The sequence below is a fragment of the Quercus robur genome, chromosome 5 (assembly GCF_932294415.1).
Source record: "Quercus robur chromosome 5, dhQueRobu3.1, whole genome shotgun sequence".
In the NCBI taxonomy this organism is placed as follows: domain Eukaryota; kingdom Viridiplantae; phylum Streptophyta; class Magnoliopsida; order Fagales; family Fagaceae; genus Quercus; species Quercus robur.
In genome coordinates, this window is record NC_065538.1 from 10,897,547 (window position 1) to 11,041,725 (window position 144,179).

Sequence of the window (144,179 nt, forward strand, 5' to 3'; positions counted from 1 at the left end):
TTACAGATTCACAGTCATCTTCTTTCGCTTCTGGATTTGGTGGACCCTCATACTCAATCCATCACAATAGTGTCACACTGTCACTGCTTCCTAGAACATCTGGGCCTCTTGCTTTAAAAAACATAAGCAAAAGAAATATGCATGCTTGTCCATCCACATGTGGTTAATTTTTCATAATTGGATCATTTGATATTACGGCCTTAGTGGCATGTGCACATGCTTGGTTTTCACTATCAGGATGAAATTAGCTTTTCAATTCATCTACAAATTACAATGTGTGAAATGAAGAGGAAGTTTGCTGGTTCAATTAATTGATTATCCTTTCATCATCAACTAGTGTCATAGTCGACTCCAGTAGTTAAGAGTCTTGGACCCTTGGTTTGTGGTAGGTTAGAGTTGAATTTTTGGGGGTGAAAAGTGTAATGTTGGTTGGTTCCACTTGATACCATTGAACATAGATGGGATTGGGATTAAAATTACTGATCAACCCATTTGAGGGAGCAATACACTTAGGCATTGATTCCTTAATAAATAGGGAGTTATTATGATCACGTTTAGATAGGATCGTCACGATTGATCAATTATTTACCCTTTTAATTTTTTTTAAAAAAATACTAATCATCCTTCAATTATAAAACATTTTTTTTTAAAGAAGAAAAGAGCAATTATAAGACATTCTATTGGATGAGAGTTTAAGAATACTAGAGATAGCTTTGACTTTTGAATTTGGCAAATCCAATGCATGCAACCTTGCAAGATTATGAAAAATTAGATGGTAGATACCACACCATCAATGCACTGCCTATATGGATGCCCCCCTCCCCCATCTAATTGCTCTAATTCTTGCTTTCTTCAAATGTGGTTTTTCAAAAACTTTAATTCAAAGTATACATGCTCAAAAGTGTAGGTCTCCATTGCATAGATCTCAAATAAATTAATGGAAAATAATAAAGGATTAAAAATTTTAATTACTTATTTTAAAAAATTCAATTGATAATTTGATACTATATTTTGACATATAGGGATCGTTAAATTGGCATAGGTTTTGATTTTTTGCTCCAAAATACAATTTGAAGCTGAAGTGCATCTAAATGAAACATTTTCATTTCTAGATAGTGCCCAAACGCCCCTTTAACTTTTTGCCTCTTATATGGTTTCAATTTTTAAAAGAGAAATATTCTGCTTACTATATGCATGCTTATAAAAACAATAAACAAATAAGTAATATTATTTTGAAAATGTGATTCCTTCGAACAAAACTTCATTTGTCTAATGTTACTTTCTGCACGAAAGAAACATTGGGGTTTTAGCTAGAGACTGCCAAATTTCTGGTCTAAGTGCACCTATATATGGCCGGTGAATAAACCATACTAGTTAGTCCAAAGGTCTCTAATAACAAATTATCAGTTGTGAATACCTAATCAACTTATGCATTCAATTGATTCTCAAAAAAAAAAAAAAAAACTTATGCATTCAATTTCAATTTGAAAAAAAAACCTACGCTTACAATTGTACACGGCAATCAAATGGTCATAAACCATTAACATGATGGTGTTTGCCACATTATTATATAATGATAACATTAGTGACACATATATAGACCCATACCAAACCAATTAATTATTATTTGTCAACAAAAATGATAGCTAGAAATTTATATTAAACGCCAAGATTGTCTTTTGGGGGACCAACAATTAGTGATTCTTTTGTTCAAACTCATAAAATGTGTTTTCCCTTGTCATTATCTTCTACTCCACGATTTCTCTTTAAAGTTGTGCATGCATGAACTTTGATTTAATTATGATAGTGTGGGGCTAAATTATAATCAGTAATATTACTAAAAGTGGGAAAGGAAAAATGTTCTATATATCAGACTCCATTTCGTGTACAATTCTCTCTCACCATCTCTTTTGTTTTAATTGATTCCATAATGACTCCATCAAGTTTTTGCTAGTTTTTCTTCCACTCAACTTCAAAAGCCTCATTAGTATGGCTATGGCAGATTAGTTTCTTTGGTTTTACTCAAACGTGTGGTCCAAATTTTAAAATCTCAACAATCGCCCATCTTTTTTTTTTAGTGCAAATTTTTAATAAAGTAGCAGCAAATTTGTAATAAAATATACTTTGAAATCATCATTTTTGTTATCCATGACAAGAAAAAGTCTTCATTTTAAAATATCAAATCTCACTTGAGACCCATTTGTTTTGAGACCAATCGAAACATTTGCATCAATTTTCAGTGAAATTATTCAGTGTATCCAGTGTATTATACATTCTTCTTACATAAAAGTAAACCCACGCGTGAATCTTGCACAAGGGATCCAAAATTATGTAAGAAAGGTGTAGTACACCACAAATGGGAAATAATTTCTCCAATCTTCTTCAAAAACTAAGGAACCCAAGTCATTGTTTTCCCTACTAAGCAGCACTTACCAATTTTGACTCTAAATAATTGCTTTAGCTATAATGACACTGACATATAAAGAATTATTCAAACTAAGATTCATTTGAATCTCTAACTAGTTTTGTTTAAACCACTCTCATAATATCTTTGAGTTACCTATGATAAAGATTATTATTATTACTAGTAGTAATACTTCTGACTAACTAGTCCTGAATGACCAGGTAATCCTCATTAGAAAAAATATTTTGCTTCTTCTAGTTGAGTTCAATATTTATTTTCAACTTTTTGGTTGTACTCTATAGGTTGGCTGTACTCTCAAAACACCTTTAGTATTAGTTAAGCTTTCATGAGACCATGGAGTTGCCTTTGGAGACCAATGGTACAAAGTAGTTTCACACCACCAATACCTAATTTAACATGCATCTTCAATTTCAAGTTTTGGACTTCAAAGTTTAGGACTAAACTAACTGCATAAATGCTAATTAAACTGACCAGCTTTCTTCTCATCACTCCCTCCTACTCATTTTTTATTGCTCAGGGTGTGGAGTCATCAGCAGCCAATGACCCCATGCCATGTTCAAGACATTGTGCAGTTTTGGTCATTGTCAAAACCATTTGGCCCCATGGTCTTAACCGCCAATAAGCAGAAATAAAACAATATTGCAATACCCCACCTCCAACACAAGGTTGAAGAATAAGTTAGGCTAAGGGCTTGACCACCAGAGATTCCAAGTCCTTGTGGAGCAAAGAGGGTCCAACCATTCAGCTTTACCTCCTCTTGGCCCTGATTGGTCCTAATCCAATCCTACACTTTTCCGTACTTTGGTACCTTACAAGAAGAAAGGGGCAAAAAAAGAGTGCATGCCTTTCATTGTCAAACTAGTTAATTTTGTCCCTTGAAACATTTTTTATACTTCTTCTCAATAGTATAAAGGAATTATCCAAGCCAAAATAATTGTTAAAATAAACATGAGTTTTTTGTTAAAAAAATTTTAATTTTATTTATTTATTATTTTTTGAAACTAATTAATTCAGCTGGGCAGTTATCTTTTATGAATATCTTTAATTGAGGTCCATTTAATTGGAGGATGAGTATGACAACTAAGCTAATCTATATTGTTTAGAACAAGCAGCTACTTCTATTACCAAAAAATACAATGCTTTTGCTTTCAAGCAACATGGACATGGGGATAGCTATCCCTTTGAAAACCATAGATTTCAGAATTGGTGCCTAGTTATTAAGATTAAATGATAGGCCTTATCATCCTAGAATGCATGAGAGCTTTGTTATTTTCATTTCTTAAAAAACAAAAATAAATAAATATAGGACCAATTACTTAATTTATTGTGAGAAGATCATGTAAAATTTTGTCTAAAATTCTAATTTGGAAAGGAACACAAGTTTAAATTTGCATAGATAATGTAGCAGCTTTTTTATTTTTTATTTTTTTAAACAGAAAATGAACAACTTTTAAGCAAAACAAAAAAAAAATGTACATTTTTTATATCTTAATCTTGTTAAAGGTTCTAATGTCCACAAAAAGGAAAAAAAAAAAAAAAAGATTTTGTTAAAGGTCGGGATAATGATTCAGAAGTTCATGTCACCCAGTTCATTGGATTAGTTCAAAGCCAGGCTGAGTTTTTGAAGCCCAGATATTTTGGTAATGCAAAAAATGAGTTGTAGGAAAAGGTTCAGTTCTATCTTCCTTTGTGATCGGATTGGCACATATAACCAGGGGCCCTTAAAGAAGAGCCATATCCACAACTCTTTTCGCTGGCCCTACATGATCCAATAGAACAGTCAGCCTTTTGTGTGTAGGCTCTTGCTAATCAGAGATTTTTGTTTTGGGCTGTCTTATCCAATTGCCTTATCTATAATTTTTTTGTGTATCACACTTTTCTATTAAGGATCTTTGTGGATGTAAATATTAGAAACCACATGCATTTGTTTCACACTTCGGATGGTGTTCATAAAGATAATAATGGACTGATTATGGAATTTTTGTCAACTTGAGCAATTATTCTACTTTAAGGCTCCGTTTAGATACAACTTACTTTTGCTGAAATTGAAAATTGAAAATACTGTAACAAAATAATTTTTAAATGTGTGAATAGTGCTATGGGACCCGTGAATAGTGCGTGAACAGTATATTTTGTCCCCTCTTTACGTTTCAATTGAGATTTTTTGCGCGTTTACTTCCTGACACTGTAGCCGTGGGTCCCATGCCCATCAAAACGCAAACGTGAAACGCTGATGGAAACGCGGATCCAAACCGCACCTCCCTAAATATTCTTTCCAAAAAGACAGGATAAAAGAAAATAAAAGAAGAAATCAAAAAAAAAAAAAAAAATCAATAAATGAATACCTAAACCTCAAAATTCTACTGTTTTTTTTTTTTGGGGGGGGGGGGGGGGGGGGGGTTGAGTAAAGATGGTAGTAATCAACTAATCATTGCTGAAATTTTGCTAAATCCGCAAGTTCACAAGGTTCAATTACATTAGGCACTTGGGGCAGACCAAATTGTTGACACCTCCAAGACTTTAGCTAAATGTGCCAAAGCACGAGTTGTACTCAAAATTCTACTTTTATGATAATTCAATAGATGGAGCGAAAAGATTTGAACGGTACGTGTTTCTATTAAAAATAGAATAAAGTTTAGTTACAAATTAGTTGTAACCTAAAATTATAAATTTACTTAATAAAATAAATATTACTTTATATTTTGAAAATCTAACCGTTGAATTATATGTTCTTTATGTTTTTAATACATATGTCAAATTTTGTGTCAATTGAATATTATTTACTATATGATTTATAAGCTTATAATTTATGTATAATTTTAAAATATAAAAATTTGTAATTTAAATAATTTATTGATAACATAACTATTGATCTTTAATTTTTTAGAAATTTTGCAAGTATGAAGAATATAAAAAGAAGATTTCATCCAATGGTGGATTTGTCAAAATTCACCTCTAATAAAAAGATATTGAATAAGGTTGTAGCCTAAAACTACAACCAAGCTACAATTTGTCCTTAAAATTATAGTGCCAATTAATTGAGTTACAAGACTCTTACTCAAAATTTTGCTTGGATAACATGCAAACCATAGGTATAAAAAAGAAAAAAATGGTCACAACAAAGTTGATGAATCCTTTTCTAAAGAAAAAAAAAAAAAAAAAAACAAAACAAAAGGTTGATGAATCCAACATGCAAACCATTGGGCTGGGCCACTTTCATTTTGTTTGACTGCAAGAGCATAAGTTTAACAAAAATAGAAAATGTGTCTTAAGAAAATATTCTAGTTTTGTTCACTTTAAAGAGTGTATTGGATTTAACTTTGAGCAGCCCTATTTCCATTCCACCCACTCGCATTCTGAACAAATTTACTTGAGCAAAAAATTGTTGCTTGTATTACATCTTGGACCAATACCTATTGTGCATAAGTGAAAACTTATTACGCGAGTATAAACGTATTTTATGACTAAAAAAGTGAGTTTTTTTAGTGAGTTGAACCCATGTTTTTAGTTATAAAACATGTGTGTAACAAACAGTGTTTTTGTGCATGACAATTTGTATAAAACATGTGTGTAATAATTAATAAATAGTGCTCTTGTGCATAACAACTTGTATAAAACACGTGTATAACAAACAGTGCTCTTGTGCATAACAAATTGGATCAATAACATTGTGCCATTCCAACTAAAATTCACCTTTGTCTTTAAAAAATGATACCAAAACCCACCAACATTTTTATCATTATCATTAGTCCAGATGCCATTAATTTGCTTTTGATACCACCCAATTGCATTCATCCAAAGATGATTAGATGAAATAAGCTCCATGCATGCTCAATCCCAAATGTTTTGCAGCGGAACTCTTAAGTTAAAATTTAGGCTAACATTCAATTTAGTCCCTTAATTATCAAATTAACTCCTAAGATTTAAATTATGTCAATGCAATCTCTCATCTTGTCCAAATATATCGTTTAAACATTCAATCGCTATTTAACAAATCATGTTATTGGCTCATTTTGATGAAGTGATGAACTAAATTAAGAAAAATTATATCTTAAGGACTAATTTGAAAATTGAAATAGAAGTCAAGTGACTAAATTGAATTTTAGCCAAAAATTTATATCATATCCTCAGCCCAAAAAACATAAAGGAGATATGTAGCATGCACACTGTAAACTATTCCATCAATATGCTAATGCTAACAAAGTAACATTTACAGGTTTTGCACTTCTTGTCACATAAATGTTCTCCAGGTCCCTATTTATTTCTCTAAGAGAAAAACCAGGTTTAAGGACCTTGTTGGTAAATCAGTAGCCAAACTAGGTATATAATTGATTCCTTGTAAAAAACCAAAATCAGCTGCTTGCAAATTGGATGTCGACGGGCTCATACAAAAATATTGCAATAACATCTTAGAAGGTTGGCATTAGTTAAAGTTGTATTACCCATTCAACTGCAACAAATGCAATTAGTAAATCCAATGAATTTTGGCATGAGTGCAATAACAACACTTCATGTAATATGAGAAATTAAGCGCTTTCTTTAGATAAAATAGTACACAGAAAGTTTGATGCCAAATAAGCAATTTTGCTGGTTACAAACAGGTTCTGGCTCCAAGAGTAAGGCAACAAACTAATATTTTATCTGACCCTCTTCACCAGATGTAAAGACACAAAATGGGGTCTCTTAACATTCCATGTAAGCCTGGCTTCAATGCCATCTTCAAGTACATATACTCCTGGCTGGCCTGGACCAGGAAAGGAAAAAAGTTTGAAGATTAGTGAATTGGAGAACTATTGACCACCTGAAAAAGAAAACATAAGACTGATGGAGTAGAACAGCAATGAGTAATAACACATGCAAATTCTCAGAAATTCCTTAAACATGATCCACCTTCTGGGAACACAGGCAAATTCCATTTAATGTAGTTTTGCAGCTCCTCACAAACATAAACTTTAAATAGATAATGTAGTATTGTACTACGGTAAGTAACAAATAACAACACGGCTTATGAGGATATATGTGCAATGACGTGCATGAAAGCTTTTGTAAGTTAAAACACAATATTAAAAAACCTCCAAAAAAAACCCTTATCACCAGTTACCAAGATTGAAGAAGAGGGTTAACCTGCCACTGAAGCATCTTGATTCGCAAAACATCTACTAATGATTTTCACAATGTCCCAAAAACGGTGTTGGGAAACATTTTCAAGAGTCGCTTCTCTTTACAAACCATATAAAAGGACACTTTCAAAATTTATCCTCTATAATTGTTGACAAAAGAGGAAGAAAAAAAGAAAGATATAATGCAAAAAAAGCCCCATATTTGTTGTGGCAGACACTCAGCTGATCTCCATGATTGCGTAAGCTAGCCATACTTTATCACAAATGGAAGTTTAATCATAACTGCATATTCCAAAAACGGATTTGTTAATATATGCCCCCTAAGGGTATACATTAACCGGACCCATTGATTTTAGTTGAATTACCTAATGCAACAATCATAATTTCATAAGAAACATTCCATATATTCAGTGTCTATACTCTATACCTCCAACTATGACACAAGGACAGCTTAAGGTTCAACAGAACAAGGAAACGGCATCAGGATAGTTTATTAAAAATAAACAAAAGTGTATATAGGGAGTATACAAATAAGAAAAACAGCAAAGCAAAACAAGAAAAGAAAAGGAAAAACATGAGGCCAGCTATAAATCAGGAGAAAATAATGGATACATAAAAATTAGAAACCCGAAAGCGATAGCTACTATATAGGAGTATGTGATGCAGGAAGCACAAGGAAAGATTTATTTTAATTTAATTTTAATTATTTTTAGATTCAATTGTATTTTATTTTAGGTCCTGGTATTTAATTAGTTTTATTAGAATTTCTATTTAAAGTCAAGGGAATTATTGTAATTTAAAAATAAGTAGGGTCTACTATGTGTTGAGGCTCATTTTTGACAAGCCCATTAAGAGAGAGTTTGGATTCGAATTATAAGTGGTTGCGTTTGCGTTTTCTGACTTATTTTTTTTTTTTTTTTTTTTTTTTTTAGCTGCACTATTTGACCAAGTCAACCGTGAACAGTGCACGAATGTACTGTTCACGAACCCGCAAATTCCACTTTTCAGTCACTTTTTCATTAAAAATGGGTCCCACAACACTATTTACACATTTAAAAATTATTTTGCTACAGTGTTTTCAGTTTTCAGTTTTCAGTTTCAGCAAAATAAGTTCTATCCAAACAGACCTTAAGAGAAAAGGCCCAGCAACAAGGGCAGACCAAAGTTAACAAACAAGAAAAAGCCATTGAGCCCAAGTGGCAACAATGAATGGCTCACGGGCTTATAAAGTGGGTCCCGAGGAGGCAAATGGGCTTGAATGGGCCCGGAAAGAGAGAAGAAGCAAACCCATGGGCAGTATGTAGAAAAACAAGAAGGGACCACAGCAGACCCAAAGTAATGTAAGCAAAGAAAGTAAGGGGCTAATGAAAGACCTATCAACCCCAAGGATAAGGTATAAAGTAATTGGGCAAGGGAAACCCAAGAGAGTTAGTAAAGGCCCATGGGAAAGCAGGATTGGAAAAGGGCCGAGGAAGCCCAAGGAAAGCAAATGGGCCAAGGATGCCCAAGAGGGAAATGGGACACAGGAGCTCGCAAACAATGTAAGAAAAGGCCCAATAAATGCACTGAGTCACTGGGAGGGAAATAAACAGTAGGCCTAAAGAGGCCCAGCATGATTTAGTCAAACAACATTACAGCAGGAATAGTAAAGTGGTGCGGCAGGAAAATGCTAACAAGACCACGGAGTGAACACAGAGTAGGCCGGGAGAAGAGAGGCCCATGATCCAACAAGGCCCAACCCCCAAAAGAAGTAAGTCTTAAAGAATGGCAGATTGGAAAACAACCCACGCCATAAGAAGCCAAAAGCACATGGCAGAACGTACAAACCAATCTCTAGATCACGGCAAATGCATAAGCAACAGGCGAAGAAGGTGAAGCACGTGCAAGACCCAGACACCACCAGCCTGTACCCAGCCAATATAGGAAGTGGTGGGTCATGGGTCAGAGGGCATGGTTTGGCGGTGGAAAGAGGGAAAAAAAACCTATTCTGGGATTCTTGCTTAGGCTTTTTTGGAGGAAATGTCCTGCTGGGATGACATGCCACCCAAAAGAAGTAAAGATGAGTTGGAACCACCAGGTGCATACCATGAGGGATAGAGAGAGAGCACACATATTGTAACGGGTAGAAAAGCCACAGCAAACAAACAAACAAAATAGCTTTCTTTGTCTGGCAGAGGGGAGCGGCACAGCCAGCACAAGTAAATAGTGGTGGCTAGACCACTGACGACCCGTAAGTGGTCGGCAAGGACACCTACACTAGACAAAGGTAGTTAAGGGCTAAAACAGTAAATACCAATCACGGCAGGCTCTATAAAGGATCCCTTGCTGTGCACTGAGAAGGGGATTCAAAAAATCACAGTAATAGGAATTTCTAGAAAAAAACATAACCTAGAAGTAAGCATTGAGAAGAAAAGGAAGTAAAACAAAAGAAAAAGAAAACTAAGAAGTAGTAATGAGAGGAAAAGAAAAACAGAGCTTAGAATGGCAGACATGCACCAATAGGTTGATTTCCTCTTCCCTCAATAGCCTTGCTCTCTATAAAAGGCAAAAGATCTGTATTTGGGCATAGACCATTTAGGTCTGTTCTCTCAAAACAATTAATTTCTCATCTGAGATTACTCGTGTTGAGGGAATAGTTGTCCTTTTCTTGGTTTCAATCCTGTGTATTACTTGGCACGGCAGACTAACACTTTGATTTTGCTACCTCTGTTTATCCTTCACTTAGCTTACTCTGTGTACGGAGAGCCTTTTCTTGCTCATTTTTATTTATTGTGGCTAAAAGTAGTGACTATATTCCCTTGTGTTATCCATATTATATTTTCCTGCTATAACTTCTTTATAGCAGCTTTGCTTGCCATGGGCATGTAACCAAAGCCTGGCAGACGTGGTGTAGTTTGTGCACAAGCGGGACCAAGGTGGGTTCCAGTTGGACTGGTCCCAATTCCTTTATCCAGAAAACTCAGGCCTAGTGTAGCAGGAAGCAACCCAACATTACAAACAAGGCCCACCACCTTACACTATGTCAATTGGGATTAGGATTTAGTAGTCCAAATAAGCAAAGTATTGCACTCATATTGAGGGGGTTTATTTTGAATAAAATTTCTTTTGAAATTGTTCTAAGTGGTGGTGCTGACTCCAGCCAACCCTAGGTGCCGATCTGAGAGTTTTTCTTTTGCTTGGTGCTGACTCCAAGAAGGCCTAGTTGATGACTCCTAGCTTCTGTATATTTATCTTCCTATTCTTCAATTTTCCTATTGTATTGTTTTGGTCTGTCTTGCGTTAGTATGTACAAATAAAACAACTGGAGGTATATTCATTGTCTATATTGACTTCTATCCATTATACTAGTAACTAAAAGCTTATAAACCTTATAAAATGAGTAATTTCAAGTGCCCATTTACTTCAATTGAGCAATTTCATCCTGAAAAAGGACCTATATCACTTATTTCTTCTTAGGTGGTTTAGTTGAGGGATAGTCCAATAGTGCCATAGTCACTTGACTTCTACACATTATACTAGTAACTATAAGCCTATGACCTTATAAAATGAGTAATTTCAAGTACCCATGTACTTCAATTGAGTAATTTCATCCTGAAAAGGACCACGCCATCTTATTTCTTCTTGGGTGGTTTGGTTGAGGGTTGGTCCAATAGTGCCATAGTCACTTGACTTCTATCCATTATACTAGTAAATATAAGCCTATTAGCTTATAAATTTGTGGACTTTGCTTATGGCTTATGCCCCTTTGACCCTACTTACCATCAACAACCATGACAAATTGTTGAACAAAACATAAAGCCAGCTAATGTCTTTCGTCTCAATCATAATGGTATGTTTGATTTTGAACCAAACTCCATTTATATTTTGAACAGCATTGTAGGCACTGGCCACTCCTGTTGTGTAAATTATTAGATGGCTTGTGTAGCGCACATGGTTCATCACTTGTGGAACCATCAGGAACAAATTATTATTTTGAATTTTATATTTGATTTTATAATAAATTAGGACTCAGGATGTAGTGGATAACCTTGTGAATCTGCAAATGAATACTTTGACTTTGTCTCAAGAACCTTGTGACTTGGTAGTATTACCTAATTCTACCGTAGTTGCACTTATTATATTAAAAAAAAAAACATTGAAAATTTGGCAAATAATATAGGATAAATTATATTAAATTTTGAGGGAGACAAAGTGAAAATGTGGAAGTAAAGTATCACAATACATGTTTAAGAAAGAATCTGAACATATTTACAAATTAGAAGCATTTGACACTGCTGAAGAATTTAGCAAATGATTGATATAATGATTGGATTGTGTTCAATCTGGATTTTGTTTGCTCGACGTTGGTCATGAATATATGATATATATAAAAAAATTGATAAGAACTTAGGAAAAGCAAGCAAGTATTTACATTTGAAGGAGAATTGAGTCAATTGACCATATGGAACCATCCCTTTTTATTTATTTTTATTTAGTTTAATCTAAGTGATAGAAGAAATTATATTCCACATAATTCATGACCTTCTGGTCTCTACTCTTACGTGATTTTCTCAATGCTTTAAAGAGAGAGTGGATTTATATTTAAAAAAAAAAAAATTCTAGCTGAGGGTCCTAGCCAATGGAATTACTTGACAACAATCACTTATATAAAAAATTTACATATTTTTCAGGTTACAGCTTTGTAGTATTTGACTGCCACTATGACATGTTGATGATTTTAGCAACTTTAGAACTTACCTTTTGTCTAGGATATCTCAGTTCACTGCTCAAATACTATATTCTCTGCCTTTAGAGGGTTATTAATAAATAGTTGTATTTGTTATTTTGTGGGTATCAAAGACTAAATCCACATTGGATTGCTGTACCGTATTTTGATTTTTCACTGCAAGCTGGTTGCATGGTCCCCATTCTCCAATAGACACCTGGGCCGTGGCATAGGTCCTTTTTCTCTAGATTGATAATGAAGCATGCTCATAAACTTTTATATTTCACCTGGATTATTTGGGCCTTTATTCAGTTTGAACATTAGGATTTTTTTTTTTTTGAGGTGTCAAGTTATCGATAATTTGTAATAAAATGGTGTTTCCAGTTAATGGGGAATCATATAAAAATCAATACTAACTTGTTCTATTGTGAAAAAGATAGTATATATAGGTGTAGCATTACTTTTTTTGTTTTTGTTTTTGTTTTTTGGAATGGCATTACTCTAGAATTTATGGAAAAGGAATTCTCATAATTTGTGCTGACCTTCACTTAAATTTGGTTTTGATAAAATGGGGATAACATATCTCTAGCCAAAGAAAGAATGAGGATGGCAAGTCTGCACAACAAGTGGAACAATATTAATCCATTAGAGCAGTTTGATGTTGCAACTAACCAAAAAGGATGGGGTTTTTGGCAGCCAAAAGCCTAAGCCAAAGGAGGGACTTATCTAATTATGGATGAGTTTGCCACATATTTTGGCTAGCCATTACAGTCATCTTCTTTGGCTTCTGGATTTGGTGGACCCTCATACTCAATCCATCACAATAGTGTTACTGCTTCCTAGAACATCTGGCCCTCTTGCTTTAAAAAACATAAGCAAAGGAAATATGCATGCTTGTCCATCCACATGTGGTTAATTTTTCATAATAGGATCATTTGATATTATGGCCTTAGTGGCATGTGCACATGCTTAGTTTTCACTATCAGGATGAAATTAGCTTTTCAATTCATCTACAAATTACAATGTGTGAAATGAAGACGAAGTTTGCTGGTTCAATTAATTGATCATGCTTTCATCATCAACTAGTGTCATAGTCCACTCCAGTAGTTAAGAGTCTTGGACCCTTGGTTTGTGGTAGGTTAGAGTTGAATTTTTGGGGGTGAAAAGTGTAATGTTGGTTGGTTCCACTTGATACCATTGAACATAAATGGGATTGAGATTAGAGTTACTAATCAATCCATTTGAGGGAGCAATACACTTAGGCATTGATTCCTTAATATATATAGGGAGTTATTATGATCACGCTCAAATAGGATCGTCATGATTGATCAATTATTTACCCTTTTAATTAAAAAAAAAAATACTAATCATCCTTCAATTATAAAACTTTTTTTTTTATCTTTTTTTTTTAATTTTTATTTAGAAGAGAGCGCAATTATATGACATTCTATTGGATGAGAGTTTAAGAATGCCAGTCTACCAGAGATAGCTTTGACTTTTGAATTCGGCAAATCCAATGCATGCAACCTTGCAAGATTATGAAAAAATAGATAGTAGGTACCACACCATTAATACTCTGTCTATACGGATTCCCCCCCCCCCCCCCCCCCCCCCCCAAAAATCTAATTGCTCTAATTCTTGCTTTCTTCAAATGTGGTTTTCAAAAACTTTAATTCAAAATATACATGCTCAAAAGTATAGGTCTCCATTGCATAGATCTCAAATAAATTGATGGAAAATAATAAAGAATTAAAAATTTTAATTACTTATTTAAAAAATTCAATTGATAATTTGATACTATATATATTTTGACATAAAGGGATCGTTAAATTGGTATAGGTTTTGATTTTTGGTCCAAAATACAATTTAAAGCCGAAGTGCATCTAAATGAAACAATTTCATTTCTAGTTAGTGCCCAAATGCCCTTTAACTTTTTGCCTATTATATGGTTTTAACTTTTAAAAGATAAATATTCTACTTACTATATGCATGCTTATAAAAAAATAAACAAACAAAAGTAATATTATTTTGAAAATGTGATTCCTTTGAACAAAACTTCATTTGTCTAATGTTACTTTTTGCACTAAACAAACATTTTTTTTTTTGGAGAATACTAAGTATTTTTAACATACACATGGAGAGAGGGGAGAAGATTTTTTTAGAGAAATTTACCGTGGTGTATATCCAAAAGGGCCTTTAAACAAACATTTGGGATGCAGCAGTCTATGAGCTTTTTCTCTACGTTGTCTCCCCCGTGAGCCACAGTGATGAAACCCTAGTGCCCACTTTGTTGGTGGCCCTTCTTTCCCCATAGAGTCTAGTAAACCTCACCCTAGAGATAGAGAATAACAGCAGAATGCTAGTGGCAAAGCTCTTCACCAAGCATAGAGTCAACATAGAAGCCTTATCACGCACACTCCGGAGTATGTGGCGCTTCGTCCAGAATTTCGAGGTTCGCGACCTTGGAGCAAACACAGTGCTGATACTCTTTGAGAGTGAGACCAATCCGCCGAAGATCCTTGCACAGGGACCTTGGTCCTTCGACAAATATCTGATTGGGCTCTACAAACCCAAGGAGGAAGAATTAGTGGACAACGCCACCTTCACCATGGCTTCTTTTTGGATACAATCCACGACCTTCCACTTCGGCTCATGAATTGGGCAAACGCAGAAGCCATCGAGACCACGCTTGGAACACTTGAGCAAGTTGATGTCTCCTCTACTAGTGAGTGTCGAGGCCGATATATTCGGGTCAGGGTAAACATTGACATCTCTAAGCCCCTTTGTCGAGGACGTTTCGTGAATATAGGTGACCTGGACCCACAATGGATCTCCCTCCAATATGAAAGATTGCCTATCTATTGTTACGGATGCGGCTTGCTAAACCATGATGAGCGAGACTGCAAGCTTTTGACTGACAAGATAGGTACATCACACACAGACAATCGGCAATACATGCCCTGGCTACATGCCACCATTGACCAAGCGTTGAAACGCTCACCTACACATAATTCATGCAACACATCCCTAGACGCTATGCACAATGATAACGTCACATCTTCACATTCACTCCCATCATTTACACCACATGACGCTTTCCATGAACATGTACACACCTCCCATAAACATTCCCTCAACCATTCTAACATGTCAGACCCCATGATAACCACAAAAACTTCACTCTCCTCCACCTCAGCACCAAAAAATGACCCAAGACCAAAAATGTGGAAAAGACTACGCTTGGATGTGGAGACAAAAGACCCATGATTTACGTACAAAAGACCTCAAACATAAAAACTACTCTGAAACAACAACTTTGGACAACACCTCTCTTGACAAGAAACTACGCTTGGATGTGGAGACAAAAGCTCTTAGCAAACTTTCTACAGAAAACCTGGGATTGGCAATGTTTGCTATGCAGCACCGCTAGACACAATGAGTATCCTCAGTTGGAATTGCTGGGGGCTTGGGAACCCTCGGACAGTTAACGCTCTTAAACAAGCATGGAATAAAGAAGCTTCCATCTGTGTCTTCCTCATGGAGACAAAACTCATCATTGATCAGTTGAATGCTAAGAAACAAGGTTGGACTTATTACCCGGGCATTATGATCTCCTTTGAAGGCTCAAGTGGCGGTCTTGCACTCCTTTGGAAACCTAATGCAAAGGTATATGTAAAAAACTTTTCTCGTTGGTTTATTGATGCCCATGTTATGTGTGAAACTACAGGTCTGACATGAAAGCTTACTGGCTTCTATGGACAACTTGACACAAGCAAACGTGAAGAAACTCGGACCCTACTTGAATCCTTGGGCCGATCTAACACTCTTCCTTGGCTCTGTGTTAGAGACTATAATGAAATTGTTAAACGCTCAGAGAAACTAGGTGGTGCTTTAAGACCAGCCCGACAGATGGATCGCTTTTGTATAATCATCCACCATTGCCGCTTCCTCAAACTAGGCTATATCAGGTCTCATTTTACCTGGTCAAGAAATTATCCTATGGAAGTCTGCACTCATACTAGGTTAAACTGCACACTAGCTACTGCGGCTTGGTGTTCTCTCTTCCCTGGCACTACTGTTCATCATATCCCAATGTCCTCTTCGGATCACTCCCTGCTCTTTGTCTGCTTCCTTCCCTCCACCGCCAGACCACGTCCTCCTGGCTGGCTATTCCGTTTTGAGGCCATGTGGCTGCGTGACTCTCGCTATACTAAGGTCATCCAAGAAGCATGGCAAGATGGCCTTCTTCAACCTGACAATGCATAAATCACGAACTGCCTTGATAGTTGTCATGATAGGTTGACAACTTGGAACAAGCAAGAATTTGGCCATATGGGAAGACAAATTTCTAGGCTTGAAAAGAAGCTACAATCCCTTAAGTTGAATGTTACCCAGAATGCAGTGGAGATTCAAGAAGTTCATTCCACTCTAAACTGTTGGTTGGATGCTGAAAACACAATGTGGCACCAACGGTCAAGAGCTTAGTGGATCATTGATGGTGATCGCAATACCAACTTCTTCCACCAAAGAGCCTCAAACCAAAGGGACCGAAACTATATTAGAGGCATCTATGACTCCAACGGTGTTTGGCAAGAGGACATCCAAATTATGGAAGGCATTATCCTAGACTACTTCTCCAGCATTTTCACTTCAAATGGGCCCACTAATATCTCTACTACTATTAACGTTGTCCAACCAGTAGTCACTGATGACATGAACAGTTCCTTAACCTAGGTTTTTCAAGCAAATGAGGTACATAGAGCTCTAAAACAGATGCATCCAAAGAAATCACCAAGTCCTAATGGTATGCCCCCTCTTTTCTACCAGTATTTTTGGTCTTTATCTGGTGAGTGTGTTACAACTGCTATTCTTGACTTTTTAAATTTTGGCACCACCCCTCCTAAATTTAATGAGACACATATCACCCTCATCCCAAAGATAAAAAACCCTACCAAGATAACTCAATCCATTAGTTTAATTAATGTCATCTCTAGACTTGCCTCCAAAGTCCTTGCAAACTGACTAAAACGCTTCCTCCCACAAATCATTGGGGAAAACCAAAGTGCCATTATGTCTAACCGTCTCATCACTGACAACGTCTTGATTGCCTTTGAAACAATGCATCACCTAAACCAAAAGACAATTGATCGGGTTAGGGAAATGGCTTTAAAGCTTGATTTGAGTAAGGCTTTTAATAGGGTTGAGTGGGGTTTTTTGGAAAAAATTATGCATAAAATGGGCTTCCATAGTAGATGATGTAACCTCATGATGTAATGTGTTACATCTGTTACCTACTCTATAAAAATTAACGGTACACCTTGAGGCCACATCACCCTTACTAGGGGATTGCGGCAAGGTGACCCCATATCTCCCTTCTTGTTCTTGTTTTTTGTAAAGGGATTTTCAGCTCTACTTCGCAAAGCCACTAGCACTGGTGTTCTTAAAGGCGTCGCTGCCTGCCCACGAGGCCCACGTATCTCACACCTCTTCTTTGCCGATGATAGTATCATCTTTTGTCAAGCAATCCTAGAAGAATGCAGCCACCTTGCACATATCCTTGAGACCTATGAACTTGCTTCAGGACAATAACTAAATAGGGAGAAAACTTCTCTCATTTTTAGTCCAAACACACCACAAGCAATACAGGAGGATATCAAAACTAGGTTTGGGGCGGAGGTAATCAAGCAACACGAGACTTACCTAGGCCTCCCATCCCTTGTTGGCCGCTCTAAGTTGAACATTTTCCATGCACTTAAGGAAAGGCTTGAGAAGAAACTATTGGGTTGGAAGGAAAGAATGTTTTCTCAAGCGGGGAAGGAAATTCTTATTAAAGTAGTGGTACAGGCTATACCCACTTACACTATGAGTCTCTTTAAACTCCCTGACACACTTTGTGATGACTTGACTAGAATAGTTCTTCAGTTTTGGTGGGGACAATCAAATGGAAAAAACAAGATGGCATGGCTTAGTTGGAATAAAATTTGCACTCCGAAACAAGATGGTGGCCTTGGCTTTTGTGACCTACTGGCCTTTAACTTGGCACTTTTGGCCAAACAAGGTTGGCGTTTGCAAACAAACACGCACTCCCTCCTGCATCGTGTCTTCAAAGCATGCTATTTTCCGAATAGCGACTTTCTCCATGCTGAACTAGGTCCAAAGCCATCGCATTCATGGCATAGCATTATGGCAGCATAGAATGTTGTTAAGGAGGGCTGTAGATGGCAGGTTGGAGACGAAGTGTCCATCAACGTGTGGAATGATAGGTGGCTGCCTCATCCGACCACCTTCAAGATCACTTCTCCACCGTGCGTCGTCCTACCCGAAAGCACAACTGTCAGCGCTCTTATAGATGACATGGTGGGTGAATGGAAACATGGCTTGATCAATGAAGCCTTCCTCCCACATGATGCCAACAAAATCCTGAGCATTCCCATCAACAAAAATCAGAATAGAGATCGGCAGGTTTAGGCTTACATGCCTAAAGGAAATTTCACCGTGAACAATGCCTATAAGCTTGCCCTAGCTCTGCACTCACAGAACACCACGAGGGCCCCCTCCACTAGTTGCGATTAGAGCACATTCTGGAAAAAAATTTTGGAGTTTGCATGCTCCAAATAAAATCAAAACCTTCACTTGGCGGGCGTGCCATAATATCCTCCCCACCAAAGAGAATCTCTGTCACCGACAAGTGCTTGATGAGTCCACCTATGAAGCTTGTGGGTTGGCCTCGAAGACTACTGCCCACTTGTTCTGGGAGTGCACAAAAGTAGTTGAACTTTGGGATATCTCAGGCATTTCTTTTGATACGCATGGGGTCTGCTTTCAGGATTTTGCGGATTGGCTATGGTACCTCATCTACAAGCAACATGTTAGGAATGTCCTCCTTGAACTCATTGTCACCATCATGTGGTGAATGTGGTTTAATAGAAACAAAGTGTGTGTGGGCCAGCTAAGACAAACGGCAAGTCAGATTCTCCACAAAGCTCATGGCATGCTTAGTGAGTTCCAGCTTGCACATCATTGCCCACTACAACATAGGGATGCCATGGACTCTCACTGGGTCCCACCGTGGTACAATATCAATGTGGATGCCGTTGTCTTCAACCAGCTCAACTTTGTGGGGGGTGGGTGTTCTAATACAGGACTATGAAGGATCGGTGGTTGCTGCCATGAGCAAACACGTTCCCTTATCGCTGGGTCTGTTGGAAGGAGAGGGAACAGCATTGGATGAGGCTGTCCCTTTTGCATGGGATATTAGGATTAGGGACGTTATCTTTGAGATTGATTCACGGATAGTTTTTGACGCACTTAGTGGAACCATCACTCCCCCAATAGCTATCTCGAACCTCATCGTCAGCATCCAAGACAAGTTGCACTCTTTCAGATCCACTCTTTTCTCCATGTACTATGAAGCGACAACAAACCAGCTCACACTCTGGCAAAATATGCTAAAGGAATTAACAATTTTGTAACTTGGATAGAGGAAAATCCATCCATTATTGAGTCTCTTGTGATTCAAGATGCTATGTATTTCTCTTCACCTTAATAAAGTTGTCATGTTTTCCATCCAAAAAAAAGAAAAAAAAAACATTTGGTTTGAGCTAAAGATTGCCAAATTTCTGGTCTAAGTGCACCCTTGGCCAGTGAATAAACTATACTAGTTAGTCCACAAGTCTCTAACCATATTAATAACAAATTATCAGTGTTAAATACTTAATCAACTTTTGCATTCAATTTCAATTAAAAAAACCTTCTCAAAAAAAATATGCAATTAAAAAAAAAAATTTATGCTTACAATTGTACACGGCAATCAAATGGTCATAAACCATAAACATGATGGTGTTTGCCGCATTATTATATAATAATAACATTAGTGACACATATATAGACCCATACCAAACTAATTAATTATTATTTGTCAACAAAAATGATAGCTAGAAATTTATATTAAACGCCAAGATTGTCTTTTGGGGGACCAACAATTAGTGATTCTTTTGTTCAAACTAAAAAAATATATATATATATTTCTCAAAAAAAAAAAACAAAAAACAAAAAAAAATAAAAAATAAAAAGTGTTTTCCATTGTCATTATCTTCTACTCCACGATTTCTCTTTAAAGTTGTGCATGCATGAACTTTGCTTTAATTAGGATAGTGTGGGGCTAAATTATAATCAGTAATATACTAAAAGTGGGAAAGGCAAAATGTTCTATATATCAGACTCCATTTCGTGTACAGTTTCTCTCTCACCATCTCTTTTGTTTTAATTGATTCCATCAAGTTTTTGCTAGTTTTTCTTCCACTCAACTTAAAAAGGCTCATTAGTATGGCTATGGCAGATTAATTTCTTTGGTTTTACTCAAATGTGTGGTCCAAATTTTGAAATCTCACCTATAGCCCATCTTTTTTTAGTGCAATTTTTTGTTTTTTTTTTTTAATAAAGTAACAGCAAATTTGTAATAAAATATACTTTAGAATCATCATTTTTGTTATCCATGACAAGAAAACGTCTACTTTTTAAAATATGAAATCTCACTTAAGACCCATCTATTTTTAGACCAATCGAAACATTTACAGTAATTTTGAAATTATTCAGTGCATTCGGTGTATTATTCATTCTTCTCACATAAAAGTAAACCCACATGTGAATCCTTAAAACAATATTGCAGTACCCCACCTCCAACACAAGGTTGAAGAATAAGTTGAGCTAAGGGCTTGGCCACCAGAGATTCCAAGTCTTTGTGAAGCAAAGAGGATCCAACTATTCAGCTCTTGGCCCTGATTGGTCCCAATCCAATCCTACACTTTTCGGTACTTTTGTACCTTACAAGAAGAAAGGGGCAAAAAAAGAGTGCATGCCTTTCATTGTCAAACTAGATAATTTTGACCCTTGAAACATTTTTTATTTTTATTTTTTATACTTCTTCTCAATAGTATAAAGGAATTATCCAAGCCAAAATAATTTTTAAAATAAACATGAGTTTTTTGTTTAAAAAAATTTAATTTTTTTTTAATTTATTATTTTTCGAAACTAATTAATTCAGCTGGGCAGTTATCTGTTATGAATATCTTTAAATGAGGTCCATTTAATTGGAGGATGAGTATGACAACTAAACTTATCTATATTGTGTAGAACAAGTGTCTACTTCTATTACTAAACAATCCAATGCTTTTGCTTTCATGCAACATAGTGATAGCTATCCATTTGAAAACCATAGATTTCAGTATTGGTGCTTAGTTATTGGGATTAAATGATAGGCCTTATCATCCTAGCATGCATGAGAGCTTTGTTATTTTCATTTCTTAAAAAAAAAAAAAAAAAAAATCTAAATAGAGAACTAGTTAATTTATTGTGAGAAAATCATTAAAAAATTTTCTTAAAATTCTAATTTGGAAAGGAACATAAGTTTAAATTTGCATAGATAATGTAACATACTAGCATCTTTTTTATTTGAGTAACGTTATAAACACAAACTATAGGGGTGATAGGCCCAAGAGCACATATCTATGTATATATTGGGTTAGTGGCCCAATCTGAGGATATTAGGTAATTTGAGGATGAGTAAACACTTTCATAAGAATCCGTGTTAGTAAGTGAAGAGGTGAAGTATGATTAAAATCATCTAGAGAGCGGTCTGAGGAGGAATGCCTCATCGGCTGAGCAAAGCCGAGGTTAAAGGGTGCGGTCTGCCATCAAGAGTAGCATTCCGGATCATTCCATGGATGAGGATAAGTATCAGGAAGGAACATGATAGAGGAAATCTACGAAATATCTAAAGGAAAGCTGCTACCACCGCATTGAATGCCCTGCAGCTAACTCTCTGGTCGCATTAATGAGGAAATGATACCTAAATAGTAGTTTTCAGCCTTACAGCTACTACTCAAAGACTTCAGGAAGGTGCTGATGGGACAAGAATCAACACCAACAATCTGATCTACACATGGATGGTAGAGATAGAAGGGGAACATAGTATAAAATAGAAGGGAGGCCCTAAGAGAAGGGGATCAGAAAATTGAGAAAGAAACACTGTAGCAATTAGAACTGTATTTGTAACCAACTTCAAGTAATATATACAAGAACTAATCTCCTCGGACTGTGCCGAGGACGATTTTCCTTAGATAAATCTAGTCTACTTTTACTTTATTGTCATCTAGATCCATTATAATTGCCACCCAACTCATTAAAACCTAGTTTTCCAACCCACTTTCTACAAATTTATTGTACTAGGCTCTTTGGGCCTAAATCCTTTTATCATTTAGGCTTAGGATTCAAGTTGCGTCCTTACATAAACTATTTTACAACATTTTTACAAACTGTTGTTGTGACCAACTTATTACTAGTTCTCATCTTGACCCATCACCAACATTATTTTTTTATTTACCAATAATCACTCGCTACATCAATAGTTTGTAAAGTTTTTTTGTAAAAAACTTTGTATCTCTAGCATTTTCCTTTTTATTTTTGATGTTTTTAAACAGAAAATAAACGACATTGATCAAAACAAAAAAATATACATTTTTGCTATCTTAATCTTTTTTTCTTTTCTTTTTTTTGAGAAGAAAAAAGTGACTAAACAATTGAGAATTTGCTATCTTAATCTTATTAAAGGTTCTAATGTCCACAGAGAAAAAAAAAAAGAAGATTTTTTTAAAGGTTGGGATAATGATTCAGAAGTTCATGTCACCCAATTCATTGGATTAGCTCAAAGTCAGGCTGAGTTTTTGAAGCCCAGATATTTGGTAATGCAAAAAATGAGGTGTAGGAAAAGGTTCAGTTCTATCTTCCTTTGTGATTGGATTGCCACATATGAACCAGGGGCCCTTAAAGAAGAGCCATAGCCATAATTCTTTTGCTGGCCCTACATAATCCAATAGAAGAGTCAGCATTGTGTGTTTAGGGTTTTGCTAATCTGAGATTTTTGTTTTGGGTTGTCTTATCCAATTGCCTTATCTATAATTTTCTGTGTATCACACTTTTCTATTAAGGATCTTTGTGGATGTAAGTACTAGAAACCACAAGCATTTGTTTCACACTTTGGATGGTGTTCATAAAGATAATAATGGACTGATTATGGAATTTTTGTCAACTTGAGCAATTATTATACTTTAAATATTCTTTTCAAAAAGTCAGGATAAAAGAAAATAAAGAAGAAATCAAAAAAAGAAAAAGAAAATCAATAAATGAATATTTAAACCTCAAAATTCTACTGTTTTTTTTTTTTTTTTGGGTTGAGTAAAGATAGTAGTTAATTATCATTGCTGAAATTTTGCTAAATCCGAAAGTACATAAGGTTCAATTACATTAGGCACTTGGGCAAACCAAATTGTTGACACCTTCAAGACTTCAGCTAAATGTGCCAAAGCACGAGTTGTACTCAAATTTCTACTTTTATGATAATTCAATAGTTGGAGTTAGAAAATTTGAACTTTGGGTGTTTCTATTAAAAATATGGTGCCAATTAATCGAGTTATAAGACTCTTAGCTACTCAAACAGGGCCGGCCCTTCCACTAGGCCAATTAGGCAATTGCCTAAGGCCCCTAAGTGGAAGGGGGCCCCAAAATTTTTGAAAAGAAGGGATAGTAGGGAAAAAATTTTTGGTTTTAGATGAATCTAAAAAAATCTGGTACATCCTTTTGACCAAAAAACAAAATTTCTGTTGTACCCGTTAAATATTGGTAGCACAAAAAAAAATTTTGGTCTAAATAAAATCAATTGTCCCAAAAATAACATTATTATCCTCTAAACAAACCAAAATTCAACTAGATAAACTACAAATACGGTCTAAGAAATTAACCACAAAACAATCAATAATTAAAACAAATAAAAACCTCAAATCCCTAAAATTTTTACCGTTTCTCTTTCTCATTCTTGCTCTGCTTTTTTCTCTCAACTCTTGCTCTCTGCCAGTCTCATTCTTTCTCTCCACTGTTGCTAGCTGCCTGGCTCAAGCTTCCTCCGATCTAAATCATCCAATCGCATCTAATCTAAAAACTCTTAAGGAGTGAGGACTACTGAGCCGATTGCCTTTTTTTTTTTTTTCGTTGCTATGTTTTGATTCTGCATAATGGGCTTTTGACTTTTGAGGTATAACTTATAAGACTTGGCTTTCTCTATTTTAGATTTGTTAAGACTGGGCTTTATATATTGAGTTATGGCTTGACATTTCACATTTGGGCCTTCAAATTTTTTTTTTTTTTTGGTTATAGGTGTAATAGGATTTGTTTTATGTTTTTTGTGGGAGGGTCTTATTAATAAGACTTGTGTGGCCATCTTGGCATCTTCTTGGCTGGGCTAGGCTTGTACTTTCATTATGGCTATGCTTATTTTATTTTATTTTTTTTAAATTTTAATCTTGTGTTTATATATATATATATATATATATACATATATATACATATATATAGTTAGTTATTGGTAATATAATGAATAAATCTTTATTTATGCAGGTTAAGATTGCTAAAAACTTGTTATTATTTGGTGAAATTACAACAATATTTTTTATATAAATCAAGTTCTATTTCTTATTTGCTCTACACTTGAAAGTTATTTTTTTATTTTAGTCTTTATAAATATATTGTTTGATTAGAAATGTCTACTAGAAAATATGCATCTGGATATGAAAAACTTAAAAAAAGAAAAAAAGAAGAAAAATTAATTGAGTCTCAAAAAGGATCAATAGATAAATTTGTTATTAGTAATAAAAAAAATATAACACAAAATTTAGATGAAAATATCACAAATGTGCAAGAAATTTTACAAAAATTGAAATCACTAGATAATGATAGTTTACAAAAATACTGTCTTAAACTTGAATCTTTTCTCGAACATGATGTTAATTATGATATTGATGGTTTAGATTTATTTTCAGAGTTAAAGGTTTTAAAAGAAATTTTACAAATAAAAGATTACACTCCAATTGACATACTAAATTATACAAAAAGATTAGATTCATTTCCAAATACATGCATTGCTTATAGGATTTTGCATAAAGAAGTTTTTCTAAATTAAAATTAATAAAATCATATCTAAGATCGATAATGTCCTAAGAAAGATTAAGTGGATTATCTATATTATCGATTGAAAAGGAGATATTAGAAGAACTTGAATACAAAAATTTAATTAGCCAATTTGCATCTCAAAAGGCAAGAAAAATAGATTTTAAATGAAATATATTATAATATAAAAACATTAAATAAATATTAATTTAATTAATACATAAGTATAAAAAAGGCTCCATTTTAGTTCTCGCCTGAGGCTCCAAAATATCTAGAGCCGGCCTTGCTCAAAATTCTATTGTGATAACATGCAAACCATAGGCAAAAAACAAAAAAATGGTCAAAACAAAGTTGATGAATCCAACATGCAAACCCTTGGGGTGGACCACTTTCATTTTGTTTGACTGCAAGAGGCAAGAGCATAAGTTTAACAAAAATAGAAAATGCGTCAAGGAAAATATTCTAGTCTTGTTCACTTTAAAGAGTGTATTTGATTTAACTTTGAGCAGCCCTATTTCCATTCCACCCACTCGCATTCTAAAAATATTTACTCAAGTAAAAAATCGTTGCTTGTATAATATCTTGGACAATACCTATTCTGCAAAAGTGAAAACTTATTACACGTGTATACACGTGTTTTATAACTAAAAATGTGAGTTTTTTTAGTGAGTTGAACCCACGTTTTTAGTTATAAAACACGTGTATAACAAACAGTGCTCTTGTGCATAACTAAAAATGTGAGTTTTTTTAGTGAGTTGAACCCATGTTTTTAGTTATAAAACACGTGTGTAACAAATAGTGCTCTTGTGCATAACAATTTGTATAAAACACGTGTGTAACAAACAATGCCCTTGTGCATAACAAATTGGATCGATAACATTGTGCCATTCCAACTAAAATTCACCTTTGTCTTTTAAAAATGATACCAAAACCCACCAACATTTTTATCATTATCACTAGTCCATATGCCATTAATTTGCTTTGGATGCCACCCAATTGCATTCATCGAAAGATGATTAGATGAAATAAGCTCCATGCCTCCATATATGCTCAATCCCAAATGTTTTGCAGCGGAACTCTTTAAGTTAAAATTTAGGCTAACATTCAATTTAGTCCCCTGATTTTTCCCTTAATTATCAAATTAACTCCGAAGATTTAATTTGTGTCAATGCAATCTCTCATTTTGTCCAAATATATCATTTAAACATTCAATCGCTATTTAACAAATCATGTTGTTGGCTCATTTTGACGAAGTGATGAACTAAATTAAGAAAAATTATATCTTAAGGACTACTTTGAAAATTGAAATAGAAGTAAAATGACTAAATTGAATTTTAGCCAAAAATTTATATTATATCCTCAGCCCAAAAAACATAAAGGAGATATGTAGCATGCACACTGTAAACTATTCCATCATTATGCTAATGCTAACAAAGTAACACATTCAGGTTTTGCACTTCTTGTCACATAAATGTTCTCCAGGTCCCTATTTATTTCTCTAGGAGAAAAACCAAGTTTAAGGACGTTGGTGGTAAATCAGTAGCCAAACTAAGTATAAAATTGATTCCCTGTCAAAAGCCAAAATCAGCTACTTGCAAATTGGATTCAGTAGCCAAACTAAGTATAAAATTGATTCCCTGTCAAAAGCCAAAATCAGCTACTTGCAAATTGGATGTCGAAGGGCTCATACAAAAATATTGCAATAACATCCTAGAAGGTTGGCATTAGTTAAGTTGTATTATCCATTCAACTGCAACAAATGCAATTAGTAATTCCAATGAATTTTGGCATGAATGCATTAACAACACTTCATGTAATATGAGAAATTAAGCGCTTTTCTTTAGGTAAAATAGTACACAGAGAAAGTTTGACGCCAAATAAGCAATTTTGTTGGTTACAAACAGGTTCTAGCTCCAAGAGTAAGGCAACAAACTAATATTTTATCTGACCCTCTTCACCAGATGTAAAGACACAAAACGGGGTCTCTCAACATTCCATGTAAGCCTGGCTTCAATGCCATCTCCAAGTACATATACTCCTGGCTGGCCTGGACCAGGAAAGGAAAAAAGTTTGAAGATTGGTGAATTGGAAAACCATTGACCACCTGAAAAAGAAAACATAAGACTGATGGAATAGAACAGCCATGAGTAATAAAACATGCAAATTCTCAGAAATTCCTTAAACATGATCCACCTTCGGGGAACACAGTGCAAATTCCATTTAATGTAGTTTTGCAGCTCCTCACATACATAAACTTTAAATAGATAATGCAATATTGTACTATGGTAAGTAACAAATAACAACACGGCTTATGAGGATATAAGTGCAATGAGGTGCACGAAAGCTTTTGTAAGTTAAAACACAATATTAAAAAACCTCCAAAAAAACCCTTATCACCAGTTTCCAAGATTGAAGAAGGGGGTTAACCTGCCACTGAAGCATCTTGATTCGCAAAACATCTACTAATGACTTTCGCAATGTCCCAAAAACGGTGTTGGGAAACATTGTCAAGAGTCGCTTCTCTTTACAGACCATATAAAAGGACACTTTCAAAATTTATCCTCTATAATTGTTGACAAAAGAGGAAGAAAAAAAGAAAAGATATAATGCAAAAAAGCCCCATATTTGTTGTGGCAGACACTCAGCTGATCTCCATGATTTGTAAGCTAGCCATACTTTATTACAAATGGAAGTTTAATCATAACTGCATATACCAAAACAAAAAGGAATTTTTCAAACAAACAAAAAAAAACAAAAAATAATTGATTTTATTCAAGATAATAGCTATTGATTTTAGTTGAATTGCCTAATGCAGCAATCATAACTTAATAAGAATATTCCGTATATTCATTGTCTATACTCTATACCTCCAACTATGACAGAAGGGCAGCTTAAGGTTCAATAGTACAAGGAAATGGCATCAGGATAATTTATTAAAAATAAAAAAAGGTGTATATAGGGAGTATACATATAAGAGAAACAGCAAAGCAAAACAAGAAAAGAAAAACAAAAACATGAGGCCAGCCGTAAATCAGGAGAAAATCATGGACACATAAACATTAGAAACCCGAAAGCAATAGCTACTATACAGGAGTATGTGATGCCGGAAGCACAAGGAAAGATTTATTTTAATTATTTTTAGATTCAATTATATTTTATTTTAGGTCCTGGTATTTAATTAGTTTTATTAGAATTTCTATTTAAAGTCAAGGGAATTATAGTAATTTAAATATAATTAGGGTTTACTATGTCAGTTGGGATTGGGATTTAGTAGTCCATATATGCAAAGTTTTGTACTCATATTGAGGGGGATTATTTTGAATAAAATTTCTATTGAAATTGTTCTAATTGGTGGTGCTGACTCCAGCCAACCCTAGGTGCCGACTCTAAGAGGTTTTCTTTTGCTTGGTGCTGGCTCCAAGAAGGTCTAGATGCTGACTCCTAGCTCCTGTATATTTATCTTCCTATTCTTCAATTTTCCTGTCGTATTGTTTTGGTTTGTCTTGCATTAGTATGTACAAATAAAACAACTGGAGGTTAGCAGTATGGTGCAAAAGAAGCACCAAAATATAGGAAGGATACAATATATATTCCACTATTAACAAAAAAAAAAAAAAAAATTTGAGCTCTGTACCTAACTATTTTACTTGCTCTTTGCTTCCTCCAAAACCAACTGCATAGAAGAATCAATTGAGAATCCCAACTTTAGCATGATTTCTTCCAAGCGTTTCACATTTGTTAGGTAGAGATAACCAACCTACAAAATATTTAGTCCATAAGTTTATGTTAATAAGCAAAAATCAACTTCCTAAATCATGATTCATGACTTCCTACAAGGATATCATACATACGAGTTGGACAAGATAAATCAATTAAACAACTAGATGTCCATATAATACCATGATGGACTGCCGAAGGTCACAGTCCACTGAGATAACAGATTGTATTTAAATTAGAACTCAAAACATACTAATATGATCATATGTGCCTTTTTTTTTTTGGGTAATTTACACACGCATTTAGTGGGTCTTGAACCCAGCACCTCAACCTCCACCTAGCAGTTGCCAGGAAAGGAGGTGCCAACTGAGCTGAAGTTCATTGGCTCATATGTGTTTTTTTCTTTTTAGATAAGTATGAAAATGCTTGCCTTTCTGCTCACTATGAGAAGAAAAGACGTCATCAGGGTTCATTAACAAAGTTGTGTGGAGTAAGAATAAAAATCTAATATGCTACTAATAGATATATTTCGATACAAGTTTTCATGGTGAAAACGTGTTAATTGTCAACTTCCTCTCTGAACTGGCAAGTTTATATATAATAGAGCCCAGAATAAATGAATGTTCAGTTTAACATAGATCAACATTATGTGAAGAACACATAGGAGCATAGAACGTACTAATGTCTCCAGTGAAGATGCTCTATTATAAACTGCTGCACCAGCACGTTTTTTTGTACGTGTTTTAGCTGAACCAATGTTCTTTCCCCAGCGAAGAACATTCCTGCAATATAAATCATAAATACCGTGGGTTAAAATAGCAACTTCTGCACACAAAGAATCTGCCTGAAAAGTTTTATTGGTAAATTCATAAGAGCTTTAAGCAGATATCTCTTCTATTAGAAAAATTATACAAAGGGGTAGAACATGTACAAACATTCTTATGGAAGAACAAATACGGGTTTGCTGGTAATGGGATTCACTCCTATTCTTGAATGCCTATTCACCTTCCACACAATCAGGTTTGCTATTTTTGTTCTATTGATAAGAGATCTAAGTTACTCATGGCCACACCATACTTGTTCAATACTATGGAACCCCCTTAAACGCATTTGTCCAACAAATCTATTGACCCTTGTACTTGGTGCATTACCCTCAATGACAACCTCACACTAATAAATGAAGTCCTTGTAATTAGTAGGTGCTGGAACAGCTTTGGAGATGTTACTAATTGAATTTTAAAGAGGAACACTGCTTGAATAGTTGAATTACAATCTAAATATTACACACAAATCACTTGAAGCTTGCATAAGATGCATGATAACTTTATGAGGTAGTGATGAAAACCCTTTTAATTGCTTCTGATGAACTCAAATCAGAAGTGAAACCATTGAGCTTAAAAGCCTGGATTCACTTCTTTTTTATTGTTTTACAAGTAAAATAATTTTAATAAGAAAAAGGTAGCAGTTTGAATGCATAATATGCATACCAAACTACACCAGAAGGATTACAACCTCAAGTTCAAAGAGTCTATAAAATGACAAGGAAAACTACCAAAAGCAGTCATCCATTCGTATAAACATCTCAGTCTGAATACAGATTTTTGATAATGTGATTCTGATACTCGACCCCTTCAAACGTTATGCTATTACACTCATGCCAGATTGCCCACATGACATTCAATGGAACCACCTTCAATATTTGAGCACTTCTATGATGATGGAATTTCCCTTGCTAAAATTAAAAAATCTGAGTCACTGTCTTTGGCATAACCCAAGTCTTTGAAAGTTTACTTCAATTAATCATGTCACTAGGTAAAATATATTCCTAAAGCACCATCTAAATGAGTTCAGGACTATCTACTTGCTTATGTAAGCAAATTTTTGGTGTTGACAGATGCATTTATAAACAGATTATCTAGAAGAATTCCATATATAATTCTCACTGGGGCTGATTCATATCTCAAGGTATTCATGTCTCCTTAAGCCACAAGACACTTCAGCATTACATGATCTCCTTAATTCTAAGTCTATCTACTAACGAAGTGCCTAAGTTGTTCATTCATTCAGTTCCTACTTATTTTCATCTTCCACAGGAGAGCCCAAATCCTTTTCTTTTTCAATTCCTTGACCTCAGCAAGAATCTCTGAGTCTTTGGTAGTAGGTGCAATATCGAAGGAGTTTGGGTTATGGGCTGGAGCTTTATTCCCACTCCTAGTAGTCTGTCTTTAGTAGTTCTCTTGCAGAAAGGATAGAACATGATCCTAATTGTTCTTCTTGGATTGCTCCAGTACAATGGATCAAGAGGCTGCAGCTACACACCTAAGCCAGCAGAGGAAATGCAACATGATAGAGGAGTTTCCTACACCTTCTAATTGACCAGAAGCATCCAGCAGCGTTGTGCCAGTTTAAAATCTGATTCTAAGGGCTAAGGCTCTCCTTTTACCCCACCCATGATGGCCACAATGCCCAATTATTGCCAATCCCAAAGACACATTTGGTTGAATGTCCACACCTGATCCACCTTCTTCACTTCCTACATTCACTTTTCTTCTCACTATCAATGGCCAAATGGTTAGCTTGAGAGGAGAGAGATTGAAGACAGAACAAGCAAGGGATGTCCATTTGATGCTAGTGCTGGGCATCAGACTGCTAGCTAGCTAGAAAGTTAAGGCAGCAAAACTGGGCTGTGAGCACGATGGCACTATGCAGTTGGGCAGGCTAGAGTCAATCTTGGTGGAAAGGCACAATGACATGTGGCTGGGGCAATTCCCCTTCTTCCTCTAATGAAATAGATTGGTCTTCCCACGTAATCAGTACAAGCACTTTTTATTTTGAAGATCTACTTAAGTACCAAAGGTGGACAAGGCTCCCATGCAAGGACATATGGCAGAATGCCAGAGTAGGTTTCAATTCAGTCTATGGTCTTGCCACTGGAAGTCGGAATCGGATAGCTAATCACTTACCCTACTTTAGTAAAGTGAGGAGTAAGTCGACTAAAATAAAATTGTCAGGAATCCGAATGACAGCACAACACAAGCCACCATAACTTTGAAAGCTCTGCTTTGCTGCAGATCCAGCCACTTGACAAGCAAGCTATTACAACAAGTACCTGGAGCTTAAGGGAGTTGCGGAGTGGCAGTTCTTCTAATCTAGAAATATGAATAAACTATACCACTACTAAATCTAGTCAGACTAGGTCTTTGAGAGTAATCTAGCATAATGTGGGACCAGGAACCTTTTTTCTAATAAAAACATTAATTGCTTTTTATTTTTTTATAACAAAAAACTAAAGATTTGATATTCTTTAAGAAGTCAAACATCAAATCAAAATAGAAGGAAGTTCTAACATTCACTCTTCCATCTTCAGTTGGTGTATTATGCACATCCCTAACAGCATTTGTGTGAAACATCAGCTAATCAATCCTATCAAGTAGCACTGAAAATAATATTCTATATTGGATGTCTTACTGCTTTTGCTGTCATTTTTCAGCACACACTAATTCCTAAATTTTGTCAGTCAAATAGCCTTTTATGTGACCTAGAAAGGCTGATTAATGTGCCTTAAAGTGCTTTTGTGCTTCGCAACTGTTCCTACCATTCACTTACCAAAGATTCTATGTTTAATGTTTCAAATATTTGTGTCCTTGAAAGTTCACACGAATGCATCCCTGCATCCTCATACCATATTTTCACTAGAATCAACTTTTCTCCTTCAAATGGCACAGCCGTGAACGGAAACCGAAACCCATTTAAGGCACTTACAAAGCTTTACAAACATAAGAATATGTAGTGGCAACATCTAGGGTAGAAAACTTCTAGAATATTGGACCTAACACGTGAAAAGGAAGTTTCATCTACATGGCATTGGGAAATGAGTAAAATTTTCAAACTGAAGATGGCTCCCAATGCTTAATTATTAAAATCAAGGATTGCAAGCTCACTAATTGATATAAAGAGCCCTATTAGCTACTGTTTTTTATGCTTCCAGCCCTCCACACAGAGAACAAAAGGCATATTAAAGAAGTTTTTGTATTTCATGATTCTTTACAATATGAAGATTCATAGATAAATATTAAGAGGACCATAAACTCTTCTGTTACCTTTCTTCTTCTGATAAGTAATTATCATTAAGAAGTTTCTGGAGCAATGCATCCTGAAATGCAAAAAATAATAATAATAATAATAAGAAGAAGAAGAAGAAGAAGAAGAAGAAAAGAAATTATCCATTTCCATCTAACAAAGAAGAGGCAGAGCTTACAAGAACAACAACAAAGCCTTAGTCCCAAAAATTTTGGGGTTGGCTACGGATCCTCAACAGATTAGTTAAGGCCAGTCACATGTATTCTTTTTCCTCAATTCTATTCTATCTAAAGTCATATTCTTTGTACTTCCTTAATTGACAACCATACAAAAAGATTCTAGACTAAGGAAATAGTCCTACACATGTATATAACAAAAAAGATATCACTTCCATAAAAAAAAAAATAATAATAAATAAAGATATCAGTAACAGTGTGCCATGAAGATACAAAGTACTGCATAACACAGCAACATCATCTTCAGCACAGAAAGGTCCATGAAGATAAGTAAAAAATTACATATAAAAAAACTCAATCACAACAATGACAACATATGGAACAAAGTCCTCCTAACAACATCAGCCCATGATAACGATAAATTAACTCAAATGTCCAGATGATGCAGGAAAAATTCATACTTGAGCTTCGCAACGTACAACTGCAGTCACTCGATCATTGAATTCTTCAATATTCAGAGGAGGGAACAAAAAGTGCCTGCGAGCATATAGCTGCATATTTTCAGAAATAGTGGAAGTAAGACATGTAGGAAGATTAAGTTTCCATAGACAAATGATCGTGCTAGTCATTATATTTTAAACTAGGCACCTAATTGTTATGTATTTAGATATAGAAGCAATCCCTGACAACATATGCTTTCACAAGAAGGTATCAACTATATATTTCTAAGACCCCTTACATTGATGAGTTGTTACATAGGTGCCAAATTGCCCGCATATCTTTAAGATTGCAATCTATACTTCCCAAGGTAAATATACATCATAAATGCCTCCGGTTGAATTCCTTATCATGCATCTACTGCTGTGTGGTTCTATATCTCACCTCCACTAAAGCCCTTTGCACAACATCGTTCCTATACTTCTTCACATATTTATCATTCATGTTATAAAACTATATATCTACGTCATTTGCTTTAGCATACACCACAGTTTGTTCAGAATTTGGGGGACAAAGTAAAAGGTATTTTTCTGTAAGCTCACATGAGCTGAAAGTGTAAAAGTCTGTTGCCATTACTGACTAGGATTTCATAGGTAAAGTATTATTTACCAACAATCTGCAATAAGTCATAGCAGTAAGGTTCAATGGATCTGGTCAAGTCAAAATTCCATTCCAGGTAACATTTTCATTAAATGTGCCTTTAAATTATTTTCTACAATAGCAAATGGTTGTTAGCTCATGTCATCAACAATCTTTGTGCACCATGCAGTTCCTCATAACACACAATTCTTAAGACCTATTTCAACATCGAGCATGTGTAACCACTGGTCCAGTTATAGTTGTTCACAAGTGGAGTATGGTACTACATAACTTGAGTCGCAAACAAACCTCATAGATGCAATCACCGATATATGCTAATGATGCTGCGTTGAACACAGATCGAGGCTTCTGCACTTTTGGAGGACTTGGCAACCATCGCTCGTAACCCAAATAAGATTCATCTGGCTCCACTTTTTCTTCTACAAATCAGAATTCCAATAATTTAAAATAAATAAATAAACCATTACAACAATGCTCAGTTCATTTCATGAGAAAACATATCAAATACAAAGAAATCTATTGTTACTTTGAAAACCAGTACCATTGTTTTTTCCTTTCTAGAAATTGCCAGTAATATAAAAAAATAAAAACAGTTTCAAACTTCAAAACGTTCAATTTTTAGTCGGAAAAAAATTGAATTAACATAATGGAAGAAATTTCTTAATATTTTCGATTACATGGGACTTCGCCAAAACCACCAAATTTTCAATCCATCTCCTCTGTTTTTTTTTTTTTTTTTTGGGAATGAATATTTCCTCTGGTTTCTTACTAACCAAACCGCATTCTTAAGCACCCACCAGGGCCACCACAACAAAACTCCATACAATAAATTTGCTTGGAATTGAATTTCCCATTTTCCACAAAACCAAAAACAGCAACCCTCACTTCTCTCAGTAACCAAATAGAGCACAAACAAAACAGATACCCCTTAAAGAAAATGTGAGTAACAAAAATTAAATACACTTTCAATTCCAAAATTTTCAATTTTTGGAAAGAACAATGGAATAAACAAAACAGAGAACTTTCTTGGATTTTTTCAATTTCATGGGGTTTCTCTAAAACCACACAACTTCTCATTCACTTTCCTCTGGTTTCTTACGAACCAAACAAAATTCCTAAAACCCAACAAAAACCCAGAATTCCATTCAAACAACTTGCTCTAATTGACTCAAATTTCTCTCCCACAGAAGCAAAAAACTTCAACTTCCTTAGCAACCAACCAAGCAGAGCACATGCAACAAAAAACCCATTAAAACACATGAGAACTTGGTACATAGTGTAATAATATACCTACTGTGGAGCGTTTGAGAAGGTCAGCAGTTGGGATAGTTAAAGTGACAGTTGGTGGTGTTTGTGGTTGTGGGGTTTTAGCTTTGAGAGTGGTGTTGGGGTTTTTGGGGGGTTTTCGTGGGGCATTGGGGTTGTATGTGAGCCTCGGTTGCGTGTCCCATGAGGCTCTAACCGCTACTCTCACTCTCAGAGAAGGCACTGATGATAGTGTCTGCATTCTGTCTGAGTGTTTTGGAAAATTTGTGGGATAAGACTCAAGACTGAGTGGGAAGTGAGTATATGGGTATCCAGAATTTTACAGAAAATTATATTTGCACCAATAAATATAGTAGTATATATTATTATCAAAAAAAAAAAAAAAAAAACTAGTAACATCTAAGAAATAAAATTTTCTAGTGAAAAATATAAAATTTTAAAATTCTAATCACAAAATGCTTATAATTTAAGCACAAATGGCCTATTCTAAAGTTATAGATTTTTTTTTTTTTTTGTTTTTTAATAAAAAAAATTTATTCAATCTTTTATTTTGAAAATATGCTTTATTTTAATATAAGTGTGACTGTGGCTTTGTTAGTTAAAATAAAATTTAATTTTGTGTCCTTAAATTTATTTATCTATTTTTTTTATAGAAAAATGTGCTTAATTTATTTTATTATTCACTTCGGTTAGCTAGAAAGATTTTTTTTGGAAGTAAAAAAATTGGTTATATATATATAAATAGATTATTATATGTATTTGTCTCTGTGGATAATCTTATAATTAAGTTAAAATACTAATTGGTTTCACTAAAAAATAAAAAAAAGAAGACACCAACTAGTTTATAAAGTAAGTTTATTTGATGTTGCCTAGAAAACATCTTCACTAATTCAAATAGACACTAAATTGCATTAATTAATATTTGTTTAAATGTTTGTTAACATAATAAAATTTAATTTATTAATTTATATAACAACTAAACAAAAATTATATGCCCGGATGAAATTATCATAACAATTCTAAGCCCTCATTTGGGATGAGGGAATTGAATGGAATGAAAAGAATAATTTTAGAATATTATTCCCTTCTCTTGTTTGAGAATTTTAATGGAAAGAATGGAAAGTTCATTCCCTTTTTTGGAAGTTTAAGTGGAGGGAATAGAATGGGTAGAAAAGATCACTCATTCTTCTCTTTTCCCTTAAAATTTCAAATTTTCATTCCTCTTGAAATTGGGAGAAATGGAATGAAATGAAATTATATTTAATGAATTTTCACTAAAACTCCCAATATACTCCTATATATTTAACTCTTTATTTTAAAATAGAGGTCTAATAGTAATATTTTCATAAAATGAATACATTCCATTCCCTCTATGTTACTTCCAAATAAGGTTACTTACATTCCATTCCTTTCTATTCTTTTATTTTAAAGCATCTAATTTTTTTTTGAGAAACCAGACTCGAAGTCTGGGCATTTATTGGAAAAACACAAACCAAAATACAAAGAGCTTAATGAACATCAAAGTTAGCCAAGGGAGCAATGTCAGATGGTAGGTTTTCAATCCATGCCTGAAAAACATCTCTAGTTTTGGCTTTTTTAGCTAGAGCATCCGCTACCCTATTACAAGATCGTTTAACATGCTTAAATTCAACTTTGGAAAGGTGAGAGGCAAGAAATATAATGTCATCAATCAAACTGCCATATGGGGCCTCACTTGCACCACCATTGTTTAAAGCTTGGATCACAGTCAATGAGTCATCCTCAAAAATGGCTTCTTGGATACCAACTTCAGATGCAAACTTCACCGCATGTCTGCACACCATTACTTCGACCTCCAACACTGAGTTAGGAAAAGGGATGCGCTTAGACATGGTTGCAATCACCTCATAACTTACGTCGCAAATGACCACTCCCACACCAGCCGAGTGAGCATTGTTGAAGACAGCATCATTGAAGTTTGCCTTGAAACTTAGGGAGCTCAGGGGGCACCAGGAGTTTGTGGGAGCTGTAGGATTGTAGGTGGGCTGGTTTTCCTGTGCATTGAGGAAATCTTGCAGCAACTTAGCGGCTTGTGGTCCAACCATGTTCAGCGGTGGAGATGGTAGTCCAATCCTCAGGGTGTTTCACCGATGCCAAAGGCTCCATGCCATGCAAATGAACAATTCGGCCCTTTTATCTTCTGATACCTGCAAAAATCTAGACAATAGATCAGTAAATCAGCCAGTGGGGAGGAAATAGCTTGGTTGAACCAACCATGCACACTCCACACTTGTTCCACCTCGGGGCAGCCCAATACCACATGCAGAGGATCTTCAACACCGGTTTTGCATATTGGGCACAGGTTCAAATCAACAATGTGGCACCTAACTAGATTATCCATTGTGGGCAATGCTCTGTTGCAGGCTCTCTAATCAAATACCTTTACCTTATTTTGGAACTTGTAGCTTTCAAAGATCTCTCCAAAATTGCTTCTGGGGGTTTAGGTTAGAGCTACTAGCATTATTGGCCATAGCTGAATTGGACAACATTTTATAGGCACTACGGGTAGTAAACACACCCATGGGCATTTGTGACTAGATTAGATGATCTAAGGGGAGTCTAGCACTAAGGGGAATGTTAAGGATCAACTTGGCATCAAGAGGCATGAACAATTGCTGCACTTGATCCACCTTCCAAGTGGCTGACTCAGGATCAATGAAGAGGCTGACTTTGGCATTGGGTGGGAGAAAGGGGGAGGAATCATCATAGATTTGCATATTTGGTCAGGCAGCCACTTATCCTCCCTAATGCACACAAATTGCCCATTCCCAACCCGCTACACCAAGCCTTTTCTCACAACATCTCTTGCACTTAGTATGCTCTTCCAAGCGTATGAACCAACCGTGGAGTCTTTGGCCTTTAATATGGAGCAATCGGGGAAAAATCTCGCCTTGAACATATTATAACATAGGGAATCCAGGTTGTGCATCATGCGCCATACTTGCCTTGCTAACAAAGTATCATTAAACTTTTTAATCTCTTTGAACCCCATACCACCATTTTCTTTGGCCTCACACAAACGTTCCCAATTCACCCAATGAATTTCCTTCCCTCATTGTCGTACCCCCACCAAAATTTATGGATCATGGTCTCCAACTCATGAATTAGCCCCTTTGGGAGCTTGAAACAACTCATGGCATAGGTTGGAATGGGTTGTATCACGGACTTGCTCAACACCTCCTTACCTGCTTAGGAAAGGAGCTTCTCGTTCCATCCTTGAAGCTAAACCCTAAAACATCCAATTAAGGTTACTTAATTCCATTCCATTTCATTTTTTTTCATTCCTTTCCCTTACTTAAATATATTCCATTCCTTTTCATTCTCTTATGATCATTCCATTCCATTCTCTTAACTCCCAAACAAAGGAAAAGTCATAATCCTTAACTATGCAACGCACCATTTCACCCCACCCCTAATTCACTTACATTATATCATATCATTCATATGTAACAAGGCATATTTGTCACCCAGATTTAAGCCTTTGGTGGCGTTAAATATGCTCTATTTAGTCTTAGCCAATAACTCAAACACTCATCTCTTGAAAAAAAAAAAAAAAAAAAAAAAAAAACTCAAACACTCACATGAATGAACTAAGCAATAGTTGTTTGAATCACAAGTTCACAACATGCACACAACACATAATTTACAAGGGACAAAGTTTAGCTACAAAATTGGTTGTAACTTAAGGCTATAAATTCACTCAATAAAATAAATATTACTGCATATTTTGAAAATCTAATCGTTGAATTGCAGGTTTTTTACGCTCTTAATACATGTGGGTACACTACTCCTTCAGCTTCACAGCTTATAAGGCAACAAGTGGGGGGAGTTATTTTCGATGTGGGATACTGCTCCTTTTATTGTGGGTACGTACTCTGTGACATGCTTTTTGGCCTTTGGCTTTTCTTTTATTGTGGGTACGTACTCTGTGACATGCTTTTTGGCCTTTGGCCTTATGCAATCTGTGAAGCTGAAGGAGTAGTGTACCATCAGTTAATTAATTAATCGATAGTACACTACTCCTTCAGCTTCACAGCTTATAAGGCAGTAAGTGGGGGGAGTTGTCTTCGATGTGGGATACTGCTCCAAAAATTGCATAAGGCCAAAGGCCAAAAAGCATGTCACAGAGTACGTACCCATAATACATATGTCAAATTTTGTGTCAATCATATATTATTTACTATATGATCTAAAACTTATATTTTATGCATAATTTTAAATTACAAATACTTATAATTTAAAAAATTTATTGATGACATAGTTAGTGATCTTTAATTTTTTTTAAAATTTTGCAAGTATAGAGTATATAAGAAGAAGATGTAATTTAATGGTGGATTTGTCAAAATTCACCTCTAATAAAAAGATATTAAGTAAGATTATAACCAATTTTATAGCTAAACTTTGTCAATTTCGGTACTTTCAACTTATATCACTTTACCATAAATCACAAAAGACATTAATGGCTCTCTTGCATTAAAACACTCGGGATATGCCTTGTCAAATTCAACCACCAAGGCTTACAAAGCACACATAATTATGGAGTATATCCCACACTGTACACTTTGTTTTTTCCTCTTATAATTGTTATTGACACCTTCAACAGCTTAGGGATAATAATAATATGCAAGAAATAAATGTCAACAATGGTTACCAAGTAACTGTTCCTTGGACTTGCTACACAAATTAGTGACTTCCTTTGGGATATAATACTTGCTGTTTTAGAACATTTTCACATTGCCAAAACATCAACATGGTTGTTCCTACCATGTAATTTCATGGTAGCCATAGCAGCTTATACCCATTGAGCAATTGATAAAGCAGAGCAATTGATAAAGAAAAAAAAAAAAAAAAAAAAAAAGTCTTCTAACCATAGCAGTTTATACCTATTTAGCAATTGATAATTATGGGGTTTAGACTACATGAAGTTGATAAATTCTTACAAAAGATATAAATCTTTATAAATTATGAGTAATATCACATACACAACAATTTTTTAAAATGTACTTGTATAGTTTTTTTAAGGGTTATGCTAATGAGCGCCCTTAGAACAATGGTTAATAATCTATTTTAGAAAAGTTTTGACACCACTTTTATGAGCAATGAAAAAAGCTCTCAAAATATTAATTGTTTTTTTTTTTTTCCATAAAAATTTTCTTTAAATGGATTATTAACCATTACCCTAAGGAGATCCGTTAACACTTCACTTTTTCCAAAACCAATCACCAACACCAGCACAATTTACCACATAAACCAATCACCAACACAATTTATGTATTTATCATTTAAAAAAATTATAATTTATATATAGACTTATTGATAAACTACATGGACACAAATTTTTTGACCTACACAAAGGTCAAAACTCCTCTTATATCATTTTACTGAATATAAAATTTGAAAATTTAACTATTGAATTTTACATGTTTTTATCATATATATAGTTATGTCACAAATTAAATGTTTAAACTTTAAATTTTTGTGGTATAAAATTTTGTATTAAAAATAAGTTTATTGATCAAATAATAAATAACATTTGATTTGTACGAAAATTGCCATGTGTGTTAAAAATCTAAATAATATATAACCTAGTCATTAGATTTTCAAAATGAGTAGATTAAAAAGTTTAGTTGAAAACTAGTTAACTACGTAAAATTACTATTATTTTTAAAATTTTTATTTTTAATATGCGACGGTGGATGTGAGTCCCCACTCACACATGGCATGTCATTATTGGAGTTTTCAGCCACAAGATACACAAAAGCGTAACTCTATCATCCAACGCAACTCTCTCTGTCTCTCTGTCTCTCTCCCTCTACTCTCTTCTTCTTCTTCTTCTTCTTCTTTCTTCTAAAACCCCTTTTCCTGATAACCTCACCGGCAGTATCACCATCCCCACACATCATGAGCCGCTATGACAGCCGCTCCGGTGACCCCTCCTCCTACCGTGACCGCAGAAGGTAACCCTCACCAACCCCATATCTCTCTCTCTCTCTCTCTCTCTCACAGACACACACTTGTATGTGTAACTGTGTTTATGTGTTGCTTTGCTTAAATTCCCATGTGGGTTTCATTCATTTGTATCTAATTTCATTACATGTGAACTTAAATTTTGCCCCTTTACTGTGTATATCTCTAACAGACACAAAAGCACACACATTCATGTGTTTATGTATGTAAATTCATATCTGGGTTTCATTCCTTTTTGCCTAATTTGATTTTATTTTGAATTTAAAGTTTGCCCATTTATTATCTCTCTCTGTTATGTGCGTTTGACTTGTTTTACATAATATATGTTGAAAATGAGGTTTTTGTTTTAGTGTGGAGTTTAAGTTTACTTAGTGATTCTCCTTCTTGTGGCTCTTTCAATTAGGCCCAGAATTAAGGCTCACTGTTTTGCTTTATCTTAGTTCTTATTAGATTTTGTCTAAATCTAGTGTTTAGTCAATGGTTCATTAACAATCATTGGCTAGTTTTGTGAACTTTAGGTTTTGTTCAATGATTCTGCATTTTCTCTCTTTCCATTGTGTCCAAACTATGGTCCGTTTGGATCGAGGGGGAGGGAGGGGGAGTAGAGTAGAGAAGAATTGGCCAAAAATTAGTTTATTTTCAGCCAACTCTACTCTACTCCCCTTCCCTCCCCCCTCAATCCAAACGGACCATAACACTTATAACTTTCTTCAAGTTCATTTAGCTTTTGTATATATATATATATATATATATATATATTCTTGTTGAACAACCCATTTTTGTAAACTGCTTTGTTTTGATACTTGTTTCTTATATTGAATTTTATATAAATATGCCTGTATGTTGAGTTAATATCAAGTACTGATCAATTCTCTACAAATATATTCCTTTAGTGATTCGGGTTTTGGTGCGTCCACGGGCTATGGTGGCTCAGTTCGGTCCTCATCGAGCAGAAATAGTTATGAAGTTGTAGAGTCACCAAGGAAGTTGGATTTGGATGGGTTGACTCCTTTTGAGAAGAACTTCTATGTTGAGTCACCAGCAGTGGCAGAAATGTCAGATAGGGAGGTTGAGGAGTATCGGCTGCAAAGGGAAATTACTGTTGAGGGCCTTGATGTTCCAAAGCCTGTCAAGAGTTTCCGTGACGTCGGGTTTCCTGGTAACTTATTTTAGGACAAAGACCCTTTCTTCATTGTTTGAGGATTTTTAAATGTTTCATTTAGTATATACATGAGTTAGAAGAAGCACAAAATTTCAAAATAAGACATCAAATAACTTTTTATCTTGCGTGTCCGTTTGGCATGAGCTTATTTAGTTTTTTGTTGAAAGTGTGCTAAAATATACTTGTACTTTGAAAAAGTGAGGTTTTAAAAAGTTGTACATAAAAGCTAAAAGTTAGCCAAATAAGCTGGACATAAACGGACTCGCAACATCTGTCTTTCTCTTCAAACACCTAGTCTGGATAGTCCCTTGATGTGATCCCGAAGAAAACACCAAAGATGGAGTAATTGAATGACACACCCTCGTAGTGAAAAGTAATTTCTTCACTAAAAAAACTTCATAATCCACATTGAAAATTTTGGTAGGAATCTTTGTTTAGACAAACACATGGTTTCTGTATCAGGATATTTCACCAAATGAGTTCTTCTGAGATTGCTATTGCACTGTCTAAGTCTTAATCATGGAGGTTCCCTGCAAAATTAATCATCTAATGCATCACATTTGCTTAGTTGTATCACCTTCTTGTTTACACCAACTTCTTGATTGGTTATGTTAATTCTTATGATAACTAAGTTGTGCTGAAAGTTTACCTATCAAGAAAAAAAGTTGTGCTGAAATTTAGTTGACTTATCCTCAACTTGCAAGTTATTTTTTCTTTTTTTGACATTGGTGAGATAATGTTTATTCCTACTTGTCAACAGATTATGTTATTCAAGAGATTACAAAAGCTGGCTTTGTCGAACCTACCCCTATTCAAGCTCAAGGATGGCCAATGGCTCTAAGGGGCCGTGATCTAATTGGTATTGCTGAAACAGGGTCAGGAAAGACACTTGCCTACCTGTTGCCTGCCATTGTCCATGTTAATGCCCAGCCAATTCTTTGTAAGGGTGTAATGTTTGGGTTGATTTATTCTTAATATGATCTTGATATGCCTCTGTTTATATTTTGTCAATCTCTGGAAATATGTTTCGTTGATCCCCATTATATTTTTCAGCTCCTGGAGATGGCCCAATTGTTTTGGTATTAGCTCCAACCCGTGAACTTGCTGTTCAAATACAAAACGAATGTACTAAATTTGGTGCATCATCAAAAATTAAAAATACATGCATATATGGTGGGGTTCCAAAGGGACCTCAAGTTCGTGATCTTCAGAAAGGTAGGTTGTCGATTGAGTTTTAGACAACTTTTCATTTCTTGCTGTATTTTGATTTCTAAGAACTGTCTCTCCTGTGATAGGTAGTTACTATGTGAGTTGACTTAACTATTTTTTATTACTTTCATGTCTAGGTTTATATAGTTGCTTACTCTTTTTGATTTTGTTAATGTCAAATTTATTCCTTTTCTGGACTAGGCGTTGAAATTGTAATTGCTACACCTGGGAGGTTGATTGATATGTTGGATTCGCATCATACAAACTTGCGAAGGGTTACATATCTTGTGTTGGATGAGGCAGATCGGATGTTAGATATGGGTTTTGAGCCTCAGATTCGAAAGCTTGTTTCTCAGGTTTGAGTTGTTCCTTGCTGTTTGAAACTTATGTCATGATCATTACTGTACTTTTATCTCTGTTACAAAAATAATTTTTGACAGATGATTGTTTCCCCTAGCTCTCATATTTCCTCTTCCTCATGCCTTTCTGTCTCCTGCTTTCATTTATGGATTAGATCTGTTAGAAAAGAAGGGCAGATTAGCAGATGTCTGATCTGAAATAGCTTGGCTGAACTGAGTTCTTGAACAGTGTGGAAGTTCTAATTGTTGGTTTAGAATCCCAATTTGACTTCTAGTACTTAATTGCAGGTCTTTTCCAATAGAACTTAAGCTTGTAACAAGAACTTATTAGATTACTTTTTGTATTTTTTTTTTTGGAGTTTTTGAAGGCCATATCATTAATGAAGCCTCTTGCTTACTTCCCTACCAAAGAGAAGATATGATGTAGACAATAAAGAGATTGAGGAAAAGCAAGATTAAACTAAAAAAGATAGATTTGTGGTCTTGTTTTGATGTGGGGCCTTCTTGGAACATTTCATAGGCTACTTTAATTATTATTGAGTTTTAGTATTAAGTTTCTTTAGGATAGAAAGCTACTGGTTTAGTTTTAATTAATTTTTACAGGAATAAATCTCATAAATGAATAAATGTGGCCTACTTTGACTAATTTGTTGAGAATCCATAGCCAATCCCAAAAAATTTGGGACTAAGGCTTGCTTGTTGGTGTAGAATAAGGGCAATCTGTTAAATTCCATTTTTTCAGGAATGGCTGTTCTTGTCTCTACCAAAGGCCCATGAGTCTTATTTTGTGTTTTGAGTCATTTTTGTATTTGGTTTAGAAGTTCTAAAGTACCTTTCTAGTTATTAGTAGTCATAGTGTTTTTTTATGAGTCCTAGTGTTTTAGGAAAAGATTTTGGATTTAGCAATTTCCCTTATTTTAGTCAATAACATTCATGGTGAGATTGATTTTAATAAAATTCCAGAAGCTTATTTTAAGGTTTAAGGAGTGTTGAGGGTGTGATTGCCTTGTGATTGTTTTGGACAGCGTGGGTATGGTTGGCTACTATGTGGTTGTGTAGTGTTTATCTTATTTCTTGTTCAACCCACTGTTTTAACACCTAACAGCCATCAAACATATTCAAAATCCAATATTTTTATTACTGAAACCTACCTAAGAGAGTGTAAATCATTGGTTGAATTTTCAAATTTTCTCTAACAAGGGGAAATCTCTAAACATCGCTTACCCTCCAGTATTTTGCTTAATTTTGTTGCCTATTCATAACATTAGCCATATACTCTTGTTTACTTGAAAAGCTATTGGCTTTAAAGACTAAAGTTACCAACATTTAATTATATACATGTACATTCTTGTTAGTATTGTGCAATACATATAATATGAATAGTAGGTATCATAGGTGTGTATCGACCATGCTTATGAATCTGATGATACATATATATGTATAGTATGAATCATATTGATTGTGTACGATTTATAGACATGTGAGTTTAAATTGAGTTTTTTTGTTAAAATTTGTGCTTTGACTTGAGTCCAACTAGTGATTGGACTTGTTTTTAACAAACAATTATGGGATACTTGGTTGAGGCCAATAAAATAATGTCCATGGGGTTTTTTTTTAAATTTTATTTAATTTTATAATTGTTTAGATTTAATAAATGCTTCATTCTAGGATTGACCCTGGTCCTGGGATACTGATTGCTTTAATGATCACTTTGCAATGTTTATGCCCAGTTGCAAGTAATACAAATGTGGTATTTTGAAGATGCCAGCTAATCCACTGTTAAGTATCACTGGTGGCAATGTGATGGGCCCTTTACTTCCCTCCTAATGTTTTGTTCAATGCAGATTCGCCCAGATCGTCAAACTTTGTACTGGAGTGCTACCTGGCCTAAAGAGGTTGAACAACTTGCTAGACAGTTTCTTTACAACCCGTACAAAGTAAGGTGCTCTAACTTAATTTTGCTACTGCCTACTGCAGTTGTGGGATTTCTTCTGTTAGGACATATTCTTTTCTGTGTTTCGTTTTTATTTTATACTTTTGATGTGTGTAGTTGCCAGTCATAACTCATATGTCATTTTACTCGTTTTGAGGCAGCTTGATTTTTGTGAATTTTCCCCTACTCCTCCCCCCTCTTTCCTTTTTCTTGGAACTGAGGGTAATTTCCCAGGTTTAATGGCTTGGTTTGTAATTGCTAGAGTTCTGGAGGGCATATGCCCTTTTTGAAAGTTCCAACTTTTGTGGTATGTGTATCTGTTTGTAATGTGCGATTATGTTATGTGATTGGCTCTTATCTTGGACTTTGCATAGGTGATAATAGGATCTCAAGATTTGAAAGCTAACCATGCTATACGCCAGCACGTTGACATTGTTTCTGAAAACCAGAAATATAACAAGTAGGCCCCATTTCTATTTTGTTCTTGTATATTCTAATTTCTTCAAGATCTCATCATATGAGATTTGATGTGGTCATTTTACTGATAGGTTTGATTTTCCAGATTGGTTAAATTGCTGGAGGATATCATGGATGGCAGCCGAATATTGATCTTCATGGATACCAAGAAAGGATGTGATCAGATTACCCGGCAGCTTCGCATGGATGGCTGGCCGGCTCTTTCAATTCATGGAGATAAAAGTCAAGCAGAGAGGGATTGGGTCCTCTCAGAGTTTAAAGCTGGCAAGAGTCCTATAATGACTGCTACGGATGTTGCAGCTCGTGGTTTAGGTATGGAGATAAAACTCTTAAAGCTTGTTCAAAGACTTGATAGAAATTCTATTTTAGTACAGGAAATTGTGTTGGTAAACGATTTTACTAATAGCACTCATCATCAGCATCTCATTTTGGAAGGAAATTATTATCTGATCTTCTTCTTGTCCCTAATTTAAGTCTTCTTTTAATTTTATGGATGGGCTTTATGGTATAATCTACCATTGGATTTCTTCCTTTTGAGCTGTATCTTACGTTATTATCTTTCAAGTGGTTTTTTTTAAGGAACATTTTTAGCGTTAATCATGTTTTCATTGATAAAACAGATGCAAACCATTTCACTCAGCTCTTTGCTGCGTATGTTGGATATTTACCTTTATTTTTATTTGCACTCATTTGTCATGTTTTCTATCCTGATGCTCGTACTCTGTTATTTTGAAAGATTCATTTTTTTAGTTATTGCTTTGCTATATTGGTCTCGAAATTGTCTCATGAACACCTTTTTTTTACCTAAGTTGGTGTTATTTGTCACATGGATCCTACTTGTTTGTTTGTTTGAGCCACTTGTTTTCATGTATATGGATATTGGATATTGCCCTTGAACACTTCCCCTCTGTGCATAATTGTTGCCAGAATATGGTTTCTGGGGGTATTCATCTGACATTTTGTGTTTATTTGCTACAACAACACACTAGCATACATGCAGAAATGTGTTGAGATCATAGATTCTCTGATCTAAATAAGCTTCTGATGTGAGAGATCGTTGACCTAATGCATTTCTTATAACTTATAATGCTCTTTTGTTTCGTGGCAGATGTGAAGGACGTGAAATATGTGATAAATTATGACTTCCCTGGATCCCTTGAGGACTATGTTCACCGTATTGGTCGAACAGGAAGGGCCGGGGCAAAAGGAACTGCATACACTTTCTTCACTGCTGCAAATGCTAGATTTGCAAAGGAACTCATCAGCATACTTGAGGAAGCTGGACAGAAGGTCAGTCCTGATTTGGCTGCAATGGGGCGTGGTGCGCCTCCTCCCCCGTCAGGTTAGTTGGCTAGCTTGAATATTCTTAGACACGTGCGCGCATACACGTGCACGCTCGTCGTGGTGTTTACCTGTATGAGTGCGTGAATTTGATTACTAAAATAGACTGTTTCAATGAATATCAATCAATTAGGTCATGGGGGTTTTCGAGATCGTGGGAGGGGTCATGGTAGTGGTCGCTCATGGAACTAACTTTTGAAGGTAAATTGGTTCTCACGTTGTATTTTGGAGGGAAACATTTAACATGTATGATTAGACGATAGGAGTTTAAATGTCTTTTTTTCATTTATGTTGAATTTTTGTTCAATTACGTAGAGGACTAACTGTAGTTAGTGTTGGACTATGTAAGATAAAACATTTGTTTATATCATTAAAGGTTTTGAGGAAGAAGATAAACAATTGTATTTTCATTTTGCTTTGCCCAAAAGTAGTGAAAGTATGCACACAAGAAAGTCTACTTCAACACTTAGTATCTCATTAGGTTGATATCAAAGCAACCCTGGTTTGGATCATTGGAAAGTTGCGAAAAAGGTTGAGATACTTACAAGGAACCAATGATTACAGGTTGACTTACATGCATATTAATCAGTTGGAGGTGATTGGTTACCCAAATTCCAATTTTACTGGATGTGTAGACAAGAAAGTCTACTACAACATATAATTTCCTTTTTATTTTTTGGAGGTGATATATCTTAGAGAACTACTATATACAATTGTTGCTTCATCTACCGTGGAGGCTATTGAATACTAAGCTACAACACTTGCATTATTTATGGTTAAAATCTTTTTATCACAAATCTCAAGATTTTCAATTCTATATCGAGACCTTTAAAAATTCTGTCACAATTTATTTGATTGCATTTTTCTTCTCTAAGAATAATAAAAGTGGAAGCCAAAGTAAGCATATTGACATAAAGTACACTAGTGTTAGAGAGAATGTTGAGAAACAAAAGGTGTCCATGAGCTATTGATTATTGATCCCATAAGGTCATAACTAAAGGTTTGTTGGCTGAACTATATAAAGATCACGCGGAACATGTGGGACTTGTTAGCTTATTTGATGTTTAATCTCTCTTTATTTGTTTTGTTTCAAAACACTTTCACAACAAATCATAGGTGGTAAGTTATTAACTTGTTATTGGTTCTAACTTAAACATACCATTGAAATTACTTTGTTGTTCACTAATAACAACTTGTCATTTAAGATTTGTTGCGAAAATGTTGTGAATATAATATTTCTCTTTACATTTAGGCCTTTATTTGGTTATTTATAGATAATAAGGCAAAATGTTTTTTTTTTTGTGCACAAAGTATAAATACAAAGAGAGTTTTATTCGTGGTGGATATATGAAGGGGGACTTGAATGGCTAATAGGTAGTCTATTCATAAAGGATTGATAGCTGATAAAGTATTCACATAGTACCATACATTGTAATACATGGAAGACAGTACTGGTTATAATTAAGAGTTTTACTGCTATGTTTTATGTATTGGATTGTTTATTAAAGTGTGAGAATTTCACAACTAGATGATATAGGTAATATCCTACGTATGTTACAATGATCATCACTTATCAAGTTATTTAAATGCTATGTGGGCCAATTGAGAGAATGTTAGGAGACTATTGTGGTCCTCATACAATTTACTCTAATTGATTAATTACAATATACTTAGATTTATTTTAGAGTGATAGATAAAGAACTTCTTTTAGGAGTATATTTGTTACATCACTACAAATGTCATTAGTGAATAAACACTTTAAAATCCTGAGTGGGTGAGAGACCGGCTTAAGGAACTGCTTGATTGCCGCGCCATTCCGAAAGCGGCTACAACCTTCACGCTGGCATCCTTAACTGAGATGCCTCAAAAAATATAGCAACAAATAAAAGAAGGTAGGTCTTTCATGAATGGGAAGGATGCATCCTAGGGGTTCCATTTTTATAGAAACTGGGCGTACATTTGTAGGTACCTTCTCAGGCAGGTGAAGTAACTCTTAATTAAATTTTTTAATGACAGGAGTATTAAAGAGAACACACAATTTACATTAAATTGAAAGGGACCTAGTCTAACCTTTAAAAATTTGAGTTCTCGATCAAAGAGTTTTTAAGGTATAGGCCGTAAGCTAGAAAAGTTTCCTTCGCAACTCATTCTTTTGCAGTGAGATTTTCTCTACAAATCAATTGAACAACATGGCTGTAGGTATTATTATTTGGACACGGCTTGTGTCCAGTGGAAATCTCCACTAGACACATTCAGATTTGGACACGTGTCTACCATCCAACGTGTCCAGTGGAAACTTCCACTGGACACAAGCCACACCCTTATTATTATTTTTCCTTCCACTGTTTTAGATTTCTTACATCCAATCCAATTTACGCTTACAAGTCACTTTATTGGGAGGTGTTGGTCATTGGGTTTGAAGGAATTACTCGTTTTATGCTTTTTTTTAGCAAATTACAATTTACTCACCTGTGATTTTGTTGAAATTTAAGTTACCTACCTGTGGTTTGAAATTTGACACTTTACTCACCTGAGGTTAATTCAGTTAGATTTCTATAACCCGCATTTGTTAAAAATAGAGATAAATATGTAATTTTGCTCAACTTTTATGTCTCTCTCCTCCAAAAACACAAAAAATATAAAAATACAATATCAAATAAGATAAAAAACTATCCATCGGAACACTAGCATTGTAGAATTTTAAACTACAGATAGACAACTTAAATTTTGGTCAAACTTCAGGTGGGTAAAGTGTCAAATTTTAAACTACAGGTAGGCAACTTAAATTTCAGCCAAACCATAGGTGAGTAAATTGTAATTTGCCCCTTTTTTTTTCTTATTTACTTTAATTTTGGGTTATTTTGGCCTTGTACTCTTTGATTTTTATTTCTTGTGAAATGTGAGATTGATTTTAATTATTATTAATTTAAAATATAAATAATTTATTTCTGTTATTAAATAAGTATAAATTTAATTGCTTATTACGTCACGAATTTGACCATTGATTAAATCCGATCAACCAAAAAAAATGAGAAACCATTTTCTTGTTTGGGAAAATTACAACTTACCTACCTATAGTTTGCCCAAAATTTAAGTTATCTATCTGTGATTTAAAAGTTGGCATTTTGCCCACCTGAGGTTCACTTCATTAGGCTTCCATTACCCACTTCTATTCTTTTACAGTTAAAAACACAAAAAACATAACAAAAACATAAAAATCAAGATTTAAAAGTATATTTCTTAAAATGGTGAAGCTTTGGCTTAAGAACATTTTTTCTCTTCATAAGAACATTCTTAAGCCTATCAATCTGGACAAAACTCTCAAGGGGATATTCATCAATGAATGTTTATATTTTGCATGTCTTGACTTATGGATGTTGTGGAAATCACAAATATTAGCCTCTTACAAACTAATTTTTAGGCATATTTTGATATGATAAACTTATTCTGGACTACACAAAACCAAATTATTATATTCTGGGAGAGAGGCCATGGGGAGATTAAGGCTTTGGGCCATCTAATCCAAATGGTTCATCTCCAACTCTACTATTGTACTTGAATGGAGTTCATTTTGGGTATTGCCAATAGTTGATGAAGATGAGATAGAAGCGGTAGATGTAATGATTTTTAGTTTCATCATAATTTTAGTATTACTTCGAATTTTTATGAAATGATGAATTTTTAAAATTTTGGATGTAGAAGTCGGAAATGTACTTATTTTTTTAAGTTGCTGGTGTGATATATTTCATGTAAGACTCCACTTTGTATATTGTACTCCTTTAGCATTTTTCCGTACTTTCAAGAGGATTTCTATGTTGATCTTGTTGTGAATTACGAATAAGTGATTTGCCCAACATCCATAAGTCAAGACATGCAAAATTCAAACATTCATTGATGAATATCCCTTGAGAGTTTTGTTTGGATTGATAGGTTTGAGAATGTTCTTATGAAGAGGAAAAATGTTTTTAAGCCAAAACTTCACCATTTTAAAAAATATACTTTTAGATCTTGATTTTTATGTTTTTTTTTTTTTTTTTTTTTTTTTTTTGTATTTTTAACACTGAAAGTACAAAGGTGGGTAACGAAAGCCTAATAGAGTGAACTTCAGGCGGGCAAAGTGCCAACTTTTAAATTATAGGTAGACAATTTAAATTTCAGTCAAACCATATGTGGGTAAGTTAAAATTTGCCCTTCTTGTTTCTTATATTCTCTGTTTAATCTGATTTTAAAACCTTTCTAAGGGAATAAATGAAATTGGAGTAAAATCAATGAGCTTAATTTTTTTTTGAGGAAAAAAATTAATGAGCATAATAAAAACATTATGAAGATGAAATTTTTTTTATCAATATTAATTGTTAGGTGTATTAAAAAATTATTGATGTGTTAACAAAGATGCCACTATTAATTGTTTACTTTAGTCCACGACACAACCTACAAGGAAGGCACGCTATTTTAAAATCTATTATTTTGTGTAACGCCTGTTTGCAAATATATTTCTTACATGCAAATAGATTTACGAAATGTTGTGGGTTTTAATTAGCTCAACTGATAAAGTTTTTTATGGTTGAATAAAATACTAGGGGTTCAATTTATGCATAGAACAAAAGCCAATTGATGTCTTGGTCTGATTATAAAGAGCACTGATGAAGCCGAATCTTGACCTTGTCAATATGCTCTTCGTCAGTGTCGATGGACGATCTCCGGTACCTGCTATTAAGAAAAGAAAGGCAAGGGAGGGTTTCACTGGCATGCGGCCAGCTGAGAATGCTTCGATGCCAAAGTCAGATTATAAATTCTCAAAATAAGTTTCTCACAATTCTCTCCAAATTTTTCATGTGTCTTTACTTAAGTTCCATTTCCCTTTTTATAGTTTGCTTTGGGTTGGTGCAGTTATGTCTGTTAATGCTGCTCTGAGTGTTTTTCTCTTGAGAGGAATGCGACATTAATTGACAATGATGATTCCATTTAAGGCTTAACGGATGACCGTTGAGCCATTATTGCTTTTGTAATTGTTTCGGCGCGGTCATTGCTTATTAGTTGTCTTGATCGCATTTATTTGCTCCTTCAATGAGTGTTGGCCTGGCTTGCCTAAAAAGACGACATATGATGACAGAGTTTTACGTTTACTCTTGTCCCCGACTTGAGTGTGACTAAGATCGTCTTTTACCTAGACGATCTTATCTTTATACTCGTCAGTTGCCCCCCATTCCTAGGTCGTTAAGAAGTTGGACGACCTCAGGAATATGATTGGATGTGACGCTTCGTATCTTTTCAATTCTTGAAACTTGGTTCTTGTTTTAAATGCGAAATGACTACTTTTCAGGAGGCGAACACGTGTCGTTCTTCAATTCGTAGCACATGCGAGATTTCCTTGATTTTGGTGAACCTTAATTCTCAGTTTTCCTTTTAGAGAAAAAAAAACTGTCCTCTTCCTCCTCCTTATTTGGTCTGAACTACAGTGCGCTTGAGAAATCTTCATTCTCCATACTTTCCTGGTAAGGCCTCCTTTCTCTATGCTTTGATGGTTGGTTTTGATTTTGTTAGTCAAGAGTGTCCCTCGGTCTCATTTTTCTTTGCTCGGTTAGGAGTTTTCTTAGAGTATTCCTTAGGTTGACGTCTTCAAGTAGGCCTGTTTGTTCCTTGTTTCTCTACCCTTAGGCCTATTCTGTTTTTTCTTTATCCTTTGATTCACTAATCTCTGATAAAACACCATTCGGAGATGGTCACTATCGAGTATAGGGTAGATGATGTTCGTTCCAGCGAGTTGGAGACTGGGTTGTCTTCCAATGTAGATTCTCTGAGTAAAGTAGTGGACACCACTGCTTCAAAACCGTCTTCATCTTCATCTTTACCTCCCTTACATGCTCTTTCAGAATCTTGTTCTTTGAAAGAAACACACTTGTCTAGTTTTAGGAAGAGGTTTCAATTTCCCAAAGGTACCTTAATTAGACTGCCTCGCCTGGGTGAGAAAGCTTGCAACTTTGCTCACGGGGAGGTGTGTTTTTACAAGGCTAACTTTTTGTGTGGTCTTCGCTTCCCCGTCCATTCGTTTATTTTGCACCTCCTAAATGAATTTCAGATTGCCATTGGTCAGCTCGTCCCTATGCTTGGAGGATGATAATAAGGTGCATGTCCATTTGGGTGTCTGCCTGTGACGGAGAGATGATCACTTTAAATGAATTTTTGTTTTTTGTATCGTTTAAAAGCTTCTACCCACTATGGGTATTTTGAACTTTTGCCCTGGGATAGGAAATCCAGGATCGTTAAGGGTTTTCCTTCGTCTTTTTGTGGTTGGAAATCACGATATTTTTTCATTTTTGGTACGGGTTGGGAAACCTTGTCTGATGATTTCTGGGGGGAAGTCCTGGGATTACTACGAAAATGGGAAGTCCCAACACTTGGTGCGTATTTCCGTCATCCTCTTTCGTCTTTCTTCCATATCTAAATTACTCGTCTAACGAAATTCTTCTCTTGATTCTTCATAGCTCTTGATCATCCTAACTTGGAAGATAAACATCGTCACTGGGTTCGCACTGCCCTTGCCTATGCTTGGGAAATAGAGGATTTCGACGACCTTGTTGATCCTCGTCGCTTGTTTGACTGTTGTCTATGCCCTCAACCTTCAAAGTACGTTTTAGAGAAAATCCGTCAAGAAGAGAAGAGTAAGATCGTCCTCACTTCGTCTCTCTCTCTCTCTCTCTCTCTCTCTCTCTCTCTCTCTTTACTGTCTAATTGCGTCTTCCTTTTTCTCCTCCTTTTTTATTTTTATTTTTATTTTTTTTTATAGCAGAAATGGCCACTAGATATAGCAAAGATAAATACGCCTGTATTAGGAACTTGAAGAACAAACCCTTAGCCAACCTAACTTCTGACTCGAAGAAAAGAAAATTGAGTGACGAGAAAGCTGATACCACTGCCCTTCCATCTACTCATGTTGCCCCTTCTTCTTCAACCCTATCTTTGGAAGTAACTGTCGTCATGCCCCCGATTACCCATGCAAAAGGCAAAAGCAAAATTGGAATGAGTGTATGGGACGACCTTGCTACAGCTTTGGGTCGTGCGCACAATGTGATTACCAATGATGAGTTGAAGGGTTTGTTGTCCATTCCCTCCCACGAGCTCGTTAGTCGAAATATTCATAAGTTGGTGCAGGTATGTAGTTTTGCTCTCCTAGCACCCCTTTTGGATTGATCTGTACAAGTGGGCATGCATGATTTCTTTCCTTATTTACTTGCTTCTATTAGGTCCTTGGGGAGTCGTTGCGTATCACAATTGATTACTTGGATGTGGAGGAGAAAGTCGTAATGGCTACTTTGAAGGCAGAATCCGTTGAGGTTGAGTGTTCCCAGTTGAAGAAAGATTTGATTGCTGTCATGAACGAGAGGAACGATGAGAAACAGAAAATAAAGGAGCTTACGGAAGCCCTGCGTGTGGATAAGGCTCTTTTTGTTCAGAAGGACGAAGAAATTCAAGCTGCCCTTCTAAAGACTGACGACGAGAGAGATAAGATCATCCAAAAATTTAAGCAATCAGAGGAAATTTCAGATCTCCAGTTCATGCAGTATTTTAAGGGGTTTGAGCTTCTATGTCGGTGGACAATGAAGCACCACAGCTTGGCCGTAGACTTTTTTGGTCTGGATTACGAGAAAATTGAAACGGAGATTCTTGAAGACGAAGCAAAGGAGCAGGAAGAGACTGAATCTGGTGTCATGAAGAAAGACCCCGCTATGAGCAAGGTTACTGAAAAAAATGCTGACAAGTTTGTTGTTCTTACTTCATGATTTCTTTTTTTGTTTTAAGAAAAATGGGTTCCCCTTTTGTTTTTGGGGCCTTTTAACGAACAATGGTTTCCTCTTTGTTTTAAGGCTTTTTTAACAGACAATGGTTGCCTCCTTGTTTTGAGGCTTTTATCTTGAACAATTTGTTGCCTTGCTCATGCCAGAACTTTGTTGTTTATCTTTGCGAATTTGACTTTTTGTTGTTGTTTAGCTTATAAGCTGGACTTGACTGAATCTTTTGTCCTCATGATTCGGTTTTTTAAACCTTGTCTCTCCTATTGACGGAGTTCTTCATAAGTTGGGTTCAAAACTGTCATCCTTGTGATTTAAACTCAATGTTTTTACCACTTTACTTGGATTCTGACCGTGTCATTTATATTGACGAGGTTTTTATTCTTGTGATTTAAACTTAACGTTTTTATCACTTAACTTGGATTTTGACCTCGTCATTTATATTGACGAGGTTTTTATCCTTGTGATTTAAACTTAACGGTTTTATCACCGGATCATAATTTACACTCATCAGGGTTTCTATCATGACCATTGTGCTTTGGACTTTCCTCTCCACATAAAGTAGATTTTCTCCTTGGAATGTTTGTCATCAAAAGAAATAACTTTTGCAGACTTTTTGCCTGTTTTATTCGTCCTTGTTTATAAAGAGGGGTTACAAGGGTATAAATTCATGGAAACACAAAAAATGCTGAAAATAAAGTATTGAAAGAAAAAAGGGATCAATGCATAAACAATGAAATTGATGTCCCGCTTATCTGTGGATGAATAAACGAGATGTTCCAAACCCTGGAACTATTAGGGCTAAGGATCTGCTCCCTTATTGATAATACTTTTTAAGGTATTCTGCATTCCACGGATGAGGCAAAGGTTTCCCATTTGTGTCCTCTAAGTAGTAGCTTCCTCTTCTTGAATAACGAATGACCTTGTATGGGCTTTCCCAGTTGGGGCCCAATTTCCCTTCGTTTAGATCTTTGGTAGCCTGTGAGACTTTCTGCAGAACCATATCTCCAGGATTAAAGTGCTTTAGCTTGACCCTCTGGTTATAGTACCTCGTTATCCTCTCCTGATACAAGGCCATTCTCTGTGCTGTATCATCCCTGACCTCGGGTAAACAATCCAGAGCTAGCTTGAGGCCTTCGTTGTTACTCTGCTCGTCATAACATGCCCTCCTGAGTCTTGACACTCTAACTTCTACAGGAATTATTGCTTCGGTCCCAAACGCCATCTTGAAGGGTGTCTCGCTTGTTGGAGTCCTTACGATCGTTCTGTAAGCCCACAACACTCCTGGGAGTTCATCTGGCCATGCCCCTTTTGCCCCCTTAAGTCGAGTTTTGATTAATTTGAGCAAAGTCCGATTTGTGACTTCTGTCTGGCCATTGGCCTGTGGATGGCCGGGTGAAGAATAGTGGTTCCTTATTCCCATTTCTTTGTAGAAATCCCTAAACTTGTGGCTGTCGAATTGTCGTCCATTATAAGAGATGATGACTCGAGGAATTCCAAATCGACAAACAAGGTTCTTCCATACGAAGTGTTGTATTTTGGCCTCTATTATAACTGCCAAAGGCTTTGCTTCCACCCACTTTGTGAAATAATCAATAGTGACAACTAGGAATTTTGCCTGCTTCTTACCAGGGGGTAGGGGGCCCATTATGTCGATTCCCCACGTGAAGAATGGCCATGGTTAGGTGATGCTAATCAAGTTCTCTACTGGGATATGCTGCACGTTTCCAACCTGTTGGCACTTATCGCACCTTTGGATGACCTGAGCTGCATCTTTCTGCATGGTTGGCCAGAAATATCCTGCATGAACAACTTGCCCAACAAGTGATCGTGGTCCAAAGTGATTTCCACATACCCTTTCATGGATTTCCCTTAATACATACTTAGCATCCTCCGAATCGAGGCACTTCAAGTAGGGTTGTGAGAATCCCTTCTTGTAAAGCTCGTCATTCAAGACTGTAAATCTGGACGACCTAACTTTGACTTTTCTGGCTTCTGCGGGATCTGTAGGGAGGTTTCAATTCTTGATGTATGTGATTTTTGGATCCATCTAGCTTGCTCTTGACTGACCGTAGTTCACGTCAAACCCCTAAATGCTCGAAGGGTACTGCACCTCCATGTACAATCTAGGTCGTTGTTCATTGGTCTTCGACGATGCTAGCCTAACAACCTCGTCCACTTCAGAATTTTCCTCTCGGGGTACTTGAGTAATCTTGACATCATCAAAGTTAGAAATTAACTGATTGGTTAATGCTAAGTACCTCTTCATCCTGTCCTCTTTGGCCTCGTATTCATTGTTCATCTGCCCTATCACGAGCTTTGAATTAGAGTTCAATTTCAAGTTTCTCACACCTAGGGCTTTTGCAACCCTTAAGCCCGTCAGGACTGCTTCATACTCTGCTTCATTATTCGTTGCTGGGAACTGAAGCTGGACCCCATATCTGAGGACGTCCTTTTCAAGGGATAATAGAATCACTCTTACTCCGCCCATGCTTGATGTTGATGAGCCGTCTGCATACACCATCCAGTAATCTGATTCTGGATCTTGATCAACTACAGTAAATTCAGCGACAAAGTCTGCCAGTGCCTGGGCTTTGATTGCTGTTCTAGGCCTGTAATCGATGTCAAATTGGCTTAATTCTACCGCCCATTGGACCATTCTCCCTACTGCGTTTGGCCTACCCATTGCCTTTCGCAGAGGCTGGTCCGTCATGACTAATATCATGTGTGCTTGGAAGTAGGGACGAAGCTTTCTTGATGTGATGATCAAAGCGAAGGCCAATTTTTCTGTCCTTGGGTATTTTGCTTCCGCGCCTTAGAAGGCCTGGCTTGTGAAGTAAACTGGTTTTTGAATCTGGAGCTCTTCATGGATCAATGCCGAGCTTACAGCCGTCTGAGAGACAGCTAAGTATAGGAACAAATCTTCTCCTTCGACGAATGGACTTAATAGCGGGGGTTTGGACAGGTAATCCTTGAGTGCTTGGAAAGCTTCTTCGCACTTGTCTGTCCATTGGAAAGCCTGCTTTAATGTTTTGAAGAATGGGAGGTATTTATCCATAGCTCTGGACATAAACCTGTTCAAGGCTGCTATGCGCCCTATCAGTCTCTGAACTTCCTTCACACTCCTTGGGGATTCCGTATCTAATATGACTTTGACTTTCTCAGGGTTAGCCTCTATGCCTTGTTGTGAGACCATGAAGCCTAAAAACTTGTCTGACGAGACTCCAAATACGCATTTCGCTAGATTCAACCTCATTTGATACTTCCTCAATGTGTCGAAAGTTTCTCTGAGGTTGTCTAATTGTAATTCTGCTTTCCTGCTCTTCACAAGCATGTCGTCCACATAGACCTCCATATTCCGTCCGATCTGCCTGCTAAACATCTGATTTACTAACCTCTGGTAAGTAGCCCCTGCGTTCTTCAGGCCAAATGGCATAACCCTGTTGCAGTACTACCCCTGGCTAGTAACAAAAGCTGTTTTCTCTTGGTCCTCTTTGTTCATGTGGATCTAGTTATAACTTGAGAATGCGTCTATAAAGGTTAACAACTTATGGTCAGCTGTTGAATCTACCGGTTGATCGATCCTGGGAAGCGGGAAGCTGTCTTTTGGGCAGGCGTGGTTGAAATCTGTAAAGTCTACGCATATGCGCCATTTCTCGTTGGACTTCTTCACCATGATGATGTTGGCCAATCATTCTGGGTAATAGACTTCTCTGATGAATCCAGTAGTCAAAAGCTTCTCTACTTCTTCCACAATAACTTTGTTTCTCTCATGAGCAAAAACTCGTTGTTTTTGCTGGACGGGCTTTCTGGTGGGGTCGACAATCAACATGTGCTCTATCACTTTGTTGTCAATGCCTGGTATGTCTTCGTGAGTCCAGGTGAAGATATCCACATTCTGCTTCAGGAATTCCATGATCTTGCCTTTTAGGTGTGAGTCAAGTCCTGCTCCCACCTTTGTTACTTTGGTAGCATCCCTTCTACTAGGCTCACATTCTCTAGCTCTTGAGTAGGTTTCTTTGATTCTTTTTCCACCATCCACGCATGGTTTTCTCTTAAAGCTATCACCGCTTGGTAACATTCTCTAGCCAAAAGTTGATCCCTGCATATTTGCCCTATCCCGTTTAGGGTAGGAAACTTCACTTTTAGGCAATAAGTCGAGGTTACAGCCTTGAGCAGATTTAGTGTAGGTCGTCCCAGGATGACATTATGGACGACGAGCAATCGACGATTAAAAAATCAACCTGTTTTGTTACTCGAGCTGGATGTGTACCAATTTTGACTGACAATGTGATGATGCCTTTTGGATAAATTCGATCTCCACTGAAGCTAACCAATGGGGACTTGAAAGGTCTAAGCCTCTCTGGATTCAACCTCAACTGTTGGTAGGCCGTCATGTACATTATATCCACAGAGCTATTATTATCAACCAATACTCTCCTTATGTTGAAACCTTAAATTTCCAATACAATAACGAGTGGATCATCATGGGGTTACTTAATCCCGTTTGCATCCTGTTCAGAGAACGTGATATCGTCACTTTCTGATCGTCGATACTTAGGGGATGGATGCTTCATGTGAACACTGTTGATCTGCCTATAATAAATCTTCTTCATAGACTTGTACGACCCTCCTAAGAAGGGTCCCCCTGTTATCGTTCGTATCTTACCCACAGCTTGCTTTGGATGATATCGTCCATCTTCCTTGACATCGTCGAGGGGTTTGTCCTCAGCCCTTGATCAGGGGTGGTGGTCCCTCTTGACGAACTTCTGGAGCTTTCCTCGTTGGATCAGCACTTCTATCTATTCTTTTAGGTTGCGACATTCATCAGTGTAATGGTCGTGATCCTTATGAAAACGATAGTATTTCTTTGGGTCACATTTCCTAGAGGACGTGCTTAACGGCTTGGGCCATTTTAGTCTTGGTTCATCCTTAATCTACATCAGGATTTTGTCTGTAGGCATTACTAATGGGGTGAAGTTCATCTTCTTCTTCGAAGTGTCAGAACTGCTTTTGTTGGTCTTAGTCTTTGAATATGAATCCTTATGATCGTTCTTTTTACCATGAGAATCACCAAGTTCTTCCTTCTTTCGTTTTCATGTTAGCCTCTTCGTAGTAAAGGCGTACTCTCCGTTCATATACTTCTGGGCTTTGAACAAGAGATCCGTCATGGAGGTTGGTGGTGTCTTTCCCAATGAAAAGATGAGATCGGGGTTATTAAGCTTAGCTTGGAAGGTCGTCATTATCACTTGGTTGTTAGCTTCGTCAATCTCTAACACAGCCTTGTTGAAACGCTTTACATAATCCCTTAGGTTTTTCACTTCATGTTGCCTCACTGTCAGCAAGTAAGAGGTTGGCCTCTTGTGACACTGTCCTCCAATGAAGTGACGAACAAATGAGTCGCTGAGCTGTTTGAAATTCGCTATGGAAGATGCTGGTAACTTACTAAACCAAACTCTAGCAACCCCTCTGAGGGTGGCTGGGAAAGATCTGCAAATAATTTCGTTCGGGGTCTGTTAGAGGTTCAGGATAGTCTTGAAGGCCCTTATGTGGTCAAGAGGGTCCTTTGTGCCATCATAAAACTCCATCTACGACAAACGAAACTTTAGAGGCAAAGGGCACTCCAAAACATTAGCTGTGAAAGGTGAATCTGTTCGTTTGAGCATGCCGTCCAGGTTCATCGCCGTCTTCCCTTTCATTGCATTCTTTACTTCGTCAAGTTCCCTTCTTAAGCTCTTCATCATGTGATTGTTGTCATGCATGGACTGCCCTGTGTATTCGGTTGCATCTTTTCCTTTACTGTTTTCAGGGTTGCTAGCCTCCTTGTTATGTCTGGTACGGCTAAGTCGATGATGCGAGGTGTTGCTGCCCTCTGGACGGGCTCGGCGCTTCAACTCTTCATTCTGCTTCATTAGCTCTTGTACATTCGCTGTTAGAGCTTGGATCTGTTGAGCCATCACCACAGGATCTGGGGGTGGTACCAATGCAGAATCCATCAAGTGATAGGAGCTTTATCGGTAGGAGCACGATGGTTTGAGAAAGGATTAACTTGTTGTGTCCCTATAGACGGCGCCAAACTGATGAAGCCGAATCTTGACCTCGTCAGTATGCTCCTCGTCAGTGTCGATGGATGATCTTCGGTACCTGGTGTTAAGAAAAGAAAGGCAAGGGGGGGTTTCACTGGCGTGAGGCCAGCTGAGAGTGCTCCGATGCCAAAGTCAGATTATAAGTTCTTAAAAGAAGTTTCTCACAATTCTCTCCAAATTTTTCATGTGTCTTTACCTGAGTTCCATTTCCCTTTTTATAGTTTGCTTTAAGTTGGTGCAGTTATGTCTGTTAATGCTACTCTGAGCATTTTTCTCCAGAGAGGAACGCGACATTAATTGACAATGATGATTCCATTTAAGGCTTAATAGATGATCGTTGAGCCATTATTGCTCTTGTAACTGTTCCGGCGCGGTCATTGCTTATTAGCTGTCTTGATCGCATTTATTTAAGCCTTCAGTGAGTGTTGGCCTGGCTTGCCTCAAGGGACGACATATGATGACGGGGTTTTATGTTTACTCTCGTCCCCGATGTAAAGTTGTAATTTACAAATATGTGTTTTGTTGGCTTTAATTCCGTGCCAAATTTGATTATAATTTTATTCAATCTTTTGTACCCTGTATTTATTGTGGGATTTGATTGTAAGGGTTGTGTGATAGAGAGAGAGTGTGTGAAGACACAAGCAATTGAAGACTGAAGAGTTTTTGAGGCTATCTTGCGACTATCCATCCCGTGAAGTGACTCATGTGACTTGCACATGTTGGAATGCGAAGAGTCAGGACAGGATGAAGACAGCTGTGTTTCGCGAGTATCTTGCGGGTAAGGCCTTCCTGCGAGACACTCCCGAGACATTCTATTTTGCTAGACTGTCAATTTTGATACACACTTTCTGTGCCTATACCTACATTACCCACAAATGTTGAGGAGAGCTTCTGAGAGAAAACCCTAGCCAAACACCTTGAGAGTTAGAGATTGTTATATCCACAATCCTTTACACAATTGCTTATGGATTTTCCTCAACTCCTACCTCTCCATTTCCATACCATTGAGAGGTTGATAGCCCAAATACTTGCCACATCCTTTCAGAGTGTCAAGTGAGGTTTTGGTGCTGCTGGGAAGCATTGGAAGAAGCCAAGGATGACAGATGCAACATGGAGCTTGTTGCGGGATTCGAAAAGCTAGACAAGACACGGTTCTGAGAAGCCTTGTTGGAGTAGGAGCTTGGAGGACTCAGGTACATCGGGTAGATTATGCTTGGAGGGTCTCTTGCTAACCCATGTATCCCAACTGATTGTCTAGTGGATCGATTACCGCTTGGAAGGCAGTGAAGAGGTTTTTCGTTGAGTTTTTCGGTTTCCTCTTCGATAACACATCGGCATGTTATCTTGTGTTTGCATCTTTCTTCCCTACTCTTTTACATTCCATTTTACTGCTGTGTTGTCTTGATTTTGGATTAGAGTAGCTTGTTTGTTTATCTGCTCGCATTTACACTATTCCGCACTTAGAATTAAGTTAGTGCAAAATCTATCGAGCCGTAACTTTAATTTGGGGGTTTAAACAGCTCGTGTTTTTAACACATTTTCGAGCTTTCACCCGACTTGAGTGTGACTAAGATTGTCTTTTACTCAGACGATCTTATCTTTATACTTGTCAAGCGCAATCATCAAAAGTGGACGCTATAAATTGATATTCTAAAAAAAAAAAATAATGAAATGTTTGACGTAAGACCACCTCTCATCAAGGTCAAAGGAATAAAGAATTTGCTTCTTGCAATGAGGGAAAAAAAAAAAAAAAAGTAGCTTTAATTCTTCTTAAAAGTGACACACGTGCTTTAAACGTGAGAGATGGCCAAAATTATTGCGGCGCTAATCAATACAAAAGAAATCAAGCAACTGATTGCTTGAATTCAAGAATAATGTGGAGCCCAAGTGCCGAACAAAACAAAGAAGTAAATTGTTTGGAAGGAGGCAAGCTGATCATGGTTGTTGGCTTGTTGCCATGCATCCAAAAAATTGGTTGGCATGTCAAATACAAGCATTTAAAATTTTTTCGTGTAACAGGAGGAGCATATCTTTGATTTTTATTTTCCTGCATTTTCCAAATGAAAGATATTTAAATTAAAATTTATTTTATTTTATTTTTTAATTTTCATATTTTTTTTAAACAAATGCTAACTATGTTATTTTGGAGGTTACTATTGACGCAATTCTAATGAAGACTAATAGGAGGCATGAATGAAGACTAAAAGGAGGCATGAATTGAATAAACTTAAAAGTTAAAAAATTTTATTAAATAAAAATAAAGTTAAAGGAAGTGAACTTTAATCAAAGTTAGAGAGTCAACATGTAAATTAGTAAAATATTAAATATTGACAAGTAAAAAGAATGGGAGAGAAATGGGGAAATATTGGAATTTGAGTTGTAAACACTAAAATTGTAATAGATTTTTTTTGCAAAATATGTAGAGACAGCTCAGAACTTTTCATTGTTCATTTCAAATTCCTAAACTTTAGGATTTTAATCTTAAGACTTCCGTATAAAATTGCCCCTACTCAAAGTCACATATTCTCTATTTTTGAAAAAGTGAAGTCACTTGAATAGCATGTTTACCGCATCAAAATAATACTACAAAATCAACATACCAAACATATTATCTTTTAACAAGTTGACTAAATGTAAGCAATGTTTTAAATAGTATTTTTTACCATTGCTCTTTGGTCCTGCAATAAAAGACAATGGCCGTAGAAATTTGACAAATAGAGGCGTGGTCATGAGAATGTTGGCACCCAGAAACAGGCCACTTGGAATCTATTTCTCTATAATCACTGCAATGGCCAATTGGTCATAGAAGCAGACCTCATGGGGTGTGCTATGGAATATAGATGCTCGGCGTTTTCAATCTGGCTTTTATCCTTACGAACAAAGATGGAGTCAGGACTTGAAGTCAGGACGGAGTAAATTCCAAATTTTGAAACGTTAGGATATAAAATTCAAACACTCTCAAACTTTAGAGTTATAATTTGCAATTTACCCTTTATTTTTTTAACATTTTAAGTATATGGCAATCATCATTGAAATTGGCAATTTTATACCATATTGATCAATACAGGTTGGCAATTTTCATATTGGTCACTAAGCTGGGAACGATTATGCCCCTACTACATTTTAGATTCAGTTCTTCTAGGATGACATCATTTGCCACAATAGTTACCGCATCTGGATGATATATGCAATTTTAATCGGTGAACTGTCACTTTCAAATAGGCTTAATACATTTTTTCCATAACTCACCATTGCACATATATTGTGACAAAAATTATGGTACAAACGTGTTTCCACGTACTTTCTCTTTCAATTTAAATGCCAGCCATTTCAACTACAATTATTCTAGCAAAGTTTCACCTCTTTTTCTTCTTCTCTCTCTCTTCTCCGTCAATTGCGTTTCCGGACTCCACACATATGAACTTTCCTTGTTCTTTCTGTTTAGTTCTTTGTCAAATTAATGGTTGGTTGGTGTGTGTGAATGTATATGATCTTTTCATCCTTCTTGTTTCCATCACGTTATGTGTAATATTTATTTATTTATTTAGTGCTATATACGTTGATGGATCAGGCCACATGTAATTGGCTGGCATATTAGTCTGGGACATGTGTGCATGTGTTATTTATTTATTATTTGCTGAATGTAAAAAGGAGGGTCTCCGGTGTAAGCTTATCGACCCCACGTCATGTGACAGTAATGAATAATACCATGGGCCTTACTGGGGCAATCGCTTGAACCGCTTATCTCTAGGAGTTGGGACCATTCTGGCCCTAGACATTTTGGGGTCTAAGGTGAGAACTAAAATAGGGCATTTTTTTTAATATTTATTTATTATAATATATTTCATTTAAAATCTAATTTTCTTTCCTTTTGAAATGCAAATTGACTAATTAAAATTTTGTATTCAAGTTCTTCTAACATCTCATTTTCAATCGATAATATAGCTAATTGGCTAATCCACTCTAAATGAACCTCTTTCTACTAATAAATCTCTAAATTTTGTGTCAATATTTTTCCAATTACCTAGATCATAAATGTAAGGACTCAATTTGTAACGACCTCAAAATGATATTGGGTTCGCACGTTAAGGGCCCAAACAATATAATTTGTAGAGCGTGAGCTTGAAAGGCTAGGCCTTGGTCACCGGACGGTGGTTAGTCATGGTACTCATACAGAAATGAACTATGTTTGCTCGAGAAGTCTTTCTCCTCGGTGTGGTCTGGGAGGCTCTGGTTCTTGGCCTTCTTTCCCCCCCTTTTTTGGCGCATAAGCCTTTACATTATATAGCCCTTCTCGGTTAATCCTGACCCTCTATCTGTTGATTAGGCAGGTACCTATTCAAGTATCTGTCCCATCAGTCGCCTCCCCCCCACTCTCTATTAGTTGCAATAATCGAAACCACACTGTTCAGGAGTCTTTTCCCATTAATATGGATAGGACGTTTGTGAGTGCATTCAATGCGGAGGTGACGTCTTTATCTCGAACCACCCCTACTTCGTACCCCCATGTGAGTCCCATTCTACTCGCCTCTTCTTTTGGGGGCGCTTTGGAGGCTGCCTTTGACAACATGTCGCTCTTCCCTTTGAAGTCTTGGGAGCCGAGGACAGGGTCATCCTCGGCTGCATCTCTAGGCTATTTGGTCTTTCACCACTTGTCCTCGGCAACTACTCTTCTCGACACGGGCCCTGAGTCCTAATGGAAAGTGGGCCGGGTCATAAGTTCTCTGGCCCCACAATAAATATTTGTAGGAATGTATTTTGACATGTTATTATTATTTTTATTTTCTTCTAATTGAACATCATTATGGTGAACTTGTTAATTTGTGCCATTTTCATCATTATTTTCATTTTATTCTAAATTCTTTTGAAGTTCATTATCAAGATTTGCTATATTGCAAAATTGAACATCATTGTTATCTTGCAATTGTATCATTTCATTATCTTCTAACTCATTTTGGTGGATTTCTTGCTCATTTGTGATATTTTCATCTAAATTTTGTGTTGTATTTTGTTTATTACTAATATCATTATTACGTTGGTGTAATTTGCTAATGTCATTCATTATGATAGAAAATAATACTTCATAGAAAGGGAACTGTTAACGAATACCGTAAGGACATTTGTTAGTAAACTATTTTAAGAAAGTTTTATGGGAAAAGAGAAAGTGCAATTAATATTTCATAGTTTTTTCAATTTCTTGCGTGGAACTCACATGTCAGTGAGATATGGGTCTCGTGAGCCTGTCTCAGGAGATACCTTCTCTATTCTTTCTTTTAGTTTTGTTTCTTGGGGTTGCATGCCATTGTGCTGGCTTTTATGTACAACTTCCGGGTAATGGGACGAGTACTTTTCTTCTCTATTAATATACTTTTATCATTTTGTCCAAAAAAAAAAAAAAATCAATAAGGCTAATGGAAAAAAAGCGTAACAGGGATTTTTCTGAACCCGTTAAAACATAAATAATTAAATAGAAAATTCGATGAGTGCTTTACTTGAAACTTACTAGACCAAAAAAAATAAAAAATAAAACAAAAATGAAGAGAACTTTTGTTTTTTTTTTTTTTTTTTTTTAAAATTTTTCGTGAGAAACAAAAATATAAAATTGCAGAGAACCTAAATGAACATGCAAATGAATTCCGGCGGAACCCAATTACACATAACCCATGAGAGACATATATCCATACACATAGTTCCTTCTCCTAAGTCTTAACTATTACTAAAATATATATATAAAAAAAAAATCTTAACTATTATTATAAAAAAAAGTCATAACTATTTGTTGCTAAAAAAGTGTTAACTATTTGTTCCATTACCCTTAACACCTACTCATGAGTTAGTATCATTAGGGCCAAAAGGTACTAAAAAAGAGCTTTAGATAATACACAAAAGTTATAAAAGATAGAGAAATGTTTGTCCACAACATTTTTACAATACTTTCATGACAAATCTTAAGTGACAAGTTATTACTGGTTGTTATTAATTGGTAGGCTGAAAAGTAAATTTAATGGTAAGTTCAAATTAGAATCAATAACAATTTACCATATATGATTTGTTGTAAAAGTATTGTGAAAATATTGTGAACATAAAACTTCATTAAAAGATAACTATTAGCATCTACGATCTAGGCTCTATAGAATGAAATAATAGTTTTTGCTTGATATAAAGAAAACATAAAGAAAAAAAAAGAAAAAAAAGAAATGTTGAGAGCTTTGTAGTTTAATTGATTGACATTTTTTAGTGTTTTTAAGACATTCAAGTTTCAAATTCTCCTTTCCTTGCCATCAAATTATATATATAAAGATAGACACATATTTAATCATAAAGCAAATAGTAACTGCTTCAATTAGTCGTCACAATTGAGCTTTTTTTTTAACCTTATAAAAAAAATATAAATAACTACTTTTCTAGCACGATATATATATATATATATATATTGTGAAATAGCAGAAATTCTAATATTCAATGTTGTGTTTTGAGACTAGTAGAATCGCATTCACATGGACAGAAAGATAAACTATTAAATGAAACAACAATATTTAACGTGGTTTGATAAACTCCATACCTACATTCACATGCAATGCAACACCAGCTAAATTCACTATTAATGATATGGATTACAACAACACTTAATCAAACTGACTCATACACCTTGCAAATATAAACAAAACCCACAACTCACAAACCTTATTCTCACAAACACAAACTTACTTACAAACCTCACACACATATACTCACAATCCGAAAACCTCAATACACAAAAAAAACTCACACGCTCACAAAACAAACTCTTAACTGATACCATATGTATCTTTCAACTCAAACAAATTTACCAAACTGCTCTAAGGAACCCACGGTATGTTCTTCTAAGAGTCTTCTCCCCATGTGGAAGGATTTCAAAAATCACCAAATCCTTTGCAATAATATTTATTTATAAGGTTTTGATTATATTTTTTCATGTACAATGAACATCCATATTCCTCTTCAATAAGATAATTTTTTTTTCCTTTCATATCAAGAAAAATCCACATCTTGTTAAGAAACCTAAACCAAATCTAATTAGAAATTTGATGCAATATTTAATGGTATATTTATACAACACTTAATAGATATAACAATGAATCATATAAGTAAGAAAATTTATATTCAAACACATACAAATATTTAGGTTAAATGAAAATAAGTAAATAACCCAATTGAGAGTGATTCTATGAGGTATATCTGTTTGTTTGTTTAGACATTTGAACACTCAGATTGTTTAACCTAATTAATTAACCAAGTTAACACTTAGGTTTACTATTCAGATCTAGGTTAAATAGCAATAAATCATATCATGTAGTGCGGAAAAATAAATAAATAAGACAATGATATAAATACTCAAGAAAACCAATGAAACCAACATTTTTAAGATAAAAAACCTGGGGAGGATTTAACCTGACCTATCCTTAAGGCAAACAAATCCACTATAGAATGAAAGTTTACAATAGATTTTCTTCCTAAAATCTAAAAATACCTCTTGTAGAACTTACTCACACGATCATGTGTAGCTCCGAATCCACGGGCTCTTCTATCTTGAATTTGTTGCACACAAACACCATGTTTGTAACTTTGAGATCCCGCTCAAAGGTTTTAAATCACCATCAATGGTGGATATTGTATGCAGCAACTTCTACAACACCGGATCTTGGGATTCTTCAAGGAATATTGCCGGTAGAAGACTTTATAGAGTTTTGGGTACAAAAACCATAGATCTACAATTGGAGGCACATGATGCACTCTTTTCTCTCTAAAAACCCCATCTAGGGTTAACTTATAATGTCTTTTAAATACTACAAAAAATAGATTGCGATTTGAGCTTCAAACAGACAAGTTATGGGCTTTTTACATTTGCTGATTTTTGTTGATTTGCGACTTCCGATCGATTGAGCTTGATTGATCGAACCCTTTTGATCGATTGAGCTTGATTGATCGAACCCTTCCGATCGATCAAGCCTAATCGATCGAACCAATCTGATTTTGACTTTTTGAACCTGCAGCTTGTATGTTCTTTGAATTTTGACTTGCAATACTTTGAGTATTGTCTAATATGGCTTCATAGACTCTAAGATCTATATCGAGAAAAGTTTATGATCATGGTTTGCCAATTGTTCTAAACTTTTAAAACCTAATAATATCAATGCGGATTAGGATCCCATACAATACCTAGGGTATTGCATGGGCTCATTCGTCTCACACATGATTTTAATTTCTTTAATTTGTAATTTTATAATTTGTAATATTTTATTATTATTTAAAGATTGAGATTGAAATTAAAAAAAAAAAAAAATTCTCAATCTCAACAATAATTGAGAGCAATTGCACATGGTAAAATACCCCTTAACTTGATCGGTGTGAATGCTGTCATCAATAAAGAAGCTGGTGTTCAGTGGAGGTTGACAAACTTCGTTTCCGACATTCAAGATTTAATTTAGAATCAAAGCAATGTGAACTTAATAAATGTTTTATTGGGCTTGGCCGGCCGCCCCTAATTTTTGTAAAGTCAATTCATTAGGATTGCCTAGGTCTTGCTTGACAAGAAAGATTCCTTCTCTATTGCATGGAATGTTTTGCTGTTTTGTTTCTCTCTTTTCCAGTGATAAAAGTTTTTGTTTCAATTAAAAAGAAAAAAAGAAAAAACCCAAACCCGAAAAGCTTTATGCATTTAATTAACGAGAAATATTAGTAGAGTAATACTATAATCACAAACTATTTTACAACATTTTTACAAATTGTTGTTGTGGGTAACTTCTTATTGGCTTTCATCTAGACCTACCATAAATATTACTTTTTTCATTTACTAATAACCTGTCGCCAACTGTTGCCATATCTATAGTTGGTAAAATTTTGGATCTTTAGCATTGCTCATTCCGGTAAGAATGCAGGTAAATAAACACTATGCTTTAATAAATGCTTTATTTATTAGATTCAAGAATTATTATTATTATTTGTTTTTTTGGTTTGTGGAACTCGTTATTTTATTTTTCCAGTTTTTGTCTTCATTTGACGTAGAGGAGAGTAAACATGAGATTACAGGGTCCGTTTGAATTGAGCTTATTGTTGCTGAAACTGAAAACTGAAAACTGAAAACTGAAAATACTGTATCAAAATAATTTTTAAATGTGTGAAAAGTACCGTGGGATCCATTTTTAATATTTTTAATGCGTGAACAGTGCTACTACAGTATGTGAACAGTACTGATACAGTGCATGAACAGTAATTTTTGTCTCTGCACAGTAAATTTACTGTTCATGCGCTGAAAAAAAAAAAAAAAAAAAAAGGTACGGAAACGTGAAATGAAAACGTGAACGTTGGTTTCAGCTGAAACCAAACGCTCACTGTGTTTCTATGATTTTAGTTGACACCGTTTAGGTGACAATTTTGACTTTAACTTTTAGAAATAAAAGGATCAAAATGTAAGTTAAATAAACCTCAAGGAGCGTTATATAATTTTCTCTAAACTTTTCTATATAAGAAGACTTAGCTAGAAATGAAAGTTGGTGCTTCACAATATTTCTCAATGGAGTGGCCTTTAGTGAGGTCTTTACTGTGGGTTTTAGTACTTGTTGCTCACATTCATGAGCTAAGAGCTTGCATTGAGGAAGAGAGGATGGGTTTGCTAGAATTGAAGGCATATCTGAAATCCAATACTAATTATATAGAACCCCTTCTTCCATCATGGGTTTACGACCTAAAGAGTGAGTGTTGTAACTGGGAGCGAGTCAAATGTAATAACACCACTGGCTACGTGATCAAGCTTTGGCTCTCCAATATAATCCATGAAACTCACGTCTATGCTGATAATGAAAATTGGTTCTTGAACGAGTCCTTGTTGCAGCCTTTCAAGGAGTTAAGAATTCTTGATTTATCTCGCAATGGAATTCGTGGTTGGCAAGGAAATAAAGGTATGTGAGCTCTGTTTCTAATTTAGAACACCAAAAAAAAAAAAAAAAAAAAAAGTTAAAAGAAGAAGAAAAACAATCATTGTAACTCTAGTTGGTAACATATACAATGCACAAGAAATTTTATTCTTTGTCTAAATATGAAATTTGATAATTATGTTAGTTATTAACAGTCTTTTATTTTTGTCTAAATAAGAAATTTAATATAGTAGTTATTAAAAAATAATTGTTATAGTTATTAATAGTCTTTTATTTTAATTGCGGCAACAATTTACTGCAGATTTAAATATAGAATATGATTTAGACTTAATCAATATATATATTAGAATAATGACATGTAAAATTGTTAGGTCTCAAAATCTTATATGACAAACATCAAATGTCCTTGGTTTTAGAGTAATGCTACGTTTACAAGATTTTTATAATAAATTTTTAAAGAATTTTTCTTAAAAAAATTTCAATGTTTTTTGAGTTAATTTGTTATTCTTTATTCTTGATTTACCTTTCTCTAAACTTGAAAACTATTTTGAGATTGAGAAACATTTGAAAGGAAACTCAATCTTAAGGGGGGACAACCCACAATGTGTACCAACCAAGGAAGTCAATACTATACTGGTACCGGCCATACCGGGGAAATATACTGTATTGGCCATTAAACCGATACTGATACTTCCCCAAAACATACCAAAAAAATACTAGGTTGTACCGGCTTATTTCGGTTGTATTGGCCTGTATCGGCGTTTCGGTCAGTACAATAAAAAAAAAAAATTTACTTAATCTAATATATTTGTTAATATATTTAAGCTAATATGTAGGCTTATAAAATATGTGGATTTAAATTTTTTTGTTGATAAACATAAAAATTAATATATTCATACTTACATAAATAATACAAATATATATATATATATATATATTTATATATATATATATATATTTGTGGGGGAGGATTTTGTTCCAAGCCCACAAGCAGTTTGTTTGCTCTAGGGCTGAAGGACCCGCACGGCTTTGTTCCTTCAAGCGACATGAGCAGTTTTTGAGACTTGCTCCCACATCGAAAAAAGATGCGCCCCATTCATGCCTTATAAGCCTCAGCTGAAGGCAAGAGTGTACCACTACTACCCAAACAGCCTCCAGTACGAAATTGACTCCCTTGGTACCAACTCCATCATTTCAACCAAACCTATTTCCTCACAAACATCAAAAGCTTAAAGCCAACAACTCATTTTCTTTATAAGCTTCATTCAAAACCCCAAACTCATCTATATTCCCAAAGCACAAAAGGGAAAATTACACTTTTCCACCCTAAAATTTACCTCAATTTACAGGTTTTTTTTTTCTTTTTTTTTTTTTTCATGTACTATCAAAACACATGATCGGCCCCTAAATAAATTACTTTGTAACACTTAAACTTCTACCATTTGGTTTGCTTTTAAATATAATGAAATTTAGTTTTAAAAATCCATTTTACTCCTCTACTATCTATTTTGGATAGAGAGAGGTAAATTGGTCTTTTAATACAAAATTTTATCAAAGTTTGCACCAGAATAGATGGTAGGGAGAAATTGAAATAGAGTTATAACTTTGGAGAGTTAATCGTGCATTTTAATATTTCAGGGAATAAAGTGTAAAATGAAGGGCAGAAAAATGTAATTTCTGGTACAAAAAACCACACACAGACCAAACATCAAACACCTCACTTTGAACAAACCCATAGCCAAGATTGAAGCCACAAGTTGAAACCATGCCATACTAGTCAGGCTCATCGCTATCATCGTCGTTGTGACAAAGCCAACCATGCCTCTAAATTTCACCATTTTTCATTTTAGTCCTATAAGTTTGGATTTTGTCATTTCAATCCTCTAGGTTTCATCTCTTCCCAATTAAGTGTCTGTTTGGCTAGCTTATTTTTTGTCTAGCTTATTTTTTGTCAACTTATTTTACAATTTAGCTTATTTTTGCTACTATCCATGGGTTCCACTACACTTTTTAGTACTATTTATGGGTCCCATTGTACTATTTTAACTAACATTTACCTTTATCTACATTATTTTCAGTAAAAAGTTTTCAGTTTTAGCAAATTAAGCAGATTCTAAACAGACTCTAAGTCCTTCGTTAGTGTGCTGTTAGTTTCAACCGTTAACATTTATTTTATTTTTTTATATTTAATTTATTCTTAATTTTAGAAAAACATTAATTAAAAAAAAAGAAAAAAGAAGCCAATTAGATGGACAAAGTCTTTCCAATCCCTCCCACGCCTGAATAACAAAAATGAAACCAACATCTACATCACCACTACTTTACAAAAAGTACCACACCTCAAAGGCTACATAGCCTACATTCCACAACAAGCCCTCAAAACCCAACCGAACCAATTAGACCAAAACCTATTCTACTACCTTTCTCATGGTTTCTACATCTCCCACTCCGATGTCGTTCTCCACCACTGTCGTTCTACATCTCCCACTCCACTCTTTTTAGTCTTCTTTTGGAGCAGGTCATGACTAAGGAGAAGCGCATTAAAAAAATTGGTTTTTCTTTTTCTTTGTTTTTTACTATGCTCCATACTTTCATAATTTTCTTGGCGAAAGTAAAATATTACTTGGTGTGACCGGTAATACCCGGTGATTTCAACTTGCACCACACGTGCGTTCTTATCCCCCGTCATTGTAATATTCGGTTTTTGTTTCATTATTATTCTTTTTATGTTAAGGCATTTTTTTTTTTTTTTTTTTTTTTTTTTTTTTTTTTTTTAAATTATAAATTTTATAAGTGTTACTCAATTGAATCCAAACAATTTGTTGTACTGATTAATTAAATAATTTTTTTTTAAAAAAATATCCATTCAATTTAACCAAGTGTTTTTAAATTCAATTATAAAACATAATTTACTGCATTTAAATTTACTCATTTTATGAAATGGAATATGTTAATTGCGCTCGATTACAATTGGTAAATAGGAACCGAACAAGTCTGGCTAAATTTATAAATAACAAAAATTAATTTAAAAAAAAACTTTTAACATAATGTTTTACAAGGAGTTGGATTTGATTTGGTATGCTATTGCACTCCAAAAATAGCATGAGAAATGAGGGTTAAAAAAGTTAAAAAAAAAAAAAAAAATTGATCCAAGAATTAAGGCCAAATATACTTTTACTTTTAATCTTAACCCTTCAATATGGTATTGTATAATGCAATAACCTTAGCTTGTACTTGACTATTACACCGGATCTCAATTGGTTATACAACTCTCAAAAAGATGAATAAATTGTAACAAAAAAATTATTTCTTCCTTAACACGTACATTTTAAATCTAGTTCATCCTATGCTTATAAAATTTATGGGAATAAAACTTTATGAAAAGTTAAAAGTATTATTTCTTTCTGGGAGTTGAAGTCCCTGCCCTGCCCCTCGTGGTGGTTCTCTGGGACCTCTATGATGTGAATCAGACATTTGGTGTTAAAGCTGGTTACAGAGGGTTCTACTCCTCTAAACTTGCGGAGCTCAATCCTAAGCTAGTACATAGCTGGCACAATAAAGGTCGCACTGTTTTTGAGACGTCGTTCTGGCTTTCTAGTTTTTTTTTTTTTTTTTTTTTTTTTTTTTTTTTTTAAATTTAAATTAATGTCTTTTTTCTAAAATTAAAAAAATAAAAAATAAAATAAAAACTTCCGCAGAAGACTTAATTAAGAAGGAATGAAACTAATTAAGAGAATGAAATAACAAAACTCAAACTTATACGACAGAAATGAAAAAGGGTGAAATTTAGAAGGTAAATTTTATATTTTAACCTATTATTTAATTATGTGAAATTTTTTTCAAAGTTATTATCGCCATCATCATGTTATTTTTATTATTACTTGTCTTGTCACATGATTTAGTTTTAGGCCACGATACCATAAAAGCACTATTTGTTTGAGTTATCATAATAAATTTGAATAATAGTACCATGTCCATTAAATAATTGATTAAACAAATACTAGCTGTTATTTACTTGGTAGTGACTAAGAGCCTATTTGGAATGTACTTATTTGTTTAAACTTATTTCATTTTTTAGTTTTTTTTTTTTGTATTATTTATGGGTCTCATTGCATTTTTGGTACAATTTATAATTCATGAATTCTATTGTACTATTTAGCTAATTTTTAATTTTTTTTTTACACTTTCAGTAAAAAGTTTTCAGTTTCAATTAAATAAGCTGTTCCCAAATGGACACTAAGTGTGTGTTTGGCAAAAAATATTTTTGCCAACTTATTTTATTATTCAACTTATTTTTGCTACTATTCATGGACCCTATTACACTTTTTGGTATTATTCATGGTAACATTGTACTATTTCAGTTAACTTTTACTTTTGTCTACAGTACTTTCAGCAAAAAATTTTAAACAGATCCTAAATGTACTTAATGCGTGTGGATCTCTTCCACCTTCCCATGGGATAATTTGATCACTGAACTTGTCCCCGGAGGAGTGTAGACTATTTTTATCCATGAAATTATTTCAAAATAAAATGTTTATTTATTTATTTTGTTTTTCCCTTTAAAAAATATTAAAGGGCACCCTTTTTCCATTGCGTTCTAAGATTTAACAATTGGTTGTATACTTTCTTCAGAATGGAATTCTTTGCCTAAATTGAACAAGCTAAAGCACATAGATTTAAGTTGGAATCTCTTGCAAAAGGACATTTTAAGATTTTTTGGTGCACTCCCAGATCTTAAATATCTAGACCTAAGTTACAATGAAATGCAAGGGCCTCTTTCTAGCAAAGGTACGTACATGTAAATTTGAATTTTTCTCAAAATTTCCCCCTAAATTTCCTTTATAAAAAATACCATGAAAAAACTCAAACAAAATTGAAATCTTATATGCCTTGTTGACCTCATCTACATTTACGCTAGTTGTACATGCTTTCTAGTGAATATTTCAATGCATTCAATAAGATTAAGATCCTCTAGAGTTTTTAGGGTACTTTACTACAAAGAATTCTTTAAATCCTAATTTTTCCTTCAATATGACTAATGTAATTCTCTTCACCTATGATTTAGAACTGAGTAATCTAAGAAATTTGGAGGTACTCATTGTGCGAGAGAATCGACTCAATGGAAGCCTACCATTCAAGGGTAAAATTCCATCATACAGTTTTCAACAGCTAAAATAATTTTCCTGTGAGAAGAAATGTCTTTTAGTATCCACAAGTATGCCATTTTAAATATTTACTCTTTACACTATCTCTTTTTAATTCTCTTGGCAGATATGACAAATTTCAGAAGTTTGGAGATTTTAGATATGAGTGGTAATATGTTCACTGGAATTCTTTCTCCATATATTGGGACACTATCTTCTCTCAAGGCTATATCATTATCTCAAAATAAACTCCACGGGAATTTACATGCTAAAGGTAAGAATCTAATATGAAATTTGGCATTTATACTTTGTTAATGTTACCGGTACTTATCTGACATAGATTAGGAGTGTAAAAACTAAAAACAAATGAAGAAGAATGACTGAAATATAATTATTCATGTTAGGTTTTATTGGCACATTCCATGACAATGTAATCTTGTTTGAATATGTAATGTGTCACCAAGAGTTCAAAATTACGAGTCCAAAATGTAGTTCAAAAAAGACACCTGTTTGATTGATGATTGATCAATCAAACAAGTGTCTTTGATAGCCATTTGATCGTAGCTTGACCGATTAAAAGAAGATTCTTGAAACTTCCTTGATAGCAACTCGATCGATTGAAAATCTTAAAACACGGATTTTGACATGTTTTAGTTGAGTTAGTGCTACCTTGTTTTTCATGCCTAACCTGCGAAAATATATAAGATACTTAGTGACGTGCTACAAAAGAGAAAACCTAAACCAAGAAATCATCAACCCGTGAGTCGAAAGACCTAAGATAATTATCATCTGTTGTGTTGCTACTAACATGTTGCGGATCAAGAGTTGAAGCCACAATGAGAGAACAAAATGAACACATCAAGTAAATAGAAATTAGTGATTGATTTGGAGGCACAATTGAATATTATCCTTAGACAATATTTGTCCCCATACGCAAGTTGCTAAAGAGTTTCTACAAACTTTTCCCCAGGATATAACCAAGTTTATTGGTTCTACAAATAGCAATTTTGGAGAATACCCACAGGATTTCTTGTGTTTCTTTGTAACTTACTATTTTGGAGAATACCCATAGAATACCAAGTCATATTTTCAAGTGAACATTAACCTCTATTTATACCCATAGGGTTATAACCATTCAAAAGGTACGTATGGAGAGTTACGATGCCTCAAACAACCATCTACAAGATTTAAAACCTTTCCCAATGTTCAGAGTGGTTATCACAATTCTGCAGAAAATTATGCAAAAAACAGTTTTTACGAGGCTCAATTGATCGAGAGGAATCGAGCATCAATCGAAGGCTCTTTTCGATCGATTGAACAGGAATCGAGCATCAATCGAGTTAGGTAGAAACTTCAAATCATTTTTCTTGATCAATTCGATCGATCGAACAAAAGCTTCGACCGATTGAACATCCTGAAACTTGAATTTTCACAAAGAAAATTCCAAATCCCGAAATTCAATTTTATTCATTTTACAAATGAATAGTCTCCAACATGTTACAAATATAAAATCTTCAAGGTTTTACACAACCCCTGTATCGTTTTTATCTTTCAAGGTTCTCCATCGATTTTTCACTTTGTCACCATATTGCTGAATTTATCATGAATTACTTTTTACATAGGGTGACATGCTTGCTTGGGGTGATTAACCTATGATAATCTTGTTTACATATTTTTGTTAATTGGCTTAAATAGTTTAATCTACTGGTTGATAATCCAAGGGGTCAAAACATATTCTTTCCAATTACTATTCTGGCCAGTAAACTAATTGATTGTCTTGTTGATTTTTACATTGGCACATAATTAGGATGGACACTATTAATGTTATTGCTTTTGACAGATTTGGGTATGTTGAAGAAACTTGAAGAGTTAGATCTTTCTGACAATCACTTTGAATGGATCCTCCCTCCATGCCTAAGTCGTTTGACATCTCTTAGGTTATTAGATCTATCTAAGAACCAATTCAGTGGAAATTTGTCTTCATCTGTGATAGCCAACTTGACATCCCTTGAGTACATTGATCTTAGTTATAATCGTTTTGGGGGTTTATTCTCATTCAGCTCATTTGCCAATCACTCTAAGCTCAAAGTGATTCGATTTAAAGGTGAAAACTACCGGATTGAAGACGGTAACAAAATTGTGAGTGAAAACAACACATTTGAGATTGAAACTGAAAATCCCAGTTGGGAACCTTCGTTTCAGTTAAAGATGCTAGTGCTGCCTAACTGTGATCTGAATAAGTTATCCTCCAACATTCCAAAGTTTCTCTTTTACCAGCAAGAATTGGAATTGGTTGATATCTCTCACAATAGGTTGAAGGGAAGCTTCCCCGTTTGGTTGATTGAAAATAATACTAGATTGCAATTGCTAAATCTTCGGGATAATTATTTTGGGGGTCAATTTCACTTGCCAATAGCTCACTGCAATAATCTTTCTTGGTTGGATTTCTCTTACAATAACTTTAATGGGCAGTTGCAGGAAACTATTGGAAAGGTGATTCCAAACTTACAATATCTAAATATATCTCAAAATCATTTTGAAGGTTTTCTCCCATCCTCAATTGGTGACATGAGTAATTTGGAGAAATTGGACTTGTCCAATAATAATTTTTCAGGAGAGGTGCCAATGAAATTGGTTGCCAATTGCACCTCCATGGCAGTTTTGAAGTTATCTTATAATAAATTTCATGGTGAAATTTTCTCAGAGGGATTCCGATTTTTTAACAATAGCTTACGTATTTTGGAATTAAAAAACAATCAGTTTATAGGTACTTTGCCAGCTATGGTACCAACAGCTGGTAGTCACTTGGGGCTCCTAGATATTAGCAACAACGGCTTCTCAGGTTTAATTCCAAGATGGCTGGTAGGAAATCTGCAGTACTTATGGTCTCTAGACATGAGTAATAATTTTTTCGAAGGTCCAATTCCATGTGAAATGCATGCATATATTTTCAAAGACCTTTCTCATAACTTGCTTTCTGGATGGTCACCTTCTTGCGTTGATTTATATATTATTCGACATCTATTTTTACAAGGCAACAAACTCACTGGATCATTACCGAAACTTTCTTTCAATTTTGCATTTCATCTGGTGACATTGGACATTAGAGATAATAAATTTTCTGGTAGAATCCCTAATGAAGTGGGCGTGCTTTCAAATTTAAGAATATTGTTGTTGAGTGGCAACAATTTTAGTGGTATGATTCCAAACAAGTTGTGTTGGTTAAAGAATATTGCCATAATGGATCTTTCCAGGAACAAATTTTCTGGAACAATACCGCATTGCTTTCACAACCTAACATTTGGGAAGATAGATGCTTTTGATGGCCTTACTGAACCAAATTCCACTTTTTTGGAGTTCAGAGATATAATTGTCCCATATCAAAGTATCCTCAAAAGGAATTTTGAAAATTTTGAGGTAGAACGAGAGGTTGCTGCAAAAATTGGGATTGAGTTTGTAACAAAATATAGATCTTACTTCTACAAGGGTGGCATTCTTGATCTCATGTCTGGATTGGATTTGTCAGTCAACAAACTAACAGGTGACATCCCTCCAGAGTTAGGACAACTATCTCCAATTCATGCGCTAAATTTGTCTTACAATCAGTTGACAGGTTCCATTCCAAATACATTCTCAAAATTGACTCAGTTGGAGAGTTTGGACCTTTCTCACAACAATTTGAGTGGAGAAATTCCTTCAACATTGATTGATCTGCACTTTCTAGCAGTTTTCAATGTGGCTTACAACAACTTATCAAGTAAAGTTCCAGACATGAAAGGACAATTTGGAACATTTGAAAATAGCAGTTATGAAGGAAATCCATTTCTTTGTGGACCACCACTAGAGAAAAGTTGCACCAGGGTTGATAAATCACCTCCATCACCAATAAAATCTTCAAATGCAAGTCACGGAAAATGGTATGATGTGGATCCTTTAGTCTTCTCCACAACTTTTATCGTATCATACATTATTTTCTTTATTGGTGTAGCTTGTATTCTTTATATTAATCCTTACTGGCAACAACGATGCTTCAATTTGATTGAGAATCGAATGTACTGGTGCTATAATTTTGCATTTTATAAGCTAGAAAGGTTGTCAAACTGTATTTGTCATTAGTTATACTTAATAGGTGATGATGGACACCTGTGTGTCTATTTGGTTATGAATAATGGTTATTATGAATATGAAACAAAGTGTTCTGTTTACAATTTTCCAATCTCTATTGTAGTTTTGTTTTGAAACAATTAGAAGGAAGTTTTTAATAGCCATATGTAATGCTCATCTGCTTATAAAAAAACATGTAAGTCATTTTGTGGCATATGATATCTTTAAATGGGAAACTAGTTTCAATTGTACAACATATCATTAAGAAAAAAGGAAAATTAAATAACATGATTTATTAAGAATAACATAGATAATGTGAGTGAATTGTGAAAATTCTGTTTTGACCCCTAACTGTTCTAATTAACATACTTGAATTTCACTTAGACGCAACATCAATTCAAATAGTTGTAAAAAATTGACATTGGTAAATTAAACACTCATGCATCACCACAATCAATAAAGAAGTAAAAATAAATCATAAAGAACACAAGGATTTGGTGACGTTGTGGAAAGCTTCTGAAGGAGTTCTTCAAAAAAAAAAAAAAAAAAACAACTCCGAGGGTAGACCTATCCCATAAGGAATCCTCTATAAAAAAAATTGTTATGAGACCGACTTACAAACCTTTTCGCTAGACTTTGTTAATCAAGCAAATGACCCTCTGGCTACAAAATCTGTAGACCAATGTTATTAATTCTGTTTCGAACTCCATTTCGGTTTGTCCAATAGAATAAAATATTTTGATATCAGCTTATTTTGGCGTATAGTTTTAGGGTGTTTTGGAGTTCCTAAATATATATTCTTATACAACATAAAATTATTAATTCAAAGAAGTAAATATCAAATAATACAAATCATCTAGTCTTAAGTCTTAAACATCAATATAATAACGTCACACAATAAGAAGATTTATATAACAAGTCACTACTCATTACATAAGCCCATAATAAGCCAACAAAGTTTATAACATGATATTACTCCTCATCATCATGTGTGAAAAAAGGATCAAATTCATCATCAAAGAACTCCCACAAGTACTACAAGGACCCATTAGAAAATTTTTCAAAATAGTACAAATACCTGTATTTGGACTCTTAAAAAAAATTGAGAGCATATAAAAAAGAAAAAAAAAGAAAAAAGAAAAAAAAGAAGAAAGAGACTATAGCACATCTTTCAGTTGGACCGACTGTGCTGCAGCCCAAACGTTTTATTTTTTGTTCAGCCCAACTGTTGTAAAATGAGCAACCTAGATGACTTTTTTTTTTTTTTTTTGGGTAAAAAGGGAATATCATTAAACACTAAACAACCAACAGAGAATCAGGACAAAGCCTTTGGACAAATAGACCAGTGGCATTAGCCTCCAAAAAACTAAGTAAGTCCACAGGCGAACTAGAAAATACAGCAAAGTCACTATCAAGCAAAGAGCCTATTCTAGCCAAGCAGTCAGCACACTTGTTAGCCTCCCTATAGATATGTCTAAACCTCTTCTGGGGAATACGGGTAGCCAAGCATATACAATCATCCATTAAAGAGGAGACAATAGAATTGGAAGAGGATGGAGAGTTAAAGGCATCCACAATGGCTTTAGCATCTAACTCAATAACAACAGATTGAGCATTGATTTGTAAACATAGCTGCAACCCATCTTGGAGAGCCCATAATTCAGCCAAGTAGCTCGATGTATTCCCAATCCTCCTTGCAAAACCCATAACCCAATCACCATTTTCATCTCTGACTAGCCCACCTCCCTCGGCTGGACCCAAGTTGCTTGCTGCAAAACCATCAGTGTTCAAGGTGATCCAACCAGCCCTCAGTTTCCCCCATCTAATGTTCTTCACAATCATCCTTTTGGTGGCCAAGGCTTTGTTTGCACAAAAGAAAAACTCAACAGCCCTATCCATAATTTCTCTACTCAAGTTGGGATTAGGATTTTTATGCTTGAAGACGCACAAATGCCTATCTTTCTAAATCAGCCAAAGACTAAATAAAAACATTTGGTTCCAAGGAGGACCCGAATAGTGATGAAGTTTAGATGTGGCATTAGAGAAAAGCCATTCCTGGATACTCAAGGAAAAAAAATTGGAACTATTTACCTGCCTTCCGAGTTGATGCCACACGTTCTTGCTTAAGGGGCAATCCCGCAACAAGTGAAGAATAGACTCAACCTCGCAATGACACCGAGGGCAGCAGGCATCCATACTCGCTCCTCTAGCCACCAAGCACTGATTTACCCCAAGACTAAGGTGCATACACTTCCAAACAAACATTTGAATACTGGGCAGAATTTTCAGCTTCCAAATCCACTGCCCATTAAAAGGAGCATCCCCCAAAACATCCGTAGCAAGCAAATATGCACTTTTAAGATCAAACACCCCCTTGGCCAAATGCTTCCAGGCCAGCCTATCCTCAATTTTGGTAGAAAAGGGGATTGGAGTGGCCATAATGTCTCTAAGTACCTCATCTGGGAAGAGCATTTGAATTGAAGACTAGTCCCATCTGCCCGTAAAATCCACTACATCTTTAATCTTCAAGCCGGCTGCTTCTCTAGACAGCGGACCCTGAATAGTACTTCTTAACGAACTGAAACTAGTCCAATTATCATTCCAAAAGTCCAGGCTACTTTCAAAACCCGGAATCCATTTAATTCCTTTCTTGAAAGTATCTTTACCTCGCATCATCCCCTTCCAAGTTCTAGAGCTAGGAAGCTTACTTAAATTTCTTGAATTCAATCTCCGGGGGCTGCAATATTTCAATCTAAGAACCTTAGCCCAAGGTGCCTTTTCTTTGGTATGGAACCTCCAGTTAAGTTTTGCTAAAAGCGCTGTATTTCTTCCTTTAGCTGTTTGAAGCCCCAAACCCCCTTCATCTTTAGGTCTAGTAACCCTTTTCCAGCCCACCCAATGCATTTTCCCCTTGCTCTTGGTCGAACCCCACAAGAAATTTCTATTAACCTGGTCAATACCATCCAACACCTTACTAGGCAACAAATGACTCTGCATTATGTAAGCCAGAACAACTGAAGATGAAGCTTGAATCAAAACTGCTCTCCCAGCCATGGAAAGAAGATTGTCCTTCCACCCCGCAAGCTTACTCTTAACTCTCCAAAACAAAACCAAAGTCCTGGTTATTATTTCCTTGGTGTTTGATAGGAAAGCCTAAATATTTCCCCAAGTGCTCTGTTTGATGGAAACCAAGAATATCACTGAAAGCCTCCCTATCATCATGATCAATATTCGGCGAGAAGTAAACCCTTGACTTAGAATCACTAACTGTTTGCCCGGAGCAACTACAAAAGGTATCAACAACCTCTCTAATGGCATTACAATTGATTGCATTAGCCTTGGCAAAGAGCACTAGATCATCCGCAAAAAAAAGATGGGAAAAGGAAGGACCACTCCTAGACGCCTTAACCGGACACCACACTTTGGCTTCTAACTTCTCTTGAATGAGCTGGCCCAAGAAGTCTATACAGAGGATAAAAATGTAAGGGGATAACGGATCCCCCTGCCTTATACCTCTCGAAGGCTTGAAGGGGTCGAGGCTCCCTCCATTAAAAAGGAGAGACGTCGAAACAGAAGAAATGCAACTCATAATGGTCTCAATGAGGTTATCAGGGAAATTATATCTAATCAACATGCTCCTTATGAATCCCTATTCGAGTTTATCATAAGCCTTCTCCAAGTCAATTTTGAGAGCCATATAGCCACATTTTCCCTTGGCTCTCCCCATAGTGTGAATAATCTCCTAGATGACAATCACATTATCAACTCCCTTCCGCCTTGGAACAAATGCTATTTGGCATGGGGAAATTAGATGCTCCAACAAGGGTCTAATTCTTCCAACCAAAATCTTGGACACTATCTTATACACTGAGTTGCACAAACTAATGGGGCGATAACCACCAATGGTTTCAGGTCCTTGGGTCTTTGGAATAAGCACAATGTTGGTGCTATTAAGGTACTCTGGCATTTTTTTCTCTCTAAACACAGCCATCACCTCCTTTGTAACCGATTTACCCACCATAAATCAGAATCTTTGGAAGAATCCGGCATGCAACCCGTCCAGACCAGGGGCTTTAAAGGCTTTTAAAGACCACAGAGCAGCTCTAATTTCCTCCTTTGTCACCTCTTGGCTAAGGCTGTCTTTCTCTTCACAAGAAAGTATAGGCTGCCATTGCACACTGTACTCAAAATCACGGGTTGCAACCTCTTGAGAAGTAGTATAAATGTCAATAAATCCTTCTCTAATATGCTTTGCAACCTCTCTTTCCTTAGTCAACCAATCCCTCGCGTTGTTCTTAATAGTAGTGATCAAATTCTGCTTCCTACGAGCAAGAGCAGAAACATGGTAAAAGGAAGTATTCCTGTCTCCCAAAATCATCCAATTAATTCTAGATTTTAAAGCCCAAAGGTCCCTTTCTTGCTCTAGCACAACATCCAACTCCTTAATAAGATGATTCTCTAGTGCTACTAGAGAGGCAGAAGGTTGATTGGCCAAAGCCTTTTGCACCCCATCCAGCCGGGCTACAATCCTTTTCTTTTTTTGGAAGATATTTCCAAAATGGTTTTTGTTCCACAAGCTAGCCTGCTTAGAAAAAACTTCCATAGCTTCCAGCAACTTCCTAGGCTGCTGCCACGCCTGGTTAACCACATTAGGAAAGGAAGGATCGAACAGCCAAAAGGATTGGAATCTAAAAGGTCTCAAGAGATGCATTTGCCTATTGGGATTAGTTTCCATTAACATAGGGCAGTGGTCTGAATGGCACCTAGTTAAGTGCGACACTTTGGCATTCGGGTATAACAGACACCAACTAGGATTCATAAAGAATCTATCGATTCTTTCTTGAATAAGACTGCTAACCTCCCTTCTATTCATCCACGTATATTTTGGCCCACTAAAACCCATATCCACCATGTTACATTTATCCAAGCAATCTTTGAATAGCAACGATTTGTTTATACTAACTGGCCGACCCCCAAACTTATCAACCTCAGTGAGGGGTTCATTAAAATCACCCGCAATTATCCAAGGTTTACTATGAAGATCAGTAACTTTAGTAAGGTTTTCCCACAACACTTGTCTCTCCCCAATTCTAGGACTAGCGTACATAGCAGAAAAAATCCAAGAAAGGTTAGTAGGTAATACCTTTACTTCGACATGAATTTCTTGCTCTGTGCTCGCGAGCAGCAAAATCCCAACTCTGTTGAATTCCAAAGCAGCCAAATACCGCCCGCGTAACCCATTGACTCCGGATGAATAGCACCATCAAACGGAAGGCGATCACTAATCTCCTTTGCTCTGTCTCCCCCAACCTGCGTTTCCATAACCACCAAAATAGCAGGATTATGATTCCTAACTAACTCACTAACATACCTCTGAAAATTGGGCTTCAGAGCACCCCTACAATTCCACACTATAACATTCATAACTAAAAAGAAAAGAAGGAACAGACAATCAAACAGAATAGTCAAAATCTCCTCTTCCCACTTCAAACTCCATCCCAACCAAGCCATCCTCTCCTTTGAACTTCCCTTCCTTTGGAACAGAATTATCCCCTACTTCAACATTTCCAAGAACAACTCCTTCAGGCCCGTAACCTTGCTGAATATTGGCACTGGCTTGATTACCAAAATGGTCTTCGGGCAGAGTGAAAACCCCATCATGAGGATGAGTCCAAATAGAGCCACTCGCCTCCCTCACTCCACTATTATCTCCACTAGGCTTACTTTGCTCCTCCCTGGAATTGTCCGCAGGAAAATTTCCCTTAAACTGTCCACCGTCGACTGGAAGAGCTTCCTCCACACTACCGCCACCAGCCAGTCGGACAAACCCATCTCGAGAACGAGCAACACCTCTTCTGAACTCATCGTAGCCCTGCCGACAAGCTTGAATCTCCACCTCGGTTCGGCCACTAGCTGTAAACTGGAAAGAGTCATCGGTGCATTCACCATCGCCTCCCTTACCCAAAGCAATCCCACCTGAATAGTTATTCACAATGAAATGACCCATGTCTGGCTTAGACACCACCCGAATTGCCCTATTCCTTGCTAAGATTCTTTTGCCCTTAACTGAACGGCTGAATCGAGCTTCATGATGCTCATCCACCTTATTTCTACCATTGTGTAGAACTCGGCCCACATTCGAAGGCCCAACAAACTCAGCACCCTTTTTAATATCAAAAACACTCCCCGTAACTTCTTTCGATTCCTGCCTAAGCCCATGAGCTGTCTAGCCCAGTCCGTGTCCAGCATGGCCCTCAGTATTACCTGTAAAGTTTGTTCTCTTCTGCCCAGGTTTTCTACGTGCCACTAGCATCCAAGGGCCGTATCCATCCTCCTCTGTGCTAGTACTTCTGTTATTCGATGTCCCACTACCTGTGTCAGTACTATACGAGTCATGCGAGCCACGTTGATCCGGTCCTTGGTTCGTACTCTTCTTCACACCACCACCAATCGGACCACCCTCCACCGGTGTTTTAGGCTTTTTAATGATGAGCGGGCAAGCTTCTATCCTATGCCCTATCCTCCCACATAAGAAACAAAGCCTGTGAATCCCTTCGTAAATCACAGGCTGCTCAAATCTACCAATGAGCACAGTGTTGATAAGTGGTTTGGTAATGTCTAGCTGGATACAGAGTCTAGCATATTTCCCCTTGGCTTCCATGGCGGTATGGGAATCAATCCGAAGGATCCTCCCTATGGCTTCACCAATTTGTTTAGGCACTTCCGTCTCATACAACTCCATAGGTAATGCGTGAAGCCTAACCCAAATCGCGATAGACGAAACACTGGCACAATCCGGCTTGAAAAAAGGTTCCCAAGGCCTAGTGGACAAAAAATGCCCTGTAATGAACCACGGTCCATTTTTGAGAACTGCCTCCATATCTTCTTTCAGCGAGAATCTTACTGAGTAGAACTCCTTACCGAGATCAACACAGTCCAATGACCCAGCCGGTTTCCATAGCATATTAAGTTTACTCTGAAGAACACCGAGTCCAATTGCTCTGATGTAGAGCTTAATGATCAATGCTTTGGACCACAGTTTCCTAATACGGAGTTTGGTCTCCCTCGTAAGCTTTATTGCTGCTAGCCCCTCACGAAGCTGTTCCACCTCATCATTTGAATCGGCCTCCATGTCCATAAGGTCCGAGAAATCGAAAGCCTTTGCATAGGCTCCTGGGATCTCTCCCACCAGTTTATCTTTGAAAGTTTTCTTTGCATCCCCCCACGGGGTCTGACTTCCCTGCGAATGCCTACTCTCACTTAAACCATCGTTGAAATCAACATGATGACCCTCTTTAACTTTTTTCTTACTCCTGGATAGCTCGGCTTCCTCCTCTCTAGACAATACTCTGTTTTTCATCTTCGCTTCAGAGGCAAGAGCAGTGTGGCACCTTTGGGTTTGGCCTGTTTGGGTAGAGCTGTCCTCTTTCAACATAAGTTAAACTTTCCAGTTGGAGAAAATGATAGCCCACTAGATTTTCTTCTCTCTCTCTCCTTCTTCTTCTCTTTTTTATTTTATTTGTTCTTTCTGGTGTAGCAACCCAGATGATAACTCCAAAATAAAAAACTAATAACCAGCTGGGTTCACGTTCCACACAAAGACATTCAAGACCCTTCCTTAAAAGATTTCATAGAATATGCCCTCCACCATTTAAAATCATAACCGTCCATTATCCACATTCTCAGTCTTTCTCTCCACTCGGTTAATTCAGCTGCACGCCCTTCCATCAACACCTCAGTTTTCTTTTGATGTGGATTTTGTGCCGGCAAAAAGTTTTGAAAGGTGTCAAGAAGAAATAGAGAATTATGGTCCAAATGGAGATTAAGAAGGAATGGTAGATGGTAGTGAAGGGCAGCAACTCAGATTGTTAGAATGTCAGATATGAAGTTGAAGGTAAAGAAAAAAGAAAAAAGAAAAAAGAAAAAAAAAATCCCAAAATCCATACCGGCCAAAGTTTTAGTTTCGGCTGGAATTTACCGAAATGCCTCGGAATGCCCGAAACACACCGGAATGGCATGGAATTTTGTTCGAGGTGGAACAAGGGCCAGAATGGAACGGAATTCATAACATTGCTTTAGGCTTCTTCTATATGATTTCCACCACGAATGTTGTCTGCGTGAAATCAAAACTCCGGGAAGTTGTGGTTTCAACTAAGCTTACGCTCTTGAAGGTTCTTGCACAATGGTTCATGAATATAGGATCAAGAATAAAAGGAACCTCAGCTCCTTTATTTTGCATTGAAAGGAAGGCTTTTCTAGATTTTCTATGCTATGGTATGGCCTTCTTAGGTTAAAAGTTATGCTACATGGTGGATGCAAATTAAAAACCAACAAAAGTCATTTATCAAGTAGGAGTCACATTACGTATCTTGAGATCTCGCTCAAGCAAACATCTAATGAGAGTCAGGAGAACTCTCTACTTGGCCTGCCGTATAATATGCGAGCAGCGAACCCAAATAATTTTTGTACGGCTCCTAGCTTGAGAAATTCTCAACATATAAGTTCAAGTTAGGTCGAAAAAACCCTCAAATCTGATTTAACTTTATCCATGCACATTTATACGAAAATTTGGTGTGGAAATAGAGCTATATCTTTAAAAAATTATTTTTTTAAAAAGCTGCTTTCTCTTCATGTGAAAAACCCTCAATCAAAAATTTATTAAGGTGTAAAAACACTCAATCAAATAAGCTGCCAAAAACTAAATGGACGCCTATTTTGTTTGGTTGGTGAGTGTAGTGACACTAGAGAGTAGCGAACAAACATTCAATTTTGTCGGTTGTAATCATTCATGGTACTAACTAATTACAAAAAACTGAAGGGACTATATCACAATATTGCATAAGAAAAGGGACTGACGGAGGGGTAAATAGCAAAAATGTGATTGAAAGGAAAAGCCAGAAACTTCGTAGTAGAAATCACCTTTCAAGACTCCCAAAAAGCAAAAGTCAGGAGTAAAAAACAAAAAGATGGTGAGAAAGGAATTAAAAAAAGTGGCCTTGCAGGTAGGGGCAAGTTGAGGAACACGACACATGAAAATTGTTAAGATTTGTACTTATCTCATAGAGTGACAGTACACTTGTTGTTATAATACTATTTGTTCTTACCATGAATATCTATTTTCATGCAAATTGAATTTAATTTGTCATTCGATCAATAAACTCATATTTATACATAACTTTAAATTATAAAAATTTGAATTTACACAATTGATTGATGAAATGACTATTAATCTTTGATTACCTCTGAAATTTTGTAACCATGAAGAATATACAAAGGTAATATAATCTAACAGCAGATTTGTCAAAATTTGTATCCAATTAAAAAATATTAAATTATGTAATATTGCTTAGAGTTACACCAGGTGTAACTTGAACCCAACCCACATGGGCGGAACCATATTGAAGGGTGGGGGGTCATGGCCCCCCAAAAATTTTGAAATTTTTTTAAATATATATATATATAATTATTTTAATGTTTTCAAAATTTAGTCTACAAAAATAAGAGTTGGTCCCCCCTAAGTATTTGAATTAGTCCAATGATGCTTTAAAAAAAAAAAAAAAAACTGGTCTAATAGTTATAGAGACAACTTTATTTTTCGCAATTCTATTTTTTATTGTAAAAAGTGCTTTTATATCTGCTAAATATTTGAAAAAATTTGGCACCAAACATGTTTGAATTTATCTTTTTCAACATGTTATGTGGCGATTAGCAAGTCATTAACTCATTAAAAAATTATTGTCACTAAAACTACACATGAAATATCTCTTTAATTGCCACATAATAGGTCAAAGCAAAATAGTTTTAAATATATTTGGAGCCTAATTTGTTCCTCCAAGTTTTGGATCATTCTTGTTTTTGAAAATTACATTAGTTCAATTGAATAATTTTACTTACATTAGTATAAAATTTGATAATTTTTATAGAAAATGAAACTTTTTAAGAATTTCACTATGAAAATTGTGAAAATGTATTTTATTAATTTTATGAAAGATAGCCATCAAACATAATTTTGATTAAAAATATTAAGCTCTTTTTTTGTTGGGTGTGTGTATATATATAACTTATCAAATAAAAAAGTTTGTGTATATAATTAAAAAAAAGCATGTGTATTTATGTGTGTGTATGGGGTTGTCTTGATAAATATATTAGTATTGCAACTTGGCCCCCCCAAACAAAAATTTCTGGCTCCGCCCCTGCCAACCCATATATATATATATATATATATATGAAACTCCCTACTAGAAACTTGATCTACCATCTCTTACCTCTACAACTTACAAGAACTTTGTATTTATGGAATGATAATCACACTAAGAGTGCACAATTGTATAGAATTTTAACATTTGCATCTTTTACTCATTCTTTATTATCAGGTTAAGATATTAACTGATTTTTGACATGTAGCCAAGATTTGAACCCTATATCCTATATTGGTTTTAGGGATGTGGTCAATATTCGAATTCTAAATTTATTTATCAACAATAAAAAGTTTTACACGTTAAGCTGAAACTGCTAAGAAACATTTAACATACAATCATTATCATCAAAATCGTTAATTTCTTACCTTCGTGGATACGCAGATTTTCATATAACTCATCAGACTGGTTCGATTAATTCCCCTACAACACGTGAGATAAAATTCGAGCCGTTTAGCTAATTGTACCAGTCATGAGTCATTTCCACCAAAAGTCAACTCTTCTATTTCTGTGTTTTTTTCCTTTTTCTTTTCTCCGTCAATCACGTTTCCCCTTCTTTTTCTTCTTCGTCCCACCGTCCACGCACATAAACTTGTCTTTTTCACCTCTGTGTTCTGTCATCATAATCAAATAAATTGGTTGGTATATATGAAAGTCTATCATTGTAAGATCTTTCAATTTCCTTCTCCCTCCCTTCACGTCCACGTTAATTTTTCTTTTTCTTTTACCTTTTTCTTTTTCTTTTCTCCGTCAATCACGTTTCCCCTTCGGCTTCTTCTTCGTACCACTGTCATCAGCACATGAACTTCACTTTTTCTCCACCGCGTTCAATTTCTTTCTCCTTCCCTTCACGTCCACGTCAATTTTTTCTTTTTAGTGTTAGATACGCTGATTGATTAGGGCCATATTAGTTGACCAATATATTATTGGTCAACATATTTGGCTGGGACATGGATTTGAATTTATATTCTTAATATATCAAGATATATATATATATATATATATGAGTAACTTTTATTAAAATATTTCATTCCATTAATCAAATTGAAATGTGGTTGGATATGGAATTCACAATATGGTTAATAAAACCCTGTAAATTTTCATAATATTAACATCTAACAATTAGTATCACTTATGTCTTCTTCTCAAAAAAAAAATAAAAAATATATATATATATATATACTTATATCAGTAAAAAAAGAAAAAAAAAAAGAAAGTATCAAGTCGTGACAGAACCCAAAAGAAATTGCCATCACCTGTTCAATATTGGCCAAATTACTTTCGTCATTATCCTCAGCAATAATACCTTCATCATCTTTCTTTTCCAAAAGGTGTAAACAGGGATTTGCCGGATCCTGATGGAAAATATTTTTCGGCCGTAATATATTTTCAAAGTGATAATATTTTTTGGAAAAAAAAAATTATTTTCAAGCCTGACTGTTTTTGAAAATGTTATGGAAAATATATTTTCTACTACTTTTTCACATTTTATTATCTCTAAAGCATATATATAAATTTTGTTTTTTAAAAATGAAAATTTTGGATTAAAAAAAAAATTGTGATCAGTGGTGGTCTCTGGCAGCGATGGTTGACTACCAAAAAATTGTAAAATTATTTTCTTATAATTTCTAAGTTAATAAAAATTTTAATTTGATTACAATCCAAATTCTTCATCTAATTTTTTTATTATAAATTTATCTATAACTAGTATTATGCCCGTACGATACACGACTTAATAAAATAATTATATATAAATTTTTAAAAATATAAATTTTTAAAAATATAAATTTTTAAAAATATAAATTTTTGATAATATAATTAATTTTAATAACAAATAAATAGTAAAAATATTTTAAAGATTATGGCAAGTTTTAAATTTCTAAAAGCTTTTAGTAGTAAACGGGCCGGGTTTTGCACGGTTTTGGTCATAACATGAATAATTTTATTGTGAAACACTAATTAATGATTGAAGAGAGATGCTATATCCGGTCGACTAAGACATAACTTTTACTTATTCAAATAACAATTAAGTGAAGTAGGGATTTGCCGGATCAACCTGCGACCCGATTGACCCATTTAAAAATGAGTTTTGCCACGTCTAGGCGCAGAGAAGAAGAGATTCCTCTGTGGACGGTCACCCATTCCAATTGTTGCAAAGTGGGTGGGAGGCATGGATCTTGTTGGCTTATCAGAGCTATTTTTTTGTTTTTCTTTTTTTGAGAATGATTTTTTTTTATTTATTCCAAAAGAAAAAAAATTTTGAGAAGAAAAAATAATACTTTTAAATTTGTTACTTTATTATTATGAAATAGATGATGTAGGATAGATGTTTATCCAAAAACAAAAAAAAAAAAAAAACAAAATTCTAATGTAAGCTAGTAAAATTGTTACTTAATAAAATTTATAATTAAAAAAAAAAAAGGAAGAAGTTCATTAGAACACTTATAGTTACTTTATCCAAAGAAATTGATAAAAATTAAAAAAAAAAAAACTTTTTGTTTTTATCTAAAAACTTAAGTGAATGAATTTATTGAAAAATCTAAAAATCTAAAAAAAAATTCTGCAATTTGGTGAAGCCAGTTGGTGCAATCACTTCTTCTAAACCCAACTTTTATTATATAGTATATGATTTTTAAGTTACTAAAAATATTAATATTACAATCCAAATTCTTCAATGTTTAATTTCTTATAATTATGATTTCTAAGTTACTAAAATCTTAATATTAAAATTCAAATTCTTCAACGTTAATTTCTTATGATAAAAAAAACGTACGTTTAATTTCATATAAAAAAACATTTTATTTTATTTTTTATTTTTTAAAAATACCTCATAGATAGACATAATTATAATTATTCTTATTGACTTTTTTCTATACATCTCTGTCAATTTTTAGATAAATACAAAAACTTAGTTGTTGTTATCTTTTGTTTTTCCATCACTCTTTTTGCTAACATTGCACATATATTAAACTTCATTCTCTCAATTTCTTCTCCGTTACTGTTATTTTCAAATTCTTCTACGTAACTTTTTTTATTTTTTAATAGGAACTTCTTGTAACTTTGAGTTTATATGTTAATTTATATTTCTTTCTTTTCGATACTTCATTTAAGTTCCTTTTTATTTTATCTAAGCTTAGAAGCCGTGCTTGCGCTGAGTGGCTTCACCAAATTACAAAAAATTTCTTAGATTTTTTATAAAAAAATAGATATAATTTTTTTGTTCTTATCTTCTTCTCCTATAATTTTTCATCTTTATTATTATAATTTAGAAGTTGATAAAAATTCTTAATTGATAAAAAACTGCTACACGTAATTCTTCTTCTTCCAATCTTTTTTTGATAAAAATTCTTCTTATCAATTAATACACTTCTTTTTCTAGCCTTAGGTTTCTCTTCACTTCCAAATTCTTTGTTTACATACATTCTCTTTATCTTATTATTTTTAAATTAATTAAAAATCTTAATCTCATTATAATTTAAAGTTCTGCATTAGTTAAACATCTTTTAAGTTGATATATTATCTATTTTTTTGGAGAAGAGAAACTCACATGAATATATAAAAGTCCCCTAACCCTTGGCTTCTCAAGCTCACGCTTAACCCTATGATTTCTCAGAGTTTTTACTTTCAACATGGTAAGCAAAGCAAAGAGCAAAGCAAGAAGAGCAAGAGGTTTGGTTTCGTACTAGGCTTTAGGTATATGAAAGCTAGGGTTTTTACTTTGGTTAGAGAATGCTAACAAACCGTATAATAACTCCATTTAAAAATTAAAAAAAAAAAAAAAGAATTCTATCATATTTCCTTGGCAGATTACAACCATCAATCACGTTTTTTTTATTTTATTTTTTAATTTTTTTTTAAATGTTAACGTTGATTAGAAATTATAATTTCAATAAGGTTTAAACTCTATAATTATATCATAGGATTTAAACAACAAAGGTTAGTGATTCTAAAAAAAAAAAAAAATTCGAAGAGAAATTGAAATTAAGCTAATTCTTAGTAATTAGGAAATAATGTTGTTTTTCATTATGGAATTAGATCCCTCAAAGGATCTATGAAATACATGTTTCAGTTGCTTTCTTTTATATAGTTTTAGATCTATTATTTATTTTAATTTGTTTAAAAGAAATTTTTGATATTAAGATGGAAAGGTAAGGAACTTTTTGTGTATTAAGATGAATAGGTTCGATTTATCACCATATCACAACTCATTCCAACAATAAACAACAAAGGTTAGTGATTCTTTTTTTTTTTTTTTTTTTTTTTTTTTTTTTTGAATGAGAAATTGAAAGCCAATTCTTAGTAATTTGGAAATAATGTTTTTTTTTCATCATGGAATCAGATCTCTCAAAGGATCAATGAAATACATGTTTCATTTGCATTTTATTTTTGTTTTTTATTCTATATAGTTTTAGATTTATTATTTATTTTAGTTTTAGTTTTTTAAATGCAATTTGTGATATTAAGATGGGAAGGTAAGGAATTAAGATGAATAGGTTTGATTTATCACCATATCACAATCTCAGTCCAACAATAAACAACAAAGGTTAGTGATTCTCATTTTTTTTTCTAAGAGAAATTGAAAGCTAATTCTTAGTAATTTGGAAATAATGTTTTTTGTCATTATGGAATCAGATCTCTCAAAGGATCGATGAAATACATGTTTCATTTGCTTTCTTTGACATAGTTTTAGATTTATTATTTATTTTAATTTCAGTTTTTTCATAGGTAACTCTTAAATTGACATTAAATTTAAGGGTTGTATAATATAAAATTCTATTTTTAATGTAATTTTAATTTTCTTTCTTGATTTATGTTTACAATTTTAGCTATCGGTATATGACTATATGTTCATTCCATTTGTTATATGTAATAATAGTTTTTTTAAAATTTATTTTTGATTTTTTCATAGGCGATTCCAAGCAAGCATCCTATAAAATTGTTTAAAACTCCTAAATTGACATACAATTCAAAGGTTGCAATCTATGTAATTCTATTTTTTAACTTAGATTTAAATTTCTTTCTGATTTGTATTTTCAATTTTAGTTATTGCTATATGTTATTTTATATTTATTTTTTCTTTTCTTTTCCAGTATTGTTGTAGGGGATTCCTATTGAACTGTTGACATTCAATTCCAAGGTTGTGTAGACTTTCAATGTGAAGGTCATTCAATTCTCTTATCTTTAATATATATATATATATATTAAAATAAAATAAAAAGAAAAAAATTATTTTTTTAATGCTTATACATTTGGATAGCTTATAATTTGTGAATTTTATGTTGATACTAATTTAATGCTTAGATATTAATTTACATGGACATATTATTTTGCTAAATGCTGATATTAATTTGTGATGTTTAGTTTTATTAGACAATTGGTACATTGAAGAGAATTAAGAAGTTATACAATAATATTTTTTTTCTATTAAGAAATAATATTTCATTAACTTATTATTTCTCAAATGTATTATATATTGTTGTAAGGACACAATTTGTAACGACCCCAAAATGATATTGGGTTCGTACGTTTAAGGGCCCAAACAATATAATTTGTAGAGCATGGGCTTGAAAGGCTAGGCGTGGGTCACCAAACAGCGGTTAGCCGTGGTTTCTATGGAAATTTACACGAAGGTGAACCTAGCGTGTCTAATAAGACTTTCTTCTGATGCGACATGAGTGGTTCCGGTCTTTAGACCTCGTCTGAGGAGCATAGTGTTCTTATTATTCTCATTTTTTAAGACTTCATGGTCTAGGAGACAACCCCCCCCCCCCCTCCCATTGGTTCTTTTTCCCTTTTATACTAGCATTTACCCTCCTCCTAGTGTCCACGTGTAAGCTCCACTTTCTGGGGTTAAGACTTGTCCTATCAGCCCATACCTAAAGTAGTTGGAGGTGGTTGTAAAAGCTGAATAACATGGTGAAGAGCATGGACCTGTCAGATGCAGAGTTCTTTATTAAAATATTGGTAGCTTTTTCACTTGGCCTGCTCTTGCACTGAGCTCGTCCTTTCCTTTAGGGGCTCTATGGGGTGCCGAGCATAAGATCTTCCTCGAACATATCCTTAGGCCTTTTTTGGACTTTCATTATGCGTTCTCAGCAATAGTTCTCCTCGGCTCAGGCCTTGGGCCCTAATGTAAAGTGGGCCAGGGTCACAAATTCTCTGGCTCCACAATAGCCCCTCAAAATCCTGCTGCCCAACCTCTTGGTTGGGAAGGAGGGTTTTGGTGATGTCGGACCTACATCATGGCTTGCCCAGCTTTGCCCTTCATTAATGTCGGTGTCTCTTCATTTGCCTGGGAGGTGCACCGGATTATGAGACATTCCTTTAGATTTACTCACGCCGCATCCTCGCCGTTTCAGTGCTCGAGGCGCGTCTTTAATATGTCTCCTTTACGAGGCCACCCAAATCCTATGGTTGCAGACGGTGTTGGGAGTTGAGTAGAAACTGTCTCGTCTGTAGCACTTCTTGAAAATCTGCGTAGATTAAATGCCGCCAACTTGCCCTCCATATAAGTAGCAGGGTAGGAGGTCACTCCCTTTACGTACAGACCCTTCAGTTCTTTCAAATTCCTAATCCCTCAGCTGTGCTCAAAGTTTTCATTGCCAATGCAATTAAACCTTAGAGAGTGATATGTTTGAAGCCCGAGTGGGGGTGAAGGATCCACACCCACTCCAGAAGCACTGGATCCTTCCGAGACTCAAGATGGCGCGGTCAGGACAGGGGAGACAGAGACTCAAGACAGTTCTCCACTTTCACAAGGTGGGAGCGGTGCCTCCACCTCTTTCAGTCAAAATCCAAAGCAGGTGCTGGTTGCATTAGATTTTTGGTGCGACAGTAGTGGGGTTTCTCGTCGTCAGTACCATCCGCTCTCTATCGAGTGCTGCTAATATGACACCTGTGTGTTAGGAGTCAGAGCTGATGTGGGGATTAAGCATCCCTGCTTCCTCCTCTCTTCCTTCACTGGTGCCTCTTTCTACCTCCGCTTCTTCTTCTTTCCCATCACCGGGGCCACCCTGGTGTTTCTACTTCTTCTTCTACTTCTTCTTCTCTTCCATCAACGGGGCCATCCTGTCATGCATAATCTCTACTAGAGCAGAGTTTTGAAGGATTTATCTCTTCCTTGTATCTTTTTCTTTTTGCTTCTGTAGTTAGCTTTTGGTATAGGCTTACTTAAGCCCCTCATTGTACGTTGTACTATTTCTTTGTCTTAACAAAAGATGATTCTGTTTTATTCTACATATTCTTTCTTTTCTGCAGTAATTATTTTGTGAATGGATGTATTTCATATGTGTATTTTTTGAACGATACTTAGGGCAGAAACCCTTGTAACAAAAAGCTATTATTTTAAACTTATTGAGACTGTCAAGCATAATAATACCAACCTACAGTAGATTAAACATACGAGACTAACCGTGATAACAGCTGAATGCTCTATATTGCGCAAGGCAGTCATCCGAGAATGAGTAACCCAAAATAAACCATCCAAGAGGGTTACCAAGTACTAGGGGGCTTGGCCGCGTTCTTGGTAACACATGGCCTTAATCGTTTTTGGAATTTGGTCCGAGGACCGAGGTATGGCTATACTGGGCCTAAACACTCGCTTGCATTAGTTTACTTAGAATTGAGGATCCGAGGATAGACCGGGACTTCCATTTGGTCCAGGACTGAACCCAATTTTTAATGGGTAATCTCTCCATGAGTCAGAGTCCGAGGACCATACAATACCCTAGTTCTGTCCAAAAGTTATAATAACAATTAATTAATAATAATCAAAATATTTTTTTTTAGGCAGTTGGTTCTGTCCAAAACTCATAACTTTTCTTTTAAGTAGTTGGTTTCCCCATAGGCTTGAGTCCGAGGACCATACAATGCTTTGGTTCTGTCCAAAACTCATAATTTTTCTTTTAAGTAGTTGGTTTCCCCATAGGCTTGAGTCCGAGGACAATGCCTTGGTTCTGTCCAAAACTCATAATTTTTCTTTGAAGTAGTTGGTTTCCCCATAGGCTTGAGTCCGAGGAATATACAATGCCTTGGTTCTGTCCAAAACTCATAATTTTTCTTTCAAGTAGTTGGTTTCCCCATAGGCTTGAGTCCGAGGAATATACAATGCCTTGGTTCTGTCCAAAACTCATAATTTTTCTTTCAAGTAGTTGGTTTCCCCATAGGCTTGAGTCCGAGGACCATACAATGTCTTGGTTCTGTCCAAAACTCATAATTTTTCTTTTAAGTAGTTGGTTTCCCCATAGGCTTGAGTCCGAGAACTATACAATGCCTTGGTTCTGTCCAAAACTCATAATTTTTCTTTTAAGTAGTTGATTTCCCCATAGATTTCCCCATAGGCTTGAGTCCGAGGACCATACAATGCCTTGGTTCTGTCCAAAACTCATAATTTTTCTTTTAAGTAGTTGGTTTCCCCATAGGTTTGAGTCCGAGGACCATACAATGCCTTGGTTCTGTCCAAAACTCATAATTTTTCTTTTAAGTATCGAGGATTAGCCCCTTAGCAGAGGCATGGGGCATCAAACTGATGGTGGAATCCCCTAGAACTGCCCTTGCCGCTAGTGCTTCGAAGCATAGCCCCTAGTAGGACTTTATATTAGGGAAACAACACCAGGCTGCTGGAAGTAATGGAAGGGCTTTCGCATGCCCTGGGTTGACAAGAGTTTGACCCACCGTCTGTGCCAACGCATAAGCCTATTCCCACAGACGGCGCCAATTGTAAGGACACAATTTGTAACGACCCCAAAATGATATTAGGTTCGTACGTTTAAGGGCCCAAACAATATAATTTGTAGAGCGTGGGCTTGAAAGGCTAGGCGTGGGTCACCGAACAGCGGTTAGCCGTGGTTTCTATGGAAATTTACACGAAGGTGAACCTAGCGTGTCTAATAAGACCTTCTTTTGATGCGACATGAGTGGTTCCGGTCTTTAGACCTCGTCCGAGGAGCTTAGTGTTCTTATTATTCTCCTTTTTTAAGACTTCATGATCTGGGAGACGACCCCCCCCCCCTCCCATTGGTTCTTTTTCCCTTTTATACTAGCATTTACCCTCCTCCTAGTGTCCACGTGTAAGCTCCACTTCCTGGGGTTGAGACTTATCCTATCAGCCCATACCTAAAGTGGTTGGGGGTGGTTGTAAAAGCTGAATAACATGGTGAAGAGCATGGACTTGTCAGACGCAGAGTTCTTTATTGCAGTATTGGCAGCTTTTTCACTTGGCCTGCTCCTGCACTGAGCTCGTCCTTTCCTTTAGGGGCTCTATGGGGTGCCGTGCATAAGATCGTCCTCGGCCATATCCTTAGGCCTTTTTTGGACTTTCATTATGCATCCTCGGCAATAGTTCTCCTCGGCTTAGGCCTTGGGCCCTAATGTAAAGTGGGCCAGGGTCTTAAATTCTCTGGCCCCATAATTGTATTTAATAAGTTTTTGACAAAAACCGTGCAACGCACGAGCATTTAACTAGTATATATATAATTTTGGTAATAGGATCTGAACTAGTGTTCTTGAGACAACAAACGAACCAACTAGATTTGCTAAAGATGAAAATGATGTACACGTATGGCTAGAGCATGTCTTCCTAATAATTTGAAACCAGGTTCTTGAATTAACATTTTTTATTTAATTTTCTTATTCTTTATAAGGCATTGATTTTATTGCATGTGTTTTTTGATAAAATTTATGATAGCTTTTTTTTTTTTTTTTTTTGAGGGTTTGATATAGTATTTCATTGTGATTATAAACATCTATTTTAAGAGTTTTAATTTCCTTCCATGAATATAAATTAAAGAGAAATTTTTGAGAAAAAAAGAAATAGTAAAATTGAAGAACAAAGCTAGATAACTATTTGAAGTCCACCTTGAAGAAGTAAAATTAGTAACTTTTTTTTTTTGAGTTAATATAATTAAAGAATTTAATTATTTTAAAAAAATTTCAAAATTATATATAAGAAAAAAATATCTTATTCATGATATAAACATATTTACCGTTTTATATATATATATATATATATATATTGTGGGGCCAAAGAATTTGTGACCCTGGCCTACTTTACATTAGGGCCCAAGGCCTGAGCCGAGGAGAACTATTGCCGAGGACGCATAATGAAAGTCCAAAAAAGGCCTAAGGATATGGCCAAGAACGATCTTATGCTCGGCACCCCATAGAGCCCTTAAAGGAAAGGACGAGCTCAGTGCAGGAGCAGGCCAAGTGAAAAAGCTGCCAATACTGCAATAAAGAACTCTGCGTCTGATAGGTCCATGCTCTTCACCATGTTATTCAGCTTTTACAATCACCTCCAACCACTTTAGGTATGGGCTGATAGGACAAGTCTCAACTCCAGAAAGTGGAGCTTACACGTGGACACTGGGAGAAGGGTAAATGCTAGTATAAAAGGGAAAAAGAACCAATGGGAGGGGGGGGGGGGGTCGTCTCCCAGACCATGAAGTCTTAAAAAAGGAGAATAATAAGAACACTAAGCTCCTCGGACGAGGTCTAAAGACCGGAACCACTCATGTCGCATCAGAAGAAGGTCTTATTAGACACGCCAGGTTCACCTTCGTGTAAATTTCCATAGAAACCACGGCTAACCGCTGTTCGGTGACCCACGCCTAGCCTTTCAAGCCCACGCTCTACAAATTATATTGTTTGGGCCCTTAAACGTACGAACCCAATATCATTTTGGGGTCGTTACAAATTGTGTCCTTACATAGATATAAAAGTAATAAATTATTAAAATGGTGCAATAAATATGTTTGTTTATAAAATGCATAAAATAATTTATTCTTTTTTTTTGTATATTATTTTTTGCTAATATCTTGAAATAAAATTTGTAAGCTTTGCTTGGATTTGAATTTGTCATTAATATTTTTGTAAAATTTGTCATTATTTTAAAAATGTTTAGTAATTTATATTGTTCTTAATTATTGAATTTGAGGTTTCCACTTAAATATGATTTCAACTATTGTTTTGGATAGTCTTTAATTATTAATTTCATAGTTTTTCTATTTAAATATACATCCTTAAAGCTCTCTCTCTCTCTCTCTCTCTCTCTCTCTCTCTCTCTCTCTCTCTCTCTCTCTCTCTCTCTCTCTCTCTCTCTCTCTATATATATATATATATATATATTATAATACCTTAGTTTCACACAATATACATTCATTATATAACTTAAAAGTAAGATATTTTTTTATTTTTATTATCTATTCTATTATATAATTTTAAGTAAATTAATAAAAATAAATAAATATTTACATATGAATTATGATTAAGCCGTGCATCGCACGGGTATAATGTTAGTATACACACTAAAGAGTGAGATGGGGTACAGTGGGTGTTGATGCCCACTTTTAACGAAAGACCAAGTGGTAGAAAAAGTCCAACAATAAAAGAAATAAAGGGAAAGAGAAGTATAAGTGGTAAGAGTAAGGTAATAAACCCAATGGGCCAACATGGCAGGAGTGGCAGCCAACAGACCCATAGAAAGCCCAAAGAATGAGGTAACAAACCCCGTGGGCCAATGTGGCAAGAATGACAGCCAACATGCCCATTAGAGTAAAAAGAGGTAAAGATAAAATAAGTGGGCTGGAGAAGTCCAAAGAAAGAGGTAGCAAACCCAACGGGCCAACATGGCAGGAATGACAATCAACAAGCCCATGGAAGTACTACGAGGTAATAGTAAAGCAAATGGACCAAGAAAGCCTAGGAAAGAAAGTGACGAAACCCTACGGGCTAGTATGGCAGGGCTAACAGCTAGCAGGCCCATGGGCATGGCAAGAAGAGGAATAGTAAAAATGGAAGCCCAATGGGCTATACGTGTAGAAGCCTTTTCTTAAACAGTACCCAGCCCATGGAGAAAGAAGGAAGTATAAGCCCAGAAGCCCACATATTCTTCACGCCACAGGAGATAAGCATAAACTCAGTACACACAGCAAAACATGACAATTTAGGAATGGCTTAGGAGCAAAAGGAGACAAATGAAGATAAGAGTGGAACTCACACAAGGCCCAGGTCACCACCTACTTGTACCTAGCCAATACATGGGAGGTGGACCCTCGGTCAAGGGATCTAAGGGGTGTGTTTGGTGGTGAGGAGAAAAGAAGTCTATTCTGGGTTTCCTGCCGAGACCTCTTTTGGGAAAATGCTTTGCTAGGATGGCATTTCGCCTGAAAGAGTTAAGCATAGGGTAAGGCCACCTGATGCATGCCATAGGAGGAGATACAGAGAGAGCCCTCAATACTTATCTGTTTGGGGAAATGGAGGGAGGGAAGAAACAAAACAAAGAATTTTTTCTGAGAATGAAGAGTGGCGTGCAATCACACTCTGAGTAGAGGTAGTGGCCGAGCAACCAATAGGTTAGTGGGCAATCCTAGAGAGATGTCCACAAGAAACCAAAAATTGTTTATGAGACCTTAAAGATAAAAGGGAGAAATCTCATGGATTCAAGCAATATAAAAGGAAAAGAGGTAGCCATGAATAAGGACACATATACAAAGAGAAAAGGAAAAACACGAAGAGGAGAAAAGGAAAAAAACTTAACAAAAGAAAAGAGAAAACTAAGTGGTAAGCGAGAGTAAAAAACGTAAGATAGAAAAGGATACGGTAGAAGTAGAAGCTTGCAACGATAGATTAATGTAGGGGCCTTTTTGTATTGTTGGACCTCAACCCCTTCTATTGTGCTATGGCCTGTTAGTTTGAGGTAAGAGAGTCGAGATTGGCCTTAATAGAACTGCGCTTCAGGCCAGCCTGTACACAAGTTAGGCTTACTCATTGTAGACACGTCCTGATATGAGCGCTGTGGGCTAGAAGCAAGGTGTGGTCAGGCAGGAGTGACTGTTACAAGTATCACGACAGGAATACACTACAATAGGATAACTATGACAATAAAATGTACTAAATAAAGCTAACACCGTGAATAAAGTTAATAGAGTTATGGCAGAATAACACAACAAGTAGAAATAACACTATAGCAAAAAAAGGTAAATGACTTAGTAATTTCTAGCAAACAATAGGAAAATCATCCAATAAGCATAACCAACAAAATGACTTGTCTACTGGTTTATAGGTTGAGCTTTTTAGCAGAAGCGAACCTAAGAAGGAAACCAATCTCTAATGTAGGTAATCTCAACATAAGGCTCCTACCATAGATGTTACTCGCTCTGGAGAAATGGCCTAAGTGGTTAGAGCTTCGATTTACAATCTTCAGAGAGTGGGCATGTTAAGAGGGAAAGAAAACGTGGTCTATTGATCTATGCCTCTATTCCTACTACTTTACTTTCTCTTTGGTTTTCTTTTACTTAATCTTTCTATTTTTTCTTTGTCTCTCCGTGCTCTCTCTTCTCTATTCTTTCCTACCTATTGCTTTCTTTTTGGGAAAATTACACTTTATCACCCTAAACTATGCCCCAGATTACACTTTACACCCTAAACTATTCGTATGCATAGTTTGCACCCTAAAATATGATCCTTGTTATACTTTGCACCCCGAAATTAATTTTACCGCTAAGTTGGATGGAAATATGAAGCATGTGACTTGCACATGTGTATTGCTTAAGTTGGACAAACATAAAAGACCAAAAAACCCATCTTCAAAATCAATTAAAAACAATTTTTTTTTTCATCTCTCATTCATGCATATCAGCCCCTCTCCCCAAATCAAAATCCCTACAACCCTAAATCCCCAAAGCAAAATCATCTTTGGCACCATCGATGTTCCCCCACTGTGATGAAATCGCTAAAACTATGTTCATGTTCTTTATAAATCTTTATAATAGGAGGTAGAATCAAAAGGATCCATTGCAAAGTTGAAGATTGTTGTTGGTCACCATGCCATTAGAAGTGGGGGAATCACGGTGATACAAAGGAACTTACAAAGTGGCTTGGTGGATGTGAAAAGGCCGAGTGGGATTCACATAAGCAATTAAGATTTTAAAAAACCCAAAAAAAAAAACATGTAGGTAATGTTCCATTTAAAATGAGATGAGAAAACCATTTAATGACCAATTACAATTTTCATGGCTACCACAAGCGCCAACCAGAACAACAAGTGAACAAAGTATAGTTCCCCATAAAGGTCCAAATCCAAAATCCAATCTAGTTACACAACACAATTTAGTGATCTTGAGAAGACTGACCCAATTTTGTTCTCATCTTCTTGTTTAGACTATAGTCTAAAATTTTTTATATTCTTTATGAATCTGCGGTGGTGTTGAGAGAGAGATGAAAAAAAAATTGTTTTTAATTGATTGGGAGAGGGGTTTTTTGGTCTTTTACATTTGTCCCATTTAAGCAAGTCACATGCTTAATATTTCCATCCAACTTAATGGTAAAACTAATGTTGGGTTGCAAAGTGTAACAAAGGTCATAGTCTAGGGTGCAAACTGTGCATCCGAATAGTTTAGGATGCAAAGTGTAATTTGAGGCATAGTTTAGGGTAGTAAAGTGTAATTTCTCCTTTCATTTTTTACCAATTTTTTTTTTAACCATTTTTTTTTTTTTTTTTTTTTTTTTTTTTTTTTTTGTGTTCATGGCTACCCCCTTTTATACCGCCTTCCATTATAAAATTTATCCCTTTTGTCCCTTAACCGTTTTTGGCTTCTTGTGGGCATCTCTCCAGGACTGCCCATTAACCTATCGATTATCCAACTATTACCTCTGCTCAGAGTGTGTTGGTTACACTAGTCTCCATTTCTAGACAAAATTACGTGTCTTGTTTCTTACCTCTTTCTATTTTTGTTTCACCTCAATGGATAAGGATTAAGCTGCCTCACCACCTACCTCTATGGCATTCATCAATTGGTTCCAACCCAACCTTTGTTGGGTGAAATTCCATCCCAATAGGACATTCCCCCAAAAAAGCTTTGGCGAGAACCCTAGAATAGACCCCCTTTCTCCCTACTACCAAACCACACCCTCTAAATACCTTGACCTATGGCCCACCTCCCATGTATTGACTGGATACAAGTAGGTGGTGCCCTGGTCCTTTGTGCGAGTTCCACTCCATTTATGTTAGTCTCCTTCAACTTGTCACACAATTTCTACCGCTCTTGCGTTATATAGTTCTGTTGTGCGTACTGGTTTATGTTTGTCCGTTGTGGCTCGAAGGATGCGTGGGCTCTTGGGCTCATGTTTTCTTCCTTTTATCCCTTCTTAAGCAGGGTATTGTCCAAGCGAAAGCCTTTGTCTCCATAGCCTGTTGGGCCCACGCTCTTGTCTTTCTTCTTTATGGCTATAGGCCTTTTAACCATTAATCTTGTCATACTGCTTCATTGTGTTTGCCATGACCTTGTCTTGTCTTTACTTCTTATTACCCCGATGGGCTTACTGGCTGGTGTTCCTACTGTATTAGCCCATTGGCCCATTAATTCTCTCCAATGGGCTTCCTTGGTCCATTTACTACATCTTTACCTCTTATCATTCTTATGGGCTTATTAGCCACCATTCCTGCCACGTTAGCCTATTGAGTTTACCACTTTATTCCTTGGGCTTCCTCGGCCTATTTACTTCTTTATCTCTTTTTACTCCCATGGGTTTATTGTTTAATTCCTTGGGCTTTCTTGGCCCTTTTACAACATCTTTACCTCTTATTACTCTTATGGGCTTATTGACCATTATCCCTGCCATGTCAGCCCAATTAAGTTTACCACTTTATTCTTCAGGTTTTCTTGGCCCATTTACTTCTTCTTTACCTCTCATTATTCCCATGGGCTTTCTTGGCCCATTTATTTCTTCTTTACCTTTTGTTGCTTTCATGGACCTGCTGATTATCAATCCTACCACATCAGCCCACTAGGCTTGTTACCTCATTTCTTTACCGTTTTTCCCCTCATTTTCTTCTCATCTTCCTTATTGTTGAGCTTCTTCTATTGTTGAGCCCTTTGTTAAAAATGGGCATCAACAACTAACTTTTCTCTCCCTTCAACATTCCCACTCTTCGTGACCTATAAATCGGGACTTAAAACCATTTAGGCCCTTTTTCCAGCATAAGTAATTTCTATGGTAGAAACCTCCATTGAGATCACCCATGTTGGAAATTGGCTCCCTTCCTAGACCTGTTCTTGCTGAATGGCCTAGCCTGAGCTTGGGAAAACAAGCCATCTGATAAGCCAAGAATGTATTGATCCCTTATGATAAATTAACCAATTAATTAGCCATTTAATTCAATTAACATGCAATACGCGTGGTAGCACAAACAAATCACCAACTAAGTTAAATGCAGAGAAAAATAGAGTTCACATGGTGATTTGTTTACGAATGGGGAAAACCTCCAAGACAAAAACCTCACTAGGTGAATTTAAGGTCATTACCCTCAAGAATTCACTATTATCATAACAAGCGGTCACAAGTAAAGGAATCCGAGTACCTTATACCAACCTACAATTGAACCCTTACCCCAATACACCATTGGACTTATTTTGTAGTGACAATCTCTCATTTTCAACGCATGGCTCTCAGTACGTAACTAACCAATCAATGCGTGGATCCTAGTACGCGGGTTTTTAGTCCCTTTCTTATCAAGCTTAAGGGGTGCTCCTAAGATAGATTTACCCTTGTCTACATTCTCACTAGCTAAAACAGTTTTAATATCATTGTTCTTATAATCAACATTTTTAGCAAGTGGAACAAAAACAGTAGTACTAGAAGAAGCAATATTAGGAGAAGAGAAATCATACCCTAAACCAGTTCGATTTGAAGCAGATTTCTGAATACTAAGCATCTCATCAAGCTTTGCACTGGAAGTTCTCGCCAATTGAGCTTTGACTTGAAACAGTTTCGCTTCAAGTTTCTTGGTTTTCTCAGCCAAAAAATTGTTTTCAAATCTTAGTGCTCCAATGGTCTGGTTTGCTTTATCAAACTTCGTGGAGATTTCTTTCCGTTCAAGTTCCACATCACTGAGCTTCTTGGTGGCCTACCTATACAACTTCTCATGCTTTTCCGAGACTTTGTATAATTTTGCATAGGTAGTGTGGATGTCATCTTGTTCATCCATCTTTTCAAACTTAGACTCCACCAAGTCCTCTTCTTCATCCACTTCTTCAACAATCCCCTCAGTAGGATTTACAGAGGCAGTGAAGGCATTTAGGATTCCATCATCCTCAGGCTCGGTTCCACTCAAGGTAGCAACAAGGGCCTTGCTATTCCCAATGGTCTTGAGATAAGTTGGGCACTCTTGTTCCATGTGTCCGAAGCCTTGACACCTAAAGAACTTTGGTCCTAAGGGAACAATGTACTAACCGCCATCCCTAGCATCCTTCTACCCTTTGTCTTAACTTTTGAACTGAGATGAACTAAATTGCTTGCGGTCTTTGTCAAATCCTTTAGCATAGGCATTCTTCATAAACTTTTTGAACTGCCTTGTAATGTAGGATTTCATTTTAGAATCTTCATCGTCTGAAGACTCATCTATGTCACTGCTCTTAGCCTTCAGTGCCATGCCTTTTCCCTTACTCGATTTCCCAATCCTTGTCAAATCCAACTCATAGGTCTGCAGATTGCTAACTAGCTCTGTCAAAGGAATTTTGTCAATGTCCTTTGATTCCTCAATTTCAGTGATCTTGGCATGAAATCTCTCGGGTAGAGATCTAAGCACCTTCTGACAATTTGGGTTCGGGAATGGTTTCCCCAAGATTAAAGGCTGAGTTCACTATATCCTTGAGTTTGGCACAGAACTCATCGAACAACTCATCCTCCTCCATCTTGATCTTTTCGAAGCATGTATTGAGTATCAGAAGTTTTGAATCCTTAACAGTCTTAGCTCTTTCATAGGTTGTCTGGAGGATGGTCTATGCTTCCTTGGCAGTTTTGGTAGAAGATATCTTCTTAAACTACTCCTTCGTGACCGCACTAAATAAAGCATTCAATGTCGTGCTATTGAAGTTAGCCGCCTTGATCTTATCATCATCCCAATTGGCCGGCGCTTCCTTTGGCTTGGTCCAACCTATCTCCACAGTTTGCCACACTTTTTCATCTAATGACTGCAAGAAACCTCTTATGCGTACTTTCTAATATGCATAGTTAGTGCCATCAAATAAAGGAGGTATAATTAACGATTGTCCTTTATCCATGACAACATGGGTCAATGGATCACACAGCAAAGATTAACCCTAATCAGAGTGTGCCTGCTCTGATACCACTTGATAGGTCAAGAATGTATTGACCCATTGTGATAAATTAACCAATTAATTAGCCAAGTTAATTAATTAATTAATTCAATTAACATGCAATACGTGTGGTAGCACAAACAAATCACCAACTAAGTTAAATGTAGCAGAAAATAAAGTTGACACGGTGATTTGTTTATGAATGGGAAAAACCTTCAAGGCAAAAAATCCCATCAAGTGAATTTAAGGTCACCATTCTCGAGAATCCACTATTATCACAACAAGCGGTTACAAATAAAGGAATCCCAGTACCGTATACCAACCTACAGTTAAACCCTTAACCCAATACACAATTGGACTTGTTCTGTAGTGACAATCTCTCATTTTCAATGCACAGCTTCCCATACGTGACTAACCAATCAATGCGTAGATCCCAGTACACGGCTTACTCCTTTGCACGAATCCAAGTACGTGACTAACACACTAACACACCAACTAAAAAGCGGGCATGAGGCTCAATAATCTAATTATAGTGAGACAAGGGATGTAGAACAAATGTCATCACCATATTCAGGAACCTCGGACCTTTTGCAAAGGCCGAGCATGAGGTGTTTTGATGGCCACCCTATGATGAAGGCGTCTCACAGAAAAGAGACATGAGTACATCTTTAGACACAGTCTTAAGACGATGGCAGCTAGGGTAATCAGGATGCACTACCCTTGGAACATGTAACACCTCAAATATAAGATTCGAAGTGACTACAATACGCGTACCTCTAACAAAAGTAGAGAAATGAGGTACGGTGTAATCAAATCCGTGCATATTGGTGTAAAACTCCTATATGATCACAGAGGGACAAGTGATCAGGACGTCATAAAGGGACTCCCAACCTCTACTGTAGATGACAGTGGGAAGGTCAGTATCGGAAAAATCCAAAAGGATGACTTGGTGTTCCGAATGAATGCCGTGTCAAGAAAATTTTTCCAAGAAATCCTTAAGGGCTTTCTCATCACGGAACCTGACATGAGAGGGGGTGGAATCAAAAGAAGATGCTACCCCGGAATGAAGAGGGTTCCGGGACGGAGTAGACTTGTACTTTGGTGCCATGGCGCAGACTAACCGAAAGAAAGAGAGAGAGAGAGATACGCAGAAAAGTACCAACACATTTAATATCCAAAAGATAGAAAAAGAATGGTACATATGCATGTGAAATGCATGAACATATGACATGTAACAATAAAAATATCATGAGCTCAGCCCAATCCAAACCTATCAGCACACATGGTTTCAACATATAGAACACACATCTATAATGCATGAAACATTGTTAAAATGCAAAAGTGATGCAATGCATGAGCATACATGATCATTTAAGCAACACCCAACCCAAAAATTTTGCAAAAACCTCATCAATTTTGAAAAACCCCAAAAATTTTCAAAAACCCCCAAAAACTTAGCTCAAAATGAATGAAATGTATGATACAAGAGAGAAAAGAGATCATACCAGATGAAGAACACAAGATTTGGGCCGAAAATCAAGTGGGGAAGGTGAAGAGGTTGAGTGAGAAGTATTTGGGAGAGAGAAAAGAGTGTTTCTGTTGAAAGAAATTGGAGAGAAAAGAAAAAGACATCGCGCAGAAACTATATATAGAAAACACAAATCTTGATGGATCAAAAGGTGTCAAGAGGTGTTGAGATTTAATTCTCGATAGATGTAGTTGTCGAGGAGCTATCAAGAGGTGTCCACAACAAAGTGACCTCGATGGATCGAGAAGCTATTAAGCAGCTATCAAAAAGACAGAAACTATCTTGATGGATCGAAAAGCTGTCAAGAAGCTATCGAGACAAATTCTCAAAAACTTCAATGGATCGAGATTGCGATAACAACTGTCGAGAAAGGAAGATCAAGAGGCTCGATAGAAAGCCCAGCTGTTGAGAGGTATCAAGAAGCTGTCGAGATTGCTCAAAAAAAGTTTTTCAAAGAAGAGAAAAACACAGACATGAATGCAATCAAGCATGCTACTCAACCAAAGATCCAAATAACATTTTAAGCTCTAAAAAATGTCTCTCAACAAGAAAAATGTCAGGCATTTAGATCCAAAACACACTCACACACTAAACATGTCTAACCAATTTTATATTTCAAAAACAAGTCAAGACAATTTAGTGAGCATACATTAACACATGTATTCCTTGTGATGGCCAAATCACATTGTATCTGTACATGTATCAAAAGTAGTAAAGAATATTGCGTGTTGTGTGTGAAAAACATCGCAAGATTGCATAAGTGTCTACATGTTATGGTGATTTGAAATATGAGCAAATCAATTTAACTCACACATGATCATAACTACTTGATGGGGACTATCACCTTTGAGGTACATCCTAAAACTCCCATATTTCCTAGAAGACACGCTTGCAATCATATATAAAGCATATTGATTCTTTTTGCTTTAATTTTTCTTTGCACGTTTTCTTTTAAGCAAACCATGCATGGGCATATAAGAGAGAAAAAAGAAATTCCCAATTATGTTAAACTTTTGACATTGCACTTTTACTATACCGAAGCATACAGATGTCATTGACATTGCACTTTTGCTATGCTGAAGCATACAGATGTTATTTCATGATTGATGGGCAACAATGGTAAGATAGTTATTTATGCATTTCTCTTAGGAATACCTAGTCCTTCATGTCAAAATGAGTGATATGAGTGTTAAGTACAAAAGGTTACTTAATCTTACTCATCACAAACACGAGCCACAAAGCTCACTTGCTTAATTGTGCATAGAGACGCTCATTTAAGCTACAAAAGATAGAAAATTTAGAAAATTTTGTTTCAATGGTCATCTAAGGTACACAAGTACCAATGTACACAAAACACACGCTGTTTTTTGTATTTTTCTGATTTTCAATTTTTTTTTATTTTTTTATTTTTTTTATGAAAAACAAAATAAAACAAAACAGAAAACAAATAAACGAAAACATGTCAAACAGAGCAAAGCATAAAACTAGGCCGACTCAAAACAAGAACGCAAAACACACAAGTAATGCTTACTAAAAAACAAGAAAGGGAGAGAGGGTGAGAAAGTGACTAAATCACTTAGAGTCTTTTTCCTTCCATGCTTTGGAAGAACCTTTCCGTTTAGCAAACCCTTGATCCTACGGTGAGAGGGAAGATTTGAAACCGTTCAAGTTTGAAAGGAACATGAGGGCTTTGAGTAGATCTCCAAGAGGAGCAAAAGAGGATGGAAACTAATTTTGGTTTTCAAATGAGATCATACTGTTGCTCTATTGAGTAGCTAACCACATATAGCAATTAGGTCGAGTATATCCTGTAGCTCCACAGTGATGACAAAGATGTTGCTTCTTCGGTTTAGACCTTTGGGTATTGCCCTTTTAGGCCCTAGGGTTTTTAGTCTCTTTCTTATGAAGCTTAGGGGATGCTCCTAAGATAGATTTACCCTTGTCTACGTTCTCACTACCTAAAACAGTTTTATCATTGTTCTTAGAATCAATATTATTAGCAGGTGGGACAAACATAGTAGTACTGGAAGAAGCAATATTAGGAGAAGAGAAACCATACCCTAAACCAGTTCGATCTGAAGTAGATTTCTGAATACTAAGCATCTCATCAAGCTTTGAACTGGAAGTCCTTTCCAATTAAGCTTTGACTTAAAATAATTCTGCTTCAAGCTTCTTGGTCTTTTTAGCCAAGAAATTGTTTTCAAATCTCAGTGCTCCAATGGTCTGATTTACTTTATCAAACTTCTTGGAGATTTCTTCTCGTTCAAGCTCCACATCACTGAGCTTCTTGGTGGTCAACCTATACAACTTCTCATACTTTTCCAAGACTTTGTATAATTTTGCATAGGCAGTGTGGATGTCATCTTGTTCATCCATCGTTTCAAACTTAGACTACACCAAGTCCTCTTATTCATCCACTTCTTCAACAATCCCCTTAGTAGGATTTACAGAGGCAGTGAAGGCATTTAGGATTCCATCATCCTTAGGCTTGGTTTCACTCAAGGTAGCAACAAGGGCCTTGCTTTTCCCAATGGTCTTGAGATAAGTTGGGCACTCTTGTTTCATGTGTCTGAAGCCTTGACACTTAAAGAACTTTGGTCCTAAGGGAACATTGTACTAACCACCATCCCTAGCATCCTTCTTTCCTTTGTCTTAGCTCTTGAACTGAGACAAACTAGATTGCTTGCAGTCTTTGTCAAATCCTTTAGCATTGGCATTCTTCATAAACTTTTTGAACTACCTTGTAATGTAGGATTTCATTTTTGAATCTTCATCGTCTAAAGACTCATCTATGTCACTGCTCTTAACCTTCAGTGCCATACTCTTTCCCTTACTCGATTTCCCAATCTTTGTCAAACTCAACTCATAGGTCTGCAGATTGCCAACCAGCTCTATTAAAGGGATATTGTCAATGTCCTTTGATTCCTCAATTGCGGTGATCTTGGCATGAAATCTCTTAGGTAGAGATCTGAGCACCTTTTTGACAATCTTGGGTTTGAGAAGGGTTTCCCTAAGATTAAAAGCTGAGTTCACTATGTCCTTGAGTTTGGTACAAAACTCATCAAACAACTCATCCTCCTCTGTCTTGATCTTTTTGAAGCTTGTATTGAGTATCTGAAGCTTTGAATCCTTGATAGTTTTAGTTCTTTCATAGGTTGTCTGGAGGATAGTCCATGCTTCCTTGGCAGTTTCGGTAGAAGATATCTTTTTAAACTCCTCATTCGTGACCGCACTTAATAAAGCATTCAATGCCATGTTGTTGAAGTTGTCCACCTTGATCTTAGCATCATACCAATTGGCCGGCGCTTCCTTTGGCTTGGTCCAGCCTCTTTCCACAGCTTGCCACACTTTTTCATCTAATGACTGCAAGAAAGCTCTCATGCGTACTTTCTAGTATGCATAGTTAGTGCCATCAAATAAAGGAGGTATAATTAACGATTGTCCTTTATCCATGACAACAGGGGTCTATGGATCACGTAACAAAGATTGACCCTAATCAGAGTGTGCCTGCTTTGATACCACGTGATAGGTCAAAAATGTATTGACCCCTTGTGATAAATTAACCAATCAATTAGCAAAGTTAATTAATTAATTCAATTAACATGCAATACGCGTGATAGCACAAACAAATCACCAACTAAATTAAATGCAGCGGAAAATAAAATTAACACGGTGATTTGTTTATGAATGGGGAAAACTTCCAAGGTAAAAAACTCTACCGGGTGAATTTAAGGTCACCACTCTTGAGAATCCACTATTATCACAACAAGCGGTTACAAGTAAAGGAATCCTCATACCTAATACCAACCTACAGTTAAACATTTACCCCAATACACAATTGGACTTGTTCTGTAGTGATAATCTCTCATTTTCAATGCATAACTCCCAGTACGTGACTAACCGATCGATGTGCAGATCCCAATACGTGGCTTACTCCTTTGCACGAATCCAAGTACGTGACTAACACACCAACTTGAGAAGGATGTTGGCTGCAAAGTTCTTCAGTTCATCAACACTGTAAAGTTGTGATTTACAACTATGTATTTAGTTGGCTTTTATTCTGTGTCAAATTTGATTGTAATTTTATTCAATCTTTTGTACCCTATATTTATTGTGGGATTTGATTGTAAGGATTGTGTGTTAGAGAGAGAGAGAGAGTATGTGAAGACTCAAGCAATTGAAGTTAAAAGATTTCTTGCGGGTAGCTCACGATTAAGCATCCTACGAAGTGAAGTATGTGCCTTGCACATGACTGGAGTGCGAAGAGTCAGTACAAATGGAGACAGTTGTGTTTCGCGAGTATCTCATAGGTAAGGCCTTCCTGCAAGACTTACCCGCGAGACATTCTGTTTTGCCAAACTGTACTATCTGATACACACTTTCTATACCCACACTATATATACCCACATTATCCACAAATGTTAAGGAGTGCTTTTGTGAGAAAATCCTAGCCAAATACCTTGAGAGTTAGAGATTGTTATACCCACAATCCTCTACACAATAACTTATGGATTTTTCTCAACTCCTACCTCTCTATTTCCATACCATTGAGAGGTTGATAGCCCAAACACTTAACACACTCTTTCCGAGTGTCAAGTGATCATTTGGTGCTGCTGGGAAGCATTGGAAGAAGTCAAGGATGGCAAATGCAACATGGAGCTTGTTGCAGATCTGGAGAGCTAGACAAGACACAGTTCAGAGAAGCCTTGTTGGAGTAGGGGCTTGGAGGGCTTAGGTACAGCAGGTAGATTAGGCTTGGAGGGTCTCTTGCTAACCCATGTATCCCAACCGATTGTCTAGTAAATTGATTACCGCTTGGAAGGCGGCGGAGAGGTTTTTCGCCAAGTTCTTCGGTTTCCTCTTCGATAACACATCGGCGTGTTATCTGTGTTTGCATTCTTCTTCCCTACTCTTTTACATTTCATTTTATTGCTGTGATTATATGAATATGTGTTAAAGTAGCTTGTTTGTTTATTTGCTTGCATTTACACTATTTCGCACTTAGAATTAAGTTAGTGTAAAATCTATCAAGCCATAACTTTTATTTGGGGGGTCTAAATAGCTCTTGTGTTTTTAACACCTTTTCAAGTTTTCAAACACGATAAAGATCATGAAACTCCTTGGTTACAAAACCCTATGGCGTACAAATGCAGCAGCTTCTTCAAGGGAAAGATGAACTAGGGCAAATTGTCTCCGGTCACAATATGCTTGCAACAACTAGTGCAACAACCCTCTGATGGCCCTTAAAATAATCCTTATATATCTTTAGAGTTGTGAGAAAAGAAAGCGTAAACACATACACATGGATATGCGTGAAATCATATCTGAAAAACTGATTTTCGTAAATCTCGATAGATAAGTTATCTATCGTGCAGCTGTCGACCATCGGGCTGAAGATCCCTTTTAAACCTTGATAGATGCTATTTGTCGAGCTAGTTGTCGAGTTTTAAAATCTAGCACTTGTTCACTTGTTTTTTGGACAGATTTACATGGTTTCAATATTTGGACTTAAACTCTTGTTCCTTGAAGTATTAAACACATCTTAGATCTACTCAATTACAAGTAAAGTGCGTTTTGTCAAAGGATAAGTCAATTCTAAATGACATATGTTCTTAACATGATTCATATATGTCCTAACACTATCTCCATTGTACTTGTTGGACATTGTCATTGTTGCTCTGTGATAGTCTCTCTTAGTTTATTTGGCAGTCATGTCATTATTCACTTTGTTGTAGCATCTTATGTCCTGCTGTAATATTTTTCTTCTTTTTCTATTTGCTGTATCAGTTGTTTTGCTGTAATTGTGTTTATTTTATTCGTGGCATTTGGTTGTTTACTATAGCTTTATTTGGAACGTTTTCATTGTGGTGGTTATTCTGCTGTGGTATACTTCTCTTGCATTATCTGTAACAGCGTCCTTGCCATAGTCACACCTTGCACCCAGCCTGCAGTAATCATCTCGATATTAGGCAATCCTGACTTGCGCACAAGCTAGCTTGCAATGCTGTGCTCATGAGGCCAATCCCAACTTTCTTACCCAAAGTTTCACGGGCCTGAGTGTAGTAGAAGAGTCAAAACCCAACAATACCAAAAGGCCCCTATAGTAGGCAAACCTTATCTTTGGCCTATCACATCTTCAGGATGGGAAATGTTCACACGGTAGGATGGCTTATACACTTTTCACCCAAACCAAACATATAACAAACGGAAATGTTGGGTAATGAAAACATGTTTTTAAAGCAAACGATGTCGTGATGCTTTAAATTATATGCATGTACGTAAAGAAACGGTGTCGCATGGCTAAAGTGACTCACGAGAGGGATCATGTGAGGCTTATAGAAGTTTGTTGGTACGGTTAGACGTGTATGTCCCTAATAAACCAAATGTAAACATAAGGGAGTCTATTTCAAAGCAGTTAGCTCTGGTTTAGTCTTAGATTACTGTATAAACGCGGCCTAAGGTGAAACCTATAGCCACGTTTAAAACGCGGCGTAAGGTTCTGATCTTAGGCCACGTTTTAAACGTGGCCTAAGATTAAATCTGTAGCCGCGTTTAAAACGCGGCCCAAGACCACAACCTTAGGCCACGTTTTAAACGTGGCTATAGGTCCTGGTCTTGGGCTGCATTTGAAAAAGTGCAGCCATAGGCCCATCAGTCCTATAGTCACAGATTTTAGGCCATAGTAGAAATCGCGGCCGAAAAAAGTGCGGCTATAGGCTATAGCCACGTTTTTTTTTGACATATAGCCGCGTTTTAAAAACGTGGCCATAGAACTTTTTTTTTGTAGTGATCCAGATCCTGTAATTTTTTCTCTTTTTCAATGATAAAGATCTCAGATTCCATCATTCTATTTGGAGAGCGGCTTTTAAGTTTTGATATATATCAGAGCTTTTATTTTGCCCATCCATAACTTCCAACATTAAGTTTAATACTACTATTCCTACAAATATAAGCACTTTTGACCAGCACGCTGCTACATCCATACCTATTCCAAATTTGTCTTCTCCACAGTTCCATTCTTGGACCATAGTTCAATTCATATAATATTAATATACACTCTCCACATACTAAAATCAATATTTAATAAGAAGAAGAGGGAAGAAACACGCATCATCAAAATTATTGGATTTGTACATCAAATGATTTCATATCAGCCACCAAACTAGCATGATTATGTCCCTTTGCAACATTTCAAATGTGTCTTGTACTGGTAATTTCCACCCGTTTTGACAATTCTAGATGGTAAACATGGTTTGGATTCGCAGAAATTTCATCTTCTTTACTTTTTTTTATTCCTTATCATCACGTCTCCCTTTATATTTTCTTCGCTCCACCGTCCATCCACATAAGCTTTACTTTTTCATTTTTTTATTGATTTATGTTCTTTGTTAGATGATTCATTGGTGCACGCATGTATCCCTGTATAATCTTTTTAATGTACTCCATTCTCCTATCAATTAAGATATGTAAATTGATGTCAAAAGAGTTTTATATCTCGACTAGACCATTTTATTATTTCTAATGGAGATATCTAAATTCCAAATCATCTTTCTTCTAATTATTGAATTATTAAAAAAAGAGGAAAGAAAAATATGCACGTGGATTAGGGCTATTTCATGTAATTGGTGAATATATTATCGGTTAACGTATTAGGCGAGACATTAGTTTATATTTATTATGGCTCTCGTGGCAATAATTTTAAAATAATATACCGTTATTGATATGAGCAAATTTCCTAAAAAAAAAATGTATATATTAGCAAAATATTTTATTTCCTTAAATTGAAACAATTTTGCTATGGTATTCACAATTTTACTCATCATTAATAAGAAGCATAACAAATTCCACTACGTTAACATTAAAAAATAATCACTTATTCCTATCAAAAAAAATAATCACTTATTATCAATAACAATAAGGAACTAAAAATTAAATCACGAGAAAACTCAAATGACGTGCCAATCACCCACAATGTCAAGCTGCTTTCATCATTATGTTCAAGAATAATACCTAGGGATGGCAATTTTTCCCCACCCCTAAAATCCACCAAAATCCATTGGAAAGCCCAACTCAAAAACAACCCAAACCCATCGGATCTGCCGTTGCTGCTGCCGGATCTTCTGTTGCTACTGCTGCCGCTGTTTGTGAGTGTTGGGTTTGAGATATGAGAGAGGAAGAGAGTTGAGGGAGGACTAGAGAAGATTGAGAGAGATCGTTGAGACTCTGATTTGCAATTGAGAGAGAGAAATGTTGAGATGAGGGAGATATTTTTTGATAAACTGAGAAAGAGATATATATATTAAAGAAAGAGATAAATATTAATAAAATAATAATAAAAAATATTATTTAAATAAATGAAAGTGTATGATAGATAAATTGAAGAGTGTTTTAGAAAAGTAACGATGTAAAAAAAAAAAAAAAGTAGATTTTTATAGTAAAATAGGTAGAATATTTTAGAAGCACAGTATGAATGCTCTAACAACTCCGAAACATTATTATCTCTAAAAAAAAAAAATGCACGGCTGAATAAAAAAGAATATTATTTCTTTTTCCTCCTTTCCTCTTTGTTCTCTCTCTCCATTCTCAACCGAACTCATTTCTCTCTCTCTCTCAAGTGTATCTAAACGGTAACACAATCAAAACTCAAATACAATTTAAAATTAGAAGAAATTTAATTAGGACAACAAATCTGTTAATGTATATTATATTATATTATGGGCTTTAGGCCCAATTATCTTACTTGTACAACACTTTACTTGTACCGCACACTTACGCCTCCTATATAAGGCTCTGATGTATATTCTCTTATTATGAAATACAATACAATCTTCCAGTATTTTTAACATGGTATCAGAGCCACTGCTCTGACCTTTTCTTAGCAGTCTTGTCTTCATTAGTGTGGCTTTCTTTTTAACAACGCTTCCGCCATCACACTGCCGCCGCAGCCTCTCGCCGTTGAACTTCCGACGTCATCCAGCCGTCGTCCTTGGGTTCTGGACCTGCAGCCGCCGTCGTTAAGGAGTTTCACACTGCACAGACAACTGCTCCGCTGCAATTACTACTCCGATTACGATTTTGAAGGTACCACTGAGATCGTCCAGCGCCGATCTACACACTCGTGGAAGCCTCGTCGCCATCGGAGACTGCACGCGCCCCCACGCGCCGCTCAAAGTTGCTGTTCCGCCGTTCACGCGCCACCACGCGCCACAGCTTCTTTTCACGCGCCTCCACGCGCCGTCACGCGCCTCCACTCGCCGTCAATCGCCGTCACGCGCCGTCACGCGCCTCAACAGCCTCGCTGACGTCATCGCTGACGTCAGCCCTAACAGCTTGCTGACGTCACTGCTTGCGTCATCCGCTGACGTCACCTTCTGAATTTGGATTTGACCGTTGACTTCAGGCTGACCGTTGACTTTGACTGGCCGTTGACCGTTGACTTTTCCAGGGTTGACTTTTTCAGTCCAGGTTCTCCTTACCCAGTTTTTCGCGTAGATTTCATTTTTGCTGTCTGTTTTTGCATATTGTGTCTCTAAATGGATAAAAAGGATAATTTTGTTCCTCGCCCCATCAATACTGTATTGGAGGGGAATAAAAATTACTTATCTTGGTCTCAAGCTATGCGCAGTTTTCTTAAGGGTCGCATGCTCTGGCATTATTGTACTGGTGCAATGACTATTCCTGTCAAGGGAGCAAGTGAAGAAGATGCTGTTTTTCTTGGTCGCATGATTGAATGGGATAGTCATAACCACATGATCCTCACATGGATTCGAAACACTTCCATTCCCTCTATTTCCAATCTGTTGGGCAGCTTTGATGATGCAAAATCTGCATGGGATATGTTGGCCAGAAGGTACTCCACTACTCATGGATCCATGAAATATCAGTTAGTGGTTGAATTGCATCAACTCAGGCAAGAACCAGGGCAATCCATCAATGACTATTATGATCAGCTTCGCTACATTTGGGACCAAATTGACCTTTCTGATCCAACTTGGGCATGCTCAAAGGATGCTCAGCAATATGCTTCCATCAGAGATGAATTTCGCCTCTATGAATTCCTGATGTCACTTCACAAGGACTTTGAGCCCATTCGAGGTCAGCTTCTAAATCGCAGTCCTGCTCCCTCTCTTGATACTGCTGTGAATGAGTTAGTTAGAGAAGAAGCTCGTCTTGCAACCCTTCAAGCCCAGAATAAGCTCAATGTTTTGGCTATTACTCCATCTACTCCACTCATAGAGCAACCTCAGCAATCAAGTGATTCCTCTGGCTCTCACAATCGTCGCAAACAGTCCAACAAAAAAGTCTGCAACTATTGCAAGCGTTCTGGCCACACCATTGAGACTTGTTTCCGTCGCAACAAATCTACTGCTGCTGTTGCTAATACTGAGCCTACTCCGCCAATGGCTTCCACCTCAGCTGAGTCCCAGTCTTCTGGATCCACTATCAACCTCTCCCCCACTGAACTACAGGAAATCATAGCTCAGGCTGTTCGTATGGCTGGTAATGCATCTCTTTCCACTGCCCTATCTGTTCTACCCGGTAAGTCTCAAACTTGGCTTTTTGATTCTGCCTGCTGCAATCACATGACACCTCACTCATCCTTATTCTCCAAACTTGACCCTGCACCACATCCTCTAAATATTCATATAGGTGATGGTTCCACCATGCATGGAAATAGTTTAGGTTTTGTTTCAACCTCTAACCTTTCTGTTCCTGGAGTCTTCCATGTACCTGACCTATCCTATAATTTGTGCTCTGTGGGACAATTAGCTGAATTAGGTTATCGCCTTATTTTTGACTATTCTGGGTGTATTGTGCAGGATCCGAGGACGGGACAAGAGCTTGGGACCGGCCCTAGAGTTGGGCGTATGTTTCCCGTGGACAATCTTCATCTTCCACCTGTTGCTCCTGTTTCTGTTGCTGCTGCAGCTGCTGCAGTTTCTTCCTTACCTTCTCTTGCACTTTGGCATTCTCGTCTTGGTCATGCATCATCTTCTCGGGTACAACAGTTAGCTTCTAGGGGTCTGTTGGGTTCTGTGTCCAAAGACAATTTTGATTGTACTTCATGTCAGTTAGGAAAACAACCAGCGTTGCCTTTTAATAACAGTGAATCCATTTCTAATAGTATTTTTGAGTTAATTCATTCTGATGTTTGGGGACCTTCTTCTGTTGCTAGTATTGGTGGATCTCGATATTTTGTTGTCTTTATTGATGATTATTCTCGTTATAGTTGGATATTTCCTATGAAATCTCGTTCTGAAATTTTACCAATATACAGCAACTTTGCCAAAATGGTTGAAACCCAATTCTCCAAACGTATCAAAACTTTTCGTTCTGATAATGCTCTTGAATATACTCAATATGCTTTTCAAGCTTTGTTACATTCCTATGGCACTGTGCATCATCTAACTTGTCCAGGTACCTCTCAGCAAAATGGTCGAGCCGAAAGAAAACTTCGTCATATTCTTGACACTGTTCGTGCTCTTCTTCTTTCTGCCAAAGTTCCTGCCGCATTTTGGGGTGAAGCTGCTCTTAATGCTGTTCATGCGATTAATCGCATTCCAAGTGCTGTCATCCATAATCAGACTCCGTATGAGCGTCTCTTTGGGTCACCTCCTGATTATCATCACCTTCGATCCTTTGGATCTGCTTGTTTCGTTCTTCTTCAGCCTCATGAGCACAACAAACTTGAGCCTCGATCTAGACTTTGTTGTTTCCTTGGTTATGGCGAAACTCAAAAGGGGTATAGGTGTTATGATCCTGTCTCTCATCGTCTTCGTGTTTCTCGTAATGTTGTCTTTTGGGAACACCGATTGTTTGTTGAGCTCTCTCACTTTCGTTCTTCCTTGACTAACTCCTCTGTTTTAGAAATCTTTCCAGACGAGTCTCTTGTTCCTTCTACAAATACTTTTGATCCTTCTTTGGACTTCTCTCCAGATATTTTTGATGCTTCTCCTAGACAGGTTGAAGATGAACAGGTTGATGACGAGCTACCCCACCTTGAGCCTGGGTCCCCTGCTCCTGCTCCGCCTGAAGATCCTCCACAAGACATTCCACATCGCCACTCAACCCGGGTAAGATCCATTCCTACACATTTACTTGACTATCATTGTTACACTGCCCTTGCTACACTTCACGAGCCTCAAACCTATCGTGAGGCCTCCACTGACCCTTTATGGCAGATTGCAATGAAAGAGGAACTTGATACATTAACCAAAAACCATACCTGGGATCTGGTTACTCTCCCTCCTGGACAGTCTGTGGTTGGTTGTAAGTGGATCTATAAGATCAAGACTCGCTCTGATGGGTCCATTGAGCGCTACAAGGCTCGTCTTGTTGCAAAAGGTTTTACACAGGAGTATGGGATTGATTATGAAGAGACTTTTGCTCCAGTTGCTCGTATCTCATCTGTTCGTGCCCTCTTAGCTGTTGCTGCTGCTAGTAAATGGGATCTTTTTCAGATGGATGTTAAAAATGCTTTCCTTAATGGGGATTTGAGTGAAGCAGTCTATATGCAACCTCCTCCTGGTCTCTCTGTTGACTCAAACAAGGTTTGTCATCTTCGACGTGCACTTTATGGTCTTAAACAAGCTCCACGAGCTTGGTTTGCCAAGTTCAGCTCCACTATTTTTCGCTTGGGTTACACTGCCAGTCTGTATGATTCTGCCTTATTTCTTCGTCGTACTGATAAAGGCACCATTTTGCTTCTTCTATATGTGGATGATATGATCATAACTGGTGATGACCTCAGTGGCATTCAAGACCTCAAGGATTTTCTCAGTCAGCAATTTGAGATGAAAGATCTTGGACATCTCAGTTATTTCTTGGGTCTTGAAATTACTCATTCCACAGATGGTCTTTATATTACTCAAGCCAAGTATGCTTCTGACCTTTTATCTCGAGCTGGACTCACTGACAGCAAGACTGTTGACACTCCGGTTGAACTTAATGCGCATTTGACACCCTCGGGGGGGAAACCATTGTCTAATCCTTCTCTTTACAGACGATTGGTTGGCAGCCTAGTTTATCTCACAGTTACTCGTCCAGACATCTCCTATGCTGTTCATCAGGTGAGCCAGTATCTGTCTGCTCCACGATCTACTCACTATGCTGCTGTTCTGCGCATTCTTCGATATCTGAAGGGCACTCTCTTCCATGGCCTTTTCTACTCAGCTCAGTCTCCTCTTGTACTTCGTGCATTTTCTGATGCTGATTGGGCAGGGGATCCCACTGATCGCAGGTCCACTACAGGTTATTGCTTTCTCCTTGGTTCTTCTTTGATTTCTTGGCGAAGTAAGAAACAAACTTTTGTGGCCCGCTCTAGTACTGAAGCAGAATATCGTGCCCTTGCTGATACCACATCTGAGCTCCTTTGGCTACGATGGCTTCTTAAGGATTTGGGTGTGTCCACCTCCTCTGCTACTCCCCTTTATTGTGACAACCAGAGTGCCATTCATATTGCTCACAATGATGTCTTTCATGAACGGACTAAACACATTGAGATTGATTGTCATTTTATCCGTTATCATCTTGTCCATGGTGCTCTTAAGCTCTTCTCCGTCTCCTCCAAAGATCAACTTGCAGATATCTTCACCAAGTCACTTCCTAAGAGACGCACTCGTGATTTAGTTGACAACCTCAAGTTGGTCTCACATCCACCTTGAGTTTGAGGGGGGCTGTTAATGTATATTATATTATATTATGGGCTTTAGGCCCAATTACCTTACTTGTACAACACTTTACTTGTACCGCACACTTACGCCTCCTATATAAGGCTCTGATGTATATTCTCTTATTATGAAATACAATACAATCTTCCAGTATTTTTAACAAAATCTAAAATCAGAATCACAACAACAACAACAGATCAAAAAGGGGGAAAAACAGATTTAATTAGAACAACAAATCTAAAATCAAAACAACAACAGATCAAGAACAAGCAAAAGAGAAAGTAAAATAGAACAACAAATCTAAATCAAAACAAAAACAACAGATCAAGAACATAGAAGCCGATCTAACCCAATCCCAGTTGCATGCACTCGGCAGTGGGAGGAAGACCAGCAGCGGTAAAGAGACGGCAGTGGACAGGGATTTCTCTTAGCGTCTGTGTGTGTGTTGACTATAATGAAACCAAAAAGGTTGGGGGTAGAGAAAGAAAAAAAGGAAAACGTGGGGTGTGACTGTGGACTTCTTGAATATAACTGTAATTGTTCACCCTCCAAAAAATACAAAAATTTGGATAAGCTGCCGGAAATGCTCTTAGCAGCTACTACCGATAATACATATATCATTGGGCTTTGATGTAGTCATGTACACTTGATCTTCACTTCACATATAAGAAAGGCAGAAACAAGAGCCCACACATCGTATTTAAATGATAAGTGCACATACCTTCTTTTGCTTTCAAAGTTACATATGGTTTTCAATAGTAAAACTTCACATATCAACAATGCAGGTTGCACTAATGATCATACCAAAAATCACAATCGATTCTTGATAGATCATTCATTTACTTATTTATTTTTGTATTATGATTATTGTGATGATGAATACACTCCTTTCCCATTGTATTCATGGATTTAAAAATTGGTTGAATATGTTTTTTTTACAGAATCCAATTGTTTGTCTAAAATGAGCAAGTTGGCGCACTTAAATTTAAGTTGCAATCACTTTGACAAGGAAATTTTAAGATTCTTAGGTGCCCTCCCAGTTCTTAAATCTCTTGACCTAAGTTACAATTACATGGAAGGGCCTCTTTCTAGCCACGGTACATGCAATTTTAAATTTTCTTTTTCAAGAATACCATGAAAAAGTCTAGAAAAAACTGAGATTTTATAACCAATTTTACCTTTATTGAGATTTACTTTCTTCATGTTAAAAATAACAAAATGCTTGATATATGTAAATGATTGTGGTAGTGTGGCTTCAATATGAAATGTGTTAACTTATTCTACTAGATCTTCCATTTGCACTGTTAGTTTCAATTTGACAAGTATATATCTCTTTATCGATGACATAGAACTGGTTAATGTAAACAACTTGGAGGTCCTCATCCTGCAAGGAAATGGTCTTAATGGAAGCCTACCATTCAAGGGTAAACATTCCATCATCCATTTTAACTGCAAGAAAAATTTTCTTGTGATAAGTAAGTTCTTTTAGTATAAGCCAATGAGCCATTTTAAATTTTTTCTCTTTACACTATCTATCTTCAATTCTCTTTGTACATATGGCAAACTTCAGCAGTTTGAAGATTTTAGATTTGAGTAGAAATTCTTTCACTGGAAGTATCACTCCATATATTGGAGCAATATCTTCTTTCAAGGCTCCATCATTATATTCTAATCGACTTGATGGAATTTTACCCATTCGATGTAAGAATCTACTATGAAATCGAATTTGACAATTTGTTAATCTTCCAAAATTGAATAGGAGTGTAAAAACAAGGGAAAGTGAAAGGTTGATATAGAATAGATCTAATTGGTTGCAACTTGAACTCACAAACAACTGATCATTCACAAACAATTGAATAACATGTTATGACACTCCTTTCCCATTGTCTTCATTGATTTAACAATTGGTTGAATATGTTTTTTTTATAGAATCCAATTGTTTGTCTAAAATGAGCAAGCTGGTGCACTTAAATTTACGTTTTGTTAGGTTTTAGATCCTTATAAACTAGATTGTTTAACCTAATTAATTAACCAAGTGAATACTTAGGTTTATTATTTAGATCTAAGTTAAAACAAAACAATCATATCATACAAAGTAGAAGACAGTAACTTCTGCAACACCGGTAGAAGACATGAGAGAACTTTTTGGGTACAAAACCCTAGATACAAAGGAGGCACACTCTTCTCTCTCTGAAAAGCCTTATAAAAATGTGCTTAGGGTTTCCTTTATATATTAGAAGAAGTAGATCTGAAACTCTAATCCTTTTTGGGCTTGAACTGCTGTTGGGCCGAACTTAAAATTCTACAGATACGTGTTTTGATTGGTCAAGCTTGTCTTTCGATCGATCGAACCAGGCAGTTTTTGAATACTTCTTTCTACAACTTGTATATTCTTGAATCTTGACTTGAATCACCTTGAGCATTATCTAATAATACCTATAGACTCTAGGATCTATATCTAGACAACTTTGTGTTCATGGTTTGCCAATTGTTTTAAACTTTTAGAACCTAACAATCTCCTCCTTTGGCAATCCGTGACAAATCTCATATACAAAATGAAATACTCAAATACAAGAACTACCCAATACAATAAAATGCTCAAATATATCACAAATCCCAATCTAAGACTCCTAACCCAGAAGTTGTAATAAGAGGTAGAAGGTCTTGATCAGAATGTACTTGTCTTTCTTGAAAACACTCTAAAAAACACATCACCGCATGTGTGGAAAGAAAGACATATAAACAATAAATAATCAAATTAAAGCAAATAACAAATATGCAAACTAACTCTCCCCCTAAGTTAGATACATCAAAAAATTTTATTTTCTCCCCCTTACAAAAACAATTTTATCTCCCCTAAATAAAAACAGTTAAAAACCTTTCAAATTTCATTTATTTCTCCCCCTTTTTGTCACGTATTGATAAAGATAACTCAAACAAAGAGTAGATAGTAAATATACAGAACAAAGGATAAGAGAAAATAGAAAATCAAGGAAACACAAAACAATTCAACTCTATAGAAAATAGAGACAACTCCCCCTATAAACAACAAAGGTTAAAAACAAGTTTCTCCCCCCATAAAATAGAAAAATGTATCAATTTTACATACTGCAACTTTGATTGCAGCATGTCCTGCATATTTTGAGAGAGAGAGACACTAATTGGACTGATGTCACATCCACCATTGCAGGACTTGCAAATCCTTGCCCTTTTACATATTCATTTCCCAAAATCACCCATATCAGTCAAGTTAAAAATTTCTAAATTTACAAAGTTATTACAATAATTGTGTAAATTTACATTAACACTATTCACTTTACATATATTCTTTTATTCTTTCTTTACGTATCCCAAGACTAAAAAAAGAGAATAGGTGATAGTTATTATGTTTGAAGAAAAAAAATTTAAATCAATAAAAATTAATATTTTAATGTAATCTAATGTAAAATAGATAATATGATGTGAAATGTTTTGAAAAGTATGTAAAATAGAAAAATTAGATTCTTATACTAAGATAGATAGAATTATTTGCATGAGTTGATGTGAATACTTTTATCGTGCTTTATCTTTTCTTCAACAGCTACTACTGAACACCTATAATAACATTGGGCTTTGATGTAGAGTTGGTCTTGCTCTTGGCTTCGTAAATAAGAAAAGCAGATTCATACAATTGCGATAAAAGTGCATACCTATGGCTTACAATCATAAAACTTCACACCTATCCAGAAAAATATATATATCTTTTTTAGAAACATATTTGATTCTTGACAAATTTAATTTGAGAATGACTTTCCGCATTTTGTTGATAAATTTGACAATGGATTTTTTTTTCCCAAAATTGAATTGTTTTTCTAAACTGAGCAAACTAACACATTTAAATTTAAGAGATAACAACTTTGACAACAAAATTTTAAGATCCTTAGGTGCCCTCCCAGTTCTTAAATTTCTGGATCTAAGTTTCAATAGCATGTGGCCTCTTTCTAGCCAAAGTACTTGCATATCTAAATTTTCTTCACCAAGAATACCATGGAAAAGTTTAGATATAACTGAAAATCTTGTAAGAAATATTTACTTTTATCAACATTCACTCTCTTCGAGTTTAAAAGCACAATATTCTTCAATGCAATGCCTAATGCTTTTGATATATGCAAATGATAGTAGTAGTAAGCTTTCAATATCCATTGAACATTTTATCCAGCACTTTTGTCCATTCCAAAATCAGAATGTGTTTAGTTCTGCTAGATCCTTCTTCTGTAGTATTGGTTTCAATCTGATATATGAATATCCACCGGTGATGTAGAACTGAGTTATCTAAGCAACTTGAAGGTCCTCATCTTGAGATTGAATGGTCTTAATGGAAGCCTACCATTCAAGGGTAAACATTCCATCTATTTTTAATGATTTTCCTTCAATTAATTGCCTTAATGGAAGCCATTTTAAAGACTTTCTCCTAATACTACTATCATCAATTCTCTTGGTAGATATGGCAAATTTCAGCAATTTGGAGATTTTAGATTTGAGTGAAAATGATTTCACTGAAAGCATTAATCCATATATCGGAGCGTTATCTTCTCTCAAGGCTATATCATTATCTTATAATAATGGACTCAATGGAAGATTAAACACTTCAGGTAAGAATCTGCTATGAAATCGTGTTTTTACAATTTTGATTAGGAGTGTGAGGACAAGTAAAAGAGAATAGTTGATAACTTGATATAGATCAATCCTCATTAGCTGCAACTTGGAAGCATAACATTCGACCATCCACTTTTTTCTGAATCTAGAAATTATTAATTTATTATACTCCCCACTTACTCAAAAATAAAAATAAAAAATAAAAAAATTTCATTTTAATTCCAGAAGACCGACTCAACCATTTGTTATATCATAATTGAGCCAATTTTCCAAAAAGCAGCCGTATAGAATAAGGTTCCATAATTTTGGTCCTATAGTAGTACAAAACTTGGTTATAAATAAGATATTAACATAACATGAATACAAAACTTTAATTAGTAAGTTTGTGTCTAAAAGACAAAAGTAATGAATCTTAAGTAAAAACTTATAATATAGAAATTTATTTAAACAATATTAAATTGATATCGAAATATAAGAGAATATTTGACTTAAAATTGTCTTCTTAAGCTTCAAATCTTATTGAAGCAATAGCGTGATTTCATATATTAATTAGATTGTGTTGTTGATTCTTTCGGAGGCACAAGTTTAGGATAGACCCCACTAATCTTTTATTGCTTTTGATAGAGTTTTGTGCGCTGAAGAAACTTGAAGAGATAGAGCTTGCTGGTAATGACTTTGAAGGGATGCTTCCTTCGTGCCTAAACAATTTGACATCTCTTTCGTACTTGGATATATCTAGCAACTGGTTCAATGGAAACTTGTCTTCATCTCCAATAGCCAGCCTAACATCCCTTGAGTACATTGATCTGAGTTATAATCTTTTTGAAGGTTTATTCTCATTCAGCTTATTTGCTAATCACTCCAAGCTTAAGGTGATTCAATTTTTTAGTGATAACAACAAACTTGATATAGAAACTGAGAATCACAGTTGGGACCCTCTGTTTCAATTAAAGGTCCTAGTACTATCTAAATGTAATCTCAATAAGCTTACTGACAACTTTCCTAAGTTTCTCTTGGACCAACATGAATTGGAAGTCGTTGATATCTCTCACAGTAAATTGAATGGAAGCTTCCCCATATGGTTGCTTGAAAACAATACTGGAATACAATGGTTAAATCTTCGAAGTAACTCTTTCACGGGCGAGTTTCATTTGCCGTCAGATCACTACATGAATCTTCGTTGGTTGGATCTCTCAGACAATCACTTCGATGGGAAACTTCAAGAAAATATCAGAAAGTGGATTCCAAAGTTAGAATATCTAAATTTATCCCAAAATCAATTTGAAGGTAATCTTCCATCCTCAATAGGTGACATGAGTAATTTATGGCTTTTGGACAGGGGCGGAGCCAGGAATTTTTGTTTGGAGGGGCCAAGTTGCAACACTAATATATTTATTAAGACAACCCCATACACACACATAAATACACATGCTTTTTTTCTTATATACACACACTTTTTTATTTGATAAGTTATATATATACACACACCCAACAAAAAAAGAGCTTAATATTTTCAATCAAAATTATGTTTGATGGCTATCTTTCATAAAATTAATAAAATACATTTTCACAATTGTCATAGTGAAATTCTTAAAAAGTTTCATTTTCTATAAAAGTTAACAAATTTTATACTAATGTAAGTAAAATTATTCAATCGAACTAATGTAATTTTCAAAAACAAGAATGATCCAAAACTTGGAGGAACAAATTAGGCTCCAAACATATTTGAAACTATTTTGCTTTGACTCATTCTGTGGCAACTAAAGAGACATTTCATGTGTAGTTTTAGTGACAATAATTTTTTAATGAGTCAATGACTTGTTAATCGCCATATAACAGGTTGAAAAAGATAAATTTAAACATGTTTGGTGCCAAACTTTTTCAAATATTTAACAGATATAAAGGCACATTTTACAATAAAAAATAAAATTACGAAAAATAAAGTTGTCCCTATATCTATTAGACCAATTTTTTTTTTTTTTTTTAAAGCATCATTGGACTAATTCAAATACTTAGGGGGGCCAACTCTTATTTTTGTAGACTAAATTTTGAAAACATTAAAATAATTATATATATATTTTCAAAATTTTGGGGGGGCCATGGCCCCCCCCCACCCTTCAACATGGCTCCGCCCATGCTTTTGGACTTGTCCTTCAATAATTTTTATGGAGAGGTACCAATGGAATTGGTTGCCAATTGCACTTCCTTGAAATTTTTGAGGTTTTCTAATAATAACTTTCATGGTGAAATTTTCTCAAAGCACTTCAACCTATCCTTGTTTTCTTTAGAATTGCAAAATAACAATTTCACAGGCGCTCTTCCAGTTGTACCCCTAAAGGTATGGGAGCTCCTTAATATTGGCAACAACCACATGACAGGTACAATTCCTCTAGGGATAGTAAATGGTAGTACGTCACCATTAGATGTTGTTGACTTGAGCAGCAACTCTTTTGAAGGCCAGATTCCATGTGGACTACCTTCATCTAATATAATAAACCTTTCTCATAACTTGCTTTCAGGATTATTACCTTCTTGCTTGAATCTACGAGATGTTACACACGTACTTTTGGAAGGGAACAAACTCACAGGGTCATTACCAAAAGCTATTCTAAATTCATCATCTCATGTGACGTTGGACATTAGAGATAATCACTTTATCGGCAGCATCCTTGATGAAATTGATGGACTTTCCAACTTAAAAGTGCTTTCGTTAAGTGGCAATCATTTTAGTGGTGTGATTTCAAAGCAGTTGTGTCGGTTAAAGAGGATAGGCATAATGGATCTTTCCAATAACTTTTTTTCTGGGACAATACCGTACTGCTTTAACAACATATCCTTTGGGAAGCCAGCTGCTAGTTATCTTTTTTATACATACATTTATCTTGGGATAAGAGGTTTTTCCCTACCATATAAATCTCTTCTAAATAGGGATTTTCAAATCGAAGGTTTTGACTTCTATGAAGTAAGTTCTTTTAGGAGGAATGTCTATGAACAAGTTAAGGTTGAGATTGTGACAAAATATAGGCATGATTTGTACAAAGGTCGCATCCTTGGTATGATGTCTATACTGGATTTGTCATTAAACAAGCTAATAGGTGAAATCCCGCCAAAACTAGGACAGTTATCTTCCATTCGTGGACTGAACTTGTCTCACAATCACTTGACAGGTCCTATTCCAAAAACTTTCTCAAATTTGACTGTGTTGGAAAGTTTAGACCTTTCTCACAACAATTTGAGTGGGGAAATTCCTTCAGCATTTATTAATTTGAACTCTCTCAAAATTTTCAATGTGGCTCACAATAACCTATCAGGTAAACTTCCAGACTTTAAAGCACAATTTGGAACATTTGAAAATAGTAGCTATGAAGGAAATCCATTTCTTTGCGGTCCACCGCTAAAGAAAAGTTGCACTGAGAATGATGAGTCACCTCAATCACCACAAAAATCTTTAAAGGCAAGTGGGGGGAAAACGTTACGAATCCGATCTTCTATTCTTCTATGCAAGTTTTTGGGTATCATACATTATTTTCTTTTTCGGTGTGATCAGTATTCTTTATATTAATCCTCATTGGCGGCAACGATGCTTTAACTTGGTTGAGGATCGAATGTACTGGTATCGCCATTTTGCTCTAAATTCTCTAAAGCTGCTAAACCGTACGTGTCATTAGATGTACTCTATTTACATCGAAATCGTTAGTGATAGTATTGATAAATACTTATGTGTAAGTGTAGTTTGGTTATGAATAACTGTTATCATGCTCTATTATGAAAGAGTTCACTTGCACTTTTTCATTTGTATTGTAATTCTTGTCACTGGCCAATGTTATCTGCGGGTATGTTATAATTTCATTTTAAAATAACTTGTGGAATGTTTTTTATATGTCACATGTATAGTATTTATTTTGTTGTATACAATATCATTTACATTGTGAAAAATAGTTACAGTTATATTATAAGTCATGAGGAAAGAAAAAAGAAAAAAAAGCATACAATGTAAATTGATAGAATTAATATGATTATTTTGGTGATATATTAAGCTATGACATATCACTTCGATGAATTAAAAATTATTTAATTACTAGCCCTATGGCCTAATGATTGTGGTATGGTTCTTTAAAAAAGATTATACAATTTTTTCCGTATGGTTCTTTGAAAAAGATTATACAATTTTACATGAAGTGATTAACCAACATTTTCAATTAAACTACAAATTAAAAAAAAGCCAATATATAGTCTTGTAACTCAACTGGTTAGCACCACCTCCTAATGTTTCTAGTGTGGTTATGTGTGTGTGTGTGTGTGTTATTGATAAATATATTTTGATAAATGAAAGAAAATACATTTTGATAAATATTTTTAGTCTAAACAAACACAAATGTATGGTAAAATGAATGTTGAAAAATTAAAATGGCCAAAAAATATTATTGATCCCTAAAGTTTATCTACTAAGCGCTTATAGTCCCTTAAGTTTCATAAATCAAAACTATTAATCCTTCCATTAACTTATTTTAGTTTTTTCCCCCTACAAGTACTTTAACAAAATAATAACATAATTTCTTTAAAATGATATGACACATTTTTTAACTAAAAAATTTCACTTAGACTGAGTCTAACAGGGCAACCCATTTCTATTTGGATTTTGCCCCCAAATTAATCCCAATTCTTCCAAAATCTCTAGTTTTGAAGGAGAGAACATAACATTCTCTATTTTCCAATAGCAAAGACATGATACCTGAAAACAAGCCTACTCAACTCCAACTTATAAGAGCATTTGCATAAGGTATGCTATAATAGAATAAATCCCAAAATATATCTAATGAAGCCCAAAAATCACTCGCATCTGATCAAGAACTAGTTACGCAAAATAGTATTTTGCTACTATGTTTGTCCAAATTTAGGAGGCACTGTAACCTCTCTTTTTTTTCTATTTCTTTTTTTTCCTTTTTTTTTAAAAAAAGAGAGGCGCTGTAACTTATTCAAATCTATTTATTATTATTTCTTTGCATTTCATGGGGGTGAATAAAGAGAGTGGATGGTCATCGTTGTTATGTGTGGAAGAAGAGAAATGAATAAAAAAAATAAGAAAATTTGATATTTAATAAGATAAAGTATATAATAGATAGTCAAATGTGAGTATTTTCAAAAATTGTTAACTTAAAAAAGTAGGTTTTTATTCTAAAATAGACGGTAACTTTTGGATAAGATGGTATGAGTGCTCTAAGAACTACTAATATGGAGAATCTTTTCACAGTTCTTTGGTGTAGTAAATTAATAATTCTAGAACCACAACTTTTACCACACCTTTAGTTACAACTATCCTATTTGATTGACTGTGAGTGGTGGAGAAAAAATGATTGGTCCATATGAAAGTGATAAACACCCAATCATAAATATATCACATAAAATAATTGAGGGAAAGGTTGTGGTCCTAAAATAAGTGTGTTAGGACATATGTGGATATTGTTAAAGACATATGTTATGTAAATTGGCTAATCTTTTGACAAAACGTACTTGTAATTGAGTAGATCTAGGATGGGTTTAGTACTTCAAGGAACAAGAGTTCAAGTTTAGTATTGAAGCTATGCAAATCTGTTCAAGAAGCAAGTGAAGAAGTGTTGTTCATTAAAGCTCGACAGATCCATATCCATCAAGGTTTAATGATGAAGCTTGATAGCTGCTCGACAGAAGCTGTATTTGTCAAGAATTATGAAATTCAAATTTCCAGATCTAATTTCATGCATATCTATGTGTATTTGTTTAGGGTTTCATTTCTCACAACCTTAGACATATATAAGGATTATTTTAAGGGCTATCAAAGGTGATGCAACTTGATGCAAAGTCATTGTGCATGCAAATTGTGACCCGAGACAGAATTTGCCATAGTTCATCATATTTTCTTTAGAAGAATCTACTATGTCTTTGCGCTAAGGGTTTTGTAACCAAGGAGCTTCTTGATCTTCATTGTTAGATGAACTAAAGAACTATGTAGCCAACACCTTCCCCAAGTTGGTGTGTCAGTCACGTACTGGGATCCGTGCATCATTGGTTAGTCATGTACTGGGATTCGTGCATTGAAAGGAGAGATTACTGCTACATTACAAGTCCAATTGGGTATTGTGGTAAGGGTTCAACTGTAAGTTGGTATTAGGTACTGAGATTCCTTTTACTTGTAACCGTTTGTTTTGATAATAGTAGATTCTCGGAAGTGATGACCTTAAATTCACGCAGTGGGATTTTGCCTTGGTGGTTTTCCCCATTTGTAAATAAATCACCTGTGTCAAATTTATTTTTCGCTGCATCTAACTTAGTTAGTGATTTGTTTGTGCTACCATGCTTATTGCATGTAATTGAATCTAATTAATTTTAATTGGTTAATTAATTGATTAAGTTACTAAAGGGGTTAATACATTCTTGGCCTATCAAGTGGTATCAGAGTGGGCACACTCTGATTATGGTTAATATTTGCTGTGTGATCCATTGACCCCTATTTGTCATGGATAGAGGGCAATCTCTAATTATACCTCCTTTATTTGATGACACTAACTATGCACACTAGAAAGTACACATAAGAGCTTTCTTGCAGTCTTTAGATGAGAATGTGTGGCAAGCTGTGGAGATTGGCTGGACTAAGCCAAAGGAAGCACCAGTTGATTAGGATGATGCCAAGATCAAAGCAGCAAACTTCAACAGCAGAGTATTGAATGCTTTATTCAGTGCGGTCACCAATGAGGAATTCAAGAAGATATCCTCTATTGAAACTGCTAAGGAAGCATGGACTATCCTCCAGACAACCTATGAAGGGACTAAGGCTGTCAAGGATTCAAAACTTCAAAGGCTTACTACGAGCTTTGAAGAGATTAAGATGGAGGAAGATGAGTCGAAAGATGAGTCATTTGACGAGTTCTATGCCAAGCTGAAGGACATAGTCAACTCTACCTTTAATCTTGGGGAAACTATTCCCGAACCCAAGGTTGTAAGAAAGGTGTTCAGATCTCTATTTGAGAGATTCCATGCCAAGATCACTGCTATTGAAGAATCAAAGGACATTGACAAAATTCCTTTGACAGAGCTGGTTGGCAACTTGCAAACCAATGAATTGGGTTTAACTAGAATTGGGAAACCAAGCAAAAGCAAGAGCAAAAGCATGGCACTAAAGGCCAAACACAATGAGACCGATGAGTCTTCTGATGATGAAGATTTCAAGATGAAATCCTATATCACTAGGCAATTCAAGAAGTTTATGAAGAATGCCAATGCAAAAGGATTCGACAAGGACCGAAAGCAATCCAGCTCTTCTCAATTCAAGAGCCAAGATAGAGGAAAGAAGGATGCTAAGGAAGGCGGTCAGTACACCATTCCCTCCAAACCAAAATGCTTTGAATGTCAAGGTTTTGGACATATGAAATAAGAATGTCCAACTTATCTCAAGATGATAGGACAAGAATGCATTGACCCCTTTGGTAAATTAATCAATTAATTAGCTAAGTGAAATTAATTAGATTCAATTTCATGCAATAAGTGTGGTAGCACAAACAAATCATCAACTAAGTGAAATGCAGTGAAAAATAAATTTGACACAGGTGATTTGTTTACGAATGGAGAAAACCATCGAGGCAAAACTCCACCGGATGAATTTAAGGTCACCACTCCTAAGAATCTACCCTTTGATTGATGTAGTTGATTTTCAACAACTTCACATAGAAACACCAATAAGATCTTCAATGATGGTGTGAGAGACTTTGCTTGGTTACAGAACCTAAAGGCATACAAGAAATGCAGCAAGAACTTTTTCTTCTATAGGAGAAGGCTAGGGTTTCAAAAAGAAAACCTTATAAAGCTCTCTAGGGTTAGGTTTTTCTTTTTCCACCTCCTTTAAATAAGAGCTTAATGGGCTCTTCTATTCCAAATAGGTTTACACAAACCTAGGGGTTTCCTAGTTCAATAAGGATTATACAAACCCACAAACCTTGGGTTTTCCTAGTCTTATAAGGATTATACAAACCCATAACCAAATAGCCTTTTAGAATAAAAACGTTGCTGGCTATAGTCTGAATCCCATAAGCTCAATAGATCGAGACATGTGTCGAGCTTTAATGAATCTCGGCATATCAAGCTTCTGTCGAGGAGGTATCGAGACTTGCAAATTGCACTTTTCTTGAGTAGTTCTTAAGTAATCTTCATGTCTTCAATGTAACCTCTTGTAATGCTCATCTTAAACCTACTTAGATTTACCTAAATACAAGTAAAGTGCGTTTTGTTAAAAGATAAGCTAATTACATAAAAATATGTCCCTTACACAAGACTATTAGGATAAGCAAGGCCCTTGCTGCTACCTTGAGTGACACCGAGCCTGAGGATGATTTAGATGACAATGATGATGAGGGAATCTTAAATGCTTTCACTGCCATAGTGAATCCTACTGAGGGGATTTTTGAAGAGGTAGATGAAGAAGAGGGCTCGGTGGAGTCCAAGTTTGAGAAAATGGATGAACAGGATGACATCCATACAGTCTATGCAAACCTGTACAAGTTCTCTGAAAAGCATGAGGAATTGTATAGGCTAGGCACCAAGAAGCTAAGTGAAGTGGAACATGATCGAGAAAAGCTCTCCACAAAGTTTGATGAAGTTAATCAAACCATTGGAGCACTGCGATTTGAGAACAATTTCTTGCCTGAAAAGACCAAGAAGTTTGAAGTGGAGCTTGAAAGCTCAAAATGTGTGAAAACACAAGAGCTTGTTTAGATCCCTAATTCAAAGTACGGCTTGGTTGATTTTACACTAACTTAATATTAAGTGCGGAATAGTGTAAACACAAGCATACAAACACAAGAGCTACTCTAATCCATATTTAAAGCAACACAACAGTAAAATGAAATGAACAAAAGTAGGGACGAGAGATGCAAATACAGATAACACCGAGACGTGTTATCGAAGAGGAAACCGAAGAACTCGGCGAAAAACTTCTCTGTCGCCCTCCAAGCGAAAATCGATCTACTAGACAATCAATTGGGATACATGGGTAAGCAAGAGACTCTCCAAGCCTAATCTACCCTCTATACCTAAGCCCACCAAGCTCCTACTCCAACAAGGCTTCTTGGAACCATGTCTTGTCTAGCTCTCCGGATCCCGCAACAAGCTCTATGTTGCATCTGCCATCCTTGGCTTCTTCCAATGTTTCCCAGCAGCACCAAAACCTCGCTGGACACTCTCAAAAGGTGTGGTAAGTGTTTGTGCTATTGACCTCTCAATGGTATGAAAATGGAAAGGTAGGAGATGAGGAAATTCCACAAACAAATGTGTAGAGAATTGTTGGATGAACAATTTCTAACTCTCAAGTGTTTTAGCTAGGGTTTTCTCTCTCAAACTCTCTCTTACATTTGTGGGTAATATGTGCATAAATAGTGTAGGCACAAAAAGTGTGTATCAGACTAGACAGGCTGGCAGAACAGAATGTCTCGCGGGAAGGCTTTACTCGCGAGATACTCGCGAGACACAGCTGTCTTCATCTAGCCTGACTCTTCGCATTCCAGACATGTGCAAGGCACATGCTTCCTTTCGCAAGATGCTTAGTCACGATATACCCGCGAAAACTCTTCAGTCTTCAATAGCTTGAGTCGTCACACTCTCTCTCACTATCACACAACCCTTATAATAAATTCCCACAACAAATACAGGGTACAAAAGATTGAATAAAATTTACAATCAAATTTGGCATGGAATAAAAGCCAACAAAATACATATTTGTAAATCACAACTTTACAATCTCCTTCTTTGGCTATTCTGTGACAAAACCCCTAACAACAGACTCTAGAGTTAAACGTGAGTTTGGGAACAATGGCAAAACTCACTCACACCTAATCTAGAAACTGTGAAGCACTTGCAATTTATACCTGTAACCTGAAACACTCGCACATAAACAAAACTTTCATTAAGCTTATGACAAGTTGAACACAAGGTATGAACAAGAGCAAGCATAGAGCAATCAAGTATGTAAACAATAGATATCATGCAAACCAACACTTGATCAAAAAAGGGCAGTCATTAAAGAATGACTCCAATGAACATATAACAAGTAAATGTTCATCCAGACATGTACAACGAAGCAATCACTTATGATTACTTGCATGTCCAATCACACAACCAATGCAACATACACGAAGTATATGCATCTAGGAACAATCCTACTAAGGGCACAAGTGTGAAGTACTCAAGACATTTTAACCTTATCTATAAGTACAGGAAAAAATGCTACAAAAGCATTGAGATAGTCACAAACAAAAAAAAATACTGAATATTAAACCATAGAGTACTAAAGCTTTACAAAAATCAGTAAAAACATAAACAAGAACTATTAGTTATAAAAACTAAAAACAGTTTAAACCAAAACAACTATGTTTATGTGTTAGCTTTTCAAACTCCCTCTTTTACTATGCAGGCTCTCCCTTAGCTCCCCCTCAAAATTTTCTCCCCCTTTTTGACCAGAATGGCCAAAAGGCTAGAATGCCTCGGACTCGAAGTCAGAACCATGATCGACAGATAACTCCTCTATCTGAGTAGATAAGGCTGTGATCTGTCCTTGAACATAAGTGAACTGGTTTGCAATATGTTGTACATGGGAATCCAGCATTGTGTACATCTACTCAACTCTGGCCAGAATGCAATCAAATCTATCTGGTCCCCATGCTGGTGCTGAGGAAGATGGTTGTGCTGATGATTCTAGAGTGGAAGTGAATCTATCAATATCCTCCTCTGTATCTCCACCCTCGTCCTCAACACGATTCTGTGGTATCGTGTGTACACCAGTTTTGGAGCCTTTGATATGAGTGGTGCTCCTATTGACTGTGTGTGCACCAATGGGATAGTCCCTCTGAACTACTGTCCGACCACTCGAGAATTTGAACTTTGTCTTCGCAATTAGTCCCATAATTAGTGAGGGAAATGACATTACAGTTCTTGAATTCTACTTCTCAATACTCTTCTTCAACACATGGAAGATATGTCCACAAATATCTATCTCTTTGTGGGTAAAGAGATCATACAAAAATCTTGTCCTTGGAGTAGATAAAGTGGTGACGTTGGTGACCGGATATAAGTTGTGGATCATCACATATGCCAAAGCTCTCATTTCCGGTGAAAATGGTATTGTGTTCATGGATGATTTCTTCAGTGTGCCACCAAGTGTCCTTATCATCTCATAAGTAGATCCCAACCTATCCTCATACAGCACTACAATTGGCTGTGAGGTTGGACGAACTTCCAAAAAATCCTGGATGATCTCCCTTGTAATCACAAACTCTTTGTGCCTTACCCAGCACTCGATACGATCTCCGTCTATAGTAGCATTGGAGAAGAACTCCCTTATGATTTTTGAATAGACAACCATAATCGGGTTCAAGAGTTTGGTCCATGTCCTTTCTTTGAACACCTTAGGGATGAAAGTGCCCACAAGGGATTCTAAATTGACCACCCTTTCCATGATAATGGTTGCGCCCTTGTAGCAATCATTAAACTTCATATCAGCATCAGCAGACTTGAAATGAGCAGAGTCAGTGCGTGCGCGTTTGGAAGATGGCTTCTTGGTGGCTGCATGTTTAGTAGGAGCCATCTGTGCAAAGTAACACAATCACAAAAAAGAACCAAGAACAACACCACAAAGCAGAGCAAAAATTGATTAAATTCATGTTAGATCAAGCAAAAATGAAAACATCTCAAAACAGAACATATCACACTTAAAATAGAGCAACCAGACATAACCAACATGCTAACAATGTTAGAGCATGTAAATATAATCAGAATGCATGAATAGAGTGAGTGTGTTTGTGTGTGCATAGGCAGTGCATGTTCTTGTGCATATGTGTGCATCTTAAGATGCATAAGGGGTGCCTAGAGGGGCCCTAGAGAGTGCCTAGTGTGTGCAATGCATGGCATTGATGCACGAAGTAAACAAAGTGTGTAACACACACGAGCACTGACAAAAAAGGTAGACAAGAGTAAACATGATAAGAACTAAACCTTAGGAACTCACTTGAGTTCAAAACAAACACAGAAATGTCACTAAGACATTCTGTCAAGCACCTTGAATGCAACAGTGCACAACAAATATGGAGAATGCATGAACATAGTGAAAAAATGCCTCAATACATGTTAGAACTACCACAAGGGGCCAACACAGATGCACAAACACCAAATGGGACTAAGCCCAATCAGGAACATGAAAACATTTTCACAAAAATAGGAAACCCAACCCAATTTTCAAAAATTCCCAATTTTCAAAAACCCTAAGCACAAATTCTGCATAATCCGAAAATAAAAGATGAAAATAGTGTTAGAAACACATACCTTGAAAAGATTTTGCAGAGATTTTGCTTGAAAATGATGGGGTTTGAATGAAATAGTGATTTGGGTTGAAAGGGGTTCGAGAGACTTGTGCGAGGGAAGTGAAAAAATTTGAAAAACTGTCACATCTGCTACATAAAAACTGAAAACACGCGTTTTTCGCGAGTTAGATAGTAGCGAAACAGTCGCGAGAAGAGCCACTGAAGCACAAATGCTTTCGCGAAAAGCTATTAGTCATGAATTAGGCATGAGATAGTCGCGAAAGTTTCTGTGTGATTTTGAGAAAAATTCAGTTTTTGCCTAAAAGCCATTTCATGAGAAGAGGTTAGTCACGAGATACTCGTGAGGCAGTAGCGAGAGTTTCTGTATGAAAAATATAACTTTTGATTTCCCTCAAGCACCTTTCGCGGGAAGCTTAAAGTCGTGAGCTTCTTGCGAAACAGCCTTTGAACCAGTTTTTGATGAAAAACACAAAAATGCATTTTGAAAAAAAAAACTAAAAGCATGAAAGTAAAAAATCACTTTCAAAAACAAATAAAACACTCAAAAATCTTTTTGGGTTTGATCATCAAGTACTTGAGCATACACATCACATTTGAACATGTACAATCACACAAATGAGATAAGCATTTATTGAATCAAAGTCTTGTGTGTTGTGGGTGAGTATCAAGTGTGAAATAGTCCTTAGACCAGAGTGAAACTTCGATGATCAATTCAATCAAGTCATACACAACTAGTACTAAGTCAAGTGATCAATCTCAATTATAGAAATGCACATATATAACCTCCCACAAATTGATTACACAACTAAGAAGCTTTTCATTTGGCTTCTACATAAATCATGACATTTGATCCTTTTTGGATAAATACATCTCTTTTTAAGATCGGTGCTTGAAATTTTTGATCTTTCAACATTGAGGATTAGCCTTTGGCTTTTTGAGCACCATACATTTCAATACGAAAGTCGCTTTCCCTTTTCCCTAGTCAAATACTAGTATGTGCAATAGGCTTTTGCAGCTCAATATCTCTTTTTCACTTTGAGATTTACATTTGGAGAGCTCAATTGCAAAAACATAAAAAAATAACGTGGGAAGAGATATAGGCACAAGTCTATGTAAGTATCAAAACCATCAAGACAATTAACCAATCAATCATGACAAGCTTGAAGATCTATTTACAACAATCACGCATAGTTTTCAAGATTTCTTCCACACAGATAGATGTGCATATAGAAACAAGCTAAGCTCAAAAATGCACTACACCATTAATACGAAGGTACTAGGCCAAACTCACATGTGATATGCACAAAGACAAGCGATCAAATTTTTGAAGATTTTTCAATTTTTATGGGTTTTTGAATTTTGAACACACTCAAAAATAGAGCAAGAATTGAAAGAACACATAAAAAAAACTTGTAAAAAAAGACATGCTATAAATAGAAAACAATGCATGATATGATGCATGAACCTATGATCCTAAGCATTAGAAGTATTGAGCATGGACATGGGAGAAAATCATGCATGAGTACCCCTCTTCACTCACACATCACGTGCGTTCGGGGTGATATCCCTATAGGATTGGGCACGTGAATTGTGACCTTTAAACCTACTGTTGAAGTTCGCCAAACATGTGGTGAATGCCTCAATCATCTTCATTACATCCATCACACCAGAATCTTCATTTTGCTTCATGGTTGCCCAACAGTCCAATTCTTCCTGTCATCTCTTGGTCCTCTTGACCTTTGATCCCTAGTATTGTTCAAATGCTCTCAACTTATGACAATTAGGTTTGGTGTGCCCTTGAAGTCCACAATAATGGCATACATGGTTCGTTCTTGAACTTCTTTGTGATTTTGGAGGTAATCTTCCTTTGGCTTCAGTTCTGGCCACTGATTGGTTACGAGGCTTGTTCAGCACTCGTTGGTCAACCACATTCTTCTTCGTTTCATCCTTTACTTTCTCAGGAGTAGAGGCAACTACAACTGGCTCTCTGGCCTTCACAAACTTCACTTCTTTGGTGACATTGGCCGATGAGCTACTCCCTCTGGTATATCCCAACCCGGACTTGTCTGAGAAATGTTTTTGAGATGAAATAACATCATCTAGCTTCTTTGTGGATACCCTCTCTATCTTGGCATTTGCTTGCACTACCTGTAGCTCAAGAAATCTGATTTTTGAATAAGCTTCAGTCAGCTCACCATTCATCGTTTCTATCTCACACTTGGCCTCCTTATACCGCGCTAGAAGGTTTTTATAGTCCTCCTCTGCCTTTTTCATTTTCTTTACGGCTGCCTTGGCTATCCTTGTATACTCTCCTGTCTTCTTAAGGAGTGAGTTGTAGTTCTCTTGAAGGTCGATTGCGTTTTCATCTTCTTCAGCATCAGATTCTTCGACAACTCCCATTGATTCTTTATCACTATGATCCCCAAGCTCTTGTACCAGCAAGTTCAACTCCTCCGAAAACTCATTATGGGTAATAGTCATAAACGCGGAGTAGTTCCCTTCTCCATCACAACTCTCTTTAGAATTAGAATTTGAAGAATCCGAATCACTAAGTGTTGTGGCATACGCCTTGCCCTTTCCTCTTAAATAGTTGGGACACTCCTTCTTGA

At 35.9% G+C, this 144,179-nt stretch overlaps 5 protein-coding genes across 8 annotated transcripts; 4 read left to right on the forward strand and 1 right to left on the reverse strand.

Moving 5' to 3' along the window:
* Positions 1-6,898: 6,898 nt before the first annotated feature.
* Positions 6,899-35,904, reverse strand: LOC126725126 (uncharacterized). Of its 4 annotated transcripts, none has more exons than XM_050429657.1 (7): positions 35,608-35,904; positions 34,606-34,736; positions 33,681-33,770; positions 33,064-33,116; positions 29,643-29,745; positions 28,881-29,003; positions 6,899-7,169 (listed from the first exon to the last, which is right to left on the reverse strand). In XM_050429657.1, the coding sequence occupies exons 1-6, from the start codon at positions 35,822-35,824 to the stop codon at positions 28,890-28,892; spliced, it is 708 nt and encodes a 235-aa protein (XP_050285614.1). In that variant the 5' UTR covers positions 35,825-35,904; the 3' UTR covers positions 6,899-7,169; positions 28,881-28,889. The 4 variants fall into 4 exon arrangements, with proteins under 4 accessions (XP_050285614.1, XP_050285615.1, XP_050285612.1 ...); XM_050429658.1 differs by having other exon boundaries at positions 6,899-7,226; XM_050429655.1 differs by lacking the exon at positions 6,899-7,169 and adding an exon at positions 27,061-27,293.
* A 5,489-nt stretch (positions 35,905-41,393) lies between these two features.
* On the forward strand, positions 41,394-48,480 carry LOC126725127 (DEAD-box ATP-dependent RNA helicase 20). The gene is made up of 10 exons (XM_050429660.1): positions 41,394-41,579; positions 42,483-42,748; positions 43,512-43,691; positions 43,805-43,966; positions 44,162-44,316; positions 46,164-46,256; positions 46,627-46,712; positions 46,815-47,041; positions 47,838-48,071; positions 48,204-48,480. Exons 1-10 carry the CDS (start codon positions 41,524-41,526, stop codon positions 48,260-48,262), a joined length of 1,518 nt encoding a protein of 505 aa, XP_050285617.1. The 5' UTR covers positions 41,394-41,523; the 3' UTR covers positions 48,263-48,480.
* Positions 48,481-54,534: 6,054 nt separating this feature from the next.
* LOC126729006 (uncharacterized) lies at positions 54,535-55,870 on the forward strand. The gene is made up of 2 exons (XM_050434772.1): positions 54,535-55,222; positions 55,315-55,870. Exons 1-2 carry the CDS (start codon positions 54,863-54,865, stop codon positions 55,849-55,851), a joined length of 897 nt encoding a protein of 298 aa, XP_050290729.1. The 5' UTR covers positions 54,535-54,862; the 3' UTR covers positions 55,852-55,870.
* Positions 55,871-71,500: 15,630 nt separating this feature from the next.
* On the forward strand, positions 71,501-81,130 carry LOC126725129 (receptor-like protein 13). Its single transcript, XM_050429664.1, has 2 exons — positions 71,501-71,884; positions 78,845-81,130. The coding sequence occupies exons 1-2, from the start codon at positions 71,590-71,592 to the stop codon at positions 81,118-81,120; spliced, it is 2,571 nt and encodes an 856-aa protein (XP_050285621.1). The 5' UTR covers positions 71,501-71,589; the 3' UTR covers positions 81,121-81,130.
* Positions 81,131-128,414: 47,284 nt separating this feature from the next.
* On the forward strand, positions 128,415-132,900 carry LOC126727786 (receptor-like protein 15). The gene is made up of 6 exons (XM_050433701.1): positions 128,415-128,586; positions 128,898-128,972; positions 129,079-129,228; positions 129,857-130,557; positions 131,367-132,655; positions 132,687-132,900. Exons 1-6 carry the CDS (start codon positions 128,415-128,417, stop codon positions 132,898-132,900), a joined length of 2,601 nt encoding a protein of 866 aa, XP_050289658.1.
* The last annotated feature ends 11,279 nt before the right edge of the window (positions 132,901-144,179 follow it).

What these genes read in the sequence shown, in the direction of transcription:
- LOC126725126 (XM_050429657.1), bottom strand. Translation starts at nt 35,824, where the DNA reads ATGCAGACACTATCATCAGTGCCTTCTCTGAGAGTGAGAGTAGCGGTT. An exon ending in TCTCAAACGCTCCACAGTAG is followed by an intron (nt 34,737 to 35,607) that starts GTATATTATTAC and finishes TCTGATTTGTAG; the next exon opens with AAGAAAAAGTGGAGCCAGAT. An exon ending in CATCTTCACTGGAGACATTA is followed by an intron (nt 29,004 to 29,642) that starts GTACGTTCTATG and finishes AATATTTTGTAG; the next exon opens with GTTGGTTATCTCTACCTAAC.
- LOC126725127 (XM_050429660.1), top strand. Translation starts at nt 41,524, where the DNA reads ATGAGCCGCTATGACAGCCGCTCCGGTGACCCCTCCTCCTACCGTGAC. An exon ending in TTCGAAAGCTTGTTTCTCAG is followed by an intron (nt 44,317 to 46,163) that starts GTTTGAGTTGTT and finishes TGTTCAATGCAG; the next exon opens with ATTCGCCCAGATCGTCAAAC. An exon ending in TGCGCCTCCTCCCCCGTCAG is followed by an intron (nt 48,072 to 48,203) that starts GTTAGTTGGCTA and finishes TCAATCAATTAG; the next exon opens with GTCATGGGGGTTTTCGAGAT.
- LOC126729006 (XM_050434772.1), top strand. Translation starts at nt 54,863, where the DNA reads ATGGCCACTAGATATAGCAAAGATAAATACGCCTGTATTAGGAACTTG. An exon ending in ATATTCATAAGTTGGTGCAG is followed by an intron (nt 55,223 to 55,314) that starts GTATGTAGTTTT and finishes TGCTTCTATTAG; the next exon opens with GTCCTTGGGGAGTCGTTGCG.
- LOC126725129 (XM_050429664.1), top strand. Translation starts at nt 71,590, where the DNA reads ATGGGTTTGCTAGAATTGAAGGCATATCTGAAATCCAATACTAATTAT. An exon ending in TGGTTGGCAAGGAAATAAAG is followed by an intron (nt 71,885 to 78,844) that starts GTATGTGAGCTC and finishes TGCTTTTGACAG; the next exon opens with ATTTGGGTATGTTGAAGAAA.
- LOC126727786 (XM_050433701.1), top strand. Translation starts at nt 128,415, where the DNA reads ATGGATTTTTTTTTCCCAAAATTGAATTGTTTTTCTAAACTGAGCAAA. An exon ending in TGGAAGCCTACCATTCAAGG is followed by an intron (nt 128,973 to 129,078) that starts GTAAACATTCCA and finishes TTCTCTTGGTAG; the next exon opens with ATATGGCAAATTTCAGCAAT. An exon ending in TAGGTGACATGAGTAATTTA is followed by an intron (nt 130,558 to 131,366) that starts TGGCTTTTGGAC and finishes ATGGCTCCGCCC; the next exon opens with ATGCTTTTGGACTTGTCCTT.